Here is a 144,179-nt window from a genome sequence, read left to right as displayed (position 1 = left end):
TTGATTGACTGTAGCGATGAAATGCTGTCTTAAAACACACAGACCCCAAATCCTCCCCATCACCTGAGTACTTATTTCTGTTTACCTCTGAATTTGTTCAAATCCTGCGTTCTAAAGGCTGTTGCTAAAGAGGCAAAAAGCTCTTTCAGGTTTGCATAGCTAGGAGATAGATGTCTGTTTGAACCAGGGAGTCTCCACCTCAGCAAGCTGTAGTGATCTGTAGTAAAGACATCTTCGTCCACTGGAGAACAAAATGTGTTAATCTTGAGAGGTGCCAAAGAATGTAACGGTTTGTGCAGGTTCAGCAGTGTGTGGAACTATGGGAGCTGCTGCTTCCTGTAAAATGGACATTTTATATTGCAGCAGCTCTTAAGTTACCTGTGAAACTCTTCTTAAAGCTGGGTTGAAAGTTGTCATTCTTCCTTTTGAATAATACATACAATGCTCTTGTCATATGATAGGGAAGTGTACTCTTATTTTTAAATCTGGTAACAAGAGCTACTTCACTTTGATTGAATTGTCATCTTTTGGTTCCTTTCACTGCATTAAAAATGACACTTGTGATCCAGAAATGAAAACAAGATTCCAATTAGTACCAAGTAACAGCCTCCTTTACTGGTTACTTTAAAATAAGGACAAGGTATTTCAATTATTCACAAATATTTCTGACATATTACAAAGTAACGCAAGAGGAAAAGATCACAATCATATTTGAAGCAAAATAGTTTAAAAATGTTTACAAATGCATTGTTTTTTCCTTTTCAAAATGTTTAATACAGTTTTGCAGGAGACTATCTGTTTGGTCAAATATTAACTTCTGGTACACATACTGTGCTTTGTGCTAAGGGACAAATTGGAAGAGTATTTTCAAAACAGAATTTTGTCAGAAACAGGGGTTTGGAAGATGACTTCTAATGGCCTTGCAATTTTATTTCTGTGGACTTCATGCAAGGCTTAACATGAATCTTTTTTAATGATGGGTTTATAACATGATATGAATCTGACATTTGTTTTACATTGTGTTTAAGTACTTAAAAGATCTGAGACTTATTTCTTCTATATATACATTTTTGAAGCTTTAAGGCTATAGCACTAACAACATTTTATCAGTCTCTTGTCATTTTACTGAATTTTACAATTACTTTGTCAAATTTAGAATTGTTAGCAGCAGTGATGATTGATAATGTTCCTCATTTAAAAAAATCACAAACCAAACAGAAGAATTCCCTGGGAAACTGCACATCAGATGCATCAGATACATAACTAAAGAATTAGTCCAAAGTTCTGATAAATATTTAGTTCCAGCTAGAGCTAATAATTGTTCTAAAGAATGAAATGTTTATTATATACAAGAGGGTTGGCTGGAATAGGGACATCTGGCAAAGAGCACTCAAGGCATTTCACGGTGGGGATTGTGCAGTACACAGCTGCCCCGTTTGCTCATGCGCACGTTTGTACCGACGGCGGGGAGGGAACGTTCCTGGTCGTGCCACCAGGAGTCAAGTTGTCTTCTCCAGGCTGCTCCGTCCTCAGCTGAACCATGAGCTTCTGGCAGGACCGAGAGCCTCCCGAGCTACATGCAAACTCGTACAGCGTTAGCAGATGCCGGTTCACAGCAGGTAAGGGTTTGGTCTTTTGCCTTCAGCATATTACGACGTGAAAAACTGCACCAGCGTTTTTCAATGAGCACCATTAATGTACTTTGGTAGCGCATCTATTGGCACGACCAGCGGGATCAAAGGATGTGCTGAACTCCTGTCTTGTACAATAAGCAAGCACAGCTGCCCCTTACCTTGCAACTGTAAATATGAAAACCATAAATACATTACTAACCATACACATATACACAGAACACAGCAGGAGCAATATTACAGGATGCAGGGCCTACTCTATAGAACAGCTTTTTGTTAATACAGGTAATAATAATACAGTTAAAACACCAAAATAAATGCTATTTAATATGAAGCAAACCCTTCTTCAGAGGTCAATGACAGGAAGCCAAAGCTCAGGTCCAGGCTTCTGTTAACCTGAGGTGACTCAGAAGCTGGATCAATGCCACTGTCTGTCACATCTAATCAATGGAAGAGTAGCACTTAGGGGAAGATAATGACTATCAGCTAACACTAAAACTCTCTGAGCTGGTGCTTGCTGTTGCCAGCATTTGTAATTCTCCCTTTTTCACAAGTGCTCTTTGTGTGAACACTCACCGGGCTTAACAGAGGCTGAAGTTATTACACACAAAATACGATTTAGGGGTAAGGATTGATAGAAACAGCCAGCACAGGATTGGAGTTCCTGAATCCTGGGAGGTGCTCTCCGTGTTTTTCAGTGACATTGCAGTGAGACTGCGCTTAGCAGACCACTGGGAAGTTGTCACTCTCCAACTTGTTTTTCATGCCGTTCTGTTTCTAGGCGTGGTGGGGATAGCACGAGAAGGGTGAGAGAAGACTCTGCTGGTCCATTGTCTTTGCTAATGCTCCTCAGAGCAGCGTCCCCTCCTCAAGATCACGTCATCTAGTCCAATATCCCCAGTTCTTCCTTTCCCTTTTTCCCCTTTGAAAATAACCTGGGAAGAGAAACAGAATGATTTGTGTGCAAAAATAAAGCACAATGGAAGAAGCTTTGTTTGAGAGGTCTCAACAGTGAGGAAGTGAAAGCATAAAAAAGCTCAGGCAGTTTTAACTGACTCCTAAAAACCTACTTATAATGGCTGTGTTTTGAGGGGTTTTTTTCTCTTTCTGATCCTCTCCCTTCTTCACTTTGGTAGGATCTTTGTGAAGAACCAGCAGTTCGGGACAGAGTTGCTCCAGTTGCACCATCTGCTGAGGTGAGATGGTTTTCCACATAAGTGAATCTTGGGCATTTACTATATATCATCTCTGCACTGTTTTCATTGTCCCTCACGGCAAACACTTAAAATCCCCTGGATTGTGAAAAATGTTGTCTAATAGAGGAGCTTTCTATTGCTAAAGCACCTTGCAGCTGCCTGCCTTGTGTGAACCAGGAACACCCACCTTTTATTTGACAAATTTGGGCTCCTGCAGACTCATGGTCACCTGCGGAAGCTCTGGCTCCTCGCAAAATGATGGTGGAAGTTTGGGCATGGATCTGAGCAGATCATTAGCAGTCCAGGTTTAGCCTGAGTAGGAGTAATTCAGCAGGCTTAAATCTTGAGTAGGACTGGAGCATAAATCAGAGGTGATACACAGAATGGCCAGTGGACGGTAAGAAACACCTCATAAATCAGAACTGCTCACCTGTGCTACTGCTGTCGATTCAGAAGCCTGAGCTGTTTAATATGGTCACTGGTTTTGACCATGGCTTAGAAATTATTCAAAGCCTACAACAAAATTTTCTAAGAGTCTGCTATTATCATTGAGCTGGAAAGAGTTAATACAGATTCATAGATCACAATTTCAACTGTGTAGTTAAAAATAATCTGGATGCTGGCTGAAAGCACACTTTTAAATAAGGAGTAGGAATGGAGGAAGTCAGATAAACTCTATATTGAATAAATGAATTATTTTTTTTTTTTTTAGAAATGAGTGATTTTGGGATATACTTCAGAAAGTATTTACACAGAGCTAATTCACTAGAAAGTGTGAGGCAGCTCTGGTCTGTGGTTCTGGGTGGCAAGTCCTGCTGACAGTTACGGCCGAGGGGTCGGGAGAGGCAGGGAGAGCACAGAGGGAACTGCTGGTCTTGCTTGGCGTCTCTAGAACTCATTTCCTTTTCTGCCAGACAATAAACGAGTGATACACACAATTAATGAACTGCTCTGTCAGGTGAGACAGACCTGAGGATTGCCAGAAGCGTTAAACTAGGCGAAAAAGGGTAAGAGTGTGGCAAATATATTGTTCACTTGTTAAAAATTTCCGTGTTCTTAGTCTGACATTCATTTACAGCTAACAGAAGATCAGGTGTCTTTCTTACTATTCTGAGGTAAAGTTTTCTGAAAATCTGTGGTAATTACAGCCTTAATATTAATTTTAGCACTATATACTGTGTGTGTTGTAGCTTGCTCCTACCGTGAACATGATGATGTGTGAGCTTTTCAGACCACCTGATCTATTTCTCCGAGCACAACAGGCCCTGAAGCAGCCAAGCCCCTTCCCAGATCTGAAACAGAAACTACCTTCAAAGCCTTCGCTTTGAAAAGGATGAAGAAAAATGCTGAGCTTTTCATATCAGTCTATCATCCAATTTTTCTAACATTTCCAGGTACTAAAAGATTCTCCATCATGGCACTACAGACAGATTCTTTTGATTGCACTAAAGCATTTTGTGTTATTGGCATAGTTAGGTCATCATTTGCCTCTCTGGCCAGATCAGCTGCAGGTATGCAGCTGCATTGTCAAAAAAATGACTTCTTTTCAGTATCTCTGCCCTGGTTTAAGCCAGTTATTAATCCACAGGGAACAATTCTTCCTATTTCATGACACTGTATTATTTAAAACATTGTTTATGAGGAACCTTGATACAGGCTTTCTGGAAATCCATGTACAGTAAGCCATTGTCCATCAGACTGCTCTGTCCCCCATGGTGATCCCTTTAAAACAGGCCATACGAGGTAGCTCAGTACAGGGTGTTTTGTTTTTTCCTGTGTGTCTATTGCTGTAGGTAGGATTTTTCTGGCATAAAACTAACTTGAGAAAACGCACAATGACTCCCTTAATGTGACTCTATTGGCAGGGATCAAAGTAGCAAAACACAGGCTCAAATCAGAGCCAGAAGACAAACAGTCCCGTGCTACACCAGCTAAGCGTCTTCAGCTTCTCACACAAAAAGAAAAAAGGCAGCACACGCATCGGTACTTACACTCTTGATGCCCAGTCCTCGTAAAGTTATGTGTGTCTGTCTCCAGCCGTGACCAGCATTTCTTCCCCAAACGGCTGGTCCGTGAGCTCCGTTCTTCCTTACGAAGACGTGGAGGGCACCAGAATGCCGTCCGGGCACCTTGTGCCTGAAGGACAAGCACAAGTCGCCGGCCTGAGCCACGGGACCCAAGGGCAGGATCAGATGTGCAACTCCTCCTTCTTGGCCTTTGGGCTCGGAGATGGTGAGATACTGTCCCCCTGCAAAAGAAAAAGCAGTTAGGTTGGGTTTTTTTTTAAATTCTACTGTGTTGCAAAACCAAATGCACAAGACTCACTAAAAAATAAAAAAGGGCTTCACAAGGTCCAGCAAGTCTTAAATAAGGCAGATAGTTGCTGGAACATGGACCAGAACTGAGGCTTCTGCCTCCTGCAGAGTAAGACTGACAGAGCTGCTCTTCTCTTTACATTAGTACCAGGTCAGGTCTTGCCCATCTAATTTCTTTTTTACAAAGCCAATAGTATATATTTTGAAAATGAACATTTAAAGTATTCCTTCATTTCTGACAAGCCCTTGGTGACTTTAAACCCACAGTGACATTAAAGCTACTGTGGACATTCCTCCACCTTGTGAGCTGCAGTTTTTGCTGTGGGACAGATGAATGGGAACACCAGCAGAAATGTTACCGTGTAACTGAGCTGGCCCTTTCCTTTCGGAACTGTGTTCACAGCTTAAGTCTCCAAGCGTGTCCATTTGCAAACACACACAGCCTTTTCATTTAACTATAATTTAAATTTTTAGTCTGGATTAGATACTGAAAGCTGGAAACATGATGATTTCCAAATGGCTGTTAACTTGATACACTCCTTGAATTCTTCTCTAACAGCAGTAAGTTGTCAGTGAGCACACATACTTAATTCAAGACCCTGGTATTATCTCTGATCACGTATGAAGCAACGGTGCCTTCATAAAAACACCCAGAACATGGAAAGTAGAGGATCAAAGGTATGGCGAGATCCATTAAACCTAAACAAAAAATTAAGGCATATACTTCCGTAAGTCCCACACACCCCTTCACAGAGGCACTCGAAACTACAATAAATGAGACTTCACATCTTGAAGAAAACCCACACCTGTATTTTTTCTTTATAGTTTTCATTATAACTTCTGCAAGGCTGATGATAACTTTAAAATTTGAAATGACCAAAGGACAGAGCATTCAATTTTAAAAAAATAATTTAAAAAATCTTACTCTGAACCTAAGAATCTTTTTTCTTTACAAGATCAATTATTTTTAATCAAAAAATCAAATTGTAATGAATTTAAGATAAAGGTGGTATTTAGGCTCCTTAGTTGAAACCAATGATGTAGAAACACTGGAGGTTTCTAATATTGTTGACATACACAGTCTTTATCAAATTATGGAATCGAAAAATATTTTTTTCATTTAAATTATTGCTCTGTGATTACTCAACTAGAGCTTTATTTTTTGAAAGCTTCTTTCTGAAAGCCACACTTATTTCCCTCGAAAGCCGTGAGATTTCATGACAACGTACCAGGGCTGGTCGCACACAGAAAAGGAAAGCAAACCTTGCCTTCAGTTCACTTCTTCTACGTAGGCTTGGAAGTTCTTTGGTCTCCATGAGATTTAACAAAGCAAAGCACCGCGCTGCTGTCTGGGGCCCTGGATCTGCATCTGCGCATGAACTGGGATCCCTTTGTCCAAGGACCAGGCAAGGGTCCCCTCAGATCAGCATTTTCTGCATGCAAGATAAGCTCATAAGGCTTCAGCATGGCACCTCTCAAAGGGCACATTCTGATAAAACCAATACATAGCGAACTTGGAAAGGTGAAAGCAAACACTCAATAACAAGCTGTGAAAATAAATCCTTGCAACAAGGTATTCCAGACAGGAGGGAGTGGGTGGGTGACTTCAAGGGACTAGTTTTAACAGGTTATATCAACGGCAGCAGAACAGACACAGGAAACAGAAAGCTGAGATTGTCACTGAGTGGGAGAATAAAAAAGTCTTAAAAAAGAAAAAAAAAAAAATCATAGTTCTGGAACTTAATATGTATTAACAACAATTTTTGAGTACAGATAATGAATATGCTTTGAGTGACTTACTTTCTCAGTTTTAAATCCGTTGTTTCAAAAAGCTGTTTGAATTAGGTGTGACCTTCGTTGAAGTGCCTGTCGGCGAGCAGGAGAAAGCTGCCTGTTCTCTCACCTGCAGGAGGACCCAGCTCTGCCCTCCGAGTCACTCGTGGGGCTTTTTAAGTGTTGTAAGGAGCATAGGAAACACCGGGGCCTGCACTGAGTCAGCTGCAGAGGTGCCAGGTCACCGCTGCAGTGGCACAGGACTGTGTCATCAACGGCAGCGCAAGGACCCACAGTGATTATGAGGTGGTGCATAAGGAAAATGGCTCTCAGTGCCCTCACCTCCCTCAACTTAGAACATCTGACGGCCCGAGAGCGCGTTTCCTTCCCCAATGCGCCGTCTTCTCGCACAATGTGAGCATTGTGCACTTCAAAGGCTGCTTTTCTGGGTACAAAGTAATCCTGTCCTTACCGGGAGCCACAGACGCGTATCTGATCCCCAGTGCTGCGGGGTGCGCGGGAGGACCCGCAACCTCTCGGTGCCGTACGCTAAAATCATCGGGGGACCGGGCACAGCTGGGGTTCAGTGCCAATGCTGGTCTGCTGGCCTGTACAGGGGGGCTAGTGCACACTCCCCCCTCTCATAGTCCCTGCAAGGTCACTTTTCACCATCCCAGACCTACCCACTTGGAGAAGTCTCTGCATGCGACCACCTAACTTGTCTTCCTTCCAGTTACTTAACAGGTTCCCTATATACAGGTTGCTGTAACTTAGAGCAGAATTCAATAAAATCAAATGGAGAGCTTAAACTAGAACATTGTATTTGGCAGCAAAACAAAGACTATTTCCAGCACTTTCAATAATTTTGCTAGTAATATGGAAATAATTATGTTTGGTGGTTTGAAAAATAAGCTTTGTTTCCCCAGAAATAAAAGTTGTTGTCTAGTCCACATTTTTGTTCTTTCTGATTGAGGACAGATAATATTTTACTGAATACATTTACTGCTCCTTCACAGACATTCCTATTGTAAAGACACCAGCTCTGATAAAAGTGCAAATTCTCAATTGCTCTTTCAAACTGGGAATTCTCACTTTCTATTTTTATACACAGAAGAGGGGTGGGTGTGAAATATATGCTGGAACTGAAGGGAACAGAAGCTGTGTAAATTCATCATGGCATCATCAACCCCCAGCTGGCCGGTTCTTCAAGTACAGGATGCGATCGCACACAGGTCACTTACCTGACGCATCTCTCACTGGTTCCCAGTGCAAGTCGTCGTCTTTGTCCTTCATCCATCCGCACAGTCCGCTGTCAAAATCACAGCTGTGCACCAGCACTCCTAGGCAGAACAGGTCAAAAAAAAATAAAGTGATGATTTGGATGGTTCTAGTTGGGGAACTACAGCAGTTTCCCTCATGGCTGACACTGGGAAAAAATATGAAAATTAAATGCAGCAGAAGGAGCACTAGGAAAAGAACCTACAAAAATACTAAAACAATAAAAGGGATGCTAATGTCGTTATGAACAATTCACATTATTTTTGTGCTAATCTGTTAGGGAACAAAATTATAAAGGTTCACTTAGGTTGTTGGGGTTTTTTTTCTTTTTACAAAGCATAGTTTAAACAATGGCCATGAGATGCAGGAGTGCTGTAAAAATGTATCAACCCCCAAGAAATCTCAAGTCCTAAACTCGGAGCCCTGAACAGGAGATGTGATCTTTACCTGGGTCATCGTTTGCTTCAAATTCATCAGCGGTAATCCCTCTTTCGATTTCAAGTATTTCAAACAGATTATTGCTCACTCCAGGCTGGCGTGGAACTGTGAGAAAAGCAGTTTTTCAGAAATGAATGAGATAAAGGTAGTGACCTACTGCCTTATCTTTAATAAAAAAAACCAGCAGAGCGGCTCTGGGCATTGTGCTTTTCACGGACAATTCAATATATTGTATTTGACATGAAGATTCATAAACTTTATGCCTATGTGATTTATGATTTACATTGTAACATTTATCTGAGCTCTGGAAAAGGTGATTCCAAATCTGCTAAAGGGTCTTCAAATCCAAGCTCCTTTTTAACCAAGAAAAGAAAAGAAGCTGTAACCTTGAAGCACAGTATTCCCCTCCAAATGCACTTTTAAAGAGAGTGGTTTCTCAATAAAATAAAGCCACATTAAAGTCCTTGCGCAAACTTGCTGATCCCCTCACCTTCCCCAGATGTTTCGGGCGAACCTCCAGAGGCGGCAGCTGTCTGGGAAATTCATCTTTCAGAGACAGGTCTAACACATAACTCCTACCAGTAGTAATGCGCTTCAGACGTGTCCTTAGATGCTATGGACACCTACAGTATCTGTAAGGGCCTTATCTGTTAAAAACTTGTCACGTTTTCCATTTGCGGTGCTAAAAAAAGTATCTTAATGTCTCTACAGACTCCTTGGGCAAGTGAGAACAAGAAAAATGGCGATGTTTTCCAATTCTAAACCAACATAAAGGCCTGTTGTTTTCACAAGATCAAAGGTAAGAAGGAGCTTCTCTTGCACCAGGACAAGGTGTAAGCAGCAGTGCTGAAGCCAGAAGACAGAACATGAAAAATAAGAATAAAGTAGCTTCCTGCTTTTTGGAATTAGGACAAAATAAGCAGCCTGATAAAAGGTCGCCCAAACGCCAATGTATTTTTAAAGTAATATTTTTTGTATAATAAAAATAAATAAATAAAAAGCTTGAAATCTGTGGGAAACTGATCGACTCCTTAATAGTATAGTATCTTTTTTTTCTTTTTTTTTAAATTGTTTGTAAATTTTGGATTATTTTTGCAGTGAGGATACTAATGCCCAAACAGCCTCAAAGACTTTAGGATGGCTTGGCCAGTAAAGGCCTGTTAATTTTTAAGGATACATTGTAATAATACTTTTGCTGCTTTGTTTAATGTGTTGGGGTTTTTTTGTTTGTTTATGCGATTAGAATTTTGAGATTTAACATGAAAGAAGCCTGACAAATGTGCGCAGTCCACACCATCTAGGCCGATACTCACCCTGCAGTACATTTATGTACAAATGCTACATTTAAATATCTTCTTGGACTGCGCTAAGAATTAAAGTTTAAATATTTGCCTGTAATTAAATCTCTACAATCAAATATTTCTTCGAAACTTTTCTCTAAACACTGTTAATACAACCTTTTAGCAGAAGGTGTTGCACAGCTTTAAAACCACTCACTCCAGGGCTCAGATCTAATTAGAGGAATGTGCACTTGATGTGAAACAAGAGATGCAGGACTCTAAATATGATCCATGTGCACACTTCTTTTTGCTACAACGACTAATACGTTGAGTGGCGATCGTGGGAGAAAGTATTTGGCACAATTATTTTCTGCAAGCTTTCCAAGCCCTTTCTGTGTACTTTATATGGCGTATCAGTGTGCTTTTCACTTAACTTCAATGGTTTGATAAAGCTTGTTAAATATAAACTTGGCTGCTGCTTCTTGGAGAATTTTATAAGCTCTGAGGGAGCCAATACATCAACAGTGCCACATTCTCAAAAGTTCATAAGCCAAGTTCTTCATAGCTGCGTGAATATGGGGGGGGACACACTTAATAACTGTGTAAGACTGATGCCTTTTCAGCTTTTTAATCCTTTAGGAAAACAGTAGGACTTTTTTTTTCATTTACTTGCTAATTGCTGAGAGTATAAGAGTATATATGAGAGTATAAGAGATGGTGTGTACATATGTCAGGTTACTTGCAATGACAGAATAATCACTATTTTGATGTACAAAACCAAACCAAAACATTGACTGCAGCTTCATGTTATTAGTAACTGTTATTACTATTAATAATGCAGTGTTCTGCCTTACAACACACACGGCATTCCTGTACAACTCCATTCCACGCAATAATCATGACCAAGTTCCCATTTGTTAAAAACAACCACCAAAAAACCCCGAAGATTTTTTGACTAAATAGTTACGATTCAAAGTTGTTCAATTCAACTTCCAGAGAAATCCCCACAAGTGATGAGGTCTCCTGCAAAACTAGCAGAAAATCGCTAAAAGGAAAGGGAGTCCCAAGGTCAGTTAGACTTTGTAAACAAGAATAAGTGTTGTTTTCCTCCAGGGAAGACTTTGATGTGCACTGGGCTAAAAAGAAGGGGCAACGGAAAGGTTCACTTCACCTTTTTATCTTATATACCAGCAGTATCCATTAAATGTTCCCTAAAACTTCACAAATACAAATTCTGCAGTGAGAATTACTTCAGGAAGGGTTTTCCTGGGCTGCCCCCGCTCTAGAGCACCACTTGCAGGAGAAGGGAGCGATGCTGCTGGTGTGCGATCACTCCGAGTCCAATCTTGCATTTCTCGGGCAGTTCCCAGGCTCATTAGCTTTGACCTAAATCAAACACCTTATTATTATATCTTCCCAGAAGATTTTCTGAAAAGCAGCCTGCTGGCTTTTCCATGAGCAGCTATTCAGGAGGTGCAGAGTGCCAGCTGAATTTCTGGGAGGCACAGCTAACAACAGGAGTCTGCAGAACCTGCAAACCAGATCTGGGATAAAACCAGCTGGAAGACTGATGGCGGGTGTGATTTGTAAGACTCCTGATGATTTAGCTGCACAGCACAAGCAGGAACAAAGTGCCTATCTTAAATGCTTCAATTTTAAGACAAATACGTTTTAATAGGTGCCAGAACAGTGAAGATGGATGAAATACTACTGTAAAATGATGCTACTCTAATGATGTTAAGGAATAGAACCCACACTCTGCTTGCAGCATTTCCCTTTTTTCAACAGCTTCAGGGATCACAGAGCTGCATTTACTGCACTAAGGACTTTTCAGTCATTCGAAAAGGGGGAGCAGAAAGAATCAAGTTTTAATCCAATCTTTTAATTTTTTTAATAGCTGTTATAGTAAAAGTCTCCTAATTCCAATCTTTTCAGCTCCACTAAAGGCTAAGAAGGAAAACTGCTGAACTATCTTTTAATACAGATAAGGGGTTTTGTTCCTGCTCTGCTGATATGTAGTATTATGCTTTGTCTTTATGCTTTTAATGCTTAACACCCAGATCCTGATGGCAGCAGAAATTTATACTCCTATTGAGAAGTACATTCTATTTGTTAGAGACTTTATGCATCTGAGTAACCAGAAAAGATTCTTCTGTACTTCACTGTAGTTTCTATCAGTCCTGAAATAGTTAAATATTAAGCCATCGCTGCATTCCTCCCTCATTGCCATTCCCCCCATATCCATATCAGGAGAAGATTATCCTTGGTGCCAGATTCCACTGTCTGCATCTGACTAAGTGGTTCAAAGGCCAAGTGTAGGAATTCCTTTTTTAAAAATATTCTTTTTGTTGTTGTTGTTGTTGTTCTCTGAAAAAGCAGCTCCACAAAGTCACTGCAGGCATTTTTAAAAAGGGGGTAAAGCATCTAAAGAAAAGCAACAACTCAATACCTTTCCAAAGTTGCAAAGGTATTTAAATAACGTTATCAGCATTACTATCATCTGTGCTCTGTCACCACTGAACAGACCAATTTCACCAGCCCTCAGCTGCTTTCAAGCAGAGCACCACATTCAAGAGTGCTCTGAAGCGAAAGCTTACGACAAGTTTACTCAGCACATGGGACGGCAGGTCAAATAACGAGAGAAAATAGAGAGCAACAAGTCACCACGGGTAAGCTCAGGAAAAGGTTAAATTATCGAAACTTAAAATTGGAGAGATGATCTGGACCAATCCTAGACCACTAGTGTGTTTAAAAGGTTTGGTCTAGTGCACTAGGACATCGATCAGTGTCCAACGCACCCGCTGCCCCTCTGCCATGGGTTCCCTGACAGAGGTACCACCTGTGCAGATGGTTGAGCAAAGCAGCGTTTACTGCCGGGCTGCTTTGACAAAGTCTGGCTAAGGCTTCAGAGCCTGAGGGGGAAAAAAGGGAGGAAAAAGTCCATGCATCACAAGATAGCCTAGTTTTAAAACATAACTTTAAATATTGAGGTCTTCAGCAGATGCTAAGGGCTGGAAGATCAGGATTGCCAGTGGTTGCTTGCTACAGTGCCCTCGGTACTGGGTTTTGCCCATCCTTGTGTGATAAAGACCACCCTTCTGTGACTCTTCGGGACACAACAGCCCTTAGTGACACACACAGGAGATACCATAACTCTTCTGAAGACTCTACAAAACTGAAGTTAAGTCCTGCTTCATGATCTGAGTGGATCTAACATCAATCTCCTCCTCTGTTTTCCAAGACAATGAGTGTTATAAGATGCCTGAATTGCTGCCTGCATTCTCCCGTGGGAAACATAAAGGTGGCAAGAGCGAGGCTTTCTGTTCTTTTTTCACGCAGGTACATGGGGACCACAGTGCAAATTCATTTTTGAGCTGCTTTGCTGCCTCAATTGGAGAAGCAGATGATGTGGGGAAATGAACCTAAAGAGGCTCAGTACAAGCCAAACAAAATTAGCTCATGTCCACAACCCAGGAAGACTGCAAAGATGTCTGATGCAGGTGAGATTAAAACAGCAACAGTTTCAAAGAAGCTGGAGGAATTAGCTGAAAAAGCCCCTTCCCTGAGGAAATAGAGAGGCAAGTGAAAAATCCACAAATGTTTTTGGGGTGGGGGAGGTTTGGCACATAACAGAGAAGAAGGACATCAGAGGTTAGCTAAATGTTACTAGTTATTTCAGTTTAAAATTCTGTATTGACTTAACCCTGTGGTTGTTAACACAGCGTTTGGCTGTGAGGAATATTTTGAGAGGCCCTGGCTTACGCTGGTTGGAAGCACTGCCGTCCTGAGCTTGTGGTGCCTGAACCCCTCGTGTGATGGCATCTGGGGATGACTGAGTATCTCTGCACTGGCTGCAGAAGTGCAGGTCTCAGAGCAGGCGAGGACAAGCTGAGGGATGCCCTGCACATCCCATTGTGGTAACGTAGAATATGACTTTTCTACCTGCTTTTCTAGATGCCCCACATGAAGAAATGTAACTTCTCCCCTTCCCCACAAACTCCTCCAGTAACACGATTCCATAGGTAAAGTAACACCTTCCTCTACAAGCAATGCTTTCCTTGACAAGGTAGCACATTCTTCTGGAACGGAACTGTTTTGCACCCAACTGTAGTTTTCAAATCCTAAACAAATGCTTCTGCGCGCTCACTCAATAAATGCCTCTAGACAGAGTGAAGGTGGGAGGGACACCAGTGCCCGCTACCTACATGATACTTTCAAAGTAGTCATGAAAGAAAGAAAGAAAGAAAAGAGATCATATCAGCTTCGTTAGGGATCACACTACTAGCACCATGGAAATTCCTACCATCTAGAGCACAGGTGGAGTGTGCCTTTGGTCACACAGTTATGTCACACGTGTGTACATCAAGTATAACTTTAGCAGGGGATAGAAGAAATAATACGGCATTCAAGACACGTATCTATTGACCTGATCTGGCAGCTGACCTGAATAGCTGATAAACACTTAGCAGAGACCAACGTTTCCTGTGTTCATTGGATGTACCATAAGGTAAGATTACAGTCAGAACACACTTTTACTTTCCTGCTTTCTAAACCCCTAGATCTGAAGCATATGTATTGAAAGCATTAGATCCAATATCAGGCCTCTGGGGACAACATAGAAAGACTATTTGTAAATAATAAGCTTTATAGAGATGATTGTTATGACCTTCTGAAAACAGCTGAGAACTATCCCTCTGCTTTAGAATTCCAGAAAACGCTTGTAACACAAGACGCCTGGGAAGCACAATGTTAAAGTCTAGAATAATTTCCACAGAACTCCGTATTTTTAACTATTGGTTCCCATTATATTAAATTTTGGGAGAGTTTACTATATTTACTTTTAGAATTTTACACAACAATGGTTTTATATTTCCAATTGAATATAAATTGTTTCAAAAATAACCTTGAAAAAGCCCAAATCACACTCCTCTGAGTAGTACCAGGATGTATCTTCCCAAATTCTAAGTCAACTTTTTTCTCCATTTTAAATTCATCAAACTGTCTGCGACAGAAAAAAACATCAACAGGGAAAACAAACCATTTTTTACAAGGAACAAAATATTTAATGACCTAAGAGAACACAGCCCAAGAAGTGACCACACAGATGCCAAAGCAACTGGGAAATAACTCCCACGTTGCTTGTTGAGCTGCTCAGAGACAGCAAACTCATCCTCTTACTACATTGCTTCAGCAGCTTTATTGTACATAAAGCTGAAGGAGAAGGGCTGATCCAGCACACCCTCCTCATCTCTAAAATTAGTGGCAGAACTAAAGATTAAATCGAGTGTTGAGTATTTCTTGGCAGATACGTGTAACTCTGCGTGTGCCAGTAATGCCTTCTGTGGTATGCACTAAAGCTGGTGTAGAATTGGAGCTGCAGTTTTCAGAGCAGCTTTTAAAATGACACATGTTCATGCTATGAGTATCTTTACTATCTTCAGCTTTTCATGCATTTGTTTTCATAGATGCAGTCTATAAAATTAGCCTGTTATTTTTATGCAGTTTTCCCATTGTTTAGTCATAAACATCCAAGACTATTTGAATTCATACAATAAAGTGACGTAACAGAGTCTTTAGGTAATCAGACATAGTCCCATTTCTTACCATTCTTAAAGCTAAAGAAATATGGTGAGTGACTCTCAACTCCATGAATTTGAATCCATTAGCTTTTTACGAGTTATGTCGCATGTCAATGTTTTTCAATAAAATGTCTTTTGTTCTCCAAAACTTTTGTCTGAAAGCATAATTAGGCTAAGCATTTGTACAGGACAATACACTCACAAATAACTTCAGGAAGAAAAACTGACATTTTTGCTTGAATTGATCCAGAACTTCCTCCTCACATTTTTTTAGGTCATAAAATCAATTATTTTTGCAGCTTTACCATATGAACACTTTCATGTCTTTGTTCCTACTGATAAAGTGTTGTAAAAACCCCAAACAGTAAAGTGCACGCTTTCACCTCACTGCATCTACAATATTGATAAATGAAAGAACACACGAAATTACTTACTGAACACATCTCCTCGGGGTTTCTGAGGATCTACCTGGATCCTGTTGTCATCTGTAATTCCTCGGGAAGATGTAGTTTCAATAGGAACATGTGAAGGCTCTTCAGTTGTCATCAGAGGAGTTCTTTGTGGTGGTAGCGTAGGTCTTAACGTTGTAGGCTGAGGTGGTGTTAGAGGTGCAGGCCTTGTCACTGGCTTTGTTACTGGCCTTGTTGTCACCGGCCTTGTTGTCATCGGCACGTACCTAGTGGTTGGCTTTGGCGTCGGTCGAGTTGTTGGCCTGGGTGTAGGTCGAGTCATTGGCCTGGGTGTAGGTCGAGTCGTTGGCCTGATCACTGGCCTTTCTGTAACAATAGCAGGTACAAACGGTGGTCTGAGGGGTTGCCTTGTGCTTCCAACATCAGGAATCCTATTGGCTATACCACTGTCTGCCTTAGGGAGCGTGCTGTTGCCCTTGAATGTATGATATGGACCAGGTGGTTCAATCATAACTTTAGGAATAACTGCAAAGAGAATCAAAATGGGACCTAAATGGGCATCTGACTCTGTCACTCTAACTTAACAATATATTTCATTATGACACGCAGAGTCTTTGCTGAAATAACTTCTCTTTGGAATGTTTCCACTAATTAGAAACATACTTCAGCACCAGCACTGCTGAATTATCGCAGCCCTTTAGATAGTACTTCTCATTACAGCAGTTTAGAGTTGATTTAGAATGACTGAAGAGCCTTCCATCCCCACCTCCTCCAAGCATCAACTCCCTTTCAGAGGTGGTAAAACTTACCCAAAAGCACTGTTAGTAAAAAAGAATGGACACGAAGATGTGTGTTAAGCAGCTCTCTAAACTGGACAAGTTTGTACTCAGGAGCAGAGGCAAGTTTAGTAAGACTCCACTGTTACAACGGGATGGGGCAGATACTTTTGTCTTACGAAAGTTATCTTTCAGACCTCTCCACTTCTTCTAAACTTTCCTCCCTGTCAATAAGCATTAAGCACTTTAGAAAGATCGAACCTAAGCCTTCATTTACCTTTGCTAACCACCAGGATACTAAGTAAATGGCATTTACTCCATCATCTCCACAAAAAGGAGAAGGTGAACTGAGCAGCACCTACACCACAGTGACAGTGCCTACAGTACCACTTGCCCCAATATTTCATAAGAAAGGGCAACAAACCTTAACTTGGTTTCACAAGGGGAGTTTCTGCAGACATGAAATGCAAGAACATCTGTTTTGTTATTTATAACTTTCTATTTGTTAATAAGCCTTTTATATCTCGCTGGAGATCTTAAAAGCCCCAACAAGAACACTAGTCACATATTTTGTGTACAAGTGTTTCAAGTCTAACAGACTGCTAAGATGAAGAACTACTGTTTGTTAAACAATGAATTGTTTGATGATAGCAGGTAAGAAGGTTCCCTCTCTGGCCACCTGTTTATTACTATTCTTTTGAATTCCCTGTGGTTTTTATATTGTGGTACACTAAAATATAAAACGCACCTTAGGCCTGTGTCCCAGTAACACATGTGAAGTGTGTCCACATATAATTGCAAGTACTCAGGTTGCGAAAGATCACCTTAGCTAGATCTCCTTACCATCATAGCTAGAGCCAAAGGAGAAGTCCGCAGCGGTACTGCTCTTCAAAGAGATCAGTGAGTCACCAAAGACCAGAACCCACCCATGAACACAGGGTCCTCAAAAAGATTCAGCAGATGTCACAGAGCTGCACCATCCTGAGGGATGTCAAATGTCCCATGGCCTATTCTGTACCAAGGGGGACAGCTGCTTCTCCCAAGAGAGGTGAGGAAGGGAACTCTCCAACAGGGAATTCCTCCAGGGAAATCTTCCCTCTCGGCTCTGCTCACATCTGGGGAGCAGCACTGGGGAGTGGATGGGGTGAGCTGCTGAAACAGGCCAGTGGCGGAGTGTAAATAATAACAGGGTATGAGTAACGTGTGCTCTCCGACCAGACCTACCCTGCTCACTCAGCTGTTCTCATCCTGAAGCAATCTCTAGAATGAAGCTGTGAGCAGGGAGAGGTGAATTTCTTTCTAATTATGAAAATGTCTATGGGAAAGGTATTTTTACCAAGGCATGCTAAGACTCATAAAATTCTAACTACATTCCCTGGCCTCTTATTAAGTATTAAAAATAATTAGGAGAAACTGAGCCTGATAGTGCTGTAGCTCAAAATTTACAACATGGGACACATTTACTTTCAGAATTCCTTTTTTAAAAGGAGCATTACATACGTATGCAGTTTGTTCCATTGTCTCTGTACCCTTCTTTACACTTGCATTTGTAGGATCCTGGTGTATTGTAACATCGTGAAAAACTGCCACACTGATAGTGGCCAAGGGAACATTCATCAATATCTGCAACAGAAAGTTACGTAAAAAAATCATTTACATCAAAGAAACTTGACTTTCTGCTTATCCCTGCAAAAACACGAACAGCAGTATGGTCATTAGGAAAATATTATTAAATTTGAAATATTGAATAAAACTGAATGGCCAAAGGGAAAAGGAAGACAGTCACAAATTAATGTGTTGATATAAACATTAGGGTAAAAGGGACAATTGTGCAACCCCGGTATTGCTCAGCTTACACCTTAGCATCAGCTCCAATGACATGCTGTGGGCAGGCTGCAGTTGAGATCATGAAGATCAGAATTTTAATAACCACTTCTTAAAAGTGACTTGATAAGAAAAACTGAGTGTAGGAATATGCGTGTTCTTAATCACAGATATTAAACTGTTTTTTCATGAAATGCTTTCTCCATTATGCATCTGTATAGATATTCCTACATCAAGTAGAAACTGCTTCAAACATCTTACGTGGCATTTCCATGTTTGTTGTTAGCGATGCAAGCAAAAACCTCCAAATTCCAGTGCTCTGCCTAGAGATTTCTCCCCAAAATATACACTTGAACAAACATAAAGCAATGCCTCATTACCTCCACATGATCCTTTCCTCAGTGAAAGGATCATAACCAGTTGAGGCCCTGGGAAACTAAGACAGTGGGACCTGGGAACATCTTTGTTGAACGGCATAAACCAGCTGCATTCCAGTCTCATGTCCAGACAAGGACAGGTTATTTCCCAATCCCTGCCTTTTCCCCACCTGTCTTCAGGGGAAGGAAAGCTGGGCAGCCTGGGTTGGAAGGAGCTGGGCTGTACTCCAGCCACCTTTTCATATCTTGGATGTTGGGGCATGCTATGGAGCACAGCTGCATTACAGCTCAGACATAGCCTGAGCTCATACACAGCCCCAAACCTACAACTGCCTGTGCACAGTGAAACCTGTGGGGACAAAAGGCTTTGGAAGGGACTTCCTGGGGTCATCAGCTCTGCTCTCCCACTGGCTTCCACAGAAGAACCAGTTACAAGAATGGGAGCCAAATATATGCTTTCTTTTTCACAGTCTATTTCTGTAATCCACTCTTTCCTAAAATACAGATGCAGTGCAACCTAAAACAACCTGCTTCAACATTTCAGCCATAATAAGGAAAACATTCTTCTTTAAACCATTAATTTCACATTAGAATATGCAGCTCTATTACATGTGTGTATAATCATAGAATTCTATGTTCTATGCACATAAGAATTAAGTTGTAATTACCATAGCATTGGTATTTGCCTCCAATGTACATTAGATCAAAGCCTTTATGACACCTGCAAATGTAGCTTCCAAAAGTATTGATGCAGTGCCTAAATCGTGGACAGATAACTCTCCCAGTAGCACATTCATCAATATCTGTGGAAACAAAAGAACTGTATTATTCTTAATAGCAGTAAAAAATACAATCTATACCATCTAAATTAAACTGTTTTCACACAATGAAAAACTAAAGAAGAATAGCTGAAGTGGTTTTGATAAGGTCCTTTTGGCTACAAGCTGGTCAGGCAGCAGGAATACCTGAGCACTTCTGGCTGTGCCACCTCAGTTCGGCACTTGGTCACACACCCAAATTTTTGTGCCCTCTGTGCCAGAAGCCTTTACAAATACTGTGGGTGACACGAGAGACACTGGCATGATGAGCATTGCTACTGCATTGGGAACGCTTGCTCTCTGCTCCTGCCATCCTGGTACCCTTTCCCTTGGAAAGGAGAGGTTCTCTAATTCTCCACAGAATACACGACAGCTTCAAGACCTCAAAACACTCATCCCTAAAACTGTAACGGTATTTGTCCAAAGAAAAGCTACTTTGTGGTTTTGTATAACTTTATTTCATCCCACCAAGCCCTGCCTGGTTATGGAGACAGCACCCAGATGCACAGGCAAGGAATAATAATAAAAACTACTCCAGTAATTATTTTTCTGAAACATGCCTGAAATATTGTTCCCGTAGCACAGGTTATATGTGCATATTCAAAATACATCTTCCTGCAGCAGGAAGTGGGTTTTATCTGTTTGGGTTTTTTGTTTGTTTTTTTTTTTTTTTAAATCTCATGTGTCCCTAATCCATGACGTGCCCAATGAACCTATCAGGAAATCTTCCTCTGTTCAGGACTTGCTCTAAACAGGGAGTTCAAGTTAATGCCAGGGGTGCAGTATTTGTGGGTCACCTACACAAGCTAGTTACCATAGGCCAAATGTTTTTTAAATACCTGCTCTTTGCAATCTCTTACCCTGTAGTGCTTGCGCTGTAGCTGACCCCTCTTTCAGGGGGTTACCTAAGTGATCTTAAAATACCTCTGAGATACACGGCTCCCATTTGCCCTGCCAGGGCCTCCCAGCAGAACCTGAAGCTGTGCTTCAGTAAGTGACATCCAGGCAAGGACAGAGAAGTGGGAAGACACTGGTGATGCACAGCAAACGTCCAACGCTCTTCATCTCTCAGGAGATGCTGTTCTTCATGCTGACTAACATGAAGACTAACAAGTCAGGCAGAGGCCCAGGGAGCAGCTGATGCTCACCCAGGGCTGCTTTCACTGTCTGGGAAACTCTGAGGAGAGGTCAGGCTGGTACACAAAAGCTACTTGCGCTGCCCCTCTCTTTGTAGCACTTGGAAACCGAGCTGAAGCCTGCTGAGTGCTTGAACCCTAATTCTTCACTGAGGCAGAGACCTGCCATGCATGGCTGCCTCTGACGCACGCTGCTACTGATGTTTGCTAGTTATCTACGGGGCACAGTTCAAGCCTTTGCTCTGCAGCTCTCTCAGGCTCTCGATCTACGGGAAAGCAAGATTTTGCTCTCCAAACAGTTCTTTTTCCAAAAGGAGCACTTCAGGTGCAGGTGTCAAGAGTGCAAAACAAAGCCGAGTGATTGATGCTCTGCTGTTTGTGAAAGAGGCCTTGACAAGGCAGAGAGAAGCCTGAGTCTCACACAGCACAGAAAAAATGTTACCGCAAACCTGCTGGTTAGTTAGGGCAGCTCCCTGAGGCAGGGGACATGTAGCTTCAAAATTCTCCAAGCCGTGTTTCCCACAGCCAAAAGGAGAGACCTAAAGCCACGGATGACTGGCTAGATGGGCTCTCCCAGTAGCTCCTGCCGGCGTCGTCCCACCCTGCACGAAGAATGACCGAGGACAGCAAGGATTCAGCCCCTGAGCTCCCACACTCCTGGCCTGTCAGACTGCTCCAAAAGAACAGCTCTCCTTTCCTCTCGGCTGTGAGCTCCTGTACGATGCCGTGGTAAGGGCCTGAACAAGGAACAAACGAGGCCAACGCTGGGCATCTCTCCACGTGCCTGAAACTCCCTATAAATCCGCCTCTTGGCTTGAATCTATTGTTAGTTTTAGGCTTTGAGTACCTTATTAACAGTTTTATAAATTCTGCTGTGTTCCTTACTATTATTTAATTTACAAGCCACAATTTTCTACCCTTTATTAAAATATTATTTCAAGGCTGCAAATTTCAGGCTCTTGATTACTATGAGTTAGTTGGGGTTCTTTTTTGTTGTTTTTATCCTTAAACCACAACTTCAAAGAGCAATTCAGTAAGAAAAATAATAGCTACTGAATATACCTCATCGTGGCATGGATTATGTTCTTTAAAACCTAATATACCTTGTCCCGCCTTTCCCTCTGTACATACTCACGTTTTCACAAATTCTCATAAGGCAAGAAGTACATCAGATGATGAGAACACTGTAGCGGTATTGCTTAATTTTCTAGGCAGTTACACATTCTAAAGATACAGCCCTCGCACCAGGGAGCTGCCCCAAAGGCACATTAGACAGACAGCACCCAGCACGTGCGATGGACAGTGGGCAACAGAAAAGCACAAAGTAATTACAAAGCTTCTCTCTTGCTCTATGAACATATTACCGTTTCAAGCACCAACTAACTATGTGATTCATTGAAAAACAGTATGATATTTAAGTTTACAAGGCCCTGTTTTCAAGTTTCTATACACAATCAAAACAACTAGAATTTATTTTACAGTGAAAATAATTGTTTTCAGTCCTCAAATAATCTAAGACCTTCTGAAGCCGAAATGTATTTCATTAAATGAAAATCCCAATGCAAAAAGCTGGCAGGACTGATTGATTTATTGATTCAAGAGTCATTAATCAATCAGTTAATTAATCCATATTTTCACTGAATATTTTGCTGAATATTTTTTCAATTTGTTGTTATTTAGTTGATATGATTTAGCTTCATGGCCAAATTGTTTGGTGGCTCTATACTGATTCTCTGGAAGGAATGTTTTAACAAGAGAATGATCAGTATGGGTTAAACCAAGAATAGAATAATGCCTAGAGGAATTTCCACCTGGGCTAAAAATAAGCTTTACATTCCCAGCTGTCTATCAAACTCTCCTCAGACAAGGATTTAATGAGCTGCAGCCAGTGCACACTTTGATTTTTATTTTTTTTAACCATCATCTACATTTCTATTTGTACCGCAGCAATATCCAGACCCTTGCTGGAGCTGACAACCTCCCCAACAGTGATGGGCTTGTACATGTGTGAGAAAAAGGCACAGGCGTAGCCCCAAATTACTTCAATTCTTGGTGGTATTTCCTGGTTTTAGTATAACTCAAACTTGACAGAGAAATAACACAAAAAGTGTGCGTGTCACAATACCTTCTTACAAAAAAGGGGAGTAGATCATGTTACAGCCCATGAAGGACAGACACCGCTTGCTGTGACTGCTTTCTCTGTGTTGTACAAGGCTGCTCAGACATTTTTGTGGAAAATTTTTAAAATAGGTTATGAGATCAATCTGAATGATGCACACCCAACTGAAATGTGGTACGCAATTCTTCACCTTTTTTGAAAACTACATTGAAGAACTTACAGTGCTCCATCTAACTGGTTTGAGCGCTAGCCTTTGGCATTAAAAGTGCACTTTGTTTATTTCAAAGTATCAAGTTTGTCTGAATAGAAAAATGCACACTAGGAGAATCTTGCAAGTATTTTTCTAGCCAATTTCTGTACTTGGTATAACTTTCTTGAATTTGTACTTAAAATCATTCAGCTCACTATGGCATTGCGCAAGTCTCTTCCAAAGATCTGTCTGCCCTAATGTCCACAGCATGGTTATTTACAATTCAATCCCTTCGGCATGTGACAATGATGGGTTTTTTCCTCCTGTTCTACCCATTCTTTTGTATACATAGACGTCCCAGTTGTGCACTTCAGAAAGCTCCTCACGTCAGAAGATCTAGAATCTGTCCCTTGCTCTGCCAACAAATTCTTGGTCAGCATGGGTCAGCCACTTGGAGAACCGCCTGCCCTGTGAACAGCCATGATACCCAAAGGGATGATCAGGGCATCCACATTCTCTTACATTCTTTCAGTGCGAGTGTTGTTACTGGTTATGGAACTGCAGCACTGCATAGGATATAAATAATGAAATCACTGGAGCATCACATCCATTCAGGATGTAGAGTTAATGAGTAATGAAATCACACGTCACACTGTTCTTGAGACCATACTAGAGTGTGGCACAATACAGTCTGATTAACCGTAAGCACCTTTTCCACGTTCACAAACATGAGAAAAAACATTTCACTTTTATACAGTCTGAATTCCTGAGTTTATTTTAACCTGGAGTTTTCACAGTATGGAAAAAAGACAGTAGCTTCAATCCCATTAATACTAGGAGCATGCACAGACCTTCACCTTGTCCCAATATAATCTCAACGATTTGCACAAATTCCCTCTTCACCCCCTCAGCCTACACATCACCTTGTTTGGTTTGAGGGAGAGCTGACCTTCCCATTCCTTTATTTATGCAGGCAGGTATTTTGGAGTCTCCATCAGCAATAGTTTAAAATGACCCAGTAAGAGGAGGAAAACACCAGTGATCTTTGACACAGACCACTTGAGAGCCCCTGAGCAGCATGCCTATGGCAATTCTCATTAGTAACACCTTCAAACTGCGTGTATGATGCACTCTAAATACATCTGATAAACTCTCTTGAACTGCATTCGGGATAAGGATAAAAACATTTTGGAGAAAAAAAAATTGAATTTACATTGGATCACCTACCTATGCAAGTCCTGCCATCAGGCCCTAGCTGGAGTCCTGGAGAAGGGCACCGGCAGCGGACTTCACCTTTCAGTACATCACAGCCATACTGACAGTTTGCCATGGAGCAAGAAAGGGCATCTAGGGAAAAATAATCGAATATATTTAGATAAGGACTCTGATCAGCACCAGAAGATGACTGAAAATCTGGAAGAATTAAGATGTCATATAATTACGATAAAAGTAGAAAAATGCTTGTTGAATTTGACAAGTGTCCACATTCAGGCTTTAAAAAGCACAGTAATTTTTTTTGTTCCACAAATTGCATCTCTAAGTAAAAAAAAAAAAAAAAGAAAAAAAGAAAAAAAGAAAAAAAAAGACAACCACCATAATTGTAGCAAGTTTTGTCAGGGAATGCAGCCCCTATGAGGAATGTAAAGCCCAGTATGTACTATAAACCCTCCTGGACAATACTGCCATTTTAAACCAGAACCATCTCTAACTAAAGGTAATTTCTTTCCCCTTCTCTCTGTCCACTTCTCTCCAAATATCCACTTTTATGGGGGCAAGTAGGAACATGATCTCCAGGGAGATGACAGCACAATTTTATACCAAACGACCAACATCTGCAGCTTTAATGATTTTACATTCATAAGGATATTAACACAGCAGAACTGCAGGTGTCTTGCTGCAATGCAAACCTCAAGCACTTGTCCTTGAAGGCCAATTAACAGTGATTTACAGCACTGAAGAATGCTTTTGGGGAAACTTGTAATAGAACTAATAAAAACCAAAATATTTGCTCTTGTTTTGTTCAGCCTACTTTCACTAGAAAAAAAAGCTCATCTTATGCAACTGCCTAATTTCCATCAAGATTAATCTTTTACTTTGGAACTCATTTCATAAAAGTTTCCCAGGGAAACCCAAGCGGGATCTTGAGGATTTTGAAAAAAGCAAGCAACAAGCCTTGCCATACTTGAGCACGTTCCATCTGGCATAAGCATGTAGCCGTTCAGACAGTAGCACTTGTAGCTGCCGTAGGTATTCATACACCGGTGTTTGCACGGCCGTGGCTTTAGTCCACACTCATTTAGATCTGAAACGAAGGGTACAAGGGAAGCGGGTGGGAAGAGAAAATACATAAAGTATGTGTGGAAAAGCTGCTAGTTCAAGTTCCTGGAGAAAGAAGGAAAAATACGGCAATTAGCTTTTTATATGCAGTCCAGCTGATAGCAAGTGTCCATGAAGAAGCCCTCCTGCAGTGGTATGTTTTCCTGCGTTTCACAGATATCCTTTCAGAAATGACAGTATTAGCATTAGGTTAAGTGCCAACAGAAGTTTCCTTAGGGAAGGCACAAGCTCAGTCTGCCAGCATCTTGCCACTATTCACATTTATGCTGTGTCCAGGAGCAGCCAGGACTCTGGAAGAGGAGGAGGGAGAAAGCAAATGTCACCGCTGCAATCACTATCAGTGATTCTGATAGCGACTCAGTGATTCACTATCATGCTTCAAAGTTAGTCGCAAAGGAAGGTAGGAAAGCTGATGCTAACCTACTTAAAACAATCTCACAGAGAAAATACATTTCTTACCATCTAGAAAATAGTGAGAAAAAGTATCTAACGTCAGTAATATTTGTCCAGGACTATCCATGAAGGCTAGTACTTCAGATTTACAATCTAACACAGAATTCATGACTGAAACTGAGAATATTCAACCCACAATTTTCATATTAGTAGACAAGGCTTCTAATAAGAAGTAAAGACTGAGTGAGGAATTCCTTCAGAATTCTCTTCCAAGAATACGTGTTGGTTTTATCTGGGTAAACCAGAATAATTTGTCACTTAGTTATTTGCATATAGATGAGTAAAGATGACAATAAAGGTGGAAATAATAAATCTATTCACAAATCGAGCCAGCAAATACTTCAACAACTGAGTTACTGACCCTCATCTCTAATACTGCACAATGCTGTCTGGAGGTCTGTTACAGTGAGAGAGTCACAATTATTTCATTATAACAGAGAGACAAATATACCTCTGGTTAGAATGAAGTCAGTACTTCATTGATCACTTTAGACACCACAAGTAGTAACCTTACTAAGTTCTGTATTGTAAACGGTGTGAGAGAAAGTTACGCTCACTACGGAGAAGAAGTCAGAGAAAACATTGTTTCTAGACAGCTACACCTGGAATTCTTCAAATTCCTAGGATCTGGATTTCAAATTATCTTGAAACACTGTAATCGCTTAGGAGGTCAGCATTCTTCATCTCTTTTTTTTTCAGGCCAAAGTGTTTTCAAATTACATTCTAAAATTGAGATGTGTTTTCCCTTTTATTATTACTGATACAATGCAAAGCAATCAAGAGAAAATAAATGTATCAGACTACAAGTCACTGACGCAATCCAAAACCAGCCACAAGGATTTTGCCAGTGCCTGTAATGAGCACCCTGTTAAGTCACTGCTGTTCCTGAGAGCTCCTAACAGGGTTTATGTGTCGTAACATTTGTTATGTTCTGATCTACTTCGTTCCCATCTTCATGGAGCCAAGGAAGAATGAGCGTCATGCAGACCGGTATTTGCCCGTCCTCACAACCTTTCCCCTGACTGTTGGATATGATCTTTCCTACTTCATTTTCCAAGGCCTCGGGGAAAAGCAGTGGGTTTAGGGATAAGAATTCTTCCTGCTCCCCTGTGCTGTGAGGAGGTGGCAGCAAGGGACATAATTTTCCCTTTCTTCCTACAGAAGACTGAACAAGATGTTTCTAGGGAGCCTGATGGTGAATGTTTACTCCTAGAGTGGCAAGGAAGACCAGGTGAGCCTAAGCAGGGCTTCAGTGAGGAAAGGTTGCCAAAATAAGGGCTGGATCTGGACCTGATAATCAAGGACTGACGACTGTCTACACAGGCTTTCTGCAGAGCTTCTGCTGCAGAAAGAGCACCTCAGCTCTCACTCTTCAGGAGTGTGAAAACATTTTTGGAGTCTCCAGGAGAACGTGTTTCTCCAAGAGTGTACCTGCTGGGTTTCAGAACAACAGCTGTCAAAGAGGTGTACGTTTTCTACGATGAAAGCGTGATCTTCAGCTAAGAGATGTGACCATTGATAGAGTACGTGCATAGGTCAAATGGAAAAGCAGCAGACGGTTATGCTGGAGGGGAAGGGAAAGTTTTCATTGTGAAAATCTTTGTGTAAAAAAAAAACCTTACATAAAAATGCTCAATAATAAACAGGTGAAAGCTCGCATTTTGGGAGACGAATTTCTTTGGGCAACACAAAAAGCTGCTTTTTTCTTTTTTCTGTAAAGCTTACAATTAGGTAGGTCCTAACAGACATTATAGCTGCATTAACATACTTATTACACATGCAATACGTGTTAAAGAAGTCATTGCTGAGTTCAAAAACTCTGTTAGAGTTGACTTCAATGTATAAAAGTATCCCCACAGAGCCCACACTATTGACTATTCTGAGATTTACAGACAACGATCATTTTGAAGTAAGAGAAAGAAAAGGCTTGTAAGTCTAAAATATCTGTATTCTTCCTCTTTTGTACGAAAAGCATCACTCTACAAAACAAATGCATAACAGAACTAAGTATAAAATACTTAACTAGAGGAAGGAGAGAATGAGGAAAGGTAATGCTGAAATTGAGCTGACAAGGCAGGATTTGAACAGTGCCTGTGTTAACTCCTATTGCTTACATCCCACTGCACTTCAGCCCCTAAGTTGAGATACTCTTGAAGACTTTACCCTTAAGAACTGTCTCACACTTATTTCCAGAGCTACAACCACAGATCTAAAGCTGAAAACAATAAGAGTTTATGACTGTTCTCAGTTTACCATCCTGCATAAAGTATGGATTACATTATGAGCCTTAAATAATTAGATCTTTCTATAGGACTTCAAATACTACACCACCATTTGGTATGAAATATTCTTAGTACAGAAATGAAAGCTCTGGTACTGACAAATAGACACTTAATAGTAACATACTCTGAGAATAACCTGATATTAAAAAGTAGGTGCAACAACTGTATTAGAATATCACATCACACGCGGTTTGCGGAATTTTGACTAAATTATTTCTATTGTCTTTGCTTCATTCTGTTTCTGCCTGCCTGTGAACAAATGCTGTCATATCATCTTTTGGCTCCCTTGATTCACATCTTATAAAAGATACTGAAAGTAAAATGTCTGTGCCTTGAAAAAAACCATCATTTTTAACCTTCGCTAACATAACAGAAAGCTAAGGTCAGCGGAAACAGGCTATTAGCACAACTCCATTTAAACCTAAACCTCACAGGTCGTGGGTTTTCACTTTTGCCTTGGAAATTAGCTATTAAGAGAAAGATGTTTTTAACCTTACGGAGTCAGAACAAATGCTACTGTTTAGGAAAACAAGTCCTGGCAGTGCTGTGGCTGCTTAGGAGGGAAGCCAGCCTGTAAATAGGTTAAGTGTGTTAGAGCGTACGCTCAGCCCATCTTTTTTTTCCCCAAAACGCAACTTCTCTTTGTCTGCTTTTCCCCCATGCAGACAGATACACACTTGGAAACTGCACGACAAACACCACTCGGTTTCCTGGGAGGCACATTGTGTGGTTACTGGCAGGTCTCACGGGTTCCTCATAAAGCCTGCATTGGATCTGCTGACAGCGCTCCTGCTCTGCTGCGCAACAACGGGTAACAGCGTGAAGAGACTGGATGGACTGCACGCAGACTAGGGGGAGCACAGAAACATTCCTGCTATTCATATTCCTATTCCTATTCATTCCTGCTATCTGCTTCTGTGTTTCTTCTTCCTTAAGTGACGTCTATTTTTTCAAGAACAACCTGGGGCTAACGTTAGCAGTCAAAAAGTCAGCTACAGCAACATACCTCTTGAATAAATGCTGGTTTTAAAAAGAATAGGTTACTTATCATTGATTGTGTACTTCAAGCAATATCTATAAAGACGTCTCAGTATAAATGTCTATGCATCAAAAGAGGAAATAAGAAAATAGCATAAGTTTCCTCTAAAAATAAATGAGAGCTAAAATGTATAAACTCAAAGGGTAATAAAAATAACACTTTCACATCCTTTTCCTTTTTAATAAAATATCATAATTTCTTTTAGTCACTTATAATCTCATACTGGAATTTAAAATATGTAGCCCAACAGATTGAAAAGTTTAACAGATCCTTTTAATTTTTTGTGGGAATGTCCACTCACTGTCCTGCACTGGAGAATGTCATTGTTCAGCCCATGTTGCCTACAAATGTACGGTCAGCACAAAAGCAGTACTCTTAATTTCAAACTAACATAAGACAGTACTGTACCTAAAAACAGACTGACAGTTTTGGGCACTATGGAAAGCAGGTCCATAATGTAAGCGCCAGCTGCTGAGCACAAGTATCGTGTTTTTAAAGAAATGAAATAGAAATGTGAACGGAATGAAAGAATTACAGTGTTATACTGGCAAATCTGGATGTGACTTCTTTGACTACTGCACGGCATCACACATGATTTTGAATAATGACCAACTTTAGTACACACTTAACAATGGGGCGCTCCTAGGAAGATGTAGTACACTCTGTTATTTTATTTAATTAGCTTCTGTAGAAGACTCCAGCACTCAAACCTTTTCAGCCTTTTTCTGCCTATTAGCTAATGTGGATCAGGCAACACAGAGGTCAAATATTCAATACCAAATTTACTCAGACTTTGAAAACAGAAAGACAGGGACTAGAAACCAAGACAAAAATGAAACTGCTGTCACCATACTATGAACAGTAGATCAGCTCTCATTTCCAGCAACTATCATCACACTACCATGTCAAACTTCATTATGAGAGGTTTGTATCACCCTGATGTATCACCTGTATGCACCACTTTGTTCACATCACTTAGTCTGATTAATCAACAGCTGCCAAATGCAAAAGTTAAAAACTCTCATTTTCTTTAACTTCCAACTTTACGTAAATCACAGTTTTGTCTTTATTTAACCTGATAAACGATTTCCATCATCCTCACTTTACAAAGGAACTCAGAAACAAATAAAAACTGCATGCCCTGAAAGAAGAGCAGAGGAAAGAAACAAAAGCAAGTTATGACCATGAGTACAGTGGACAGTCAAGCCTTTTCAGAATCCAGACAGGCAGCATCAAGGAAAGACAATCAGATTTTTGCTCTGCATGCCAACGGCACTGGCAGGTTCAGCTTTTGTGTTGCAGCCATTTGTTATTAGCCTCCAACCCCTTTGCAAGAAATTGTATTACTGTTTCATGCTGTGCAGGTAGAAGGAGCACGCCACCTGAAATACTGGACCGTCTCACCCCTTGATGCTATATTTCTTGCATGATGATGATCCAGGGGGTGGAACAGAAGCGCTTCACTGCTCTGAGCAGGTGGACTTGTATAGAGCTGCTCATCTTCACAGGATGGGAAGAAGGCATAATAATATAAGGAAATGACCAGATCTTTGTAATATGCATTACTTCATCATTAAAAAAAATTTTTATATATATATATATATAAAGTGCTGACAAGAGCTGCGTTACCAAAAGAGAAAATAGCAAACTTTGCATCATGTTCCTGGAATAAACAGGTTAAGAGGACAGTAAGTTTCAGAAAAGTGGTGTGACGTGCTTTGCATAAAGAAAGCATTTCCCAGCCAAAAGAAGACAACCTGCATATGCTTTAGATTGCTAGCAAAAATCACAAGTTTGCAACTATTCATATTGTCTGTGAACACACATCTTATTGAAGGGCAGGTATCAATTTTCTGATGAACATATTTTGAAAGAAGTATTAGTTCTGTCATTAGCACTATAAATTAGAGAACTGGTACAGGGTATTTTCTTTCAACATTTCTTCTGTCAACACTATTACTTTCTGTTATTAATAATTATTATTCTAGGAAAGAAATGAGAAAGATGGCCCATGGACTGAACAGGACACGTGCTATATTAAGGTATAACAACACAGACCACACTTATCCCGTGTGATTTGACCTTCCTCCCAGCAGACTCTGCATCCACTATGCACATTCAGGTCTCATCCTAACGTGGAATCAGCACCTGGCAAGAACACACACCCTGACCCCAGGAACAGCTCCAGGGTCTCACCATATAATAGAACAGATACAAGCTGTAGTGACCTGAGCTGGGACACATTTGGGACACCACAGTCAGCAGCCAGCTCAGAAATCTCATGCACATCTGCTGTGGTAACTTTGCCACCAATACCATGCAAGAATATTTGAGCAATACCACCTACAAGGTTTCCTTTAATCATCGATCACCACAATTTTTTCCTTCCTTAGCATTTAGTGGAAAGTGAATAGTTTAGTTAAAGACTGCAGCCTCCAGCAATTTGCACAGCATTCTTTCTATATTGTTAAAGCAATTAGTACACAGAAAAACTATTACATATACACATAACTGTTAGTTCACTGCAATGTTTTCTGGAAAAGTTCCAGACTGACCAAAGCAGGTGTAGAACAATAAAATCATAACAACTCATCTTTTAAAATGTCAGGCCAGAGTAAAGGGAAAAGGAGACGGTAATTTGAGAGATGACAGAATAAATGAGACTTAAACTGAAAAATACAATATTCATTTCTGCATCAGTTCGGGAAGGATTAGTAAATCTGAATATAATTATATATCTATTTTTAAAGAAAATAATTCACTCTAAAATCAACATGTCAAAAGAAGGTTAGCAAACGTTAGGGTACATCTTTGAACGACAAAGTTCTAAATTTTCTATCATACTTCCTCAGCACTCAGAGAATTTACTAGCTTTTTCTGTAGGCTGAGACAATTGGAAAAGAGTCTTATTGAGATACCTTTGTATGTGAATGTGTCTTGGGCATCAAAATCTAATAAATCACGTATTACAATTCTATTTATGATCTTTATACCATCACATGTTTTGTGATTTCAAGAAGAAATTCTCTTTCTTGGACTTCACTGTCTTACCTTGGTTGCAGGTTTTTCCAGTGTATCCCGGGTGACACTTGCACTTGTTTGGCCCAACACATTCGCCGTGTTTGCATCCTGGCTGGCATATAGCTGCAAACAGAGGAATACTCATCATTCTTCCACTCCAGCCACAGCTAACAGTGCTTTACTTTGAAACAAATGGCAACGACCTAACAAACAGTACCGTTTATGTTCCTCCCTCCAGCATCATCACAGGCTTCAAATACCACTGTTCAAACATCAAGTGCACTTTCAAAAGTAAACACCACCCCAATTCATGTGGGAAGAATGAGATACTCGTTACTACTCTATTTTTGTACAACACTGTGTTGTGCTGTTTCTGGGATATCAAACCCTTTTAACACCTAATCAGCAAGCTGGCACTGTACCTTCACTTGCTGTCTCTGTGCATGTATGTACTACGATTCATGCCATTAAATTGGGTAAAACTGAAATACACCCCGGCTATATGGAAAATGCGTACATCAATGTCACAGGCAACATACAAATACAGCCATCGTTCAGTCACTGACAGGCAGCAGCACAAATCCATGCATTCATAGTTTTCCTCTATAAAGCAACACTCTTTACCTGCTTATTAAGCAATGTTTTGCCTGAATCTCTCCCCTTTGGGCAATTGGATTCTGGCATGGGAATTACCTTTTTTTTTTCTTTTGGAGGAAAAAAGGCCAGGGTAAAAGTAAAAGCAACACTGACTGTTACATGCTGCTTTATCACTGCACACATCCAAGCCACTTCTGCTCAGGGCATTCCAAGCATTTATTACTCAGTCTGCTGTACAGAGCCAATCTCAGAACGTGAACTTGATGGTCTATTCTGCTTCCAGAGTCAAATTTGCCAGGTAATTTCTAATTCTCCAAATGAAGCATAAACACAGAACTCAAGTAATAGATAGGAAGCTGTTTTTTGGTACTTCTCTGAATGGAACACAAATAAAATTCATAAAACTAACTTAAAACTCCAATAATAAATCAAGTATTGCTTTTGAAGAAATATAAGAATTCATGCACAAATGTATTTCTACTGATGTAGGATTAGCTAACAAGAATATTTTCTGAGCACAATGAATCCTGCATAACTCTGGAAACCACTTTAAAGCTGAAAATTTTAAACAACTTTTCCAAGTCTTTTTTATTAGAAATGTCTTTCTATTAGTAAACATACTGTTTCAACCTACTGGAAAATTAAACTATTTACTATGCTCTAAAATGTTGTTTATCATTGTATGAGAAACCGCAGACACAAAACTCTACTGTTTAAGCAAGACTGGCAGAACTTGAATACTCTGTAATCAGGATTTACTATTTACCCTGGCTTTAAGTTCATTTTTTAAACAGTATCATTTGGAATTTGCTAACTAACTAACTAGATCCAGCTGCAATATTAATTAATCTGACAACAGGCTGTATCATAAAACTGGATGCATTAAGCATGTAATTTAACAGAAATCTGTCAGAAGGCACTCAAAAATGTAGCTTGCATTCCAGCCAAGCTGTTCACAGGGTTGAATTAAACAAAATTAAACCAGAAACAATAAATTAGTTTTGGTTGTGGAAGAACTATGCAAATACATCTCTGATGTTCTAAAATCTTTTCCATAAGATTGAAAGCATCAAGAATCGCCAGTTCCCACAAATGCATCTACAGAAGGAACTGTTAGTGTAGAATGAGTTTGCTGTGGTTTTAGGACTGCATTTGCCCTTCATTGTCAGGGCATTTTTGTTTGAACATTGCATACATATATACGTGGTCAGTGATTTCCTCTGAGAGCGTAAAGCCTTGTTTTAAATCTACAGCACTGCTCTCGATAGATCATCCTAACACAATGGTGCAGCCTCTTTCTGACAATTGTCTTAAGGAATATCTTAAAAAGGCAACAGAGAGGGATGTTTCTAGTTAAAGCTTCTTTTTTTTTCCCAATAAACACTGTCCAGCAACAAAGAAATGGGATTCAGATTCAGAAACATCTCTTAGTTAAAGCATTAAGGAAAGGGGCTACTTAGACTACTAAAATGTATGTTTCAAAAAGTATGCCCTTGGGTAATGGACAGATTTGATGGAAAAGCAACTGATACATCACTAAAAACTTCTCGAACATTGTACTTGAACACAATTACTGTAGTAATAAATAGAAAAAAAGATCTTTTTGTAAGAGCTTATTTAGACACTAAGACTTACATCTTCCTGACGTCATAGACCCAAGACTAATTAGAGGTGATGGCAGCAAAATGAAAACTATGAAGACCAACCTCATGACTTTGAAGACACGGGGGAAAAAGATGTGATCTAAACTACAGTACAGAAACCAGAATGACTATAAATATGTTTACAAAAGATGCCATGAAATTTCAACGGCACTTTAAAGAAAATCCATATTGTGGAGTGGGACAGTGTTAGGTAATAATTACTCTTTAAAAAACACAAAGCATCATGGGATCAGCTTTGCGTGAAGTGTTAAAGTCCAGTAGTTGAACCTGCGGCAACTTTAGTTTAGCTGACTTTTTTGAAGTCTTGGTCCCTCCTTCAATTGCACTGACTGTGAATTAGCAGCAGCTCAGACAGAAAAAAAAAGACCTCATACTTGAAGATGAAAAGCCTCATAAAATTCAGTAATGAAATAAATGAGATTTTCATTTCATTTAGAAATGAAAATGTTCCTCTAATTCAGAATGTCAAATACATTTGTATTAGGAAACAGATGTTTTGCTTAATTGTCTCAGTTAACCAAGTAGGTCAGATATCGTACTATTATAGAAAATAAAGTATATATTAGCATTTGTTTAAAACAAATATCATACAACCGTCTACAGATATGAAACATGTAACATAGGCCATGTTATTAAATCAAGCAATTGGATCTGTGGGATCTTCAAGAGATCACCTAGTCCAATACATCTCAAACTTAGCTTCATATTACGCAGTTTTTAATGTCTTGTGTGACATACAGGTAACTCCTAATCTAGTTTACATCCTAGTTTTAAGATACAATTATGAAATGCACTTAAGTCACATGACAGATATGTCTCTTTTCTGTTTTTAAATGTCTTAGTTAAAGGAGATCTCAGCCTCTCAGCAGCCTACAGCTCAAGAATCTCTGCTACCATAAGGAAAGTTAGCAAACCACTATCCATAAGGTCAAAGCATCATACAATGCCTTATTTGCACATTAAACAGGTATTTGAAAACCTGTGTCTGCTGCCAAATACTGTACTTTAAGAAATCCTGTTTATTAGAGTACATTCTGTGCACTTTGGCTACTTAAATATTATGCATCTTATTTATATACAGCTGCTGAAATTCCATACAATGTTACAACTGAGGGATCTCTATACACAAGAGAAAAGTGCTTTAGAGCAAGCTTTACAACACCTGTAGCTCAGTCGCCACCACAGATCCATTCCACAGCACCTCCTCTCAGGAATGAAGCCACTCTCACCAAGCCATTCATAGAGTCTGAAAAGGTTGCCAAAAGAAACAAAAACTTCCTACTCTTTGTAATAGTAATTGCTTTAAACAGGAGTTAAAGATAAACTGGTACAGACAAGCTTGCCACTAAAAACAAAATTGCTAACTTGTTGTTGAATCAATCTCAACAAAGACCTAGTATTTGTCCAAGGATTTCTCTCTGGAAGCATTAAACTGGCACTCCAGTTGGGTAGTAACGTGGACTGAGACAGAAAGAAATCCTAAGCACAGCTATCTTCATAATTAGCCAACTGCTGCTTACTTATCTGGGCCATAGAATAAACCGCAACTAAACTTTCCATTTCACTTTGTTGCCCAGTTCATTCAAGAGGCATTAAAAACAAACTCTGGTCTCATGATTATTCATTTTAGTTTGATAATTTTATTTTTTGGGGGGCAGGGCAGATATGAAGACTTGGTCTGTCTTGGTTCCCACCAACTTCAGAGTCAAGGAAGGTATTCTAAAGCTTTTTATTTGGCCATAAATCTAACAAAGTATCTATTTTAAAGGCTGGCAAGAATTACCTTTCCCTCAAAAACAAGATGATAAATACCACATTTAAATCTTACCTAAATTTCAGGACAAATTCTATTTCCTGTAAAAATAATAAAAGGAACTGAAACATGAGCGAGTGGTTTGAGTTTAGGGTTGGGTTTTTCTTTCTTTTAAGGTGTGAGACAAAAGGAGTAGGAATTCCTAGTGAAATGCACATACTGTTAGCACGTGTTATGCTCGTGTGAAAGCCAGAAGCCACCCATCTTCTCAGTCACTACTGGCTGCTAGTGGTGTATTAGCATGACTCAACCCCTCTGAACTGTTATTTTTTAATTGCTGCATAAATACAATAAATGAAAAACACATTCAATCAATATATTATGGGTCTATAACATCAGGGTTTTTAAATTTCATCTGTATTTTCTCCCTGCATGCAGTTCCCTTTGCAAGTCCCTCTCTGGATTTGTCAGTTCCCCTGCACCAAGCTGCCCACCTTTTGAGGACATGGGTGACCACCACATGCTGTCCCCTCTATTCCTTCTCATCTAGAATTTTAATGTTAATGACTTATTACTTGATTACCAAGCACTGTTTTGTGGAGTCCCAACCAGATGGTTGCACTGCCTGGTTCCTACCTGCCTAACTCCTCCTCTTCATTTGTGGCCAACAATGGAAATCCCTGAGCTTTCCTAGTCGAGTACCTCTATCGATTTAACTCTTATTTGGTTTTCCAACACTCCCAGTTGGCATCTTTCATCAAAACAGCCTTGGATATAATTTTGTGTATAATTCTTAAATTATTTTTATCTGGTTTTCCACTTCATTTCTGTTCCTTACTAGTTTCTTCTTATCCCTTGCATCTTTTTCCTTGGGTAATGCCCACAAGGCTGTTTCATTGACAGAAGCTGCCCTTTGATTGTTCTTTCTGCATCCCTCCATTCAAATCTGCCTCAAAATGCCAGACTGCTGATGTCCAACCTGTCCTTGAACTTCTATTTTCACTTCTCCAAAGTCTAAAAACATGCATAAGAATACCAGCATCTGAAACAAACGATGCTGGTCATCTGCTTAAGTGGCCTTGCTTCTGCCCTCTCTTCCCAAGTTACACAATAGCCCCTTATTTATTCTGACTCTAAATCACAGCTCCTTAAAATTCTGTTTGTCCAAACACAGAAATTAATTTGTGCTTCAGCCCAGAGATGATTACATACTAGTCAGTCTCACAAACCTTTACTGGATCATCTTACACTGCTGCATGCAGAGCAGACTCCCAATCTTAAGATCGCTACGTATGTTCCCAAGTGCCAACTTTATAAGAAGACTTGCATGTTGGTGAAACAAGCTTTCCTCTATGCTTTGTTCTTCACCTGGAACTGGCTCCCTTTTTCCTGCGGTGTTAACAGACCACAACATCAAGATGTGTACTTCAGCTCACATCTGTCTATTTCTATTTACTTTTTTGCAATTCTTTGCAAATTATGCAATTGCATAAACACACACTCTGGAAAATAAACCTGCCTTATTCAGAGTAATTTTGATCTAGGATCCAAAGGTATGAGCTAATTTGTAAAATAAATCACTGCAGCTCTTTCAGAGTTACACATTTCTGGTTTGTTCAGCTACATACAAATGCAGGAGAACGCATAAAGCTTAACCTACCACAGTTACCAGTAGGTTGTAAAAACATGTCATACTCATAACTCACATTACAGAACTACTTCTGAAGAAATAACTTTGCTTCCCAAATAAAGTATGTTAGCAGTCACAACATATATCTCTGCAGAGCTTAATAAGCCTGACTAGGGCAACGGGATATTAATTTTCAGATAATTTCATATGCAAAACGTTCCTTTATCCTATTTTTTGAAAGATAATAAATGTCCTTGACCAACTTCCGTTAACTAGAGACTGATAATGTCATCAGATAAAATGGTAGTATCTAATGCCTAAAAATTTTGTCATAAATTACTTGCACTTACTTGTAATAAACGTCAAAATGCATGCTTAAGCTTCTGTGTAAAACATAAGCTCCATTAAGTGGCTCCTAATTTTTCATGCGCAACCACTACATTTGCCTGGGTAAATCGGTTACTCAGTTTGCACATATGATTCCAGTAACAGCACATTAACAAGACAAACCGCAGCCAGTGTGGGCTATTCACTGCAGCGAATTCTTTGCTTGCGTATGACTGCTGCCAAATGTGTTTCTAAACTGCGTACACAAATCCAGACCCTGGTTCATGAATGCCTTGCTATTCAGAACAGCGCTTAAAAGCATGCACAACTTAAGCATGGGTAACACTGAAATCAACAGGATTTCAGGAAGTCAGTGAAAGTTAATCTAATGCTTTTGCACTCAAAGACTCTTTTTAAAAAATCAGTGAAAATTTGATCCAACACAAGGCAAAATTAGAAAAGCAAGAAATATTTCATGCTCTGTCAAGCTTTTCGGATTGCAGTTCAAGTGGCTCATGATAATGAGTGAAAGGATGGCGCTTTATCATCTCAAACGCTTCTTTGTTACCTGAATCTTTCTCTGTGTGTACTGAATTCCAGCAGGTAGGAGCAGGCCAGCATGAGTGTGCCTATGTGTGGTGGCAGAAAACAAACTGGGCCCTATTGCTATTTTGTTTAATAGAATTTAACACCCACTGGCTTCAGCAGAGTAACTTGCGTGTCGCAGTAGCAAAGCTGACTTTCACAGACAGGTGAACAGCTGCTTGCTTTGCTCCCCTTTCTGAAGACTGGTGCTCCAGCCACAGGGATAAGCAAACAAGGCACATGAATTCCTGAGCAGCAACAGAGGACAGCCCTGGGTACCACTGTAAACTAGTGTTGATTTTATTTTGCTCTAATGTGCCAGGTTGTACAATGCTGGAAAGTTTCCCTGCTGTGGGAATGACAACCTGCAGTGGAGGTGCAAAGCAGGCAATGGGGGGCAATAAGTGCTTCAGCCATCCCAAAGTAACCTCCCACCACGCATGATTCAATACTGGGAAAGCAGATTAGGCCGCCTAAGTCTGACAGCTTGTAAATATGATGCTGGGAGTATAAACAATTTGCAGGAAGGAAAAAATATTGCCTGGGGCTTGAGGGCAAAGAAAAAGAGTGAAAAGGGAAAAGTGCAACGGTTTAGAAAATAAGTATCTCATCAAGTAAGTGACTGGCATAAAACAGCCCTGTTAACTTCCTTCCCCCCTTATCTTCCCCAAATCAAATGTTTAAAAAAGGAAAAAAAAGAAAAGCACATCTACATCTTCTTGTCACGTATTATAGTTTTCACATAAACTTACGACTTAGAGGGCATAACTCCAAGTCATAACCTTGTCAAAATTATTTCAAGAAATATGTTCAGCTAACCTTTGGGCTGGCACCTTAGGCTGGCTATTCTCTGCCTTAAGACGTAGAAAGCTGCAAAACAAATATCCAAAAAAAGAAATTCCAGCTTTTTTTTCTGTAAGGAGGATGGACTTGGCTGGGGTTTTTATCAACTTGTTACATTCCTGGAGACTTACACACATTGAACATTCAGAGCCTTTCTGAAATAAAAAAAAATTCTGGTACACATTTAAAAATGGAAATACCTTACATCAGTATTTCATTATGAGCTTTAACAAACACATTCTGATACGTAAGAATAATTAAATATAATGACGTAATGCTATTCTTATTCAATTAGCTAAGGAGCTACACTTTGTCATGTTTCATATGGTATGTAGTTGTAAAAGTTCTCAAGTTTCATGGTTTAGGTTCAATGTTTCTATCAACAGAACATAAATGCTATTCTTAAAGAGACAGTATCCTTTCATTATAATATAGGTGTATATTTTTAATGCTGCATCTCCACAGAGCAAACATAAAAGTTTAACATCTGGATGCTAATGTGAGAGTAATTAAATTACACCCATTTATAAGTATCTGAACATGTGCAACCAATAAACATACTGGCATATAAATTTACAGGTCATTTTTATAATGTTTAACTTTTGAATGTCATCTAAATTAAAACTAATGCTTAGAGACCTTTTTAGCTCTTACCACCGTATGAAACTAGATATGCTACCAAAGTTAAATAAGATGGAAACACAGATTAAGGTTTCAGGCTTATTTTAAATCAATTTAATTGCCAATAAAATTAATGTTAGCAGCATAGCTTGTTAGGCTACATAGCCTTATTATAAAAGACTGGGACTTAAGCAATGGCAGCTCTTTGTATTTTGAGTACTATGTGACCAACACTTATGGGTGTGCTATGACTGCAACTTACATTGGTTTAAATTAGTTTTAACCAGAAAGTCCATTAGCATTTGTTACAGTGGAGGGAGGCTCCCCAAGTTGTCACTGGTCTTTGAGAGAAGCTCCAAATACGAATATACTACAGTTGTAAAGGTCAAATCACCTTACTGTTGGGATTTCCTTGAAAAAAAAATGGACTGCAAAACTACTATTCTATGAATGTAGCACAGGAGGGATGCAGTGGAGAAGTGGAAAAGGATACTGTATCTTTAACGTAGTAAAGTCATAACTGCTTTAAAAGCATAAAGCTTCTAAACTGAAAAAAATGAAATAAACAAACTGAATAAAAATAGCAAAACCTCATTTTTTTTCTTGCATAGCAGTATTAAAGCAGTATTGCAATTCTGTATAAAATGTCTTTTCTTTGAAAAGTACCAGGGATGCACAAAGATATCAGTCATTTTATAAGTAGCGGACTTCATGCATATCAATATTAATTAAACACTGCCAACGCAATGCATTATTACAGATTGTATTCCTGCAACCACAAATTCAGTTACAAAACTCTTATTGACTTTAAGGAGATTTCACTAGTGGGTCAGCCCCCGGGAGCCAGTATTTTCATGGCTCATTATTGACGAAATAATGGTTTATTTTTGTGCATCCTGGACTATACAGAATTGGCATTTCCACTGAAAGCATTGTTATGCGCAAGAAACAGAAGACCTAAGCAGCTCATGGCCTCTTCTCCCATTGATGTACGAGATGATTTATATGGGTAAACTCCCATCAACATTATCACTGGTTATACAAAATCTCCCTCTGGGCATCAATGAGAGTACAGCCACCTTTCCCCCCGCGCTCCCGCCACCTCGCATCTCTGAAAACAGATTGCACAGTACACATACACAGTCTTTAAGCTCATTAGGACAGGAGCAGCAGCACAGACAGTGTAAGTTTCTTCACAACTGTTGTAAGAAGGCAGCAGCATGCACAGTCCCCAGCAAAGCGTTTGGTTATGCAGCTGCTACATCAGCTTGTACAAGTGCCCCTCTCTCTCTTGCTGGTCCTCTTAAGAACCTCTCAAAATACTACGCTTTCTACTAGGTTTAATTAAATCTAAATGCTAACCTCACGTCCTTCAATTAACATTTTTTTATTGATGCAATGCTAAGGAGAGCTGTAAACTGATGGCTTGACTTATACTTTTGCTAATGGGTGATTTTACTGTATAACTTCTTGATGGCTCTGTCCTTGGGCTTTTAAGCCCATTGTCATGGGTTTAGTGTAAGTTGGTGAGAAACTACTTTGCTGACCTATTCTAGTGTTGCTCTCTAAGCAGAACCCTTGAACCTCAGCACAAGGAGATAGCCAGATGGAGTTACAACAGCTGAACGCTCTGAAAGAGTGCACTCATCTTCACAACTCCTTCTCAAGACAGACTTTATAGACTTCGTTATCATTTAAGGAGAATTTAACATGGAAATGAGTGAAGTAATCAAATAACATCACTGCTTGTAAACTCCATGTTCACTGGGATTTTATTCCTGTTCAGCATCTTTTCTGTTGGTCAAACTTTCTGTCCACCAGACAAAATCTCAAAGTATTCCTGCTGGCTGCAGAAGTCATGCAGGCTCATGCCAACAGGGGATCTGACAGTAGATCTGCATCCATTTCTGGAAGCTGCAGATCCAACCTTCTGTTTTGTATATATGCGTACACAGCAAAAGGAACCATTTTTGCCATCACCTCTAGCAAAGGAGTTGTCCAAACTGTAATGCAGAATGAGAATTGAAGCTGTTTTATACTGCTTTTCTTAAAAAAAAAAATCTTGCTTAACCTTTTAAATTATGTTAAAGTAGTACCTCTTTCTATAGCTCGTGGCTGTTAAACTGCAGCTGAAATTCTGAAGCAAAAGGCAGCCTACATCTTTAGTGTGCCTTGACTACATACAACCAGCACACAAATCAATTACAAACGGACAGGCAGCCAAGTACAAAGCAGGTGTATTTTGTTCATGAAAGACACAAGCACGTGGAAACCATTTTTACAGCTTTTGAAAGAACTAGCTAGCTAAAAGCAAGGCAGGCAGACCATTAGTTCTAAGAATGACTTCCAGGGAACCAAGACAGGTTAGTGGCAAAGACATCCACAAAGATCTATTTTTCAGATAACCCCTAGCACGGCCTGTTGGAAACTGAACGGAAGAACTTCAACTTCCATACTGAAGAATAAAAAGCATCACACTACTTCTCACATAAGTCTCTGCGGGAAATGAGTGCATCTCTTAACCCATATTTTAGTTTTCTGATATGCTAACCAGGTTCCAGAGCTCACTATGTGAGTATATATTCACAGCTGATTTCTGTACATGGGATTATCAGTGAGAGTCAGTCAGCAGTGGTTTCAAGGACTTTCCTGCTGCTTGGTCTACCTCTGACCTAGCAGAGACACTCAGACAACGAGGCCCAGATTACCCTTTCCTTGAGAAATGCTCAGAAAGACAGCCATCCCTGCAGAATAATGTCACAGACATCATATTAGGGGGATGAGGCAACAGGCTTCAGCAGGTCTCCTAGACTACAGTAGCTACAATACAGGAAGGGACACAACAGTCTTCTATTCTGCAGCTGACATTTCTCATCCAGCTCAAAGAACTGAGCTCCAGCCCTACCACTGCTGGAAATTCTCTTCCCCCAGGCATTTCAAACCATGAAAATTAATGCTGAAGAACACATTAAAAAAAAAAAAAAAAAAAGGTCAAATCAACTTTCTAATGCGATTTTTTTCTGCTAGCACATGGAAAAGTGTGGTTGTGCAAGAGACATGCAATGATGCATGCCCTGACTTGGCTTTCCCTGTATGCTTTAAAACTCATTGAATGGGTTCTGGGTTAGGACAACACACTCAGTACCACAGATACAGTTGCCTTACAATGCAAAAGGAGTTATGAATTAAAAAAGTGCTGTTGATATCTGCTCTCACCAAAAATGATATGTCACAAGAAGTCAAAAGCCCCCTACTCTGAGAAGAAATCCAGAAGAAACTCTTTCTATCCGCACACTTTTGCTCTGCGTTATAGTTTTGCTGTGTGCACAATAATAACACAAAAATGCAAGAAACCAGCCCTATTTTTACACACACTTCATCAGGTACTTTATCAACATACCATTTTTCACAGAAGTAGGCTTTTGTATGATTACTCCCACTTAGGCTACTCCTCTAACTACTAATTATTATGGTGTAAATAAATCCTGCATGCTGGGCAACAAAATGGGATTTTTGGACTAATTTCAACTGGGATATTTAACATCTAACTTTAAAGTACTGGTGTTGTGAGTCCATCAGTGTAAAGGATCAGCTCTGCCGATGATGAGGTGACTTCATATGAACTAAGAGTTATTGTTTAAACAACACTGCTGCTGCTTCCAAAATGAGCCCTTCTGTACACCAGGTTCTACCAATAAACCTGGTCTACATACCAGATCAAAACCTCAGAAAGATGACATTAGTGATGGAATATATCCACCCTTCCAGATCTAGATTAGACCACTAAGTAAGTATGGATAGATTTTCAATTTAAAAGACTTGGAAATGTCAATGAATTTGAGTTACATCTGTTCAGCCCCTTTGAAAAGATGGCTATATTTGTAACAATCACAAAATGGATCTAGTTGCCTTAACATGGATCTCACTTCGGTGTTCACAACATGAAAGGAAGAAAAAAAATTCAGCCTGTTTCAAAGTTCTTGATTATTTCAGCTGGAGAGACACCTTCTAAGTGCATTTGCTGGAACTGGAAAGGGCATTTGGGGAGGTGTTTTCATGTCACTGAAGAGAGAGTATTTCTACCAGCTGAGATGTTAGAGCTGACACTGGCAAGCTTTGGAAGCAAGTTTACAGATAGATCAGACCCTACATGCACTTCCTTATGAGTACAAGTCTTGATTGGTGTAAGTTATTAACAGGAGACGGAGGATGTTTTAAAGGAAGAGTGTAAATTAAAGGAGGGGTCTGATTTCAACTTCTTCCTACACATTTATAAGAGTGAAAAAGACAGCAGAGTTATGCTGTCTTGCGTTACTAAGCAGCGGTAAGCACAATTATGCTCTCTGTGCACTCCTTTGTCAGTCAAAGGGACATAAAAGGAATTACTCCACACTTCACAAAAGCAAGTTTAGCTAACACAGTTCAGTTTCTATCTGCATCTCTATGGATGGATTACAGATCGAAGATCAGGAGCACTGAGTTACCAAAGCTTAATGAGTTAGGGCTTGTCAGCTGTCCCACAATCCTTCCCTGTTGGAGCTGACTTAGGCTTAAACCTCTGTCATAATGAAACCATTACCTTAAATCGCACAGTTGATTTAAACTAACACATTTTTTTTCTCAACAGCTGTGGGCAGAAGGCATGCCCATGCATGTTTGGTGGAGCAGCTCAGCCGGACACCAGAAAATGTATCCAGGTCTGTTAGCTATCACTTGCCCACGGCTCACAGAATCATAGAATCATTTAGGTTGGAAAAGACCTTTAAGATCACCGAGTCCAACTGTAAACCTAACACGTGCCAAGTCCTCCACTAAACCATGTCCCTAAGTGCCACGTCTACACATCTTTTAAATACTGCCAGGATGGTGACTCAACCACTTCCCCGGGCAGCCTGTTCCAATGCCTGACAGCCCTTTAGTAAAAAGTTTTTTCACCCAATATCCATCTAAACCTGCCCTGGCATAACCTGAGGCCATTTCCTCTCATTCTATCACTTGTCACCTGGGAGAAGAGCCCAAGCCCCTCCGTGCTCCCACCTCCTTTCAGGCAGTTGCAGACAGCGACAAGCTCTCCCCTCAGCTCCTGTTCTCCAGGCTGAACAGCCCCAGCTCCCTCAGCCGCTCCTCATCACACTTGTGCTCCAGCCCCTCACCAGCTTTGTTGCCCTTCCCTGCACTCTCTCCAGTACCTCAGTGTCTTTCCTGTAGTGAGGGGCCCAAAACTGAACACAGTATTTGAGATGCAGCCTCCCCAGTACTGAGTACACGGGGACAATCACTTCCCTGGTCTTGCTGGCCACACTATTCCTGATACAAGCCAGGATGCTGGTGGCCTTCTTGGCCACCTGGGCACACTGCTGGCTCATGTTCAGCCAGCTGTCAATCAACACCCCCAGGTGCCTTTCCACCGGGCAGCTTTCCAGCCACTCTTTCCCAAGCTTGTAGCATTGCAGGGGGTTGTTGTGACCTGTCACTTAGCCTCATACAATTGGCCCATCCCAACGATCCAGCCGGTCCAGATCCATCTGTATGGCCATCCTACGCTCCAGCAGATCAACACTCCTACCCAGCTTGGTGTCATCTGCAAACTTAATGAGTTTCATGCATTCAATCCCCTCATCCAGATCATTGATATCACCAGATATTAAACAGAACTGGCTCATCATGGTTCAGAGCTCTCCACAAACTGGGACAACCCTGCCAGGTATTGGAGCCTATATTCTTGCTACACTCTGGCTCCAGCATGGCCCTCATCTTACATCTGTTGTCAGAAAGATAAATTCAGAGATCATCAGTGCCGACGTAGTAAACCGTGCATGAGTAAGCAGGTGAGAGTCCAAAGGTACTGTAGTACTTGCAAGCATACCAAGGATGGCTCAAACTAGTTTGAGGAAAGCAGTTCAAGCTCACTAATAAAGAGCTCAGTGTTATTGCCTGAACATTTATAGCTTCTTTTTTGAACTCATTTGTAAATTGGGTCTCACTACTAATTTTTTAAGCTGGACTCTATACTTGTTTTCTAGAAACAGAAGAGAGAAAGTCAGACATGTATTTATACCACTCATTTCAGGGACAGGACTAAGAAGTTCGCCTTTCTCTATAAAGAAACCAGGAGAAATAATTGTGTGCGTGGCTTTTTGGAAATTTTTCAGGGATATTCCTTTGTACAGTAAAACACTCAAGTTTTCCTTTGAGGCCAGGAATGCTGCCTTCTGTGCCAGGTTAATCCTTCATACCAAATGCCACATTCCCAAGGTAGAGAGTTAACTACAGATCTTCTATTTGGCTGTGAGCACTAGAAAGATTCACTTTCATTCAGTGTACTCTCCCACTCTGTGATATGACTGGAATTTTCACCACCCACAACTGGGGCAGATTTTCTTGCTTTATTTTTCTAAGAGTTTGATTTAAAAACTAGAAGGAGCTGCTAAGTTTTTAATGAGGTCTTCACCCAAATATCTGTGACTCTTCTGAAATCAGCCATTCAAAAATTATCAGTGTGAAAGAAATGGGGAAAAAATGCATTTAGACACCTAAGTGATAATGGTATTCTTTTGAAAGTCTGGTCCCAGCTACTGGAGATGACCACAGAAAATCCATCTCTGCACTTCTTGGAAATGTGCATGTAGAACAAATCTGAGAATAATGGACTAAGGTGCAGTGGAAGGAGGTGGGAATTCAGCTGGCTTTAGCTTTAGAAGAGTATGTATGATATCTGAAAATGTTGGCACTACAAATGAACTTATTGACAAAATTCAGAGTAAAAAATAAAAAAATACCTTCTGTGTATCATTACTTTTGTCTTGTTTTCAACTTTTAATTATTAATCTTTTGATAGTATCACTTTATGCTATGCCTGTCTCCCAAGATCACAAAAATGCAACCCCAAATCTGACTTGGTGACAGTGAGAAATTAAAGGGCAAATATAACTGAAATTGACTTCCACCTAAACATGAGCTGAAACTTATCGTCACAACACAGGAGACAACTTGTCTAAGAAAAGGGTCACAGTGAGCCTCTTCTACTGTTTTGGACTTTTTTAGTTTTGTTCTTGTGTTTGGTTGGGGGGGGTGTTTGTTTTTGTTAGGTTTGTTTTTTGTTTGTTTGTATTTGGTTTTGTTTTAAACAATGTAAGTTTTTGATACTTACCAGTTAAGCCTTTAAATGCTCAATGATTTTCAAATAAAAAAAATCTATGAAAGATGGACATAGATTCTATCACCTCTGAAGTAGCCTCAGTTAACCTACTTCACATTCTCCTTCCTCCTCTATAAACACTCATCCCAGGGAAAGGACTACAGCCCTAAAAATCAAAATGATTCACAGTATGGCCTGAGAGATATCAACCTGAGAACTTTGCATCAAAAAACAGTATCAGGGATGTTATGTTCCAGAAATACTTTACATAGCTTTTTTACCAGTCATCTTATATACCTATTAAACATTGCGGGCTTTGAATACGCTTGGGAAGGAAGAAGCCAGTCTTGCTGTTTACAGATTTGAACAAAACCTTTGCTGAGAGTCTACAGTTGGACTGCCAATGCTCTTTCTATCTTTTACCTAATATTTGCCACCTACAGTCACAGCCCTGCAGACTAAGGAACTTATAGTATTTAATACCTGCTTTATTTTTAAAATGGCTTGGCAGAAAATTATCTAGTTTGCAGACATTCACATTGAAATTTTAAAAATAAATAAGAGAACCAATATTTATAGGTTCACTCCTGCAAAAGCTTGGGAGATATCACTCATGTATGCACTGTTAAGCACATGAGCAAGTGTTCCCAGTATCAAAGGCTGTAATTTTAACAAGCTGAGGTCCCTGTGACACTCCTAACAACTTTAACTTCTACACAGTGCTAGCTGCCACCACAGAATACCTTTTGAAGCTGCAGTTAATGATGAAGACTTATCTCCTTGGTTATTCTGCAATTATATCAAAGATTCTAGATAGATGTGAGAATCTCAGAGATGTTTCTTTTCACGTGTGACCCAGTAAAAGGATGCTGTCAGGTGTATTTGTACCCTTAGTTCGAGGTTACTGAAAGAATGTTTGAACTTAACACCAACTGGGACATTTCCATCAACTTTCTAAGTGAAACATCAATAATTTGTGTTTCTTTCTCAGATGCAAATGTTCTTGCCTTACAGTGCTTGTAACATGACACAGGGTAGTGTTACGTCAAGCTATTAGACCACAGCATGAAATGAAGCAAAAACCAAACACAAATTCCCAAATTCTCATTGCCCTAACTAAATTTTACCTTGCTTGATTGCAATGCTTTTTAGTACTGTTAATAAAAGACAGAATTTTAACCTGACAACATCCTTATAATGAATTCAGACTCACACGTGCAAAAGCCTAAGCCCTGCATTGTGAGGATGCATGTGAACACATGAAAGATGTGACTAGGTGTGTACAAGCCTTTTCTACGAGTGACTAGAAGCCCCAGCAGCAATGATACTCACGTTGGCATTGCCCCCAGGACAACCGGGCCCAGCCCCAGCAGCAGTCGATTCTACTTCCAAACCGACACAGTCCTGGAGAGGAGACTATTTGTCTGGGCCACCTGAACAAGACAGTTAAAAAAAAATCTGGTAAAACATTTTGGAATTAGATAAAATTGTTCTAGATTCAGAAAAATAAAAGACAAAAACCTCTTCTGCATGGAGATACATCTCATTTTTTTTTAAAACAGTAACTTTTCTAAGGTGAGTCTATAATATTTTGATCATTAGTATTGTATGTAATTCAGAAAATGTAAATGACTCTAGGTAAAGAGGAGAAAAGATAATTAGGGTAACTTTGTAAAGCTTAAAACAACTAACATGATTTGCTATATGCTCACTGCTGCCACTCCCAGGCCATTATTGAATAATTTCAGAAATCTGAATCACAGAATTTATAACGCGGAATAAACCACCATCGTAAAGTTTCAGCTTTGGTTTATTTCACAATATATGGCCAAATTTTCTCACTGAAACATTAAAGAAAAAAAAAATCAAAACAAAAGCTTCCTGAACTGTTAAACAGAAATACAAAAGGAGAGCCGTATTCTTCCCTTGTCCAAGGAAAAGACACCACAGCCTCAAGCAATTGCAAAGCATTGGCATAAATCATTACATATTTTTCAATAACAAACTGAAAATCATGTGAACAAATCCTAAAATGAACTCCTTGGAGGGGGGATCATGCTGGCTGATTTATATGCACACAGAACTGTTACTGCCCACTCATGCAGCATCCCTGATCTCCGAGGTGCCTCACAGCCGCTCGCTACACCTGACACGGCTCTGCACGACGCACACGCTCTCCAAGCGTTCATTTTCACCCCGATTCATGTTAAAACTTGAGCTGCAATCTTCGCCATATTCTGTTTCAAGTGCCTCGAGGCGTCAATAAATTAATTTTACTCTTACAGCACGCAAAGCGCTTTGTTTTTAATTCTTGCAGGACGCAACCCTGCCAGGGCAATAAACTTTTTATACCTTAGCCCGTCTTTGGGTTGCCGAGCAATGGCCGGCACTGGCTGTGAGCGGGCTAAAGGCGGGGGGGACGGGGCCCAGAGAGTCCGACCCGCGGAGCCCCGGGAGCGGCACCGGCTGGCACCGGGTCCCGCCGGCCCCACGTCTCCACCTGCAGCAGCCCGCCGGCCGTGCCCACGGGCGCTTCTTCTGCGCTGCGGCGGCGGGAGCACCGAGACAAGTCCCGCCGAGCGCTCCGGGGGCTTGTAACGAGCCCCCCGCCGCCATTTCGCGCCCCGGCGCTCTAGTGTCAGCTGGGAGCCCGAGGGCCGTTTACAGCCGCCGGAGCCCCCTGCCCTCCCGGGGCACAGCCCGCGCCCCCTTCGCTCTCCCCGCAGTAGCTCCGACCTGCCCGAGGAAACACCAACTTCCCTGCCCGGCCCCCGACCACCGCCCCGCGGGAGCCGGCGCCTACCTTCTGTCAAACTCCCCGGCCGCCCCCAGGGAGAGGCAGGACGCCAGGAGCAGCCGCAGGGAGAGCTCCATGGCCGGCGGGGCGGGCTGGCCGCCCAGGGAGCCCGGGCTGGGCAGCAGCGGCGGAGGCGCCCCCCACCGCGCCCTGCAAGGCGGACTGCGGGGCGGGAGGGTCCGGCTGCCGCCGACAACGGCTGAGCTGCGGCGGCGAACCCCTGTGTCTGCCCGCCCGCCCGGCGGAGGAGGCGCCGCACGGGGAGCGGCCGCGCCGCCCGTCCCCGGCAGGGGCGCCCGCCGCACCGGGACACCTGGCGTGGGAGCCCCCAGCTCCTCCTGACAGGGGCCGGGCGAGCTGTAGGAAACAAAAACCGAAGCCTGAAGACACCAAGAAGGGTGGGCTTTGTTTTTATGAGCTTTTTCTAGCTTGAACTGCACGAAGTTTGCTCTCTGCACCTCTAAAGCCAAGAGTGTTAAGATCTGGCCTTTTTTTGCCAACCAAACTTCTCCCACAGTCAAGCTTTTTGAAAGAATTACAAGGTATATGTGTTTTGGTTTTTTGTTGTGGTGGTGTTTTTTTTTCCTCTGGCTCACACACTCCTATTAATAGCTCTCAGACGTTGGTGTGTGTGACATAAGGTCTCGCAGCCCTCGTCCAGAAGAAAAAAGCAACGAGTTTAAACATTATCTGTGTAATGACATCTTAGCACAACTACCAAGAGTGACAACTGCATCTGTATTCTGCATTAACATGGTAAAATACAGCAGTTGTTTTTGTGTTGTTTCTATGATCTGCAGCTCTTAGGACTTACTGAGGGACACTTGAAATAACAGCTTGTCACCAATTTAAGGTCAGAACTGATCTGAGATCCCTCTGATTACAGGCAGATGGGGCCAACAACTTGGACTAGGTCACAGCATTGGTTTTGATTTGTATCTAAATCGAGGCTAAAGCTCATCAGCTGTTCTTACAAGGGTCTGGCTGCAGTCTAGAAGCAGAAAACAAAGATATTCTGGGCTATGCTGTAACACAAAACCAAACCCTTTAGAGAGCGTTTGAATGCCAAATACTATTTCAGCCTTCAGATTTGAGCTGGTAGTTCTGTATAGAGCATTTTTCTATCTTCAGAACACTTCACAGATAATTCGAGCAACCCTACACAAAGGTGCACAAGATGCAAATTGTGCCAGCGAGCTTTTGAAAATTATACCCTTCCCCAGAGTCGTTTTACCACTCCCTGCTCAAGTTTGCAGCAGAAAGCCCCCTCCAATACTCTTTCCTCTGCTTCTGTTATCTTTTCAGGCCCAAACGTTCCCTGTGCTTTCTGTCCACAGCCTCAACCCAGCACTTTTCAGACACAAACTGTAAAGCTACGAAGTGATGATTCTGCAAAGTACTCGTTACTGATGCTTTGATAACAAGCAAGCCCCCTTAGAGGACTCAGATTGAAAAACTGCACAGAGGACCAAACTCAGTTCCCTTCATTCACATGAGAAGCTGACAGTCAAGCAGACACCACCACAGTGGCATTTGGGAAAGGCGGGAGAGCATGTGGCTCAAATTAGATTCTTCTTGAAATATAGAGCTGATTTCCAGCTCTTGACTGATTGATGACATTTTTTTTTTCCTCACTTGGGTGCATGATGTGGGCTAACAGACCTTGCAGAATGAAGTGGCAGTCAAGATTTTGTGGGCAAAGGGGGAGAAATTCTGCGTGTGATAACCACACGGATTTATTTCTGATAACAACATCTGCCTGCATCTTTCCAACTACTAGAAAAAGTCTCCACAAATTACACTGCAGCCACGTTCAGGACAGGTGCCAAAAGCAACATTTGAACTTCACTGTGAATTACAGTCTAGGGCAACCTGACACTTTCCCTCTGACGTCCAAAGGGACATGTCATAAAATGAATTCCTTTCATGCAATGCTGCATAGTGGCACTTATGTACACAACAACTTTAAAGCACATGCTACTCATTTAAAGCATGTATACTCACAAATGATAGTAAGATCATTTAATGTCTCCAGACTGCACGCAGTATTTAAGATTTCCTCAGCAGCCTGTTTGGCACTCTCGTACCTTAATACTAGTGTGCTGGTCTGATGTGGTGCCTGCTCCAATTAAGATTGTCTGCTCTTGGTTAACTTTTGCTGCCTGAAGAATTTGGTTTGGAACATCAGCCTGAAAAAACAAGTTAACCAGTCGCTGAAAGATCACGTATTGCACTTCTGTACTCATTAATGGGACTGAACATCCAGTCATTTGTTAATTTATTTATTTTGGCAATGCTTTATCAACGCCAGTGGAGTTTTCTTAATTATGTAGTTTCTCATATCCAGGATACTAGAACAATTACAAGTGAGCTGGCGAAGAACCAAATCTCTTGACATTTCAAGGTGCATAAAGCCGTCTTCCACACCCCACTGCTGTGTGGGTGTGCATCAAGGTAATATAAAGAAGATGGAGATGTGCTGGAAGTATCACCAGAAGCACTTTTGTGCCTTTTGTGAAGCAGTATGAAAGCCTGGCAAATGGTGAAGCCACAGGGTGGGCTGACCTGATGTTCAGCAAGACATTAGCAGTACAAGCCCAACAGCAATAGATCAAGCCCTCGGATGGATGACTAGCACATACCCAGCTACCAAGCAGAGGATGAAGTAGAGCACAGACAAAAGAAAGCTTTTTCAAAGATACTGATAAGACACTTAGTTGAATGTGACGTGGTAGTCAGGCTTTTTGCTGCAGATTAGCAATAGTGAAGCAGAAATACAGAGGAAGACATAGTATTTTGAACAGCAATGCTGTACCTTTGTGTATGAAGAAGTCAAAACACATGCAGCCATTGCTAATAGGAAGGTAAATTTTGCCTGAATAGGTGTTTATTTTATACAAGCACAGGGACCCTTCCCACCATGCTTATTTTACTCTTCTCCATTACCCCATAAAAATCTTTATGTACCTTGAGCGAAAGAAGCCACACTATCAGCCATGACCCTGATTTCGGACTTTCAGTCTCACGGATATATTGAACTCAGGCTGAGACCCTTTTGCGAAAGTCCAGACCCTAGACTTGTTAAGATACTCTGTGTTGAGAGCAGAGGAAAAGTTTAAAATACTTGCAGTTGCCTATGCCCATTAGGTTCTGAATTATCTAGAATTTCCCAGAGGAGGAAGCCCTAGGTATCTATTATATTGCTGTATTCTACACCATAAGTCATAAAGACACATCTGACTACACATAAAACTGAATTTTTGTGGTAAGGTGGCAGAGAGTGAAGAAATGCTCCAAAAAATGGGGCATGCCAATTCTGCTGCAAGGAGGGTAACAGTGGTGATGACAACTGCTGCTTCTGGGATGGCAAGTGTGACAAGAGTGGCGTCTGGCACACTACAGTCATACAACACAGATGGGAATGTGTTCAAAATACCACTCAGTACAGTACTTGTATTTTTCAAAAAAACCCAATACAGTGCAGCATTAAACTCTATTAAAAGAACCAATGTCGTGAGCAATATATGTAACTGGTAATACAAGTAACATCAACTAAAAAAGCATGTAAACAACAGGAAACCCCGTTCTAATGAAATGAAGCTTACGTGTAGTTTTCTCAAGCGAAATGAAGTTTTCTTGTCTGTGTGGGACCTGCTCCTCTTGAGCAATATTACTTACTTTTACTTCACTTGGGGTAGATTGTGCCTAGCAGTCCCAGTGTTTAAAACTTCAGCTGCAGAGAATACAGGTTTCTGATACACTCTTTGTAGTTATAACCATTCCTGAGGGGAAAAAACACAAAACAAAAACAGTTTCTGGAATACTCTCATTGACTGGACAGGCAATACTAAGAAAAATGTGCTGAAAAGGCTGTATGTTAGACTGACAGATCCTGGTAAAGATGGTAGATAGGACAGAGATCACACAGAAATTACTTTAAAATTTATCTTCATTCAGTGGAATCAGGCAATACTTTTTATAACTGTCCCATTTACATAAGCAGAAATTAACCAACAGAAAATTATTTTCCCACAAATCAAATAATCTGTCATCAAACCAAAAATACAACTCCTGTTTTCCAATTTCATACTTAAACCACAAATCCATCCTTCCTCCCTTCTGAGTATTTCACCCTCATTGAGGCTAGGCAAGTTAACCACAAATACCACACTACCCCAAGTCACTAAATCACACTATGACATGTGTAAAAAACACTTGATTTGTAGTTACTGGCATGCATGATCATATTCTGCATTTGTGATGCTAATGTAATGTGCACTTCTTGCAAAACGGAACAGAAGAAAAGAATCCAAGTCCAAATTATCTATGAAACTTTCAATGTCATTACTTTTCCCTTGGGGCTATGCAATTCAGCTCTTCAACCAACTTCGTATATGGGAGATTTAAAAGTAGTATTTACTGAGTAAATATCTCCATCATATGTTAGGTAACAACCTCTGTCAGTCCCATGCTAGTAAGAAAACTGTGAGGCATCAAGAAAATCCAGCAATTCAGTCAGCTAAATCAGTCTTTTTAATCCACCTCCCTCTTTGTAAACCTACTTGAAAGGGTAGGAAAGTCATCAAAACTATAAAACACTGTAGTATCAAATTACCTTCTGTACAGATAACACTGTGCTCTGGAAATACTAGTTCAAAAATCTTCCAAATGCTTTTTCTGCATCAGGTCCACTGAATTAATTTGCCTTTTGCAATAAGCTTTTTTCCTCGCACACTTGATCCTTCTCTAAAAGCTACAAGTGGTATATGTGTTGAAGTTTCCTGCATTTCATTACAGTGTGAAGAATTTATTTTCCCTTATCAATAAACAATAATTTTCCCTTCAAAGCCCAGTAAAATTCCAAATTCCCTTTTGTATATGTCTTTTAAAATTATTTCTAACTGTCCACGTTATCCATTTTTGTACCAAAGGTGTCTTGCATAGGTGATATGAATGATAATCCCCCAAATTTAACATTACTCTGTTTGTTAGGGAGTCAGTCTACTTGGCCTCACTTGGAACACAATCATTACATGCAGAAAAATCCGCAACTGATGCAAAACACATCTTCAGGAGGATGGTGAGGGACAGCACAGCCAGCTTCAAAAAACGGTGCCAGAATGCCTGCACTAATCGCAGCCTTGTACATCCTGCACCTCTCAGTAATGCTGGCGATGAAGGGAATGCAACTGTTGGAAAACATGGGCTTGAGAAATTTCTTCGTGCACAAGACCAGAAACTACATGGCATTGATCCCTGCTGCAGGCAAGCAACAGGGTTGAACTGGCATGAGTTCTGCATGTGAGTGAAACAATTGGGAATGCCTTTGTAGACTGAGCAGGAAAACATGCATACAGCCCCTGAGGCTGTCTGCAAAAGGGAGAAAGAGAAGAAAGTTTTAGGAATCTGTTGAATAAATGACCGACAAACTATTTTATGCAATCAATATGACTGTCAGCACTGGACATAATGCCCGCACCACCACGTTAGCCTCATTATCTACTCCAGGTTGTTTCAGCCAGTTAGTTCTCATTATTCAGTGCTCTAGTTCAGTCAGCCTTTGGGAAAGCCTCACATCAAACTAGCTGGGTTTGGTGAAAAGGAAGCAGGACTAAGTTTCCTAAGGAGCCTGGCGTAGTCATGCTCCTGTAACAGCATTTTCCACATAATCTTTGTAAGGTCCTACTATTCCAATAATACACTGAGTCCAATACAACTCCTATAGCTTTATGGGATGTGTTTTGCAGATTGTACTACAGCTCTTCAGGTCCAGTTTTACACCATGCAGCCAATGTCCGATGCTGTCTCCTTTCCTCAGGAGACCAAACACTTAAACACAAGAAAAATGTTCTATACATCACTAATACATTGTCACCTAAAGTACCATCATCTCCAGGGGCTACATGCACATGCACTTAGCAGTCAGAGTGAAGAGACTAGAACTGATGCACAAACCAGACATTTAGCCTGACTGGAAATTACCAAAGAAATATTAATTATACGGCAAGAAAATACACATACTGGGCAACACTCAGAATCAACAGTGTACTGTCTTCTTCATGGGCAAAAAGTGCATAAAAGCCTTCATTCAACAATCTTAAAGGCTGATGACAGATTCTTTAAAAAAAAAACAAATCGCGAAGCAAAGATCAAATCACCAGATAACTATCTATAACTAAAAGAAAATACACAGAAAACTAAACAGGAAAAGAGTCCCATATGTCATATGGAAGATAACTATAAAGAAAAGCTGTTACGAATCAAAAAGCCACAAGTACGTGAGCTGAAACCAAACTTAACATCGCACTTTCTGCTGTAAGTCTAACAAAAGAAAAAGGCAACATTAACAGAAGAGATCTCCATGAAGATGTTCTTGACCACAGTTCTAATGTAAATTGATTTGAATCTAGCAGGCCAACTGTTCTGTATATTACCTGAAATAATTATCCACTTCACATAAGTTTTCTTTTTCATGTGCCCAGACAGCAAGCTAGGACTTCTTGCACTACATAAGCATTTTAACATATAAGAACAGCCATAAATCAGCCTGAAAAGTTATCAGAATTGTCTTTAGCACAAAAGAAGAAAATAATCTACTGCAGCACAGATTCCGTTGTTTCTGCTCATGAAATATACTCCTTACAGCAAGAAATACACTGAGAGATGCAGAACCAGAAGGAAGTGATTTGCAGTAGCCTAAGATATCAGCATGGACTATCGCATAGTTTTTGTAACTTTGTTCTTCCCCATGCCTTGGGCTCATTGCCAATATCAGACAAAAAAAAAGTAGGAGGTCCATATATTAATACAGGTATGCTGTAATTTATAAATTATAAAAATGACTTTCCAGAGAGAAATGATCAAGTATTACTTTAACATAGTCCTTTGGATTTTTTTTTCTTACTGAACCTGAAATGTTACACAAATTCTGGCAAATGGAGAATAAATCAGCTCAAAATATATCAATCACTCGGGGTCCTGTTTTTTCCCTCTGTTTCATTTGGTTTCAGGTGCTGTAACTTTGCTCGCCTGAGCTGAGCTACAGCTGTGTAATGAGATGCATCCTCTGGTACTGATTGCTGATAAATTGACATAGAACTACTTATATAAATGAGTTTAAATTGCAGTTCTCAAAGGGAAAACAGGTTTGTCTAATTGACTGAATTCCTTATTTAATTTCAATCTTGTTTTGATATACGGAAAACTCCTAGTACATTCTGAGATACCAAGGGGGACTAGTAGGCATGAGAACCTACTATGGATGCTCTGAGAGAGAGTTTTCATATAGTTATTATTTTGTTGACCCAGCTCCACTGTTCAACCCTATGTAACTACAATCTCTGAAAGAACTTTCAGAATTTAAAAGTGTGGACAGCTGATTATTTCTATCGCTGTTTCACAGAATCACAGAACGGTTGAGGTTAGAAGGGATCTCTGTAGACCATCTGGTCCAAGCCCTCTCCTCAACCAGGGTCACCTACAGCTGGTTGTCCAGGACCGTGTCCAGGCAGCATTTGAATAGCTCCAAGGATGGAGACTCCACAAGGGTGGAAAACCCAATGCCAGTGCTCAGCCACCTTCACAACGAAAAAGCATTTCCTGAAGTTCAGATGGAATCTTCTGTGCTTCAGTTTGTGTCCATTGCCTTGTCTTGTCACTGGACACTACTAAAAAGCACCTGGCTCCATCTTCTTTACACCTTCCTTTCAAGTATTTGTCAATATTGATGAAATTGCCCCCTAAGCCTTCTCTTCTCTAGGCTAAACAGTCCCAGCTCTCTGAGTCTTTCCTCACAGGAGAGATGCTCTCATCCCTTAATTACCTTAGTGGCCCTTTGCTGGACTGTCTCCAGTAGCTTTGTATCTCTCTTACACTAGGGAGCCCAGAACTGGACACAGCAGTCCAGGTATGGCCTTACCAGTGTTGAGTAGAGTGGGAGGATCACCTCCATTGACCTGCTCGCAACAATCCTCCTAATGCTTCCTGATACCATTAGCTGCCTTTGCAGCAAGGGCACATTGCTGGCCCATGTTCAACTTGGTGTCCACCAGGACCCCCAGGCTCTTTGCAGCCAGGCAGCTATCAGCACAGAGCACATGGGGTTTTCCTCCCCAGGTGCAGGACTTTGCACTTCCCTTAGTTGAACTGCATGAAGTTCCAACCAGGCCACTGCTCCAGCCTGTCGAGGTCCCTGTGGTGGCAGCACAAGCCTCTGGCGTATCAGCCACTCCTCCCAGTTTTGCGACACCAGCAAACTTACTGAGGGTACCTGTGCCCCAGCAACCAGACCATTCACGAATGTGTTAAACAGAACTGGACCCAGTACTAACCTCTGTGAAACTAAGAGTTTATACCAATAAAGTTTTTGCTATGTTTTAAGTCAAAACTGAAAAACATTTGATAGAGGTATAGTGTAGTTATAGTTGAATAAAGCACAGAACTGGTATGATGATTGTTGCACAGCTGGCTGCTTGTGAGCCTTTTAATGCCTTTCAGCATTACAGATTTTGTTTGTGGTTTTCATTAGGTAGGATTTGAGAGACTAAAACATGCATGAAATTCATGTCTTCAGAATACATTGTGAGAGATAAGAGGATGGAAAAGATTTAAGATGGGTTTAAGTGCTCAGTATGAAAGGAAATGAAGCAGTTTCAGGGTTATCTACAGGGTTTGGTAGACAGTTACTCATTCTTCTACATTCTGCTAAAAAATGCAGTAACATTCAATTTTACTTTGTACTATGTTCTTCTTGAAGATTGAAAAACAATAAGGTAGTCCAAATAACACTTCTAAAGACTTCTAGGGGTTTTCAAGGATATCTTTTGAGAGGAGACAATAAATTTGGGATTCAGTTTTAAAATGCAATTCCACACAGGCCTGAACTGGTGAAATAAGCCAGAATTTTCCTGAACTGCAACTTTTATAAGGTAGAGAAATACAATAGTTCCAGCTGAGATGAACTGGGAGCACCAAACTAGAAGCCTTTTCTATCAGTAATGAAGATACTCTGCAGAAGGAAAAGTGAGAAAATTTCAGGAATAGAAACCAAATTGTAATGGCCAGCATGAAAGGAGAGGGAAACCTAAGAAAGAGGCTGGAACAAATCTGTTGACGATTTTAAAAACTGGTTTGCAGACCACATCAAAATGTTCTAGGACAAATGGAAAACATTCCAAATTTTAAAGGGCCCTGTAGAGCTTTAAATAGCAGAATCCACAGGTAACAGAATTAATGACAAAATTAATGAACAGTTCTATGCACAGACCGAAGATGCAACTAGGAGAAAGGGATAAAAGTTGGTTCCTGTCACATTCTTCAGAAACTAAATTTTATTCCTGTCTTTTTAGTTCTAATACATAAATAACCATGAGAGAGAACTACGCTTGGTCAAATAGGGGAAGTATTAGAGTTGAAAAGACAGATGGGAAAACATCAATAAAAAGCTTTAACTTCTTTCAAGAACTATGGCCTGAACTATTCTAAAATATTTTGCAATAATCTGAATAGTGTAAAAGCTGCACCTTTAAACTGACACACTGTCAGCTCAAGACAGAGGGAAGCTATCCAGATAAATGAGGTGTCATTTGTCCTTTCAGTGCAGTTAAAAAATGTCAGCTTCCCATCAGAAAATTAGACTGTCAAGCTTGCACAGTACTCAGTTTCTACTTTTACTGAAACTAAAGGCAACGGTCATATAAGGAAAAAGGAATACATATTAAGCAAGTTAAATCAGGAAGCAATCAAAGGAAGTTCACTTAAACGATCAGATTTGCTTGTACTGTAAATGACATTAAAGATGCTAACCTCTGGTTCCTGGCTCCCAGAAGCTTATGATTTGGGGATTCAAACCAACAAATATTTGAACCCAAACCTAGTTATAATGAACTTTTAGTTAGTCTATGAATCATATCCCCAACATTAACAGCATTACTGACATGAATAAAAAGTTAGATGTGCACACTTGTAGGGCAACTCTCTACATTACACACAGCCTCAAAGAACACTCCACCACTGTGCACTAGGGACATGTTTCATCAAGGAGAGAGATTATAGAAATTTAGAGTGCTCCTGTATGTCAAAGCCTGACTGATTTTCTCACTCTTCACACCGTGACAGCACAACAGGGTCTGGAATATAGCTTAAACTAGCATCTCCTGGCATTTACTGCTTGAGTAATTTCTTCCTGCTTGGCTCATGGGTGACACCTTCAGCTTTTATTTTCTTGGTTTAAACCAGATACTGAGTAAAGAAAGGTATTTTCTACTCTTTCTCAATGTGTGGAAGGTATATACAATCAGGAGAGACAGACAGCACTTATAGAAAACCTGCTGTGCTTCATGTAAGGCATGAGTCTAGGGGACTTTATCACCCAGGAATAAAGTGTCACTGTTCAAAACCAGCTTGACAGCAATAGCTTAAAAACTTTGTCTTACTACTTCCTGCACTTCATTGACTCTTCCCTGTAGATGAAGGTAGGTATTAAGTAATGAAATTTTGTACATGTGTATGCCTACATTTTCATGGTTAACATGACATTTGGAAAGACAATAACATTCTTCAAGATCAGACGCACAAGACCGACTACCCTGAAAGATTTTAAAACTATACTTTCTAGTGATCTCTACATAGAGCAGCAAATTCAGAATAAGGACGGTAGACACCGAATGGTGCTGTGTGTTATCCTCAGAACTTGAATGCTCCCGCTTCTTTCAAGCAAAGTAAGTGCTAAAAATCAAATTAATTAGATGATTTATGTCCATCAGGTTGACCGTATACATGTCAATGCTATTCATTCTTTTAACAGCAGCTGTTGTGAATACTAATAATATATAGATATCCTACCAATGTAAGATTATCAAGAGCTAAAAACAACTGCAGTTGCATATTCTCTCAGTAAGGATTATTCAGCTGGAACATGTTTAACTTTAGAGGGCTTTTTGGTATTTATTACAGAGCATATAAAAGTAATTCAATTGTAATAAACATTCATAAACTAACCGAAAGTTTCAAATTGCATAATTGTTCTAAATAACTTCTAAAAGGATTTTCTTTTCCAGACTCTTATTATACTTTGAACATGAAATGTTACTCCAGCATGGATGAGGTATCTATTTATAACCAAATGTTTGGTTGTAATGGTCAAATGCAAAAAAGATGAATTGAATGTTCACTTTAGCCTTGATTTTCATCCAATACTTTGTGTAATTTACCCTGAAATTCTAATTATATCCCTCTATATAAGCATTTCAGATATGAAAACTGAGAGAAAATCTACTTGCTAGAGCTTTTTTTCCTCTTCTTTTTCCAAAGTAAAGAGATGCTTGCAGTCAAATTACTTAATGAAAAGAATTCAGTGTGTCAGCGATCATCCCAACAAAGAAAACATGTCCATTTACAGTATTGTTTAACTATTTCTATAGTCAGTGACCGCATGAAATGGGTATTTGAATAGGAACACGCCAGATGAATAAAAACAACCTTAATGGGTGCCAAACATTAGCTATTTCTACAAAGCCAGCTAAAAGCATGCAAAAGTAATGTGCAAAATTACACACACCTACTATAACTACCAGCTTCTTAGGCAACATGTGTAGTCTATAACTGATGTGATTTTGTTTAAGAAAGTAATGTCAATAAAATACACCAGGAGTTATTACCAGCCCATTATGTTACCATCCAAATTTATATTGAACCACAGCCACGTATATGCATTATAGCTCAGGAACTGTAACACAGCAGGGGAATGAAAATGGGTATCTATTCATGAAATAAATTTATGCTGAAGTACCTGAAAAATCATGTTAGCTGGACAAAAACCATAATAACCAGAAGCTGTGCAGCTCAGCTGCCTTTTAGTGGTCAAAGAATAAAAGTTAATTTTAAGAAGGCAGCCACTGCAGATCTCAATTAAAGGAAGGCGCCTGGGAGTTGAAACAGTAAATCAGAACTTTGATTCTTCTGGTTGCCAACAGTGGTCCAGACTGGAGGCCTCTGAGAAAGGAGTGATTATGTTTCTAGTGAACAGCAGTTGGCTCAAAGTTCTTGGCCTAGGTTCTAAAATATGAGGCTTCCATCCCCCATGATCCTTCCCTACCATCTATTTTAACTATGGATAGCTTCATTATCCTTATTTTTAAAACTCCTATTTAAAACCTGGCTCAGTGATAGTTTGTCATGGGGAATCTGGAGGGGTTGGACAGACGGAGATGAGGTTCTCAGGACATGGGGCAGTGCCAGGGTTTGGTTAATGGTTGGACTCTATGATCTTGAGGGTCTCTTCCAACCAAAATGATTCTATGTATATGTATATGTATTCCATTGTCTGAATATAGTTGCCACAAAGAAAAATGCATGTTATAAACAAGATCACTTACCTTTAAGTTTACAAACTTATTGGCACCCCTAGAGTTCTACACCAGGTTGGTTATGTTATCCCAGACCACCACTTTTGTATTTTCTTTGCAAAATAATTAGATTCTTTGTATACAAGCTATTAAAATCACCTACATGATTTTCTTCACCTTAATCTTGGGTTTTAATATGTATTTTTTTATAGACTGAATGCAGCCAAATAGTAGGTTAGTTTGTCATATAAAACACATAAACAGCTCTTATATCTATCAATTCGAACAGCCATAGATAACCCAGAAATGGTCCACAGTCCAGGAAATACCAGATGAAAAACCTCTCTACAAACATATGGGAGGGGTAAGGAAACAAAGTTGCTAGAGGGAGTGAGTTCCACAGCTGGAGTACCTCAAATAACCATCCTCCATTCAATTCACCCTTCCCTGTTTACACTCCCCTGGTCTTCTTCACATGCCTGCACCAAAAGTACCCTGGCTGTCTTGAAAATATTAGGCTAAAACATCTGATGAAAGTCAGATGCGCCTCAGCAGAGTAGTTATTATGTGGTTTCTTCTTCTTTTTTTTTTTTAAATGCGTGAAGTTAATTTTAGACTTGTTCATGTTTATTTCATAGGGGAGAAAACGTACGCATTTCCTCCATGTTTAACATTTCCCATCATATCACAGCCACAACCTTTTTCCTCCACTTAGATGCTGTTTTCTAATACAAGCCCACAGCAGTAGATAGGACACATCTGAGAGGACTGGGAGAGGTGGCTGGCATGACCATGAGGCTGCTCTTTATTGTCTTTGAAAAGTTGCGAAGCCCAGGTAGGTTCACCAATGATTTCTGAGAGGTAAATCTTACAGCAAGGACAACACAGGGAACTATATGCAGGTCATCCTCCCTTCCATCCCGAGGAAAATAACAGAGCAAGGCCTCTTGGAATGCCTCCAACCTCCTAAGTTTATGATTTCCATCTAACTTTGTAGCCTCCTAATAAAAAAAAGGTATCGCCTCCCCACACAAGCGCTAAAACTACAAACATTCTCTCTCCTTTTTCTTACGTGCAACATCATTTTAGGAACATTTGTTCTGGCACATTAATCCCTAATCATGCCAAAATGACACATCTGTAACTGGAGTCACGCTAAGGCCTTTGACATGCTACTGTTTGGGGATGAACACAATTACAGAAATCCAAGGAAAAAACACCAAAAGTGAGAAACACATCAAAAGTTGGGCAACAAGACAATGCTGGAGATAAGGGAAAGCTAATGTTTGAGTTTTCTCTTCCATGGCACAGATGAATTTACTGTTGTATTGTTTACCTTCGATATATGTTTTCCTCTATTACTTTCATATAACAGAGCTGATTTTCCTTTGTCTCCTGTGTCCGTGACTGGACAATTGCATTTCTCTTGAATATAAACTTAGAATTATATTGCCATAACTGAAGGTGTTTGAGCTACAATACAGTTGTACTGGTAACAGTTCATAGTACAGTTACTTACTCTATCTTCATAAATTCAAAAATATATTCCTTCCAAAAGCCTCCAAATTCTAATCATAATGTTAAATGAAATGTTACAACACTCAATGTAGCAAATGCAATCAAATACAAATAAAAATGTTAAAAATTACCACAATCACAGTATAAAGGGCATGTTAAGTACGCTGGCATGTTATTTTAAATGGACAATTTAACACTCAGAAAAAGCCGTTAACAGTTAAAAATATGTATGGAATGCTGTTCCAACACATGCGAAGTAAAGATGTGGGTTGGAAAACTAGCAGTGGAGAGGAGAGAGTAAGAAAATGGGGAGCTGTAATAGCACACTAAGGAAGATAAAATGACAATCACTTAGGACTGACAAAAGTATCAGAATTTAACGCAAACTAAGTTTTTTGATGGATTAAAGTGTACAAAAATACTAAAAACAGTTTCTGAAATTAGACTTCGGCTTCGGCATATGAAGTGAACACAGCTAAGGAAAATTGCCTTTTTTCTGTATGCTATATCCATTTCTAACCCTTTTGCAACTAGCAAGTTTTTTGCAACTATCCAATTTCATGATCACATACACGACATCATAATTATTATTTTAGTTCTCACATATGTAAGATTCTCCGACTTCACCACTCATTTAATTGCAGTCTGATTCTGAAGGCAGACAGAACAGATATTTTTTTTTTCCTAAGCTTCAAGAAATTTAACTCAATCCTCACCAACATACAAACACCATTAATGTTGATGAATGGATTCCAAACTCCAAAATATATCCATCGTAAAGAGGGGATAATTTAAAAAAAAAAAAAGCCGTATCAGCAGTAATATGATCAGCAATAAATTATTTCTACACTCCAATGTACTTGCTGTGAACTAAGCAACCATAGGTGGCAGAGAAGTATGTAGGTACAGCAGATCTAAAAAGGAGTGCAAATGATATTACATCAGCGTGAAGTCACCACATCAGCAGCATCTTTCAACCTTCAGATTTGTTAAGTGGGAAACAGTAATGGTTCTTCTCTGCAGGTAGTTTATCTATGCATTTTGATCAGTGGATAATGTAAATGTTTTACAAGATTTTCACGGTGAATCTAATAAAATTGGGTTGCAATACACCCTACATATGGTTGTCCCATATACAGGTGCAGAATTTTACAACCTGCCGATGAAATGCTTCCTTAGTGCTGAAACAATCCAGTCTCCCCTGTGAACATGTTTCTGTGGGAGCGGGGCACGTGTGGCACAGCTCTCTGGGCTGTCAGTGCATTGTTACACTTTGGTACTTACATACGCCATGACCCGTCTCACTTGTATGTCTGCTCCACTCAGCAACTACCAGCTGTATCTCCCCGCGAAAATACAAAGGGCTCACTCCAGGTATTTTTTGTTCTAGCTCTGCATTCCATACCCGTTTTCCATTCTGCTGCATGCCTGTCTACTGTAGCAACCTAGAGAATTTCAGAAGACACGTTTTATCACTCCAGATATAGTATCTGGAGTTCTAAATAAAGTAATTTAACATGAAAAATGATCAGACTTGACACACTGCTATCTTAAACCCTGAGTTATCTTTGAGCAAGTATGAGAGAAAATCCTGGAGGTAATTGGTATTGCCACATATTTTATATTTGCTATATATCCTTCCAACCTCCAGTTACTCCTGTAACTATAAAAAGTTGCAGAAAAAGTACTCTGTCATTATCTAAAGGTATGAATTCATAGCTACATGCTCACCTTCGTGCTTCCAACGAAGTGTGCAGCTTCCCTTCAGTCTTCACATTAAAAACCAGGTATTTAGACCCTTTAGAGATAAGTTTCATGAAGAACAAAATATTTCAGAATCCTTCCTTTTCCTTCAATACCTACTGTTTGTAATTCTGTTTGCCACATGCACACGTTCATAGTGACCAAACTTCAGATATATTTAAATTAATCCATGGCAGAATTCATAAATGTATCAAACCCATAAGCATGCAGTAAAAATCTAATTAGGAGCTCTTTTCTGTTGTATTAGTGTCCAAAGATGATTTTTAAATAAGGGTAGAAAACTGCCTACTATTCAGAGCACAGAAGAATATTTATTTTTGTTTTACAGTAACATGACTGTAGCTGATCCTTTCAAATGGTTCCACAACTGCAACATGGTTCAAATTTTAAACTGAATATGAAATCAATGAAGATGATGCATAGAGATACATGAACCATCCTTAAAAATTTCTTCTGACATCAAGTTTCTTAAGAATGTGAAACAACACACTTCCATTAGCAAAGGTGGCAGTGAAGTATCCATTTGCTGACATCATCACTAGCTCCTGTTATCTGGTCAATGGATAACTAGGGGTTTGCTTTCTTTAACTAAAGACACTTTCAAACGCCTTGTTCCAGAATCCTTGTGTAATATTTAAAGAGAATTTTTAAGTCTTTTTAAAAGATTGGTAAGTTAAAATACATTTTTGGTATGCAGAATGATGCCCAAAGTATTCTGATGAACTTTTATTAAAAATCATATTCCTACAGTAGTGTGGTATTCTTCAGCAAAGCTAAGCCACCACCTGTTGCACAGCCTTCTTCACTAACACCTTAAATTTGATCTTTTCTGTTCCTCTACTGATCTGCATTGTGGGCTGATAACTGCTCTGCTTAGGAAGACAAATGCAGTTTTGATCATGAATGCAATGTTAAAGTAGCCAAGACAGCTTTACTAAAAAGGAAATCACTTGCCCTTCAATGAGATCAACTCTTTTCTAAACCTTCACAGACAAATGACTCAATGCACAGCCATTAGATCCAGAAACTTTTCAGCAGAACCAAAAGTTGCTTAATGACACATTACAAGTTCGGTTTGTGATGCTCCACATGCAGTTCACTTTCTAAGCCTTTTTGTGCTGCTTCCTTTTCCAAACGCAATGGCTTCAAGATGCGTGATGTCTGGTTCCCAGCTGTGCTTGTATCTGCCGAATGTCATTATACACTGAAGATTTACGTTCAACTTCAAATCAAATGCAAGTTTCACACTCTACGTAGGGATGCCCACAAGCATATTGTTCTTTGGAGAACAACTCTCTGGCTCCATAGATATAACCTGGACAGAGTAGTTGTGTTCTTCTGCAGCCCATGCCCGATCCAGATCCACAAGCCCCATACACTGCTTTCCTAAAACGAGAGCAAAGGAGAGCGTGGAAACTCTAAAAATGTAGAAACATTATCAGAAATGTGCACTTCAATATTCAATGTCAAGAAAACACACCAGTAATTCATTTAAAAAATAAGTTCCAAATCCACTCAAAAAAACCCCAATCGTATCTCTTTTATTTCAAATACACAGTCATTAGTAGTTCTAAATCGCATCTGTGACTTGCAACCCTCATTTAGCAAAGATCTTGAATCTTTATATATGGAGAAACATAACAGGCACAACTATTTTTAAATATTCCCAAAACACAGAAAAATCTATGTAAAATGTAAAAGCCACAGGAAGGAAAAAAAAAATGCCTAGTTTACCCCTTAGCTTTCTGAATTGCCAAACTTCTACTCCCTTTAGAACCATAACTGTTTTCTTCCTGTACTTTAATCTAAAATTCGATTCAATATCAATAAAGGACTAAAATACCAAACAGTGGTTCAGTGTAATTGGTTTCAGCCATATGAATGGTAACTGCTTATAAATACTAAATTACTAATGAAAACTAATCTTATCTCAGATTTACCCGAAGAAAAAATGGGAAGGATAAATTCAAGGGGTTTTTTTGCTTAGAAGTTTGTATTATGATGCAGCCATGCCAAGATGATGAGGTCATCATCTTTACATATTTACTCGTTATAATTATTATGTTCTGAAATACAGAATTAATTTATCAGATGGTATTCTCTGGCAAGAAAGATTTAGCACTTCCCCAAAATGTTTTACCACTAATAGTCATACAGTCTCAAGTCATGAACAAGGTACGATCCTTCTTCAGTCTCAAAGCCAATGATTTTACCTCTTCCTGATAGAACTGTACAGATAAATATATTTGGGGGTCTAAGTATCTTCTCCTTCTCAGCTGAATTCCTTAGTTACAAAAGAAATTCACTATTTTGACTTCACCAACGCTATGACATTTGGACTCTGTTGGTAGTCTGGAATTTGATAGGGGTAGTAACTAGGTAGACTATTTAGTAACTAGGAGACAATTTAGAAATAAAATAATAAGGTTGGGCCTGAAAAAGAAATTTCCATCTCAGTCTTGTATGGATTTATATGTTGCAGGGAGAAATCACCAATTTATATAACCAACCAAGATGGATCTCTGTAAATGATTTCTTGTGGCACTATTTTACATTTGTAATTTCATAGAAAATCACCTTCTGCAGTTGGTTGAACAAACTGGCATGTAGACACTCCTGCCACTGACGGCAATATAATTACTATTCAAAGTGTACGCACTAAAGGGGTGTTGGGAGCGTCATATCTGGGGCCTGGTTCTGCAGGTTCTCTCAGTAAGACACTGTGAAATAGATGGAGCAGTCCTGTGATCAGGCAGAATAAGTCAGGTGGGCTGTAGCGATGTTCACAAAACCATTCAGTATGTTTGCACTCAGGTCCCACTGCTGCATATAGTGGATAAAACACACATGTCCAGCGAAAACAGGAAACAGAATTTTGTTCATTTAAGAGGGAATTGCTGTGTGTGGCGGAACTGGGTCCAGCTGTATATTTTTACATTCACAGATACTACAGAAATTGGTGAGAACTCCTTTGACAAACGTATTGTTTCAGCCACGACAGTCACAGACAGAACGCTGAACTTTAGCGCTTCAGGGGCCTACAGGTAATGAAACAAAATGATTTGTCACTTCACTGAAGTGGTAATTCAGTGGTAATTGCTAAAATACAATTTACAATACAATCCTAAAATCTTCCAAAAGTAGCAGAATGAGTCATTTTGCCACCATTTACAACAGGGAAAATAAAGTCTCCATCTGTTCAGAAATATTTTCGTTAAATGAAATCTACACAGTTTTCTCAATATCTGATCATGCATTGCATGAAATAATTAAAAAAAAAAAAAAATCTCACCATGGCTGTAGCATTGATCTGATTCAATCTACAATTATTTGCAAGCAAAACTTAAAAGCACCCCAACAAGATCTGCATACCACAAGCACCAAAGCTGAAATAGAACACTGAAATGGAAATGATCTTCATCGAAACAGATTAGCATTACACGGAACTTAAAGAAAAAATAACATTCCTTAAACCAGAAAAAGTAATGGTGTAGGGGAAGGGAAAGGAATAAGATTTTTGTTTGGTTGGTTTTGTCAGAGCAAAGCACATGAAAAGTTAAATTTGTGAAAACAATTCCAGTTTCAGAGACAAAGAACAGATAAAAGTTACAGTCTCTCAAAAAAGATTTTTGGGTCTTTTTCCAATTTTCGGTCCACCTGACAAGAAGCAGGAGACAACGTGGGGTGGTACACTGGTAACTGAACACCGCCTCTTATAAATTTTTTTTCAAATACTGTCATGATAGCTAATGAGCCAATACATTTATTATAAAATAGACAGTTATCTCAGAATCTATTATTTTATTTTTGTGCACTGAGTATAGGAAATACTTTAAATTTTTCAAATGAAGTCTTTAAAAAAATCATGATTATTTGCTACTACTGCTTTAATATACTTTCTAAGTGTTTTTTGCAAGCCAAGAATGCAAAGTCATATCCTGAGAGAATGCAGCACCTTCTGTCTTTTCTCACCTGGAAGCTTGTTCATAACTTCCATCAGAACATTAATACAAAAGGGTATAATATGGTAAGTCAAAGAATACTAGAATATTGCACATAATGAAGAAATCACTTTACTTATTCCAAATATTTGAAGTGCCATGTAATTCGCTGTCCTTGTGAGTAACGAATTTCCCACTATCTTAATGATAGCTTCTTGCATTTCTTTTCCCCAGAAATCACTAACACCTGACCAAGAAACTAAAATCTCAGGGATCAGCTTGCTTTGGCTGTTAATTGCACAGGAATGACCCAACAGAAGGCAGCTGCTCTTACTCAGAATGGCAATAAATTACAAACCTGAAACAGAACTGATTACCAAAAGGTAAAAATTGAGTCATGCACTGCTGTAGCTCTAACATGTTTCCCCACAATGGGAAGGCTGGTACCCCAGATGAGGGTTAAGCCAAATTGTGTTCTTGGCAAAGTCTTCAGATTATAAATATTATTCATTGTTAAAAAAAATAATCACAGAAAACCTTCTGTGTTTTTTCTAAAATTATTGCAATGATCCTAATAATGAGGTGGGCCAAATACATTTGTATGCTCTTAAGTCAGCCTGGACCAAAGCTGGTCCAATCTCTGCAATTTAGCCTGATTGCTTCCAGCTGCCATTAGATTTTGCCCTTCAAAGAGAGCTACAACAAACAATTACAAGCAGGACAAAGGCTGCATGCTGAAAATCACTATTACAAATAGCCTGTGCTTTTAATGTAAGGTAAACTGGCAATAGCAGCAATTCAGTGAACTTTACAAAGACTTGATTATTTTTAGAGAATGGTGGAAGAAAAAAAACAGGTGAAGCAACAAAACCCAGCAAAATGTAAACCCTCTATCTCATATTGATAATTCTGAAAGAAGAAAAGCGTTTCTATACCATAGTTCAGAACAGCAAGAGGTGAAATGTGAAGAAACTCAAATTTTCCAAGTGTTATGTGAAGACAGCAATTTAATGTCCTGTTCATAAACATTACTTTTTCCTTTATATATCAAGGTAAATTCATTACTGAGGTAGTTTACACAACAGCTACAGAAATTCATACCAATTAGCCTGCGTTCAGGTGGAAGCTGAACAGCTGTCTGATCTGCAAATCTGCAAAGGATCATGTGCTCCTAGAAAAAAAAAAAAGTAAAGAAATTTGGTCCAGTAGCATTTCCCTCTTCCAAATAAAGTAAGAAAAACAAAATTAAATGTTTAGAAGTATCAAAAATGCTACCATGTTGAAGACTATATTTCTAGAAAAATTATTTCTGGGCAAATCCTAAATTTTGATACTGCTGTGGCTTGTAAATTCGCATGTACATCAAGTGTTTGTAACCACGACCACACTTCTACTAATGAGTGTTTCTCGCTAAATTTTCTCTAATTCTCTGCAGCAGTTGAATTGGATGCAATGTATACACATAGGGTTCTTCAAAGACATGTTGCAAACTAATTTTGCCTTCAATTACTGACAAGCAATACGTATGTCTTTTAGCACAGTCAACATGGGGCAGCATCTCTGCATCAATAAGCAGCCAAGACAAAATTTGTAAATCGGTGATTTGAACTGGGGCACATTTCTCCCAAGCAGTGAGTTTGAATCTCAGAAGGATCACCTTGTGGGTCCAAATTCTTCTGCTCCGCGAAATCCATTCAGCCTCAACCCAAAAGATCCCAAAAGCAAAATTGATAGTGAAGGCAAAATACACCTGGCTGCAAATAGGAAAGCTTCCTACATCAAAATGAGCACGATTCACTTTCAAACTATCCCTGCTCCACTTTCAAGTTTCTGCAGAGGCTTCTACAGCAGCTGCTGTTGATTTCTCCCTGTCTTGTCACCCAAGGTGGGGTGCAAGCAGGCAGAATCCCATTCCCATTTGCCTTCAAACACCCTCCGTGCTATCAGAATGGCTCCTCGAGGCCCGGCCAAGCCAAGGAACACAAGTTAGCCAGATGGTGAGGGAAAACGCCTCAAAGGTGTAGCAGCGAAATTAATGCTCTGATGACAGCTGTGCTCTTTAGGACAGCTGCAATATTAAGTACAGGACAGAGGAAATCAGAACCATTTTAGAACTGTACACCATTCCCTATAATGTCATGGGGAGAAAATAGAAACAGACAACAGCAAAAAGTGCTCTGCTAAGCAAAGCTTCCGGAGCTATAGTTCTCAAAAAAAAAGACATGTGTCTTGCATCAAAAAGAAAACTCCTTTTTTTTTTTTTTCTTTTCCTTTAATTTTTGCCTGATATAGAACCACAATTTTAAAGGTTTGGTTCCTTTAACAGATGGAGAGATCAACTTCACCTAAGGATATTTCGGCTTCCTTCAGTATCCTCAATTAATGATACTTACTCTAGCTTTTTATTAGGGGGACACAAACATCCGGAAGTCTTTGTTTCACACAAAAAAATGAATGAAATCCCATCTTCATATTAAATCAAGATGGTAACTCCCTCCACAGTACACTCCACCCAATCCATAAATTTAATAGATACCTGACCACAAAAAAGTTTGCGGAAATATTATAAAATAAAGTATTATCACTACTTGGTACTCAAATATTACCCATTTAAATAAATCTACCATATCTTGTTCCCTACTACAGCTCATTCACATGAAGGTTTGCAGCTCACAGCTCCATAAGAAATAAGCAAGCAAAATGAGAGTATTTATAGCACGTTTAAGACTTATACACGTTACACCTGGTCAGTTCAGTTCAAATATGGTTATTTTTGTAGTACAAAAGAGCTGAAAACATTAAACCCAGATCTGACTACTGGAGAACGGAGGAGGAGGAGAGCCACAGGCAATGTGGCTGCTGTTGGGAGAGAAGAAGGAGCGACAGGCAGCTTGGGGAGAAAAAGAGGGATGCAGCAGAGAGGAAGAAGATCCGTGTTAGCACAGAACCCCTCAGCAGCCTTCAGACACCCAACACAACCCAGCTCTTTGCAACATCAGGTCTCAGCGCATCTGACTAGAGCAGAGCCAAGGTAAAACCTGCACTGACTCTAGTGCCTTGGCTTCCTACAGAGATGATCTAAAAAGTTAAACTAAGAGCTTAAGTTATGACTACATCATTTCCCCATGACACAGTCATTAAATTGTCACATTCCTTGTTGGCAGAAATAATAAGAAAAGCATTTCTAAGATCACGAAGATAATAATTATCAACTGACCAAACTTTGTATGTGCATAAACAGTTAACTGATCTACTAGAACACCAGTGCCTCCAATTCCTATTAAGTTTTCTAAGCTGTATGTGCAAAGTTATCCAGTTTTACTTTCCAATTCTATAGGGAAAGTGTCTTGACAAAGAGTCTCAAAATATGTCATGGTAGAAATCTACAGCTATCATAACCTCATTCTTTGCAGCTATAAACTAATGAATTACAGCATGATGTTCTCATCAAAAAAGGTTTGGAATTGCCAGACTCCTGGATGTCTTTTTAGATCTCACTAAAATGAAAGATAAATGAATTTAAAACGGGAACTGGAGGGGGGTGACACAGACAAAGTCTGGCTAACACATGGCAGCTTTGGCTACTAGCCAATAACCTGTTACAATTTATTAATATGAAATATAAAAATACATATAGCTAGAAGTATAACAAAAGTTATTTATAACTAGGATTATTTGAGGCACCGACCAGCCTAGACCATTTGTATAGACTCTTACATTATTAAGAGCAGCAATATTTTTTAGCATTGCCCTTGGCCCCTGTGTGCTTCTGCAACACAAATAATAAAATGCTGGAACTTCTATAGTGTTGACACACCTTGTGATTTAAGCCTCCATGGATCAACAGATGGAGAAAAAAAAAACCTCACTGAGCTTTAATGAGATTATACACACTATCCTCTCTAAGCATCTTTGGCTTTATAATTGTCACCATCTCCCTCTGTACTGTCAACAGTCTACTTTTAATAATATGTTAGTAAATAAACTTTTTCTGAACTGAAACTCCGGTTCTTCATGATTATGCATTAGAAACTTATAAATGTCTTGAAAAGAATGCTAATCAAACGATAATGGCAGGTCCAAATCCACTGTGCTGCTTTTATCATCTCAATCTATGGCCACTTATTTCCATGTAAATTAGCAAAGTGTACATAAACCAGACTGTCATGAAGATAAGATTAGTGTATTACCAGATAACTGAACTTCCCTGTATAAGATGGCTGGAAATTTTCTGATTTTTTTAACATCCTCTTACTTGAGGATTAAAAAGGATAATCTCCATTTTCCTACTACATATAACATCTTTGCTACGCTCACTGTCCCAAAAAACATTTGGATATTAGAAATACCGTCTCTCATACTTCTCTTACAAAGGATTATTCTGCATATCCAAAATGTATTTCTACATTGTAAACACCAAGGCCATTCTCTAGGATTTGACATGTAAACTTGGTAAGGTTTCTATATAGCCTTGCTTCTCTGAAATGGAGAAATTTTCTTTCCATACCACAGTAAGGGCATCTAACCTTCAAATTTCAGGCTGCTTATCAGTGACTAGTTTAAAAGCACTAGACAAAGCTTAGCAGATAAGTACCAGTTGTCTGCTGTCCACCTCTCTGCTCTGATCCTTTTTCACTCTCCTGTTACCTGTTATCTTCATTCTCTCAGATCTGCATGCCTCGGTGATTTTTTATCCCACTTCTGTCTTTTTTTCCAGACTATCTCCACACAGATCCTGGCTCCCCAGGGTCAAAACACACTTGAGCATTTTTGAATTAATTTTGAGTAATGTTTTTTAAAAATACTGTATGAAATTCTTGCCGATAAGTTCTTCCTACTCACTATGTCCAATCTTCTAGACATAAATTAGAGGGAGAAACCTAATGTTTATTAGAAAATAATATCTATAAAAGCAATAATTTTACCTAAAAAATGATAAGACATTCCCACAGTATATACAATTGTATTTAAGACCTAAATAAATTGGTATCCTGTAATTGTTAACTGATAAATGTTCAAGTATCTTAGGAATATCTCACTTATAAATGATGATAAAGTTATTTTGTGGAGAAACTATTTAATTTTATTGAAGAATAAACGCCTTAAAAAATGGATGGTGGAGAGAAACACAATAACATCTGTTCTACTAATGAACATTTCACATAACACAAGCTCATCCTTGCAATTAAAAGGTAACCACTTATTTGATAAGACAACCAATGAAATGCAGGAAAGTGCACATAACCCTCTCTCCGCGCCTCCCCCTCTTTTTACATACCTTGTAGGACAATATTTCTTTGAACTGATGACTGAAAAATAAAATAGACCAGTTCAATTAACATCTATAAAGCAGAGGTGGAAAACAGAGCAATCATTACATACTTGAACATATTTTAAACAAAATAGCAATATCTGTATCCTACAGAAGGCATCAAGAGAAAAACAGAAACCATTACAGTTCCAGTTCGCTAGAAAAGGAAAAGTGTATTTGGTGTTGTCTTTTTTTTTCCTACTGTATTATTCATAAAAATTCTCTCTTTAAATCATTATAAATGCGAACACAGATTTACTGGCATTTCCACGTTGTCACATAAATACTTTATATTACATGTGCAGAACCTCTAGACATGCATATATTTTGTTTGCATCACAGAAGTAAAGTCCCTCTAGAATGGAATGGAGTATAGAACACAGACAATATGGGGTATGGGCAGTCTATCATGTTTTATGATCATATCGAATAAGCAAAAAAGAGAAGAATGAAAGCCTAAAACATAGCTCAAGCTAGAGCTGATAATTTTCTACATAGTCCTATGATGTCACGTTCAAAATTTTGGCAAACACAAAACCATAATTTGCAATCTTGCAGCATCTGGAGCAACAAAGTTTTCTAACACAGTAACCATTTCTAGTCTTCATGATTTACGAACATAACTGGTCAAAAGCTAAACAGTATCCAGTCAATTTTAAAACAAGTCAACAGAGAAAAGCTATTTGCTTGCTAACTTCAGAAGGCTGAAAATTTTATTGTCTCTGCCTTAAGAATACTAATTTGTTTTAGTGTGTCATACGAGAAACAAAAAGGGACACACATAAAGGGATGGAAGAATCAAATCGACTAAGTAAACACTGTTAATGCAAAGTTTATCAAACTGACAAATTCTAAATATTTGCTTTCCATGCACTTCTTTGAAAGTACACTTCGATATTACAGAAAAACACAAAAATATTTAACATGAATCCATAAGATTTTTTTTTAGATTTGTTGATTCCTTTTACGCCAACAAGTTTCGGTTTCTTATTTTAGCAAATATATACCTAAGACAATGTTGTAGTTCCTAGTATAATTAAATCTGATTCATCTTGGACATTCAAAATGCAAAGCTCAGCTTTATGAAAAAACAAAACAAAACAAAACCAACCAAACAAAAAAAGCCAACACCACAATCCACCTAGTTCTGCCTCAGAAGGCTGTTAGCCTCTTCTGACACTTTATGCTTACCTTTTACCTTTTATTTATATCAAAGGCATTAAAATTCTTACGCCTAAAAATACCTAAGTATCTCCAACACGACAGATTTGAAGAATACGAAATATCTGCACAGTCCATTGAAAAAGCATTTAAAATATGAACTGAAATACAGGAGAGCTTGTCTACTTGGGAATAAATCAGAAGCGTTTCACAAGAAGTTAACTGTGGTATAAAGCAGACCCATTTCTTTAAGCTGATTGCTTACATCTTTCTCCCAACATTAAAATGTCAATTCCCGTTCTTACAGTAATTTTCATGAGTTTTCTATTAACTTTGTGATTTCAAGGTAAAAGGTCTGCATATTACATAGATTCCTACATACTGTATCTACTATGTTGATGGTATAAAGTCTTCCGAACTATGAATTGATAAATGCAGAAAAAAATAACCCAGGAATTACCAGTCTGTCTCCCTTTCATGACAAGATTGCAAAGAGAAACAGGAGGAAACAGTTGCATTATAATTGTGAACCAACTGAGCCTAGACATTGCAATGATCTTCAATTGATTAATTCTAGACTCTTGATATTTTCTTCATTTAAGTTGATACTTTAAAGCTTATCTTGTTAGCTTCAGTTTACCTTCGTGGATATTTAAACTTCACTGTGTTTTGAATGAAGCCATAACAACAAGGGGAGATGACAAAGGCTGCCCGTGCCTTGATGCAGTGTTCAATCACCATGTCTGTTGCCACACCACATGCATGCAGAGCCACCTAGAGTGTTAAAAACAAAAAACAAACAAACAAATTCTTTATAGCAATATTCTAAATACAATCCCCTTGCAGCATTTTTAGGTTGACTGAGTTACTTAAATAGATGAGGAAGTTTTTGCAATGAAAGCTGTTATGCCAAAGGCCTAGTCCTTAATTCCTCAGCTTTCCATTCCTCTCCTTCGTACCTGAGGAAAATTTATGGTCCATTCTGTTAACAAGGGAACCATCAATACTGAACAAGGGTCACTCACCGAAAGAACTCTAAAGGTAGGTGCACTGCATTGTGATACCAAATAAATTAAAAACGAAGCTCTAGAAAAATATTAAAAGAAAAACTACTGTGGTGATTAGTCAAAAGTTCTTGCCAAGCAAAAAAGACTTAGAAATACAAAGAACTACTTCAAAACTGGATTTTGACTTAGCAGTAATGGAAGTAACAGATACACCTGAAGGCCACATTTAAAGGACAACATTTACCCATAAATTTTGATCATTTGATCGTAAGGTGTTGAGTAAAAACTTCAAAAGACAAACACTGTGGGGGAAAAGCATCAAATACAACTTGCCTTCCTTTTTTTTCCCCCTCCCTATTATTTTCTTTCTTTTTCTTAGTGATGGGCTTTCAAACTAAAACTAGAATGCCCTTCAAACACAACAGCTACTTGCAAGCATTGATGTGTGTTTGGCCAACGCATGGATTGCACCCCAATTCTTTACGCTCTCCTCCAGAAAGGCAAGTTATTGCTGTACTCAATATATTGCAAAGAAAGGCAAGCAGCTCTCTCCTCTCAATACTTGCTCAAAGAGTAGGCCTGGTGCATACAGACTACTCTATGTTTTCATTAAACTAAGGGCATTTTTAAGGCACATTTTTCATTTTAGGCAGTGGTGCAGATTTGTAAATCTGCATCATTTTCTTTGCCTTTTATTCACTGCAAATTTAGGAAAAAGGTTTAAAATGGCAAAGCTCAGATGTCAGGGTTCAAAGTTGTTTTTCAAGGTACAGCAACTGGAAGATAAAACCTTTGCTCTCAGACATAGATTAAAACAGAGACTTTTTTTTGCAGACTGCTTGATGTAAGCTCAGCTGAGCAGACAATTAATCATCAACTGAACTATAATGGTTACAAATATTTTTGTCTCAAGCAGAACATTAAAAATTAATAAGAAAATAATTTCGCAACGAAAGTTTTCTGTTCGTATGAATTTAACAACAAAAAACCCCTACTTTAACACCAGAAATAGATTATTAATATCACAGCTATTAGGTTATCATGGAATATAATTATAGTTACTTCCTCATCTACTCCATTTTCTCCTCAACATGGTCAGGCAGCACTCATATTTTTGTATTTGATTAGAGCAGACACTTCTTTCTTCACTCATGTAATACAGAAGCGATGCCAAATTGCAACAAATCACAAACAGAAAACTTAATACAGACTAATATAAGAAGGGAGCTTCTCATAGCATCAAAAATACCTGCCTGTAAGGACAGACAGAGTTTTCTTCTCTCTGATACGTTACTTGTTTTAAGAATAATTAACCAGACACTGAAGTTTTGAAGTGGAAATGTTATAATCACTTACCCCAATGTTAAAAGTCCCATTAAAATAGTCTAAATTTGCTTGAATGAACCAAATGTTGTTTAAACCTAGTTCATCACTTCTGTCTTTAGCACGGATCAGAGACAACTCCTTATTTTCTATGAGCACCACCTAGATTTCATACATAGGAGAAAGTAAGGCAAAATAATACTGAGAAATCAAAGTACAACATAGCAAATAAGCACAAAACTTTGTAGTTTAGTTGAGAAAACTTCTAAATTACTTGTAGCAGATCTTCAAAATGATTAGCAGGAAATCCAGCAGCAATGGAAAGCATTTAATACTTGCCAATATCAATCAGTTTGCAAATATTGTATATTTTCCTATAACTTCTGTTTTCTCAGGAAAGCACCACACACATTTGGGATTATGCTAATAATGTGCATGTTTCGAATCTAAGTCCCCTGCTGAGACAACTGTGTCTTCATATTTATTCTCCCTACATGCACACCTTTTTAAGACAATTATCAGAGACCAAAAGCTCATACCATCTATAATTTTTATTTAGAATTTACCTGACATGACGGCATCATGTGAGCAAGAACAATTCCAACATGACCCTGCGAAAACAAAAACAAACAACAAAATCTGAGTCACTTTTCAGTGTCCTGTGTTGTTGACTCATTACGTGATAAGCATCCCCCAACCAGTGACAGAATCTTTGAAAGCAGCTAAAATTACAGCATTCGTACTTTTGCTTTGATTTGTGGCAGCAGCCACCTAGAACTGCAACGATGAAAGCTGAAAGAAATTACATAATGTAAATTAAAATATACATTACCCCTCCACTGCAAAAATCCACAATCACATCTCCAGGCTTAGCAAGCTTTGCCACCGCTGCTACCAAATTATTCAATTGTTGCTGCTTCCTCAGAGCTCGGTCTCTAGACATCTTTCCTGGGGGTGACAGAGAAAAATGACCAAGTAGTGATCAGCAGTTCTCAACGCTGATATTTTCAAATGGGCAACAGCAAAGCATTGCAAATGAAACTTATGGCTGAGACTAAAAACAGTCTGGAACACCTGGGCATCCAAAATCTACTTTGAGCTAAATTCACAAATATTTGGTAGAGCTTTCTCTGTACCTTTAGCATATTTTAAAATTTACTTTCCGGTTGTTGCTGTTAGTGTATCCTTAGGAACAGACTCGTATAAACTTAATATAAAGTAATCAAATTGGTGTAAGCTCTAGCCTGATGATATTCCAAACCTGTGAATCATGCCCAGACACAGAACTCAAATCCATTCACAGTAAGGCTGCCAAAATAAATCCTTATTTATCTATACATTATACTTAAGCATCTTGTTTTTAAAAGTTGTACTCTTTCTCCTGTCAATTTTAAGTTTTCATAATAAGCAGCCTTCTCTATTTAAATGACTGTATGTGCAAGGAGGTACTTCTTAAAGCAACTACTCTTGTGTAGCAAAGCGGGGCTTTCCATCGCATCTGTAACACAACCAGAAATGGAAAAACTATTAATTTCTTTCAAATATGCTTGCTAAAGTTCAACATACAGTTGCTTCAGATTTAAGGAATAGGTTAGTCAGCATTTACATACTTGTGAAGATGTATTTTGTCTCAGTGGGGCTAACAGAATGCTAATGGATCCATTTAATACTCTTTTTGTTTGTCCAGAAAGCAGAGTTTGACACAGATATTGACTGTAAAAATATTCATGAGCTCATCTTTACAGTAAGAAAAAAGGTACTGATCTCTCTTAACCAGTTTTCATGAAGGTTTAGGTGTACCAAACAATCCTAATGTTCTCTGAAATATGAACTTATTTTCTACTTGGAGCACCATATTTTATTTGACTATAAGCACACTCCAGTTTTGTACTAAATTCATTAACTTTGTCTATTAAAAATAATTTTTCCTAGTACTGAGAAGTAGTTTAGAATAAAACCTACAAATTAGTGATGTTTCCTGGTTATTAAAAAAGCAATTCAAATCATCATCAATTGCATTTATTATACAGTTTACTGTCTAAATCTCTATCATGAAAATGTATTATTTTGTGTTATATTTTATTCTAAATAACATTTCACTTTACAAATAATTAATCAAATTCAACAAACTCAGATAAAATTATCACTACATTGCTCCAGGTAGCATGAGAAAAACACAAAACAAAACATGAACAAACCAAACCAAACACCAAAATGACACTTTTCAAGATATTACATTCTATTAATATACTGTCAGGGCAAAGGAAAGAGAAAAACTGACAGCAGAAGGCAGAGGAAGTAGGACTGAGTTAATTCTGCACAGTTACTGCACAGACAGTCATTTAAAAAACAGAGTAATGACATTTTTTTAAAGTATTCCAGGGAACTGCACTACATGGTGACATATTAAAACATGTACAACTTCTTAATGGAAATTAAGAGACTGAACACAACCTCCTCACTTCATATCAACTTTGCAAGTATAAATATAAAATAAATATTAAAATTAAACCACTGTTACATTTCAAATACTTTTTATACTTTGTGAAAGTTACCATAAAGAAGAATCCCAGAAAATTAAGCTTTCTTTTGGCAAAAATGTATACAAGGGCTGTGGTTAGGAAACCTTTACCACATTATATAAAATGATAAATACATTTAAAGAAATCATCTCTTTCACATGAGCAGATCCTTGGAAAAAACTTTTATTTAACACTATACTGGAAACCCTAATGCCTTTTGTGCCAAATATCTACGTGAACTGCTCCACCATTAGCTTATCAAACGGAAGCATGAAAATTAGAGACAAATGTTCCAATGTTCTCAACACCTACAGTTCTAATTGCGGCCAATGGAAGATGCAGACATTCCAGCATGTGCAAAATCAAGTGCTGTCATGGTGTTTAAGCTAGAAACTCAGCTTGTGTCAGATGAAAAAACCTATAGTTTGTTAGGTAGACAGGTATTATGATATTAATACCTAGAAAATCCTATAACTAAAAACCACACAAGTACATTCTCTGCATACATGTGTATGTATGCATATATGCATGTACCCACACAATCACAATGTATTGTTTTGAGTTTTAGAAAGTAGCTGTTGTCCTGCACATAGCTTTAATCTAATGGAGGCTACCTGAGCAATAAGTGGAAAATCAAGAAATCTGATTTTTATTTGTCTGCTGTATCCCCGCCCCCCACCTGAAATAGAGCTCTAGCAAGGGGGAGGGCATAATTAACAGGGACTTTTATCTTTATAATACAGGCTACCACTTGGGTTTGTTTTCATCAGTCAACAGATCTTATTGGTTTTGTTGCAATTATTTCAATTGTACCTCATAAAGTACTTAATAAAATAGCTGTTGCTCTAAAACAAAAAAGGAATTACCATATGACTTCCCCTTTTACGGAGGCAGCAATAAACTGAGTTACATTTGAATTCACAGAATCACAGTATGGTTGGGGTTGGAAGGGACCTCTGGAGATCATCCAGTCCAACCCACCTGCTAGAGCAGGTTCACCAGAGCGGATCACACAGGAATGTATCCAAGCAGGTTTGAATGTCAGAGAAGGAGACTCCACAGCCCCTCTGGGCAGCTTGTTCCAGGGCTCTGGCACCTCAAAGGAAAGAAGTTTCTCTTCATATTCAGATGGAACCTCCTGTGCTTCATTTTGTGCCCATTGCCCCTCATCCTATTGCTGGGCACCAACAAAAGGAGTCTGGTCCCATCCTCTTGATACCCACCCTTGAGATATTTATAAGCATAAATAAGATCCTATGTCAGCCTTCTCCAGGCTGAACAGAATTCTTTTATCTGATAAGCCAATGAGCAGCCAAGCAAGACCAGACTTCCATCAGATACAGTTTCCTTAGAAGCCACTAGAAGCTGTCCACGCACAGCATCTCCAGCTGACTGTCATGACCCAGCTGTCCAAGCTGTGACTGCAGCTCAGCTCAGTAAGGCTGAGCCTGCTTTAAATAGCCCCGTTTGGACACGGACAGCAATACTGCTACGACAGCTCCGCGTTTGGGGTAAGCTGGCCTTCCAAAAACCTGCTCAGCTCCCATGTTGCTAAAGACCAAGATACCAGCTTAAAATTAGATCGGCTTATCTCTATACACTGCAGGCACACTTTTAACTGTGGTATGAGCCTACTCTTGTGATATTGCAGGTCCAGAACTAGTGGATGACAGCAGCAGGCACAAAGAGCAAGAAGGAAGCAGGGACACAACTCCTGATCAGAACTGGTTCAGCTAATACCAGAAAAATGGGCTTTCCAAAAGCATGATAAAAGCATAAACAGTTTTTGGGTTGACAGAATTCAGTATGGACTTGCTGTTTTAACCATATATATATGTGTGTGTGTGTGTGTGTATATGTGCGTATATACATATATTTTTTAACCTATATATATTAAAGTATTATATTTTAAGTAAAAACAATGTAGATATTCAACATTAGTTAATATAATATAGGTACACTAGAAATATGCCAGTGTCTCATTTCTTTTCAGCCTGGACTTCCTGCATTGGCTTAATTTGATTTCCTCTTAAAACAGTTTTCCCATTGATTTAATTTCAAAAGTAACTGAGTTTGGTCAAATGAAAAAAAAAATCTGGCTCTGATTGTATACATATCTCCCTGCTTCTGCATCAGAATTTTAATGCATTAATGCTATCATGAAATAGCCTACTTTATCACAGACATAAGCAACAGAGCAAGATTTGCAAAAATACCATTAGCACTTCAGGTATAAAAATCCCCTTTCTCTCACATACGCTATCTTGGTGTAGTCTATAAAGGTCAGATAGCTATGAAAATTGACCTTTGCCAACCTAAGCAGGAATTTGGCCTGCTTACTTTCTTGTATTACAGGATTTGTTTTTGAATTGCTCAACTTCAAAACTCATCTTCTGAATATTCAACAAAAAGCAATCCAGACACAAAGAGCTAAAAATTTTTACACATCTAATCCAGTATTTACACTATTTTTAAAAATCTTGTAATTAGATTATGAAGCCTCTATATGCACTCAAATTAATGAGTGTTATCCACACTAGTATGTACTTGCTAGAACCATGCTCATCTAAGTTTTTCACATTATAATATTGCCAGCAGCAGAATCTTTAATATAACCACACATCAGCACCTCTCTAAAAACACCAGATTAGTTCCAAAATTCTGAGCTACTACACAGACAAGCTGACTGACAATGTCTGTGCATCTTTCTCACTCTGAAGCCTTTGAGATTCATATTTTCAAGCTATTTTTCCAAAATCCCAGAGTTTAGGGAATTATTTTGTTTTAAAATAAAAGCAGGCAATACTATTCAATCGTGGGATTTCAAGGAAGATATCAAACATTCTTACTGTCTGTAATGCTAAATATCTTGCTGAAAGAGCAGGTGTTGGAGCAAACACAGCATAGCAGACAGGTTTGCAACAGCTTTACAGCAGCAGTGTCAGTCCTTTTACCTTTATCTTCCACTCCTTATGTGCCCAAACCCATCCCTCACTTATAGAAAAGTGTTTGAGTAAGATGTGAGGAGGGAGACACATCAATACAAACCTTAAAAAGTGAAAGACAACAAAACTTTTGGGGAAGAATACAGGCAAAGGAAAAGCAACCTCTGCTGTGCTAAATGTGGAAAAAGGTCTCCAACCTCAAGAGTTGTGCTGTTTTAACCATGCAAAATATTATACCAAATCTCAGCAACTTCCAGGCTTGGGAGGTAGGGACTGCTCACCTTCTGCAAGATTCCTTCCAATGAAGACGTCACTGCCTGACAACAAAACAAGAAGCATATGGTTTCTTTGCCTCTCACAAGCCTAATACACTGACTGACAGCTACTGGCTTGTGGGGAAAGGGGAACAGCTAATTCCTGCTAAACTCAGTGCTCATCAGGGGCTAAGAGCAGTTATCTCTTGCAGAAACAGGAGACCTCCTTCCCCAGCATCAACCAGAGATGGGCCCCTGTTGAGGTCAGAACAAGGGCCAGAGGGCCCTGTCTTTCACGCTCGAAGCGGTTCAGCAGGATCTTGCCTCCAGGGGACCAACTCTTGGTAGATGAGAGGCAGCCTGTTCACAGCACACACAGGAACACAGCCAATTTCCCTTCCTGAGCTCCCCATGCTGAATATCTGTACCTGACTTTCAAGGAAAAGAGCTAACTGGCTCTATACAATAAGGTGCAGTCACTACTAGGTGAAGGAAAGACCAAAAGACACCTTCTGATATATATAATCTCATTCATTCTCACCAGCCTCAAAATAAGCAAAAAAAAAAAAAGAAATATTAGGTATAGTAATAATTTGGATTATTCCTGTCTCTGATTTGCTTATCAATAAGAGTGAGAAAGCCTGAACTAATAACTCAGAAAGAGGAAAAGCTGGCTTAGAAGACAGACATGATTCATTTGGCCCTGAACGGCTGGCAGCCGGACAAACAGCAGTATTTACAGCTTCAGTTTACACGTCACGTCTGCTTACTGTACAAAGGTGAATGGCTGGAGGAATCCCTCCAAAACACATACCCTGACGAAAAGGAATTTCATCCTACATTTCAAACTTTACAAAAATTAAATTCCACACTGCAAAGGGTTTGATGACTGATTCATAATTCACTGACATTTTAATATGCAGATAACCACATCATTTCAGAATGGCTGGATATGACTTCCAAAAAAAGGCATTCTGGCTAAGGTTACAGATTTCTACCTTGTCTGATCTATGCAGCAATTATCATAGCACTTATAGCTTGATCCTCTATAAATTCGGAGTTCATGAAAATTTCAGTCAATTCAATCAATTTTAATGTATAAAATGAGTGTATCTGGCATCCATGTGGTTTATGTTAGTTAAAAGGGCTGAAAAAACATTCCAGAGTTCATAGGAAATATAGGAAATACACAACTCCGTCATAAGGTTTTAATTCAGTAATAGTAACTGCTTTATCACTTAACTGTTTTCCTTTCATTTCTTATTTTTTTCTAATTGAATTTCTCAGCAAAACTGGCAGATAGGGAGGCATCAAAATGAACTACAGCTTAGAGAGTATGCTTAATTAATTCCTTCAAATACCCAGCTAACTAGGATGTTTTGTATACAGTTTTGAAGTGAGCCACCAGGTTTGGCTAAGTGCTCTTTGAATCTCTGAAGTCGAAGGTCAGTATCTGCTTCTGCCAGCTTACCAGTCTCCCACTGGAAATGCTGATGATCAGCATTGAAGTTTGGATAACCTTGAGAATTGCATTCTATAATACACGTTCGTTGTAAGAAGTACATATGACAGATTTTGCAGCAGCACACCGCAGCGAAGTACAGTTACATGTTAGTCCTTTCATATGTTTATGGTGTTCTGGGTAACCAATTTGGGTCAGAGCCAACACATATTTTAGCATTCTTGGCTTTGCCTTTGAGAAGCTCTGTAACTATGTAAAACCAGATCACTTGCTAAGCAACTCTGGCATTTACTACTATGAAAAAAACAAACAGGCTTCACAACAAATGTATTCATAAAGATAGTCAATCGGTACTCCCATCACCTTTAGAGATGTAATAGATATGTTATTTATCCACACAAATAGAATCAGGGCATTTTGCTGAATGCCCTTGTTCAACCTGCTCCTTTTCATTGTTGTCAGTAATGCAAATCAACCATTCAAATCCTTCAAAATGAGGTAAAGCACAAACTGACTATAATCAGCACAACCTACTTCTAATTTAGTGGAAGGCAAATCAATGAAAATAACAGAATAAATATCTGCTTTTTTCCTTTAATAAAAAAAATTGTGTGATCATCTGGATCACACTTCATGGTAATAGTCACCCATTACAAACAAATGCTACTTTACTGCACATGTTATGACAGAAAGATTGCGAAGTTAAACAATCCTGCCATAAATAGAAATTTTTCATGATAGGTCAAAAACCATGCAACATGCAGACAATAACATTTTATATCAAGTTTACAAAATGTAATAAAATTTCAACAAGGGGAAATGCCTCTCATAACACAGAAGTGTCAACTTGTGCTATACAGCATTTATTCACAAATAAATACATTCTGAGAAGACTTTCCAAACAAATATAAAATCTCAATTAGAGACAATTTGGATGTATCAATTTAGAAAGCTGCCTAAAGATAGAAAATATTTTAATTCTGGCTAATGCAATGTAAAATCACCACAGAAACAGTGCTGAAAACCTAACTGCGCATACAGTTCTCCACTACAAACATACATGTCCTTGACAAAAGGGCAAGAGAGTCTTTCTTTACTGATATTATTAGGAATAAAAGTGCTCAAGCTTGCAAAGATTGTCACAGGCTAACTCATCTTCCTGAAACCCAAAGCAGAGGCAAAAATTGAGTTTCCATGACAATGAATACATACAATTGGCACTTGTGGCCTAATCAATGGTTCTAATAACAAAAAGAGCTCCTTTTACTTGTGTCTTAAGCAGCTTTTTGCTGGGTGGCCTTTTGTATTATTCGTACACAGTTTATGAAAGCAAATAGCCAAGAAAATCCATAAATCTATTTGACCACTTTGAAACAGAGACCAGGATTTAAATGGAAAACAAAAAAGTTGATGAAACTGTGGGCACCAGCCCAGTACTCTAGGTTTTACATGTAAAGAATATTAGGAAACAAAGACATGATTCATTTGGCCCTTCCGTAGCAAGCAACTCCAAACAGCTGGCTGCAGGACAAACAGCTGTACTTTCAGCTTAACTTTGCACGTCACTTCTGTTTACTGTACAATCTACCAGCATCCTCAGGGTCATCTGACTAAACAGTAAGTTCATCCATAAACTTATCAACTGCATGAAAACTCTGTATTAATTAATTTAGAGGAGGAAATATAGATAGTATCTTCCTGCTCCTCATGTCAACACTCAGGTCTTTACAAAAGGGAAAACAGCGCATTTCTCTCCCTCATCTCCCCAGTATATTCTAATTACTGTATTATACTTGAACAAAACGAGACAAGCAATTTTGAGGGGCTGGAGAGTGACAGAAAATTTGGGTAGCATGGACTGAAGTCATCCAAACGGCTTGCTGAATTTCCATAAATATTTCAGAAATTGATCTGAAGCCAACAGAAGTTAAAAATTATTAACACTTTTCCAACAAAAATTAATCAGCTCAGTCAACAAAAACAAAGACTCAGGCTAAAGAAACATCTGCCTTCAGAAACTTAAAAAGGAAATATATGTCCTACTAATTGCCAGAAAGCAAGTTCATCGAAACATCTGCCTTAATGAAAAATACATGAGTAAGTACAAGAAAATAGTAAAAACATGAGGTAGTTCAAGAGTAGTATAGAACATAAACCTAAGACATTTAAACAACAGGCAAATATTTGCATGGAGTTGTGTAGAAAATGGTCTCTGATACAAAAAAACCCCAGCCAAACAAATCATCACAGCAATGCTTTTTTTGGATAAGACCTCTGGAGATATTGAGGTACAAGCTCCTGCTCCAATTAGAGCTACGTCAAGCCTCAGTCAGGTCTTGCCAGGTCTTAAAAAACCCCAAGCATGCAAATACCACAGGTCCCTGGGTAACCCATTTAAGCGCCATATGCCCTTCTACTGCAACAATCATCTCATAGAATTCTTTTTCCTTCCTCATCATCATCTGTGGATACAGAGTTGTGGTGCCCGAAAGCATGTGGATACTTTTAGTGTATTATCATCATTTAATGCTGAGGCAGAAATTGACCTAATAGGTCACCAAGTATCTGTGGCTATAGAGCTCTTCACCACCTAATAAATTGTAATAGGGGATTTCCAGCACTGAAAAAAATGAATAGTTTATATACTTTATAGCAATACGTGTCTAAGAAACACGCCAGTGCATCTGCTAAGCAATACCTCAGCTAATAGTTCTTAAAAATAAAATCTATTCTAACATACATAAACATACATATTTCTGATAACTGACTGTAGGAATGCTTTGCATCATTTACAAATGAAGACACTAAAAAATCACTACATAACAGTAGAAAAGATATTATTTTTGAAGTTATTTAACTTCTCAAAACATATGGATAACACACAAAAGTTAAGCCACTTTAGCATCACTTCCTCCTTAAAATGTCTTCCTTTATACATAAAGTAAAATTATTAAGTTTTTATTTTCTCAGGGAAGCAATCACAGTCATCACATTGATGAAAAACAGTAATTATACCACTGCTCATTACTCTTCTAACCAAGGAATGTTTGTTGTCCCCCTCTAACAGAAAGCCAAATTAAATCAAATGGGAAATTAACACAGTATGGAGCACTCGACTATGCAGCATATTTGTAATAACAAAACTGAAAGAACAGGTTAAATAGTCTTAAAATTTATTTATTTAGCTTTGTGTATATTGCACAGTAGCACAGGATGGGTCCAGACTCCTTTCAGTCATGCCCAAGGACAGGATGAGGGGCAACGGGCACAGAATGAAGCACAGGAGGTTCCGTCTGAATATGAGCAAAAACTTCTTTACTTTGAGGTGCCAGAGCCCTGGAACAGGCTGCCCGGAAAGGTTGTGGAGTCTCCTTCTCTGGAGACATTCAAAACCCACCTGGAGACATTCCTGTGTGATCTGCTCAGGTGAACCTGCTTTAGCAGCTGGGTTGGACTGGATGATCTCCAGGGGTCCCTTCCAACTCCTACCACTCTGTGATTCTGTGATATCTAATTGAATCACCTTAATGAACAATATAAAACTAAAGCTGTGATTGTACTGAAGCTCTCGTTACTCAGTTTTCACCTCAAGAAGAATACTCCTACATTTAAACAAACTACGCACATGGTTGCAGCAAGGAAGAATAAGCTCTACAAGTCACTGTAAAAATTAAATTTATTTTTTTAAAAAAGGAAGTTTCCTTATATCTTTTTAACTACCCTAAGGAACTACTGGTTTTTTAAGCAAGTATTTCCCTATAGTATTTATTAAAACAATGAACAACTTATGCAAAAAAAGTTCTGCATTCATAAAACACCTTGAACTAGATATGAGATATTGCCTAATTATTAGAGATTAACTTATCCTTGCAGGACCTTCAGGAAAAAATATAGCACAGAATCTGCTCATCTCCCTAATAAAATCATAAACAGATATGTTTGTACAGACCTGCACATTTCGAATTTGACACAAAACCAGATGAAGCTGAATCTACAAACAATCAGTCTGTTCTGCAGAAAGTCACTGCGGTAATTTTAGCCCTCCTGTTTGCCATTGCAACAGCTACAAAACTTTAAACAAAATTTCTGATGTTATGGCTCACATAGGAGTTCAACAGTCATAATCTCTGCCATATGTTTTACTTGCTCCCAAAAAGCAAGAGTCAACTGTGGCTGTAATCTTAATGCCACAGTTAAAAACATACAGAGATGTAAAATGCATGGATTAGCCATGAAACTAGAAAAAAAATGGGGGACTCGAATATAGAAAGAACAATCTAACCTTTGTTTACAAAGCAATTAAGATCCAGAATGTCAAGAAAGCTTGACTGAAGGTACAGTTTATTTTCTGCATCACATCTTACCTAACGTCATCCAAAATAAGTTACAGAGAACTTATAGATCCAATGTGCATCAAGTGGGATCACAACTGGGCCAAGCATCCGGTAACAAGCACAAGCAGAGGAATGTCAAATACGTGCTGCAGATAAGATGGAAAGTAATCCATTTGGCAGATGGTTTTTTAATAGCATAGAACATAGGATTAAGAACTGTTCTGTCTCCACTCCAATTTTATTGTTTAGTTTTTTGCTTTGTTTTGTTTTTAGAGAAACAGATTAGTTAAGAAATCATTTCCAATCTTTCAAAACCAGATGAGAGCATAGTGAAGAGATTATGACAATGCTTCACAAAAATTGTACAGCAATAGATTCTGCTCAAAAAATACACTACAGAATATAGGGACACTAACAATTTTGAAAGATTGCTACATACCCATTTATGTTGGCTTTCATATTTTTGATCAGGTAAACTGAGAGGAACCACATGAAAAAAATATTAGAAAACTGAGATACCCACAACTCTTTGCTGAATTTTACATCCTTATATTTTCTTCCTTAGGAAATTACTCTGGAAACAAACCAAGTGAAATCAAAGTACAATTCAATATATGGAGGAAATGGCAATCAGACTCTTCTAGGAAGAACAAGGGACATATTCTCCAGACATCAAGTTCTTCTGGGACAAGGACTCTAACTACGAGCACATACATTATAAAGCACAAGAAAGGATTCTAGGTCAGGTGGAAGCTAAACAAGTTACTAAATCATGCTTCAGTGCTACTACTACCAGACCAAAAATGCAGCTTCCTCGTATTGCAAAGTGTTGTTTCGATATCACCCTGGGGGCCCAAATAACACTTCTAATTCTGCACACCCTCCACTTTATTTTTTTATTTTTTACATTCAACTTGTACTGAAAAGCTTTAATTTAGATAACATTCTCTCTATCTACAGCACTGTTTGCAAGCCAAGTCAGGTTTCAGGTGTCCTTTCACTGTTAGCATAGCAGTATCTAGGCACAAGTTCCAAATTGTGTGCTAATTTCTCACAGATACAGTAGCATGCCAGTGTCTAATTCAGAGCAGACCTGTACTGCAAAGAGAGCTGGCAGGGAAACCATTGCTTCTGTTGAGAAACTTAAGTACTACAGAAATACAAACAACAGAAAAGTCCCTGACCTTAGACCTCTGCAGACCAACAGATGCCTACCATGATTAGAAAGCTCAAAATCAGCAAATATTCACAAACTGGAAGTGAAGGAAGTCACACCAAAGCCACTCCTGACTAAGGTCACGGTGACAGGCCTGAGGCAGTCCCTCTTATTTACCTGGATTGTTCTGCAGCATCCTACTGCTCTTTTCTTTATAAAGTCATGCGTTCAGGTAGACACATAGCACAAGAACAAACAATATAGAACTAAATAAATATAACTAAACAAACATTTTTCAGTGTTAGCATTGTTGCTTCATCCCTTTTTCCATTTTGCTAACTATAAAAGTAAGCTTTTTCAACATCTGGAGGACACTCTTCACAGCAGACTACTAAGAAAAAAACCAACAGTTTAACTTCTCACTGCAGAACAAACTTTGCTTTTCCTCTCACATTAAGAAGAAAAAGTTTCCTGATTTCAGAATCGAAAGAATTCATTTCCATTCAAAAAGTAACATCAACATCTGTGAAGAGCCATCTTTGGTGAACGACAGACTGCAGGCAAACTGTTAACTCCTGTTTCTGAAAATAAAAGTTCTCCATTATTCACATTACTAAGTGCATCTATTAAAAAAGAAAAAAAATCCACTGAAGGATCTAGCCAGAGAATTTGCAAATGTATGCACCAAAAAGAAAGAAACATGTTGACAGAATGTGGAGGAATATAGATACTGCAACAACCTCTACAGAGCATTGTAAAAAAAAAAAAAAAAAAAGTAATTTCACTCACACTTAGATTTATAGCAGTAATATGAAACTTGTTAAAAATAAAAACAATACTTCTGCCTATTACAGTTGACAAGTTCAAAAGAATACTAGTCAAAACAAGCCCAAACCATCAATTTAAAATATGAAAAACACTTAGAAATCTATCCATATGACTGTCAAATTTGTCATTAAAGTCCACAAAACTTCTCTTGTGCAGCAAGTCAGGCTTCCCCAGCTTACCTATGTATATTTGATACACTGGTTCATTTTTCAACTTACTGCTTCTGAACAAAGATTTAATTACATTCCTTCCCCTGTACGAGCAAAAATGAGCTACAAACAGCAAACCCTTATTCACAATATTGAAACATGCATTTTGAGAAGAGGCAACACATACACAAGCAGTTTCTGTTGATGATGCAGAAACATAAGAATGATATAGATAGATAAATAAACTTTCAAGCAAAATACACCTAACATTACTATAAAACACAACGGCAAGATGAGGCATGATTCAAGGTATTACATCTACAAATTGCCTTATTTCTTGCACAAAATAAGTCTGTCATGCTGCAAGTAACAGCACAGTGTTTTTTCCTCGAGATACTGGCCAGCTAAGTCTCATTGAACTTCCACTGAAACATGTGAACCCATCCAGGATGCAGCACAAAATGCCAGCTACTGAAAGCCCATGACATATACTGGTATTTCCCAAAGTCTTTAACTGATGAAGGATACAGAAAGGAAGATACAGCCTAGAACCATTTGCAACCTGAGCTAACTTTTAGTGCAGCCTTCAAAATAATAGGTACAAAGTCTAGGACAGCAAGGAGTGTTTGTACAAACCGGTTTAGGAGTGCACTTTTTTTTGCAGCAGCATACTCTTCCTACCAAAGGCAAGAATGCAGAAAACATGCGATGGACCCGAGAGCCAAGGTAAGAACTTTGTCCAGTTTAGCATTTCCTCATGGAAGCCCTCAGAACAGTTGATACTGCTAAGAGGTATCTTAGTCTTTGGGGGTGGGGAATGTTTTGTTTCTTATCTCTTGTAACTCAAAATGCAAGAACACAGAAAAGATCTGTAAATGGGATATCCAAAAGTGTTTAAGCAGATTTCAGAGCACTTCAATCAGACACATTAGAAAATTTCATGTAGAGAGTGCTGATGGAATGACTAAATGAACACTATCTCAACTGGTCTACTCACAATACTTACACAAGCAATTTGAACATCAACACAAAGACCAAGAACTGCATGATGGATCTGCGAAAGTTTTAAATTAACCTCCTGACACAAACTGAAATAAGAGTGTCATATCTCTGTTATCTCTGGATTTTCAGATTAATGTTCCACAAGAACAGGGCACAAATTTTATTGCTTCAGATTAGATTCGACTGACTTTAATATTGAGATTATTCTCCAATTCTTCTCCACGCAACAAGATAATCCTACAAACAGCTGAATTTCCTACTTACCTTTGCTCTTCTATACTTTAAAAGTTTCTAAAGGATGTGAATATTGCTATGGTAAGATGCCAGAAATTTGACATGAGGCATGCACCAAAAATTAACTTTTCAGAAGCTATTCCAGGCCATCTGGAGAAGATGCATTTCAAATACAAAATGATTAATACCATCTTCTCAAAAACACTAAACATACAATAGTGTGGCCTTTCCTTCGTGCAATTAATAGCTCTGAAAGTATCAGGCTACTCAGAGCAGATTATGAATCACTCAAAATAATTTTAATGGTTTTGGTTTTGTTGTTTTTCCTTCTTACACTACTAGGTTTGTGGGTTTTTTTCTTAAACATGGCAGTGCTGTCTTCCTTGAACCTTCCTTGAAACTCCTGACCACAACTGTGGCCTAAGAACTCACTTTCAGGAAGAGCTAAAATGAAACTTCTGACCTTATCCAATGTGGAATTGTATCCAAATCGAGTAATACATTCATGGTTCTTAACATGGAAATCTAAAAAGCACTGAAAGTGCAGATGGCAACCGTAAGTAACTTCGACAGAAAAAACCCTCATCTCATGTTTTGTCACAAATGATTTATGGATTGCAAACAAAATCTGTACCTCAAATTTCCAACAAAGATTGGGGGATAGAAAAAGAAGGTCTGTGCAGCCGCTTGTACAATGCTGACCTTTAAGAGTTCACATAGCACCTGTTTCTAGCAGAAACATTCGTTTTAAAGTATATTTGATATACACAAGCCTATTGTATTGCTTGGATTAAATATGTTGCAATTCATAAACTCTTTTTAAAATGTCAATAAAGAGCTTACACGAATTCACTAATGCTGCACAAAACTTGACAGTATGTCAGCAGTGCTATGTTTTTTACATTACAAACATGCAGTTCCATCTCCTCAGTGTGCAAAACTGACACTGCAAAATAAGGTTGTTCAATACATGTTTGCCTACGTTTCTGAAGGAAAATTTAATAATCACAAAATAAACCTCCAGTTTACTTATTATGATCATTTATGAATTGACATAAAATCTCAGCAACCACAAACTCTGGAAACAACCAGTAGTCTTAGAAATAACTCCTTAAAGATATTCAATACTAAGTAGGAGAGATGAATAGAGTTTCAGTAATTCAGTAATCCAGTAAAATAAGGAACTCTGAACTAAGAACGCAGGTTGAATTAATTTTCACAAATAATCTACAAATAATCTAATGGGTTCTCCAAGACTATTACCAAAAAATACAATGCAAATCATTTATGAGGTATTTCAACTTCCAGCAAATCTCTCCTCCTTCCCTCTCAAATCAATAACAAATAAAGGTTTTAAAGACCCTATTCCCAGAAAAAAATATGAGTGAATGTCATTAAAGCTGAGTGAGAAAAACATACAAACTCTTTTAATACATTTGCAGTACTTTGTTACCAAGGAAGAGGAGAAATCACATTCAGTTTCAGTTGTTCTCTGGGCTGCAGTTTTTTCTGTGCCTAAGCACAGAAGCAATACTTTCCTTCTCATGTGTAGTTAATCTTCTGACCTTAAATTCTCTGTAAGTTCCCAGTGCCTACATTTCCTTTTTTGAAAGAAAGTTTATACCAGGAAAAGAAGCTGTGAGAGGTTCAATTAAGAGAGAGAATATCTTTTGACTTGTTTCTGGGGAACATTTTCAAACGTTTGCATAGCCTAGACAGCTCTTTCACATTCTGTCTACCAACCTCCCCTCCTAATGAAGAAGGTCACACATTTTCATGTGCTCAGAGTGCTGCTACAAAAATAAATAAATAAATAAATAAATAAATAAATGGTTAGTTACTTAAAATTCACCTCTTTACATCCTTTGCCTACTTTTTTCTTCTACCATATTAAACAAGTTATTTCCCTTTCCTCTGAATTCCAGACATAACTTAGCCTTCGATGATGGCATCTTTTTCAATTACCAAAATGTTGGACCTTGAACAATGGCGGCATTTATTGACCAATTAAAAAAAAAAAAAAAAAAAAAAAGGTAGATAAAATTCACTTGCACAATTCTTCTCATGTTGTTACATACATGCCAGGGAAAAAATCCCAGAAATTTCCACTGAGGTCCTCATTCTCTTACATATATTTTCCCAGCATTCTCCTTTATTCCAAAGAATATAAAACTCCAGCAGAAGTTGAGCCGATAACTTTCAGTCTCCAACACTCCCTGCTCAGCTGTTACCTCTTTTCTTAGACTTGAAAATATTCAAGGCAGAAGACATTACTCTGCTACAGCACCTAGCACAACAGACTCTGCAATTACTGCTTTAAGGTCCTACTCCAACCCAATGAATATGCCAACTGTTAAATCACCAACTCTAATTTGAAGGAAAATAATGTTTCAAATCACGTTTTCCAATGGATGGTCCCAAATTTGGGGATTAGAGGTTACTGAGCTGAGAACTGCTCCATAAAAAGCATTTTTCTCCGGAGCGATTCCTCAGTTGCTGAGCACAGCTCCATCCATCCAGGTAGTTTCTTATCCAAGCAGATTTTGCTGCCCTCCTGTGGCCTATGAAGATTTTAGGTTCCAAAAGTCACACACACACCAGCACACTGGAAAACAGCAATGAAAACTCTGATTCTGCTCGACCAGATCATGTTTTTGTCTTGAAAGACAGATTACACAACTCAACATTACACTTTGAAGGAAGTAAAAAAGCCAAAATGCTGTTGCAGAGGTAACTAAGGTCTCCTGATGCCTGTGTTTGAAAGGACTGCTTAGGCTTTGTAGCAGAAATACAAGGATCAGTCATGCTCACTTAACAGTTGAGCTGATAAATTTAAAACTCAACTGTCCCTCAGTTACTATGTGTAGAAAACAACGCTGTGACCTATGAAAATACTAAAGGAAAAAAAAAAAGGAAAAAATCCTAACTCTAAATGCTTGTGTTGATTGCACTACATAGCTATATGAATTATGAATCCCCATCCTCTCAGCTATGGCAAAGGAATATGAAATAGCAAAAGGACACAAGCTGTGCCATGGTTACACCCTAACATGAGTGTAGTGGGGTTTCAAGTCTAATGAAAAAACTTACAGAACAATCTTCAAACAAGCATTGAAGAAATTTCACAGCAAGAAATACCACAATATTGAAGTACATTATCTCTTTTAAAGACAATGCTGGTGCTACAAAAGATCAATTTGAATTATACAGCAACCAGAATACTAAGATATTAGTATATTCTGGAAAAAAAAATTAGGAAGACTAACGTCATCAACAATTTAAGTTTTTATTCAACAGCATATTCAGAATATTTGGAGACAAAGGCATTAACTCCCCCTCCTCCTAGATATTTGTAATTAATACAAATACGCTAACCCATATGGAATTCATTACTACAACATTCGATTGAAATATTTAGAAAGTTAAAGCAGATCTTTCAAAAAGGGAAATATTGGCCTCAATGAAGTAAAAGCAATCTTTTCACTTGCTCATGTGGAAACAGGACAGGATTTCTTTACACATCTTTACAAGTTTTTAGATGGAATCCAAAGGTTTTTAAAGGAATTCATATTCCAAAACCAGGCACATCATGACAAAAGCATGCTGAAAATCAGGTACACACAGATTTAAATCAGTTTAAATCTGCTTAATCAAGAACATGCTTTATTTTAACTGTCAGAACTCAGACTACTGTGAATTTACAAATGCAAATCATTAAGAATTGCCTTCAGTTCCAAAATCATACATCCCCAAAACATTTCAACTGGCAAATTGCAGCATTTAATTTTAATCCCTTAGATATGTTCAGTAAATAAACACAAACCACAATGGGACTAAAAAAAGCCTGCACTGCACTTTATATACTGTGTTCTGTAAAACAAATCTCTCAGAAGTCTAATAAACTCATAATTAACAAGGACTTGTGAATTGTAAAACCGTATCTCTGGGGATATTCAATAAGAAGAGCTAAGGCTTCAGTAATTCCCTGAGGATTTACACTTATTCCACAAATCAAGCCACTAAAACAAAGGTGACACTTTGCAGTACGCATAGCAGCAATATGGAAAGTCCATCAATCACTCCCACCATAATAATTTCCTACAGAACAGACCAAACACCAATGAGAATATGTCCTAATGGAATCAGCTGTTAGAACTTGGTATTATTCTTTCTAGTATGATTTTCAATACAATACACTAGCAACTGCTATTTTTTCTTTGCAGACCTTTGAATATTTCAGAGGCTATTAAGCACGTCGTTTAGATCAAAACACCACTTAAAATAATGCAACAGACTTCGAGCAAACATAAATGTACTGAACTTGTATCCTTCATAATGCAGATGCATTGTTTTCATGGGGCATACAAAACATCTGTGTTTTCAAAAAGTATTCACTTCAGTCGAACATCATAGCTAAAAATCATTATTATATACTAATTTAACTTAGTAATATAATGGCTTTGCCTCCTGTCCCCAACTAGGCATTTTAAAAATATAAAATAATGCATTCCCTTTCTTTGTTTAGTTTGGTAACCAGGACAATCACAAAAGAAAAATGGAGGGAGAGCACAGTAACAGTAGGAAGAGTGTATATTGCCATGGACAAGTTGTCTGGTTTGGTGGCATGCATGATGTATTATTTCTAGCTACACATAAACATCTTTTGTCTAAAAATTACTAATTGCATTCAAACTCCCATCAAAACTGTCCTCAGGCCAACTATGCAATGCTATACACACAACAGATCTGAATAAGTCACATATGAAAGCTAAAGTTTTGCAAGAATCCTCTTTTTAATGTAAGCCACATAAAAGAATGAAACTGCAGTAATAAGCTTCCCTTTTCTCACACTTACCACCTCAATTACCAGTGTTGCCTATATTATCTTTGTAACTGAAAATCATTTACTTCTCAAGTATTTATTAAGAATATGAGGCAACCTGGCTCCATTGCGATCACAGGTTTTTCAGATCTTGAATTGCAAAATACAATACAAACATAAATGTGGTTTAAACTTTCAAATGAGTGCAGCAAAACCAAAAGTTTAAGGAGAAGTTAATGAGAAGCAGCTTCAGTTGAGTTTCCTTTGGATTGTTACCCATGTGGCTTGCAGGCAAAGAGCTGTCTGATATGGAAAAATCAGTTGAAGAAGAAGGATGAGTTCCTGCTTCAGGATGCTTGAGATCCTGAAATAGGATACAAAACTATTAAAAAAAAAAATCTTCAAAGTCTTTCAAAATTCTCTGACAGCTTTGGAAGGGAAATGGAGAACTTTAAAGTGTTTCTTTTAACTCTGTTTTTTTATATATATAAAATAAATGACTGCCTGGATCTCATTTTAGAAACACTGTTGTTTTTAACATATAAAGTAAAACACGTAATTTGCATCTCTTCATTAGCAAATTAAGAAAATGTCAGATTCCCTAAAACAGCTTTGATTTTTAAGTATCATGTATCCTCATCTCAGAAAGCAACTCTTAAGTCCAAAATATTCCAAAGGTAATACCAATATAAAAAGCAGAAGAAAATAAAATAACTGTGACCTATCTTCAAAAACAATCCTAGAAGCAACTTGGATATATTGAATCAATCTTGACAACTATTTCAAATCAAATAACTCTCCATCTAATACAGCGTTTATTCCACATTTATTATGTTAGCCAGTTCTGTTACCAATTATAAACAATTTTAATATGGAGCTGAAGTCACAAACTTTTCAATTGGTTAAAACATAATGACATAATGCTGTTTTCCTTCAATGTTGTAAAAATATAAATGCAGCAACCATTAAAACATCAGTAATCTCTAATCACGTGAAGTTAGAGAATGGTTCATAGTCATTTGCTATGAGGGTAAAATGCAAGAAATCAAAATCAACATTCTGTACAAAATATATAGGGAACTCAGTGGGAAGCCAGGCTTTTCAATGGTTGATGGATGAAATCAAGAATCTCATGCTAGCTCATTGATGTCTCCTCCTTCCCTTCACCAAAACTTTCTATATGATAAATGAGGGCTGAAGAATTTTCAGAATTTTCTTCTGCCAAGTTTCCTCCCTGCTGAGAGGCCACACTACCTTACTCTCTCACTTAATATCGGTTCTGGAAGGCGAAGCTAACACTGATCCTCCAGGATTGGTGTCTGGTGGACCACTAAGACTGCTTAACCAAAACATCAGTTAATTCCACAGAACTATAACACTATGTTCTGTATTACTGATACTGTTCTAACCTGTGTTATTTAAAGGAACTCAAGTTCTGAAGATGTTCCTAAACTAAAATCATAAATATTGCTTTATTCTTGTTGGTCCACCCAATACATTTAACAGATACTCTTTTTAGAAATGGCTGTATTTCATAACTTATTCTTCCACTTTAGAATATCTAATTTACAGTTTAATCTCCATTCTAGAGAAATAAAATTAGACTGTGAACCTGCAACTCTTCCTTCCACCAGGTATCTTTTTAACATTATTATTATTCTACAAATCATTCCGCTTGATGCAAGCAGTTACAAATTTAGTTTGTAGCAAGAATGAGGCAGGAGACAGGTATAGATGACCATATTGTCTCTCTAGATTTAGAATATCTGAATGAGTTTAAAAAGTGTTGCTGATATAAAGACACAGAGTAGAGAGTCATCTGTTACTAGGTTAGTATTTCAGATCCAGTCCAGCTGAACAAAATAACAGAGTTATTGGGCGAGGTAGGGGGGCTAGGAGGAGCTGGGGAGAGTTTGGGGACTGGAGAAGTCATTTTACAAAACCTCTTAGCCAATAGGTAAAGGAATTTTAAAAACAGCTTCACACCTGCTTGTATATTTAGTCTTCAAAGAAAGACCAGAGGTTTTATCTCAACTGTAGACAAATCAGCTGATGTCTTAATTCCTAAATTATGCACACCGGAAATCAAGACTAGAGATCACTCTAAACAGTGGCAATGGTCAAACCTGATGAACAGGCATCATGGAGAAACTTGTTTTGATTGTGCTAATTTGTCATTTGATAAAAGAACTGCAGCTCCTTAGTCAGACTACACTTGTATAGTTAACTTGTAAATGAAAAAAAAACTTAAGATGATGTCTCACAGAAAGCAGATGAGGAAGTAAACTATTGAAATAAATGATTTTCAATACTTTATTTACAAATACTTTCTCAAAGTCTAATGCAAATTTATTATAAAATGTCTCATAAAATCAGAGTTTATGGACAGAGAAGGAAAGGAGAGTAGGCTATGGAGAGAGAGTATGCTGAGCAGCAAATTACTGACACACTACTCAGTATATGCAAAGCACTTAGGATGAATGAACCCAGTTCTTGAGAGCTGACCCCAGCGGGCAAACCAAATTGCTTTGGAATAATATACATAAATGGAATCTCCAAGATCAATGGTTACCCAACTATAAAAGCATTTTTGAGGTCCACATCCCAGTGAATTTTTATTTAGCAGATTCATTTTGCCAATAAAGGAAAACACCCTTGCCTTCCTAAGATATTCTAACAATTCCAGTGCAAAGTGTCAGCCAAATATCTGTAATTCATTTTTCTTACTGCCAGAAAAATATTTCTATTACAGTAACACTAAGTTATGTTGGACAGTAGGTTAAAAACAAAACCTTGTTTGCAAATAATTAATGTCACAAAGAAAAAACAAGCATTAGCTCTATGTGACAATTGTGGAACACAAAAGAACCTCCTTCTACAGGGAAGTTTCAGTGCCTTAGGGTTTCAACGATGTATTTTTAAAGAGGATAAGATATTATGACAAATAATTTCTCTGTAGACATATAACATCAAGAGGTTTTTGTTGTTTTGTTTTTTTCAAGTGGAACACATAAAGACAGTGGAAATTTCCATCTTTCCATATCCTTAATTCATACACAGTTTATTTTAAAATAGTTTTATGAAAAATTTATATTCTTCATCTGGCCGTACTTATCATGATGTCAATTCTCAAAGCCACATGCTAGATCTACTCATCATTTCTTATCATACTCAAATGATTTCAGATAACCAGTCTTAAGAAATTATGTTCAAACAGTTTCACTTACATTTTTGCCAAATAAAACAATACCCAACCTGAAAAAATGTATTTTTTTCCCAAAAGGAAATGCTATCACCACTAGCAAACATAAAGAAAGGTGGCACAGTAAGTAGAGCTTCGTCCTCCTGTCACTATTCTTTCTGTAAATCAGACAAGCTCTCTATTTCTAATGTGAATATTCTGTACTCCATATTTATGTAAACAACTGAATATGGCACCTTTAGTAAGATTTATATTCATGCATATATTAAAATACTCCCATTAATACAAGCAGACCTCTCAAAAAAGGAAAAGCACCGAAGATCAAATTCTCAGATGACATAAATTATTTAGGAAGACAACATAAAGGCAATCTTTTAAGTATTATATACCTATATTTCCTGAATTCTACTTCTCTCCTCCCCCTCCAAAACAAAAAAGCATTTACAGTATATTATGAATTATTCTGTGGCTTATAAATCAAGGCAACAAATCTCTTCTCAACAACCATTTCAGGGACAGCCTTATTCCTGAAGAGTAGATGTTGGGCTTTCTAAACTTTGTCTCACATTACAAGCTAAGCATTCTAAAAACCTAGCAACTTTTGAGAAAGTCTGAAGACTTGAATGCAAACAAAGGGCAAGTATCAATCAGGGTATCATTTCGTTTGGGCTAACCTCTCGGTGACAATGTTATATAGTAATTTAATTTGGCCATCAACTTGCTACTGATCACAAAGCAAGCATAAATCAAGCAAATTTTATCAGAGTCATTCTGTCTTCAGCCAGGCAGGGATGCATTGCCTTGCAATGGATTAACATCCTTTCTCATGCACTGGACACAGAAGATGTGAAAGGCCTTTCTTTTTCCATATTGGCTTTTAAAATTTGCACATGAAAAATTTCACCTCCTCAAGTCAAACGCTTGTCCAAATCAGTTCGATACTAGGAATTAATCAGTTTCGTACTAGGAATAACGAAGCATATAAAATACTTGGCATGCTTCATTGGGAGTTGTGTTTATATGCAATCCATTAAAATGCACTTGTTTGGGAACAATTGGCCCTATGAAGAGGACCAACTACAAAGTTAACAGGCTACTTGTCTTCCTTTTTGGTAAGAGCAAGCTGCACTTGTTAAAATGCATTTATTTTGGTCTAGCTTTATTTACTTGCCTACATTTTTTAAACTAACTTCCTCCACCTCAAACTCTTCACAGATTCTGTAATTGAACCATCTGTCTCTTACTGTGCATGCACTCCTAGTTTTTATTGTAGTGGTCTTTGCACATTCACCCAGCAGGTGCCCACCAAGTCTCTCCTTCACTCCCCTCCTCAGCAGGACAGAGGGGGAGAAAATAAGATGGAAAAAACAACTTGCGGGTAATATAAAGGCAGTTTGATAAAGCAAATACAAAGGCCATGTGCAGAAGCAAAGTAAAACAAAAGATTTATTCTCTACTTCCTATCAGCAGGTCATGTCCAGCCACTTCCTAGGAAAGAGGGCTTCAGTACATGTAGCAGTTGTTGACAGTACCAAAGACACCTCGCTGTGCTTTGGGTGAGCCTAAAGAAAGCACCTCCAACCGTAACCAGTCAAACTGATCTTGATCTCCACAAAGCCCTGGCAGTTAATAGGAAATTAACCTGAAGACACGGAACAGTTTCACACACACAGAGGACAGGAACACAAGCAAAAACTCCAGGGTTGACTGAAGGTCCAAAAAGAGCAAAAAATCCTTTCTACTGCTGCCTAAGATGTCACAATCTTTATTTTTGCAACAGTAAATAATCCTTATCAAAAAAACCTGAATGAACTTAAATGTGTCATCTAAATAATACATTAGAACTGTAACCATCAGTAATTCTTTTCCGCAGTAAACAGCTGTGACAGCAAGGTGTTCTAATCAGACTTACAGACCAACGGAACAATTCTATCACAGAACTTCCACATACATATAACACAAATTCTGAGTTAGCTGAGATAGAGCAAAGAAATTATATCATGTATGCTAATAAATTAAGATTTGCCAGGAAATTAAATTTACTGTGGATAAAAAACAAAGTGAGTTTTAACTGAAACATTCTTTACTTTGTCTCAACTGCTATAAACATTAGTAAGAGAAAATTTATTTACAGTTATAGGGGTAATTTGTTTGGAAGCTTGAACTACATTACTCAAACCCAGTTTAAAATCCAGTCCAGTTCAGTGACTATTTTCCCAGTGTGCCAGGTAGGATTTAGTAGTAAAATACTGAGAATTCAATTCAAGTAACAACGATTAGGCTGTGGCAGCAAAAGCATCAGGAAAGAGAACAGTACCACATAGAACAGCAGAGGTAAGCATGCAGATGCATCCAACTGAAAAGCAAAATCAATTCTCATATGAGGAAATTTATTTTTATCCTATGTGACACTTGCTCCTGAACTAAAAGCACAACTATTTGGAGTTTCCCTAAATCAGAAAATGGCATCAGCATCACTGTGAGCTTGGGTCAAGGGAGATGACATAACCTTTAGCACCTCGTTGAGCTCGCAAATCTTCCCAAAAATTGAACTGAAAATCGATTTCACATATCTACGTCATTAGTAACTATTTCAGCAAACGTAAAAAAAGAGTGAGCACGCAGGCAGGAAGCAGCAGGCGTTGATTTTTCCCCCAGATAAACAGAGTCCAAGAGACTCCTTCCAGCACGAGATTTCAAAATATACATTTATTATGTGGTTTTGTACCTTATGCATGTATTTCAAAATTTTCTTTCAAATAGAAGAGATAACTTGACAAAATTATGAACTAAAACTTACAGTCAAAACTGTAAGCATTGGAAATAAGCAAAAATGTTTACTCACTTCTGACAAAAATACTGGAACTTGCTACAGAAATTCAACACACATAATCCTCCCTGAGCATTTCAGCAATCGATCTACAAAGCTATTTTAACATAAGAAGTATATCCAAAACATCCACATAAAGTCCAAAGAAGCATGATGTAATGCTGACAGATACAAACCTGAGTTTTGTTTTGTTTTTCTTCCATGCTAAAGGAAAGAAAGGATCAATAATTAAAGCAGTGTGTGCAACATCCCAGTAAAGAGCGCTCTCAGGACAAAAATCAAAGGAAATCAGTTCACGTTCAAAGGATGGACACTTCATATAAAACTATAAATCTACTCACAGTACACATGAGGGTTTTGTCATGGCTTTGTGAACTACACACAGATCCAAACCAGCCGAAACCAACTTCAAATTTGATAGTATTTTCATTGCCTGTACATAGTAGATGGGAATACATGCATGTATTCACACAGATATTAAAACAAAAAAAGTATTTTCTGTAAGTGCCTACAGCTCTTCAGTGATTCCTAACATATTCTGTGAGGAATTTCACATACTGGTCGTTGAAGAGCATCTGTATGTTGCATGTATATTTCTGTATTCTTTAAATCAGAAGTTCTATGCCACTGAAGCTAGACTGACCCCAGTATCTAAGTTATCTTATTTACACAAAAATAACACAAACTTTTTTCTTCCCTGTAGAAAGGAGTTACTGTTCACTAACTTCTTACTGTCAGGCAGTATGTATAAGACCTTTTAGAGGAAACTGTGTGGTAGAAGAGGTATTCAATATTCGCAAGACCGATGAAAACAACAAACATTGCGATAAATCAGTTTTTTCTTTGTAGAACTATAGCCACTAGGAAACAGACTGCCCTGCAATCCAACAAAGCAAACCACCCCTACAGGGCAAAGAACTCTGCCACAAAAGGGAAGACTCACTCATATGTAGCTATCAAACTTTGCTAATGAATGTTATTTTCATCAGAATAAAATCAGGTGCTGCTGCTTTGGGAGACACAGTCCATGTACAACATTCATGCCAATCATATTAACATCATGTAGTCAGAATTTACTGTTCTAGATATGAAAAAAAGTTCAGGAAAGTAGGAAACGGTGGGGAAAAAATGGTTCAGGAATCAAGACCAAGCTTTTATTCCCAGTTCAGTCATCAGCTGTTGATGAGCTGAGGGAAGTCATCTCACCATGCATCCCAAACAGACTGAATTTTAAAACAGACTTAAAACTGCTTACCTGTTTTAGAGAGCTCTGAAAAATACATTTTAAAGTGACCTATTTTCCTATGAAAGTGTTAAGTAACTACACCAGACAAAGGTACTGTTAAATACATACACACATGCATAAAAACTCTTACCTTCTCCAGGATTGACTGCAGATGGTAGACTGGTCCAATCTAGGGTCCAGCTGGGACATGGATGAGGAGAAAACTTTGCTTCAACACCATTTTCCTATGTGAAAGGGAGGGGGAAAGAGAAAATAAGGCCCTGATGCTTTCCCCACTGAAGTTGGTAGTGAAATTCCCACTGAATTTAACAGCATCAGATCAAACTGTGCACAACACTTTCAGTCTAATTGAAACAGGCAGTTGACTCTACATTTTATGGGATGCAAATTGTGTATTTCTCTCATTTTCACAAGAAAGCCCTGTTAATTTTCTTTAGGAAACTCATAAAATTCATTCATAGAATGATGTCAGCTGCTAATCAAAAAATATTAAGAGTTATGGAACATGATGGAGAGTTTTATTTAATAAAACTCATGAGGGTTCCCAGATGTTCAAAGCTCTAATCAAGCAGAGAAATAAAAACAACCAAACCACAACCACAACAACACACAGAAACAGTAATGAAGCCAAACATAAAAGCAACGGTTCTTGACATCTTTTATATAAATATCTTCAAAAGAGGAATACAATATTGCAATTCAAACAAAAAGTTACTTTGATTATCCAGAATTATTGATAGGGCTTCCAGCAGTCCTATCTTCACTCAATTCTTGAATCAATCAAATACAATAGAACAAAAAAGTAAAATAACTTCTAAGTCAAGGCATACCGGAGAGGAAACAGTCAAAGGTATTAAATTGTTCAAGGCCATCAGACTTAGCTTCTGCAATTCTAATAAATTTCATCTATTCCAAATCAAGCAGAATATTATTACTATCTCATTAAAAAGTTTAATTACCATTAACTTAGTCATAGTTGGCCTTGGACCACCTGTAAAATGGCTATCTTCATTCTCCTCTTCTAATTCATCAGGAACTGAAGAGAATTCTTGTAGCTGTTCCTCTGGGGCAAACGTCAACCCTGGAAGCTGGAGAAGCTCCATATTGCATTTGCCAGCAGCTTTCTTTACTCCAGGTACTTCCTGAACTCTTTGATACCAACTGGATATCAAAGGCAAATTTACTAGATTTTTGCCTTGGTTTTTGCTGGAAACCTAGAAAAATAAATTGGAAAGGTTACTCGCTACTGTAAATTTCTTCCTGCAAGCCAGAAGAAGGCATGAACTACAGAAATGAGCTCGGCTCCATGCTGAGAATGGTCACTCATAGCATGAGGCTAACACAAAAAGCTGGCTCAGGCCTGCGGGGGAATTGCCAGTTGGCCATTTAGACTTTATCTGCAATTCCTGTTTGCTTAATAGGATAAAAAGGTTTACATGACCAATTTTAACCATTATTTCAGTCAGTAACAGGAAAACACAATTGAAGTAATATTCTGAATCATCTGATATTTCCTAACAAGAGGATGACTCATTTTGGTTGGTAAGCACAAAAGGAAAAAAAAAAAAAAAAAAAAGGCAACACAAAAATCCCCCACCCAAACAGTAATTTGCAATGAATGCTGAACTCTAAGCAAGACATTATGGTACCTGAATGCTCTTCTTTTCCAGAGGCACCCTGCTGCCCTTAAAAGCTCATCCACTGACAGCTGTTTTGCTGTCAACTGCAAGTCTGAAATACCTTTGACTATGTAGTAACAGCAAAACAGGCACAAGCATACGTTCTCCCTGGTCTTTATTGAAGTCTTTGCACTACATCTGTCACTTTTTTTTTACTAGCACTGAATCCAAAACTTTTTTTAAAAATCATGTATTTATTCAAACTTTGTTACTATCTTAACTTCATATTTTTATATGAAAATAGTAATTAGTATTTTTCTTTTCCGAATTAAGTATGGTGAGATGAACTGTCCTTTAATAGAAATTAGAATTTCAAGTGTTAAAAAAAAATATAAATTCTTAAAGTAAGAATATGATGCACATATTAAAAAAAAAAAAAAAAAAAGCCCCAAACACATTTTCACATGGAGACCAGCTAATTTTAAAAAGCATGCATTTGCTGAACTTAAGTAATTTTTGTTCAGGTTCCCAAATGTTTTAGAACAGTGAAGATCATCCTCTTACAGGAGAGGCTGCAAAATCTCCATCCTTAGAGATACTCAAAATCTGACCGGACACGACCCTGGGCAACTGGCTCTGGCTGACCCTGCTCTGAGCAGGAGAGTTAGACAAGATGATCTCCAGAGGTGCCCTCCAACCTCAACTACTCCAACCTTGAGCATTCTGTGATGCCGTGCCTGCTTTAAGCAGAAAATTAAAAATCGTGATTACAGGAAACGGCAGAAGAGGCCATGCAAAAGCAGTGCTCCTCCACATATCTGTCCTCAGTGTGCAAACAGAAATTGGTAAAGAACGCTTGAAATGACACAAAATTTCAAGCATTTCTTGTGTTTATAATGTTCTTAGGCTAATCCCAAATAATTAGTAATAGCTAAAGGAGCAAAAGGAGGATCAACTGTGTAATTTTAGTATCTAATTCAACATCCTAATAGTAACACAGGCAGAAATACATTAATTCAGTTAAGGAAGAAGTCTTTTGGAAAGCAATTCTAAGAGGCACTGTTACACTTGCTAACAAGTGTTCTAAATTGTATTTTAAAAAGTGAATAGTGGTTCCTCCCAGATGGAGAACGAAGCTTTTGTTATTCTTCTATTAATTTTAAATAGTTACAACTAATAGAAAGCATAACTAAGCTAACCTCAGAAAGATAACAGAAATGGAATGAGGTAATGAAAAACAACTCTTCAGCTTCATTATCTTACTTTTGGTAATTATAATTACAATCAGCTTGTCAGGTCTCCTCATATTTATTGTATGATACTTTCCAGACACATAACCATTGAAGACTTCATTATTATTCACACTCTTAAAGCAAAGTGGAAGTGTAACTATAATGATTATTTTAAACACAATGCAGGAAGTCCAGTTATGTAAATGATAAATAACATTTTAACACAGAATTAAACTCCGGCACTTCCATCCACAACAGCAGTTTCAACCGACTTCACGCAAGAAACTTTAAGATGCTAGTTACTCAATTTTGATTGTAATTATTAAGAGAGATCAACCAGAGAACAGAAATACGGCAACATTATCGCAGAGGTCTTATGATTTAGGCAAAAATGAAACTGAATGCCAGTTTTCTAGGATAATCCTTGGTGTGAGCTATGTATTACCCAATATATAGTTCATAAGCTGCAGATCACCAGGGCTCAAGGGTCACACATGAAAAGCAAATAAATACAGCATTCTCAGCTGCTCACAGTACATCTAACAGAACCATTTCAACTGGATTGCTAAAATCAATTAAGCATCTGATCCAAGAATCTTCTCATGCCTAGCACCAGTAAATCCAACATTACTGTAAAAAGTTATGTTCTTATTTAAAAAGGCCTTGAAAAAATAAAGACGCCTGAAATACATTAAAGGTTTTTAAAAAGTAGGAAAGCATTTTGTGTTACTGCTTTTGCTTGGTATCCATACAGAAGTTGCTGTCAATCCTCAGTTATTTAATTTGCAAAACAAACAAACAAACAACCAACCAAAACAAAAACCACAACATCAAACAAACACCAAAGCAGAGATGAATTAATAAGCATTACTGTAAAATAACTCATCATCCTAATTCAAAGGTAGCCATATAAACCTACTTCTGGACTCCTATACTGCTATCATCATACAGAAATCCACTGAGGATGTTAATCTTGGTTAAAGAAGTGATAAATTAGACATTTGCCACACATTAATGTTCGCTGGTAGTTATCTTGATTTTACAGATTGTTTCTCTGAATCTGACTGACAGCATCTTCTCCGGGAATTCCATTTGTTTTCAAACACCATAAGGCAATTTTGGCAAACCAACTTGCAAACTTGAAACGCAAATACCAACTTCAGTCGGAGTTCTTCTGACACCAGCTTAGCCATCAATCTCATAGAGTAACTGCAAGAATACCGGTAGTCGACAAAATGATATCATTTTACTGTCATGGGAAATAAAGGCACAGTTGAAATTTCCTTAATTCTTTTCTGTGTATACATCCTCATAAAACTAAGTACACAGATTGTGCTGAGCAAGACTCTCACACAGTCTTGCCACAGAAGCTTTTCCACCAGAAAATTGGTTTTGAAGCTGAGCTCAAGTCACTTGCACAACTAAGCCCTACCTCTTTCCAGAGGTGAGAAAAAGGTAGAGGGAGAAAAGAGTGGCCTGGGGAAGGTTAAAAGAAAAAAGTAAATAAAAATCAAATTGCATGGCTCTATTAGGCTCAAAAAATATTTTGATATCCTTTCCTAATCCCAGTGTTAAGACATTTGTACAACAGAATCTGCAAGACACTGGCAGTTACTAGAGAAGTGCTATAAAAAGCAACCAAGACACACACACATGGAATCTCCTTCTCAGGCCCAGATAAATTTTGTACACAGTGAGAGGTTCACCACAAAAGATCCAATGTCCAAGTAAATAAGGCTCTCCCTTACAATAGGGGTGAAATGGGCTTTTAACAGATCATCGGTCTAAAGGTACAGAGATATGAATATTTTACTGATTCAAATTACAGTCAAGTTGACACAACCAATAGCCTGGCAAACAGAACCCTGGAGCACAGGAACTGCTAAAATCAGTTTTGCCACTTGCGACAGTGTTTTTATAATGACATTCTGTGTTGGGAAGCAAAGATTTTTTCCCCGTTTCTACAAATTCCATGTGGTGCCCTGACTGCCAGCTGTTTTATCCAGGTAAAACTCTTGGAAGGTTTCAAATTCCTCCATATACGGACTGGGAGATCTTTGCGATCTCTAAACACATCACAAGATGCAAAACAGTCCTACACTCAAAATGAAATTTGCTTATACCCACTATATACAGTGTCAGTATTACTTTGCTAGCATACATCGTATTTTCCTCATCATGCTGAGAAAACCTCTTGAAAAAAACAAGGATTAAGACAATTGAAAACAGCCCATTGGTGTTTGTCCAGGATCAGGAATATGCTAGGTTGACTGCAAAGGAGAAGACAGACAAAGGCATCTTTGAATAGACCACACTCTCGGCATTTCTAAAATACTTGCACAATCTGATAGGAAACCACTCAGTTCCCCTAAAGGAAAGTGTGGGCTTTCTATCAGTATTTTATTGAACCATCCAGTTAACACAGATTCTATTACCAAAAAAAAAAAAGCCAATCTCATAGGACTGCAAGGAGAATCATAACTTAATCATAACTTTTCAGTTATAAACTTAACTCCAAGAGCTTCGAGCAAGGTAACCTTTTCCAAGGAACTTCTTTCACTGCAGTAAACAAAGGACCTTCCACAAACTGTGGAAAACAGTTTAGTAGAAACAAGACTATGAATGACAAAACTACAGATTATTGAAGTTTCAGGGACTGAAGCACATCCCAAAGCAGCTGGTTCCCTGGACACACCACCTCATTTCTAAGCAAGGTCACAGCAATCAGTCCTTGCTTGAAGAAGAATATAGACTAAGATTTGGAAAAACAAAACTGCACAGAAGAATAAAAGATTTGCTGATATGTAGGTGTTATGCTGTCTGAGGCACAGATCTTTATCTACATATATGCAACTAAACTGGCTTATTTTGATAAAAAGCCAGGTTAGCTTCACAGGAATGTTTCCTCCCGAAGCATATTCATTCTAGGAACTAGAAGAAAACAACAGCAAAGGTTAAGAACAATTAACCTATTATGAGGAGAAATAAGCACATTGGAAATCATAGCGCACCGTACTTTAAAGAGAAATATTTGCAAACAAAAAAACATTCTCAAGACAACCTCAAGAAATTATACAGCAGTAGCATAAACAAATGAGCTTTTGGAACTCTCCCTAGTCAATAACCAAGTACCTCTTCAGGTCTAGTATGTGTAAGGAAAGTCAAGTATTTACATCTCTAAGAAGCCACCGTAGTCCTTGAACCTCTCTCTATTCACTGCCTCCCTAAAAGGCATTCTTACTTTCTTAGAAGGTACTTGTTTTCTTTTAGGCATATCTGTCCATGTCCAGATAAAGTCACATAAAGTTTAAAGTCTTTCCTGAAAAGAATTCCAATCAAGATAATATCCATGTAGTAAAAGTGCAACAAACTAGGTAGGAATTCATTTTGCCTTGCCCTCCAGTACAATAAAACCAAAATTAAAATAGGTTCATGCTTACCTACTTTTGATTTATGCATATTAGGATGCCCTTTAAGTGTCCATTTTAAGTATTTTCATGAAGGAATTTCCTGGGCAATTTGGTACCAAAAATATTTCAGCGTAATGTTTTAACAGTTAACAGTATTTACTATTTATATGCTATGCGTTTAAAAGTAATTTGGGTGATCTCACCAATCCCTGTTTTTGTATGTACAAAAACAAATATTCCATTTCAGTTTAAGTTCACATTGCTAACATCACAATACACAGGGTGTTTCAAAAAGATGGACGCAATTTCAAAGCAGTGTATTTCACGATGGCAACATGTTACAATTACACAAAAATTTAAAAACGGTTTAATGTAGCATCTAGCAGTAATAATTTGAAACTCTGTGCCCTACCCTTTCAAGTGGTAGGAGTTTCATTCATGGGTGGTTCATGGTTGCAGAGAGATAGTCACTTCAAATTGGGTCCATCTTTTTGAAACATCCTGTATGCTGCTTTGAAATTGGGTCTATCTTTGGAACACCCTGTATTCTAAATTAACATATCTTACAACTTTACAGTTCTTAAAAAAAATACATATACACTACTTAATATTTGAAGAACTTGTCATCTTACCAAGAAATGATGGATGCATGGCAACAGCACTATATCTGCCAAGGTAAAATAAAGCCCTTCTGCAAAAATGTGGTCCAAAAGTGGAAGGTCGGAGGTTTTTGTTCTCCTGATGTGCGGTGCCTCCCTGTTGACCGCATCCGATACTTCCTGGACAAGGAGCTTGGAGAAAGCGATGCTCAGTTCCAAACTTGGGAGTTCATTCATTTCCACTGTTTTTCCTTCCTCTGTTGCTGCTTCTTTACCAAGTAAAGGCACCGCAGCCTTGGCACCTGCCTTCTGCTGTTGAAGTTTTTGCCTTCGAATTTTGTCATCATTATGTACTCGGACAGGTTCTCCAAGCTTCCTTTCAAGCAGTAAAATGTCAGGAGGAACAGTCTGACAGTGCTCAGGAGATGCCGCCAAAAATCCTTCAACAGCCAGAGGTATGCTGATCTCACAAAGTCTGGTCCACTGGCTAACCTGTCAGATAAATTTATATAATTAATGTCTCTATGGAAAGAGAAACAAAATCCAGGGTACCATTCTGTCCACTTTAAGTGAAGAAATTCCAGCTTTAAATACATTCTCCAGTAATTTTGGAAGCTCAGATATTCTGTATGAGCTTTGCAATAGCAGAATTAGGAAGCTAAGTCTTACATATATAACAGAATGAACAGTTATCCAGTATAGTATATTTTTATTCCTTATTATTGGCATAAGATTAGGGTGGCTGAGTACCTCATAAGAAGCAAAGCTGTGATCAATTTATGTATGTGATCTCTACCAAGTGCTGGTAATAAAACCAGAATATACCAAACAGATTTTGAGCACATTTATTTTACAGAAATGCATTATTAGTGTTATTTTAGCATGCAACACAGACAAACTTTAGTCTAACCGAACAGCACCCTAAAAAAAATTACTCATCTTTTTCATGTTCTTATCCTTCTCCTCTTTTTCTTACTGTCTGTACTTAAAGATTTTAAATTTTTTAAACTCTTGTATTTTCTTATTCAGTTTACTCATTTTGCAGCTATCTGAAATACAGAATCAAGTTTTCCAGATGTTCCAAGAAGAAATTAGAACCAGAGGTTCCTGGACAATGTCAGGGACAACTTCTTGATGCTAGTACTCCATGGTCTAATAAAGGGATATGCTTCCCCAGATCTGCTACTCAGCAACAGGGATGACCCAGGTTGGAGGTACAGTAATCAACGGCAGCCATGGATGTAGTGATGACAAAACAGTGGAGTTCAACCTCCTGAGAGCAGTGAGGGAGCCAAGTCTAGATGGATGAGCTGCCAGATAAGTAAACTGCTATGTGATAAATGGGTTGAAATAAACTCAAATGGTAGTAATGGTTAACAGCTCACACTCTACCTGAAGGTCAGTTAGAAGTGGAGCTCTTTAGGTGTCTATGCTGAGGCTTATCCTATTTAATTTACCAATGACCCAGGCTGGGACATGGAATCCACTCACACCAAGGATGTCAGTGAGTTGAGCAGAGCAGTTAACAAACTCCAAGAAAGAGCTGCCATTCAGAGGGACCTGCATGGGCTAGAGAACAGGTTGACAAGAACTGACATGTAACTCAATAAAACATCCTGCACCTAGGCTGGACTAAACTCCAGTAATGGCACAGTCTAGGGACTGACTACCTGGCCAGGTAGCAGCTCTGCTAAAAAGACCCTGGACATCCTGGTGTGCATAAGCTAAACATAAGCCAGCAGTGTACCCTGGCAGTGATGAAGGCTAACAGTATCCAGTGCTCTTGAAATCACAGAATGGTTTGGGTTGTAAAGGATTTTAAAGATCATCTAGTTCCAACCCCCTGCCATGGGCAGGGCACCCTCCACTAGACCAGGTTGCTCAAAGCCCCATCCAGCCTGGCCTGGAACATTTCCAGGCATGGGGCACACACAGGTTCTCCAGGCAGCCATTAGGTACTCCTTAGTTTACTTTAAACTCCAAGAACTGTACCTGATAACTCATTGAAACTACACTGCTAGACATGAAACAAAGAACTGACCTATTTTTTTAATAGTAAGATTCTTTTCGTGCTGCCAAAAAGTAGTATCTTTAAAAAGAATTATTTTTCATGTTTATGTCAAAATACTGATACTCCTTCATTGACAAAATTTCATTTTCTAAGCAAATTAAGTTTCTTACCAAAATAACTTAGTTTACATCAATATTAAAAGTCTACTTCAGAGTATTTAATGCTTATTAAAAGCCCTATTAATGTATCTAAGAGAAAGAGATGTACTCACTTCAGCACAGGCTTTTAAACAGGTCTTCTTAAAGCCTAAGAGTTCCAAAACATCCTTTTTAGATGGATCTGCCTCATATGTTTTCTGTATTATATGCCTTAAGACAACAGAAAGCCCAGCTCGGCAGAACTTGCCATCTTTCACAACGACAGCAGGTAAACAGCAGCTCTGTACAACCACTGGAAGCTGATGTCTGGAGATTAAACAGACCTCCAGATCGCCAAGGAAGTTTTTTGTCACAAGCTGATCATCTGCATCTTCACCAGTTGGCACTAAGAAAATTTTGAATAATTTGCAGTCGCAGTAGGATAGCAAAAACAGTGAAATAGATGTATGAAGAGGGAAGATACTATCTCTGTACTGATGAGAAAAATCCAAATATAAATGTTCTTCAGTGGCACTATCTTTCATCTTCCTCCTGAACTGACGTTCCTGAAATAGAAATCGGAACACAACATTCATAAAAGAATACAGAATTTACAATAAAAAAAGGTTTGAAATAGCACTCCCTCTACTATCTGATAAAACTGATTTTAACATAAGACACTATTAAAGACATCCTGTCTGAATAATTGGAGAGCAGGCCAGAAAAGAATAGTTCCATATATACATTATTTTTTCACATACAAATCACTGACAGGGAAATTATCAGTGTACTTTTTTTTTTTTTAAATTTTAGCATGTTTCTCGCATTAAACAAAACATACAAAACCAAAAGAATATATTTCCTGTTAGTTTTTTTAGTGTATCAACACTTTATAGCACAGCTTTTTTTTTTAAAATCAATCTCCTACAACATTAACCATGTATTATTGAAAAAACAAGTTCCTGAGCATGTATCTACAACAGTAAGTTTCCTAATGCACACATTTGTCTTTCTGTAACTGTTACAAGGCATACATTAGGGTATTTAGGCCATGGGAAATAATACTGTTTTCCATATTAAAAATTAATCTAGACTCTGACAAGATACTAACTGAAGGTCAAGAAGACATGTAAGTAGAAAAAAAACAAAAAACAAAAAACAAAAAACATTCACTTCAAGAACGCTACACGAACACCTTCAAACACAACTTCTTTAAAGCTGTTAAATACAACAGTAGTATAGCTGAAATTAACACCTTCTCATTATATTAAAAGCTTATATTCATTTTCCTCATACTTGGTTGAAAATTACATTTTTCCTATTTAAAAGATAAAACAATGATGCAATAATTTTTCTGCTTCATCACTCAGAAAAATCGACCATTAACCTATAAATCACAAGTCATATCGAAAAGCTTTAGACACTAGATGGCACTCTTAAAACACTCATTATAGTAGAAAACTTTATTATAATAAGAGAAAGAAAACTGAATGTTGCTAAGAAAGGCCAGTATGGTTTTTTATGTACATACATACATATATATATATATACACTAAACACAAGTGACATTAAAACAGCAGTCTTTCAAATAACTGTCTAGATTAATAAGCTCGCTGTACAGTTACACAAATATGATGTAATTATTTAAAAAGCAAAAAAGGTTTTCATTTGATAGATCTAGATTATTGATTTTTTTTAATTGTAGATGTGTATATCGGATTTACTATTTTATATCATCCATCACTGGGGCAAATCAATTGTCTAAAAAGAGGCAATAGAAGAATAAAATCAAGTCCACCTGACACTAAAGATCATAACAATGTTTGTTATAATGAAATATTTTTAAACCATTGCATGACTTTGAGAACAACAGTGGCTGAACGTAATAGTACTGTTGTTTCTCTTTAATCAAGACACCTGCCATATAAATAATGAAGTACCTACTTTCCTAAAAGCTATTTTTTTTAATAAATCTTGACATCATATAAGTTGAGACAGATTCAATACCATAAGTACAGCTCTGTGGAAAAGTTATATAGCAAAGATACCACTGAGGAGATTAGTCAAGAGTTAGTCTTACCTCCCAAATCCGTAGTTACTAGTATTAACTATAGTACTTCTTTCAATATTAAATAGTACCTTCATACGCATTTGGGTTGTTTTTATTTTCCATGGGAACCATCTTTTCCTAGCCACTCTAGCTACTCAGACATACACATTCACCTTAAAAATCACTTCACCACTGAATTTTTCTTCTGGTTGACCTTACTGGACATAATCAGCTTTTTTGCTCATTATCATGCTGTATAGAACTGCTAAATATTTAGGTAAATTCTGAAGAGGTTTCTGTCTCCAAAGTATATTAATCTGTAGCTTCCATCTGTTAAACACCTGTTCTTACAAATTATTCCAAATCTATCACTCAGGACTGCACAAGTAAGACATTAACCTTTTCACCACATTGGTACTCTCAAAAGGTACACCAGCCCTTGTCCATTTTCATCCAGAGCAGCAGCTCTGAAGCACTGTTCCCCCACAGAGGATAATAAATCATTAGACTAAAATAAAAAATAAATACTTGAAAAATGCCCAAATAGAGGTACTACTTAATCAGGCTACTGATTAAAATTACAAATATATCCTGCCATGAAAACTGGTAGATGAAAGAGTGAACACCATCAATGTGAATTCCCCTCCAATCTGTTGAACAAAACTATTTCTACCCAGTAGCAATGAGTAATAGATAGCAGGTGTCAGTCAGTCCCACAGACAGTAACTGATTGAAAATAATGACGACTTGGTTATTCATCTGCTCTGTATTCAACCCGGTAAATGCCCCATCTGACAACGCTATCCTATTAATCCACCTGTCTCTTTGAAGCTTGACATTCAACTTGAAATTTGTCTGGTTAAATTCAACTACTCTTACCCTCATGTATACAACTATCACATACATAAGTCACCAAACCAGATAAACCAATACTAGGGTCTTGCTGAAACAGGATAAGCAGATGTTGTCCAGAGCTACCCACTCCATTCTCTTGACAGGATCAGAGAATGGAAATAAGCATGCAGCCTACTTCATTTAGTTCACAGTATCTTAATTAAAGTCACTCCTCTCAGTCATTTTTAGGTAAGGCTCTGGATTTTAGACTGAAGCAAAGGTATACTCAGGAAAGGTCTGTTCTCCTAAATGCCTTGAAGAGAACCTCTGGAAGACACCTGGGCCAGACAGCTTGAGGGTGGTTACTAACCTCTTCAAAACTCAAAGTAATTTTTTGTAAACATACACAGTAATTTACCACTATTCAGCTGCAACATGGTGAACTATGCCAGACAGACTGAATTATTTTTCTGAACCTACATGAACTTCTACAAAGACAGAGAGACACAAAACCAGTGACATTCATGATGTACTTACACAGCAGCACTGTCCTCGCTCTCTAAAATCAGAAGAGTTTGCGGAATTGATTGAGAACAAATAATTTTGGGAGAGGAGAAAGGAAGAGCCAAGACTTTTCCTCCCCTCAGCCAAAGCAGTAAATTAACGTCATTCAGCATGTAACCACAAAAGTGCCCATGTAAAGGACACAGTAGAAATGTGCAACTGCAGGTAACAGGGAGCCCAGAAAATTACTTGTTTTGCAAGTGGCTCAGACCTAGATAGGGTCAACTGGTCTTGGTACGACACGCTGAATCAGCATAACCTCTAGTCCCATTACTCATTACACCTTCTTCAAAGACGGATTCCAATTTGGTTCTTTCTTGTATTCTCCTTCCTCAGGTAAAGCCACCTCACACAGGTATGGTAGTGCTTAAAATAAGCTTAGATGGCCTATGAGACAGGTTCTCTACTTAAGACTGTCCAGTACAACACAAGTTACTGTACTCAGTGGCAAGCAGTCCTCCAATTATCTACTCATGAACTCAAAAGGACAAAAAGGTTCTCCAGTAGCTGTCCGCAGAATTGTACAATTCGCGTCCATGAAGCACAAAGAACCAGTGAACAGGCCTACAGAGGTAAGTATAATGCTCAGTACCATCTGAAGTTTAGCTGCTCAAACACAGGTAACTATATTAACCCCAAAACAAAAACAGAGCTTTCAATACTCATTGACAAGAATCTCAGGGCTTTTAGTCAAGTTGCAATAACTGCTGTTGAATTTTCTGATATATAAAAAAACTATTTCTACATTTTCTTCTAGTTGGATTGGCAGTTTAATAAGTTTTCTGGCAGCTAGATACTTCTTTAGCTAGGTTTTGTGCACATGCTGAAGTTGCATTTATCCCAAAAAGCAAAAAAAAAAATTAAATACCACTCATTCATAAAACATTCAGTACTCATAAAAAAGTTTTAGAGAGAGATTCTCATATCAAAGTGAGGGGGGAGGAGAAGGGTTAAGCTAAGGCAGCTGTTTTGGTTAATTAGACTCTCCCTACATGGGAGGAGTAAGGAAAAATCCAAATATGAAAGTTATGGTCAATATTAGAGAATTTCCTTTTTAAGAAATCACAAAAACAGTGACTGTATTAATACAGGAATAATTAATCATTCCAGTTAGCAATACTGAACCAAATAAAAACAAACTGCAAATTGTTAATTTTTGAAAAAAAGGCAAGCAACTAATCTTACACTTAGCAGAACAAACTCCAGAGGAGGAGGTAACTCCAGCTCTCATCACAAAAATGCAAATGTCTCATTTCTTTGGTTTTCAGGGAGAGTTAAGAACATTGCACATTCCACAAGGTGGGGTCTTAAATCTGAGAAGAGGTACTTACATACACAAATGACTTCCAGAATCTGACAAAGCAACCTGTCATTTCATCATCTATGACAGTGATTCATTTTGCTTCATACAGGCAACCAGATCTCTCTCAACTAAAGGTCCTGATCCCGCAAGTGCTCATGGTACCCAACTTGAAGGTGTCTTTGCAATACACTACCACATTATTTTCAAATATAGTCCTATAATCTTCTCAGATACTACAGTACTACTATTTCTCCTAACAAAGTCCCTTTTTTTTTTATTCACAGTGCTGGAACACTGAAATTGATTTCCCAGAATCATACTCCCTGTTCTGCTACTGATATGGTCAATTTAGATCTGAGTTATTAAACTTACTGTGTGGAGTGGAACAAATTCTGTTCTTTATTAGGGTCCATTTAGAACAAGAATATTTTTCTGCTTCCATAGCTAACCTTCAAAGGATTAAAAGATGAGCTTCACTCAGCAGGAAAACAAAAGGCATGTTGCACTTCAAGCTCCTGTTTGCATCCTCCAGCTGTTTCTCTCCTTTGCTATGCCCAGCATGGCAGTCCAGGGACACATCTCCTTTACCATTGCCAAAGAACTTGCATCTAAATTCCAAGGAAGCCCAAACAAATCTGTTAAATTATGTATCCTTAAATTCATGATAGTTCAGGCTCAAATACCAAACTAAATCATTACTATCAATGACATAAAAGTTAATGGTTCAAGAAAATAAAACATAGGCTATGAAGAACACAAGCCAAACTTCAGAAAGACAGCACATTAGAATTCACTTATTGCAGAAAATAATACCACTGACTTTAAATTCCTTTGCAAACCTACTACATAAAACACCTACTCCAAGCTTCTCTCGGCAGTTTGTCAGCCCAGAAAAACGGGACCTGGTAGTCAACACTGAAACCTTTTTAAAATTTATTTATTTATTTATTTTTTTAAAAAAGCTTAGCCATAGAATCACAGAATGTCCTGTATTGGAAGGGATCCACAAGGACCATCGAGTCCAACTCCTGTCCCTGCACATGACAACCACACAGTTCACACTGTGTGTCTGAGGACGTTGTCCATCTGTTCTTGAACACTGTCAGGCATGGGGCCGTGACACCTCCCTGGGGAGCCTGTTCCAGTGTCCAGCACCCTCTGGGGGAAGAACCTTTTCCTAATGTCTAACGACACAAAGGCTGCAAATCACAGGATCACAGAATGTCAGGGATTGGGAGGGACCTCAACAGATCATCCAGTCCAATTCCCCCACTGGAGCAGGAACACCCAGATGAGGTTACACAGGAAGGTGTCCAGGCGGGTTGGAATGTCTGCAGAGAAGGAGACTCCACAACCTCCCTGGGCAGCCTGTTCCAGGCTCTGGCACCCTCACTGGGAAGAAGTTTCTTCTCATATTTAAGTGGAACCTCCTGTGTTCCAGTTTGTACCCATTGCCCCTTGTCCTATCACTGCTTGTCACCCAGAACAGCCTGGCTTCATCCTCAGGACACTCACCGTTTACATATTTATAAACATTAATGAGGTCACCCCTCAGTCTCCTCTTCTCCCAGCTCCAGAGCCCCAGCTCCTCAGCCTTTCCTCACACGGGAGATGCTCCACTCCCTTCAGCATCTTCGTTGCCCTGCGCTGGACTCTCTCCAGCACTTCCCTGTCCTTCTGGAACTGAGGGGCCCAGAACTGGACACAATATTCCAGATGTGGTCTCACCAGGGCAGAGTAGAGGGGAAGAAGAACTTCCCTCGACCTTTGTCTTTGCCGCCATCGACTACAAGTGTTATTAGCCGATAAACACCTCAGCAAGCAGTTTCCAGCCAGCTCTCCTTCACAAAACAGAGAACTAACGGCAAACGGGTCAAACGCGGCCCAGAGCGGGGACGAAGCTCAAAACCGGGGCTGCGCAGGGGGGCGCCGAGCCCCACCGCTCTCACCCGGGGAGGGGGCCACCCCCTGAGCCGCCCCGCCGCCCGCTCCCCCTCAGGCAGCTCCTGCGGGCGCCGCCCCCTTTCCCGCCGCCGCACTAACGGCCAGGCGCGCCGCGAGACAACCCCCAACGGCTCCGGCCCCCCGCGCGCGAGGCGGGCGCCAACGGCCGCTTACCCGCCCCGCCCGCCGCGCTCTCCCGCTCCTGCCCAGCGCCAGCACCGCCGCTTCCGCCCCGGCCCCGTCTTTTCCTGCGCGCTTGTTTGGCCGGACCCCGCCCCGGTTCCGCACTCTTCTCCCCGCCAACAGCGCCTGCCCGGAACTGCCGCCTCCGGGCCTCGGTTGCGCGGGGGAACCGGCGCGGCGGCGGACCCGGCTCCGGGCGGGGAGCGTGGAGGCGGCTGCCCCTCTGCACCTTCCTCCTCTCCGGTAAGAGCACAGTGGGTGTTTCCGCGGGGGCCGAGGAAGACGGGGCTTGTGAGGAGGAAGAGGGGAGCTGTTTCCCTCAATCCCGGGGCGAGCGCCGCGTCTCCCTGTGGCGCGGGGGGGGCCCGGGCGGAGGCGGCTGCGTTGGCCTGTGGGTGCTGCAGATGTCTAAAGGGAGGGACCCTCCTGGGCCTTGAGGAAATGGGTCCCCGGAGCCGTTCCGGGCGCTGCCGGGGCGGGAGCAGCTGCCGGGGGGCAGCGTGTCCGGCGGGCGGTTGGCAGCTGAGGGCGCTGGGCTGTCCGGAGCTGCCCAGGGCGGGAGGCGCCGGGTCCTGGCGCTGGGCTCCGGTGTGAGAGAGAGAGAGAGCGCCGAGAGAGGTTTTCCTCCCCCTCTACTCTGCCCTGGTGAGACCGCATCTGGAATATTGAGTCCAGTTCTGGGCCCCTCAGTTCCAGAAGGACAGGGAACTGCTGGAGAGAGTCCAGCGCAGGGCAACGAAGATGCTGAAGGGAGTGGAGCATCTCCCGTGTGAGGAAAGGCTGAGGAGCTGGGGCTCTTGAGCTGGGAGAAGAGGAGACTGAGGGGTGACCTCATTAATATTTATAAATATGTACAGGGTGAGTGTCCCGAGGATGAAGCCAGGCTCTTCTTGGTGACAAGCAGTGATAGGACAAGGGGCAATGGGTACAAACTGGAACACAGGAGGTTCCACTTAAATATGAGAAGAAACTTCTTCCCAGTGAGGGTGCCAGAGCCTGGCCCAGGCTGCCCAGGGAGGTTGTGGAGTCTCCTTCTCTGCAGACATTCCAACCCGCCTGGACACCTTCCTGTGTAACTTCATCTGGGTGTTCCTGCTCCGGCGGGGGGATTGCACTGGGTGATCTGTTGAGGTCCCTCCCAATCCCTGACATTCTGTGATCCTGTGAGGAACTCCTTTTTGGCGCTGTAATGAGATGGGGGTGATAACATGAAGAGAAATCTTTTAGAAACCGCTATGCCTAATGTAGCAAGACTAGGCATAATGTAACAGAAACTGAACAGGGAAACAACAGCTCTGTAGAGACTGGACATGAGGCAAACCGGGATGTCCTTGGCTTGCAAGCTGGGGAAGCAGAATATTCCACTAAATGAAGAAAGAGCTACATGGCTTTTGCTGAGTGGCAGCACAAAATGACAACATGCATGCTCAAGAAATTAGGCCAAGAAGCCAACACTGGGGGGGCACCGGTCTGTGAAGACCACTGGAGACCCCTGAGGAAGACTCTTGAATACCAAAGATGGACTGCTGGCAAAGGGCGGGCTTATGTAAATAATTTATGTTTACTGCATTGACTAAGCGGTAGAGACAAATGAATATGCAATAGGTGTATGTAATAAATACCAAGAAGTGCGAATCACGTGCACGCTTGATTAGAGGAACAATCCTCCAAGCGGCGCGCTGTAATAGAAGTGCTGCTTTTTAACACTTTCAAAACAGTGTTAAAGAGTCTTTTTTACTGACTTTTTGGTGTCATTTTCTGGCGACACAGATGGGACTCAAACCCAGTTTTTGGTGCTGTAATGAGGCGGGGAGTTCCGCTCCTCCCTTGCAATAGGGACCGGCACCAGGCACAGCCCCAGAACGGAGTCAGCACTTGCCTCCAGGTGGGTATAGAAATTCAGAAGAAACAGACCCAGCAAATAGAGATGATGTATGTGCAATACAGGATACGTAAGTTTCAAGCACAGTATAGGATATTTTTAGATTAAAAGATGGTGGTGTTTCTTTTTTTTAAGCGTTTTAGTTTTAAAAAGCGAGTTTCAGATGAGAGGCTTTTTCTTCATCAGGGAGAAATTTGCAGCAAATATGACACAAAGGATCAGGTTGTGGCTTTGCTGTAGCTAATTCAGAAATTCACTTTTAACTAAAGTTTGATTCTTCCACTGAGAAATCACCAGGAGGGTGATATCTAGGGAATTTGTAAACCTGATAAATTTCAGTAGGCATTAAATTAGGGAAAGGTGAAAACAGTAATGGAGATATAATCATTTTACTAGTGACTTAAACCAATGAACAGGGACATCTGTTTGAACACCATCTTCAGGTCTGTTTTTGCAGAATATTGACACTTGGTGGTAGCAGGGATTAGCCAATCTCAATTGCATAGGTGTGATTATCTCATTTATTTGAATAAATGTTTTTTATCAAACTGATGTTTGTGGCAACACAACTATTAATGAGAAGAAAAACGTTTCATAGAAACTTAAAGCAAATGTAATTGGAAAAGGGCTTGATTAAATGGGGAACTCATGATAGAATTCCAGTGCAAAAAGGACATATATAGGAGGTGGGAGTAGAGACAGGCTACAAAGGAGGAATGTAGAAATACTGCCCAGGCATGTGGGGATGGTGTTAGGAAAGCCAAAGCTAAGATACATTTGAAAGTAACAAGAGATGTCAATGATAAGGAGATGCTGCTTATCAGAAAAAGAATTCACAAGTAAAAATATGGTGCTGCCGCAAAGTTGGACAAGTGTTTAAGTGACAGCAGACACAGATAAGGGTGAGGTAGTTGATGTCATCTTTGCCTCAGACTTCACCAATAAGGTCTCCCAGGTGTTTTGCCACAAGGCAGGGTTCAAGGAGAGGAGGAACTACAAGATGTGGAAGAGGATTGAAGCAGGGATTGTTCACCTGACAAGTCTGTGGGCCCAGGTGAACTGCATTCATGGATGCCGAGACCTGACAGTGTCTTCATGAAGCAACTCTCTGTCGTCTTTGAAAGGCCACAAAATTGGGGAGAGATCCTCAGCTAGAGAAAGGCAAGTCTTAATTTCATATTCAAAAAGGGCAAGAAGGACAAACCAGAGAACCACAGGCTGACCAGCCTAGCTCCTTCCACCTGTGGAAAGATCATGGAGGAAGTCATTTGTAGGCATAAGAATGAGCAGGCGGTGAGTGGGGATAGCCAGCTTGGGATCTATTAACACCAAGGAGAAATAATGTCTGACCAACTGGATTGTCCTCTATGACAAAATAACCAGATCTGAAGATGAAGGGAGAGTGTTGGATGTCATCTACCATGGGCTTACAGGGACCTAATAGAAGCCTTTATATACCGAAAATGAGATTATTATTGAGAAGATAGAGCCAGTCTTTCTACTCTGGTGCACTGAAGAGGAATGAGAGACAGCACAAGTTGGAACAGGGGAGCTTCTAATTTGAAGTAAGGAAATGAGGACAGTTAGGTGTTGAAACAGGTTCCCCAGAAGGTTTGTCACATTCCTATCTTTGGAGGTTTTCAAGATCCTACTGGACAAAGTCCTGGGTAAGCTGGTCTGAATTCAGTGTTGACTTCAGTTTGAGCAGGACACTGCACAGGCTGAGGTCCCTACCAAACTGAATAATTCTGTGATTCTTAAATAATGTACTGTTTGCAAGGAATAGAAAACAGCAAATATAAGGCAGTGGTGTAATCTTAGAAATTATGGATAAACAAATTACTGATTTTACTCCAGTCTTCTAAAATTCATTGGAGAAGATGTCAAATAAATAACCAATTAATAAAATTGTTCCAATTAATACAGTTGTCCAGACTACTTAAGTGTGTGAGTTTTGAAATGTCCCTCATGGGAGATAACTGAAAAATTTTGTTGTCATGAATCAAGTCCTGATTAAGATACTAAAACAAAAGCTGAAAATAGAAGTTCAGTTTTTCCTACTTTTAAGATTTTCCTTAATCTACTATATCAAGACTTAGAATAAATCTGAAGTGATCTGGAAAAGGCATTGGTAAATAAGGTAAATCTGCCACTATCACCATTATTAGGTTAGTCAAGAAGAGAGAAAATCTTGAGCTACAGAGGAAACCAAAGGGGGAAAAAATGTGAATTGATAATATGGTTGTGTAATTATTAGTTGTTAATGAACAAAGTGCAGTGCATTGGAAGGAATTTTGTGCTCCTGATTCATATTACTGGGGTTTAAGTTAACTGCTGAAGATGTTGAAGATAGCTGAAAAGGATATGTGACTGAAAGTCCTTTTACTCATTGGTGTCAGTGAAAAATACAAGTATTGCTGAGTTTATAAAGAACGGGTTTGATAATAGCATTGCAATATAAATTAAATATGTGCAGTTTCTTGGAAAAATATCTTCAGTCGTACACCTGTCTCAGAAAATAATAGAAACAGGAGTTCAGAAACAGGTTGATTAAAATGTGGTCATACCTGAAAATCTAATGTAAGTAAATCCATTTAACTGAAACTGATGATGAATAAGGTAATACATTCGTAGACATGCAAAATAATAGCTGACAAACAAATTAAAAGGGCTCTGACACCCAGGAAATCATTATTAAGTCTATTAAACTAGAAGACCACGTATTCTGTATAGTACTCAATTAAGTTTGTATGTATGTAGCAGAAGACAATAGTCTGCTCAAGAAAGAGACTCAAAAAATTCTTAGGTGTTTTAAGACAACCCACTAATTAGCTTTTTTTTTTTTTCCCAACAGGGATTTAAACCACTCAGAGTAGTCCACATTGGGAGGTTACTCCATGATTGCCAGCTATAGGATTTTTAATATAATCTCATGTACTTCAGAGAGTTTTGTTGCCTCATATTTGGTCCTGTCTACCTATCATCAAGCAGTTCTTACACGAGAGTGAAGAGGCATCAAAAGGAGGCCTAAGTTGAGAAAGGTACTTTCAGGGCTGGGCTAATGGGTTAGTGCTGAGTTGCAAGAGGCTGCTCTTGAGTTCCCGTGTGTGCTCCTTTCAGTTATTGCTTTGTGCAAAGCCAGTTCTGCGCCCTCTCATCTCACAGCTGCCTTATAAACAGCTCCATAAAATGATGGTGTCACGCTCACTTTTTTTTCTTGTTTGTTTTTCCTAAACAACATTTGAATTATTTTACGTACAAAGAGCCCCCTTCAACAAGGAAGTCAAGGAGTGCTCTCGTGCAGAATAACCTATGGCATCATCATTAAACCACTGTACTATTCTTGCTCCAAGGCTATCAAGTTGTTATATGCTGACTTCACCACCAGAAGAACAGTTTATGAATGAAAACATGCATGATTGTAATTGGGTCTTAGGTTTATATAGTAAGTATCAAACCACTGTTCTGATCTGTAAACATCTGGAAAAGGCCACTACCAAAAGCAGTAGTGTGCTTTTTGGACCAGGCCAGTTATTGGTATTAGCCTGTTTGACAGTTGTGTTATTGTGGTCCAGTGAGGAGAGCATATTTATCAATCTACTTTTTTCAGATTGATGCTATTTTTAAGGCAATATGTGCCCAAACTGAGCATACTTGAATTGTTTAATAAGCTCAGTTCCCTCCCTTCTCATGAAAAATGTCTTGTGATATGTTAGTTATAACTGCAGTAGGCTGTGAAACTGTAATTCATTCTTGAGAACAGAGAAAAAATTGCTGCCATTTCATACACAAATTAAAAAGTAAATACAGAGAACCCTTTTGAAATTTGGATTTTAACAGTTCCTTTACAATGGATATCTTTAAAAAAATAGAGCTAGAAGTAAATCTGGGAAGTGTTACCTTCAGAAAGATGAAAATTGAGTTAGTATGCTTACACTTGTTCTCTAAATAGTACAGATATCCTGAATTGGCTGCTAATAATTGTTGAGGCTACCCATTCCTTATGTACACAAGTATATATTCCTAAAAGAAGCCTCAGAAAAGAACCTGAACGGTTGTTTTAGGAAGAAATCACTCCAAATTTTTGAAATTGATGGTTTAATTCTGCTGTTTTCATTCAACAGAGGGTTTAGCAGAGTCCTAATTTGAGATTATATGCTACTGAAGCTTGGAAGGCATATTCACAGAACAAAGAAATGGAAGAGACAGCCTACCCACAGAACTCAGAAACAGCCTGAAAATTTATCAGGGGTAGATGCATAAAAGAAAAGAGGATATATGCTTTCCACACGCATTGAATTCACTTTTTGTAAACATGAGAGACTGAGTTGGCTTGATGGGGCTTGCACCACAGTTTCTGCTTGATCAGTGAAAAAGCAGAGTAACTGATGTGTGGTACTTACTGGCAGAAGTTCTGTGGCCACCAGAAAATGATTTGACAAGTAGCAAAGATTAAGGAAGAGGCTCTTGAAGAGGATTCTTAACTCTCTGCTGGGTCCATTGATAAAAATCCCTATGAAGTCTACTGTATGTCAAACTCCTTGATGATTTTAGTTGAGCAATTCTCTGGTGTCTCGTGAAAGCTCAGCATGAGATAAAGGTTCCTGGAGACTTCTAGGCAAGTGTTGAGGGAGTGGGCTGCCACTGCTGGTGTTTTGGCCAGAGGGGTAAAAGTTCACCATGTTGAATATCAAAAGGAATTAATCAGACAAAACCCTTGAAGCGCCAGCTGAAAAAGCTGTCCAGGCAGTGCTTTTGAGCAGAACTGATAAAAGCCTTTTCAAGAATGTCTTCTAGATTGCTGTATTTAAAAAAAAAAAAATCCTGATGTGTTTCAGGTGAGATTTGAAGGGATTATTAAGAATACCACTTCTCATCCATTTTGGAAAGAGCAGGAAACTTACCTATGTTATTTCTTAAATTATTACTTGTTAGTTACTGTTCAAGTTAGAGAGATATCTATCTTCGTAGGGACAGCTTCTGATGTAAATACAATTCCTTGGGGCTTTTGTTATAGAAATTAACAGAGAAGGCTCCAGGGTGTAGGAATGTATTGCTGTGAAACAAACCTTTTTTAAAAAAAAACCAAACTTGTTCTACCCTTTTCCTCACTTTATTCCTTCTACATTGACACTATGTCATCTTAGAGTACTGGATAGTCATTACTTGATATGAAAACCTAGGCTATCACAAGGAGACAGATAAATCACAATCTGAGTTATAAATTTTCTCACTGTTTCAGCTAAATTTTAGAAATGGACAACATATTTTTTCAGGTTTTTGAGATTATATATATAAAAAGTTGTGTATTAGCTGGTTTATATTTCTTAAATTGTATGTTACAATGGGCTGTTCTTTTCAAAGTTTTGAAAGTTAATTTTTCTACAATAAGAGTTTTTCTTTGTTATTCTTAAATGACCAGTGAAATAGAAATCACTGTATGTGCAAATAACGTTAAGAAGAAGGGTATTAATTGCTTTTCTTGAAGTTTATACGTATTTGGCATACTTTTCAGTATTCCGTATGTATGAAATATCAAGAATATGCAATATTTGTTCCATTTATGTAAGTATGATTAGCTTAGTTTTTGAACATCAGATATGCTAAAGAACAGATTTGACAGCATTTTAGATGTAGAGGCACATTCAAGTTCTACAGCTCTGAAGTTAACAATCAGTCATCTTCTAATGATGATAATTAATTCACATATTATCCTTGCTGTGATTTAATGTAATTTCATTTTACAAAAAAAAAACCTTCTGTGAAATAGTTAGCCACATGCTGTTTGAGTTATGTTCCACATTAATATAGTTTTCATTGTTTTTCTTTTTTTTTTTTTTTTTACCTCTAAAGACACCCATTATGGCTGCTACAGTGAACTTGGAGCTTGATCCCATTTTTTTGAAAGCCCTTGGCTTCTTGCATTCGAAGAGTAAGGACTCTGCTGAAAAGCTGAAAGCACTTCTTGATGAGTCTTTGGCCAGAGGAACTGACTCAAGCTATCGTCCATCTCAGAAGGTATTGGTGTTAAAGAGCATGGGTCATTTTTGTATGCCTTTTTATATCTCCTGCTATTCCTTATTCATCTTTTGTAGCTCAAAAGTTAAAAGAGAATCGGAAATCAAGGAAAAATAATAAGTATTATGGAATGTCCATATTCGTAATTCTTCTTTTATGCAACATAATCCGGTTAATTGAAGTTAATGGAAAAAAAATCTCTTTACTGTGGTGATGTGCCAAGACCTGTAAAAGAGATATTCAACACTATATTACAAGTGTCATGACTTTGTAATAGTACTTTTTGTATTCACTTTTGTATTGGTTTTGGCATTTTTGTTAGTAAGCTATCATACATGTTATCTAAGACAAACCCAAAATTATGGATTTCTCCAGTTACAATCAGAGCAAAAAGGTCTTTAAAATGCACATTATTTTTGCCACAGATAAATATGAAACAAAACAAGGTATTTACTCATAAAGCTAGATCTCTCTTCTTGAAGTTCTGTTGATGAAGTCATACAAGAATGAAAAACACCAAATGGTTTAAAGCAGAAATGATTTGCAGGCGGAAACCATCACCATCCAATGGACAAACATTTTTTTTTTCATCTTCTGAAAATTGCCTAAACACCTGCTAGAGAGAATATTTGAATCGGAGATTAGTGTATGGAAATAACCAAGCAGGGACATCCTTATAGCGTTACATATTGCCATATGGATAATGAGGTGGTTGTTTTCTCCTAGAATGCCTACAAGTCAGCCTGGTGTGTTCTAATGATGGTCTGTATGCTGACAAATAAATAATACCTAATTTGTATGTGTTTCCAAATAACTAAAAGGCATTATTACTGCTACTGTATGAGTGATGTTTTTAGTGTCCTTTCTATTCAAATTGTTAACTCTCTGAAACCTAAACTGCAGTTCCCTCTAACACAGGTCTCAAAACTCTCAGGAGCAGTCTGTGTCAGAGCTCAAAGAAGCATTGGTTTGTAGTTTAAAGAGGAAGCAGGGAGCTGAATAATAGTACAAAGAGGCTTGAGAAGCCAATTCTAATAAACAGTTTGGCTGGTAGTCACCTGCCCTCAGGTGAGACTGAGGCTCAGGCCAGAGGAAGAAATCTTTTGTTCCCCTCTTTTCGTGTGTCTCCAGTATCAGCTGGACTTTGCAGCCCAGTAATGGAAAGAAGTACAAAAATTCCTTTCCTTGCATTCTCAGGAAACAGGATTAATTTGTGGTTTTCCATGAAATCCAAGAACAGAGTAAGGAGCACAGGATTACCACAGTCAGGCAGATGAGGAGATCAGCAAACTTGGGGGATCTAAAGCTCAGGGCTCAAGAGCCAACCCATTATACAGCAGAGAATTGCCCCTTCTTACCAGGCTGGGAGGGCAGTACCTTCCTAATGCACATTGCTGTGATTAATCACTCATTTACAGACTCACTTGTTTATTATCCACTGCTGGCACTAATGCATCATTAATAAGAACTGCTGTATTTCTGTTGAGATCTAAATGTTATTAATCTGATAGGTGAGTATAGACTGAGATTAAGTGGGGATCGATAGTCTTCTCAATGAGGGAATGAAGTATTGATATCTAGTGACGTAAGTGTCAACTTATGTTTTCATCTTATATTGAATTTTGTCCTCAGAACTATCTGAAAATTTGTGTTCATTATCTCTTTGAATTTTAAAAGCAGAAAAGTTTTCTTTTTTAATTAATGTTCAGGGCATCTGTATTTGGAAAAAGAGTACCTTTTCCTCTGGAAGGTGAGTGATAAGGGGAAGTTTTAATAATTGAATGCAGCTTAAACATTAATTTGTCAATGTGATGTGAAAATATTTTAGAAATTATTTTTTAAAAGTGTGTATATAGATGATCAATGCTGTATGATGTTTTGTTTGCCTAACCTGTTAGCTAACTAATTGTAAACTAGGAAGTAACTCAAGTGTAGAGTTTGCCTTCAATTTTTGTGTCTGTTTTTAGGAAGTAGAGCAACCAAAAGTATCTGTTACCAAACCTATTTCCAGTAAGCAAGAGGCTAAAGCTGCTTCTAGTTTGCCTTCTGGCAACAGCAATGGCAAGCCCACTGCGTCAGAAAAGGTGAAAAAAGAAACAGAAAAGAGACCTGCTGAGAAAGTAAGTAATTTTTGTTCTCTAGTGAAATAACTTGGTTAATAAACTTGAAGATATTTTAGACAAAAGGTCTCCTTTTTAACTTGTGTGAGTCAACTCATCTAACTGAGCATAGCCTGTGAGCTGCATTATCCAACCACATTGCCGTTTTGGCAATCCAACAAAAGTCTGGCTATAATTATTCTGTGGATGTTTTCCCTGATCTTTGCAGAGGGATTGAACTAGAAGACCTTTAAAGATCTTTTCCAACCCAAACCACTCTATGATTCTATATTTTAAATATCCCAATAACAGGAGGTTACAAAACTGTAGCAAACTGAAATTTGGGATTCCCAAGCTTTTTCAAGGATTTTGATGTGAAGTACAAAAAGTGGACTTGAGCTTCTAGTTCATAAATGTTTTGAAGAAAATTTGTTGTGTGTGTTCTGTGTAAAGTACACCTTCTTATACTACTTAACCTAATTGTTCCAGTCATTTTCTCATTTTAATAATATCCATTAGCTTTTTTGCATTTTCACATTCTCTGTGTGTATATGTGTAACAGATCAAAGGGGATACCACTGAAGGAGCTGATGCACCAAAGAAGCCCAGACTAGAGAAGCAAGAGGCTCGTTCATCTCCCATCACGGTTCAGACGAGCAAGGATTTATCCATGCCTGATTTATCTAGCTTTGAGGAAACCAGTGCTGATGACTTTGCTATGGAAATGGGATTAGCCTGTGTCGTTTGCAGGTAAGTCAACATTGCTTCACTGCAATTGTGTAGTTACCTTTCTTTTTTCTGTGTACCTATTGAGTTAATGCTTCCTGTAGTTTTTATCTTGGAAATCACTTAAGCACATAAAAAAAATAGTAATACCTGTAAGCATCCTTCATGAATAAGAATTGCTTCTTGAAAATGGAACCTTTAATGAGAAAACCAACTTTTCTTCAGGAAGGGTCAAATGACAAATAATAAAACTAGACAAGATGCAAAAACCTATCATGACAAATACTGATTTTTAATTATCGGGAAACAAACTAAAATATTAATGGCTAATGACAAGCATTTATTAAAAAAAATCGCTTCCATACTGGAAACATTTTTAGTGGCATTATTATGAGATCTGTATGTGTCGATCCTCTTTTTGTAATCATTTGACATTAGTTTACACATAAGCATATTTTTTCAGCTAACAGCGTAAATGTATCTTGCAGTCAAGACAGGTTCTTTTTCCTTTTCGCTAAGGGCTCAAAAATTGGATCTTAGTAACATTCTGCTAACAATATCTTCAGTGTTAACAGAAGTTAAAATACGCTTTCGAAGGCATCCAATCACTCAAATCAGGATTTGGTTTCAAACATGATTTCCGTCCTTGTAAGTCCCAACTGCTGCCAGAAGGAGCAGTTCAGCTCTCCCAATTGCACATCTTTCACTGTCCTGTTCAGGGGGTGTTCATAGCCAAAGGTTTTATATTACTTAAGATGACACATTAACAACAAGAACCCAGCTGTGGGTTCACAAATGCAGAAGAGTGCATTTGAATATTAACTCTTCCTTTTTTATGGATTTAAGAACTAGAGACACTAAATGTTTCTTCAAGATTTGCTAAGTGTCAAATGTATTTTTACAGTGATTAGGAGTATTGAACATTGATCGCTATGATGTTTTTCTTGTTCTTTTACATCAAGTTAGGCTTAAGGGGAAAGGGAGTATTAAAATAACTTCACCCGCTCCAATACCTGCAGATCTTAGAAAAACAAGACTCACCGGTTATAAAGCTTCTCAGTTATATGAAGAAGAAAAGCCGTGTGCAGTTTGCAGATGATAATGAACTCCAGGGAAAAAAAAAGTCTTTTTAAAAGTCTGATTTTGAAGAACAACCTTCATGTTTATGAATACTTTTTTGTTTTCTGAAGGTTAAAAAGTCATTGGGTTTGTTTCTTGGTTATCATATAGTTTAAGGATAAGTCTGGTTTAACTTGTTTCTGGGCATGAAGAGGTTTTTTTTAAAATCAATCTAGGATTGTTCTTCACCCTTTTAAAATAGAGTGAGTTTCCTCCCTTGAGACAGGGGGTTGAAACATCACTGCTTTGTTCTGACCCAGTTTATTTAGGAATAAGAAACAAACAAAACAGCTTTTGAAATATCCTTCATCTAAACTAATGGGTCCTGGAATTTGAGAAAGGTTTCTCCCTCTGTTTTTAAATAGCCCATGTAAAAGAGAAATATTTATTAGAAAATGTCCTAGCATCCATATGGACAATATCTACAGACTTCATTTTCCTGTTATATAAAGAAATAAGTTATTACCTTTCCCCACCCATCTACAAATAGAGTTTCCATGGTTACCTGGGTACCTGCTCCTTGGGGATACAAGCAAAAGCAGCTTAGCAATTAAATAGCCTGATTTGTCATCTGAAATAAGAAATCATTAGGAAAATGGTATTTGGCTAATTCACAGACATACTCCCAGTCGTGTATATCACTAATTTGTCATTTATACAGCGTGATTACTTCTACCAGAGGCCCACACAAAATTAGTCCTTGTCACCAACTTACATGTTTGCTTCAAGGTAGTACTGCACAGTTAATCCTTTCTATTCCATCTTGCCGTGATTCTGGTATTAGCTCAAATTCCAAGTGTCTGGTTGTGTAGTAGGGCCTAAAAGAATGGCTAATAAAACATCTTTCAGTAGTATACAGTTTGGATGATGATGCTTTTAGATCGTGTAGCAGAAAGTGCTCTTACAGACTTGTTATTGAGAATTATTTGTTCTTGAACTGTATTGCTCTACATCTTACAGCAAAATTATTCAAATGTAGACTAGGCTTTCATATGCTAATATAATGAGGAAGTCATAATTGGCATACAGTGAGGTATCTATAAAATCCCCAGGTAAAGCAAAGCAGGTGAAACTCTAAATTTCTAATACGAAAATCAAACAGGGCAATCAGAAGTGTCATATACACATTTAATAATACAGAAGTTTTAGATTTTCTTGAGATAACTTACCTTTTAAAAAAAATACAAAATTTCTAAAATATCTGTTAGAAAGAACTCATACAGGAAGAAAAGGCATACATTCGTTTGACACAGGTAGAAAATATATGTGAAAGCAAAAATATTTTTAGTTTTCATCTTAAGCCTCGCAAAATTTGCAACAATTGGATAATCCTTTAAGTGCTTTCTCCCCTAATCTGTTCTTAACTGTTTGCTCTGCAGGCAAATGACAGTTATTTCTGGGAATCAGCTAGTGGAGTGTCAGGAATGCCATAATCTCTACCACCAGGATTGCCATAAACCTCAGGTGACAGACAAGGAAGTGAATGATCCTCGACTTGTATGGTATTGTGCCCGCTGTACCAGGCAGATGAAAAGAATGGTAGGAGTCAGTTTTTTGTCTTTTATGAGCACTATTTGAATCCAGCAGGCTATTTGTAATATGTAGATTATTTTGTTGGTTGCAGAAATCATTGGAAGCATGTTGGAGAACAATTTTTCTCAGCAGTGCTTTTCTTGCTATGGCTAGGTTTTTTAATGTAGCATCTCAGAGTACTCTGTAATGTGCTCTTTAAACAATACTTTTTAAAAAACAGAAATTGAGTGAAAAAGAATGAAATAAGATTATTTGCTACTTGGTAGGCAGCAGTTGAAAACTTATTCCAGGTGATACTAAGTTTTAGTATGTGTCTACCAAATAGCCCTACAGTTTTAGTTTTCATCTTTGGACATGAGTGGTTGTTTTCCTGTAAGAACAGACTGCAAATTTCAGTCCAAATCTGAAGTGCTGAGTGTTCTTAGACTTGACAATGAGCTGATAGTAGCATATTCCAGGAAAAAATCCCTTTATTTTGATTGATCTGCGTGTTAATTTCTTGACTAAACAGACTAATTATTCCTGATCCCACAGGAATCCTACTCATCTCATTGTGAGAAACAGAGTAAGAAAGCATCTTTGGGTGCATGAAACACTAACCATTAATTTGCACGACTTTAGTTCTGACGTTTTAAAATCAAACCCTTTTATGCAGCAGAAAATGTGTTCTGTTTTGGAACTGTTCTATGATAACTTAGCAAATTGTTATCTGTTGAAATGGCTCTACTAAGAAACAAGAAAAGAAGGCAATGTAAGATCCTGGCCTAGGAGTTATCTTCACTGACTGAAGTACATGATTATTCTGATGATCATCAGGCCTTGAACTCAGAGGAGTGTTTGCTTGAGGTCAGTTATTGCACAGGATAGCCATTGCAGCCATTCAACATTTCCCTTCAATATGCCCTTTTCTTTTTTTGTTTCGACATAAATTCTACCATTTAATCTGCCACTACTTAGCAGACTCCTGCAGCCTGCATCCCAGTACTGCTGGATTATGGCCCTGTCTTCCTCCAGTTCACCTACCTGTCTTTGCCTTATTTCTGTGAAGGCCCAGTGCTTTCCTGTTCCCTAAGTGTTAATACTGCTGCTCTATCCACGCTGAAATAGCAAGTCCTATTCAATATGCTTTTTGGCTGGACTCTGTCCCTAGTATCATACTCAGCACTACCTCCACATCCCCTGTTACCTTATTTCTCAGGCATTGTTCAGCTTGAAATTGTAAAGGCTAGATTGCAATCTGATAATGCTCCCGTTAACAGTCAGAGCAGTCAATGTTTTAACTAGTTTGGGGCATTTTTTTCTACCACTTACACAGGCTCAGAAGACACAAAAACCGCCTCAAAAACCAGCTCCTGCAGTTGTTTCAGTTGCACCCGCTGTGAAGGATCCATTGGTCAAGAAGCCAGAAATTAAGTTAAAACCTGAGAACCCACCAACAACTTTTCTGGCATTTAAGAGAACAACAGAGGTCAAGGTAAAGTAGCTTAAATTTTCCAGAGTAAGAGTTTATATTTTGCTGAATAGGTAATAATTTTTTCAATTAGACCAATATTTTCTTACAAGAACCATGAATGAAAATAGTCTTCTATACCATGTGTCCTCAGTAGTACTATAGCATAGTGGGCTTGCATTAACGCTAAAAGAGTGGGAAGTAAAACCTCAATTCAACTGAGTCCCTAAAGCATCCAGCTCTTCACTATGTTTTTATTACACGGGAGAGAATAGAATTTACTGTAGGGATTTTTTTAAATGGTATTTTATACAAATAGAAATCCTCATAATTGTATAGATGACATGATTTCCTCTCCGTGGTCAAGTAACATATACATGTTTTGGTAGTTAAAAGGCTTCTCCCTACTGGAATAGGGAAGCTCTAGCTGACTCTGTGAGAGGTTTCTCCTTCTCATATATGTTACCTCATGTTTCTGCTTCTCAAAATTATTTAATAAATATTGTCACTAGTTGGTCAAAGGTGGTAAACCAGAAGCAGCATAATAAATAACAAAGTAGTCTAACAAAACATGACCCTAACCTAGGAAAGCACATCTGTAACTTGGAGTCAAAGTAATTATTCATGTACTCAAAGTTATGCTTGCCATTTTTCTGTCTGGGTGCAAACCATCATGAATAATATTATGTGATGGCTATTGCTCAAGCATTTACATTTAAATAACTCTGCTGAGGTGAAAAAAGTTATTCCTGTGTGCCTAACAGGTTGTAAAAGTGATGCTCCATTTCATCCATCATCTTTACTGTTTAGAAACAGTCTGGATATATATGGAAAGGGTATTACTTGAATAGAGGATCTTAATTTCTGTTTTGACTCTGACGTTTGGTGTAACTCTGTTTTAATAATTTCATGTGTGTATTATCTTCAGCTGAAAACTTGGGATGATGGGGTTTGAGTTACGGGAACTGAAGTTAATTTGTAGCACTTTGCAGGCAAAGAAAACTATGTTTATGGGAGGTTTGTCTTTGGCACTGCCAGAAAGGGAAAAATAGAGGAAAGAAGTCAGTGACTTTTTTTTTTTTTTAATTTTCTATGGTACAGGCTGCTACGAACCAAGAAGGGGAAAGGGAAGGATAAAGTTTAGATGCACCTACTTTAACCAAAAGACTGTAATAAATGCAATACCTAATTGTTTAGAGTGATTTTTGTCTGAGCATCTGTCATCTTTTTAAGAAGTGACATCAAGTGATGACAGTAAATAATAAAAGGTGGTGGGTTGCCTTCTGTTTTTATACTTAACAAATTTGGGCTTTTCGTAGTTACTACAGTTAAACCAACTTTCAGAGTTTACAGGGGTTCGCGATGCCATATGATAGCCTCTTAGCTCTATAGAAGAAAGGAATAAGAGGTAACCCTGGTTTTATGTGACTGGGAAATTAAAAGGTGTTTGCATCTGGCATCCTTTCCTTTTCTTGTTAATACTTTTAACTGTAGTGACTAGTGATTAAATATTGCCTACTGGGTGTTCCTGGGAAAATAACTGAAACAGAGGCTCAGTGTATTCCTGCTGCAATGTGTTACACAAGTAGATGCTACTAAATAAGAATGCTGTATTTACTTTTAGACCTCAGCAGCAGTGTCTGGGAACTCAGCCAGTACAAGCGTTTCCTCTTCAGCAACCAGTGGCCTTACAGGATGGGCTGCTTTTGCAGCCAAAACCTCCTCTGCCAACCCATCAACTGCCAAAATGGGATCAACAGCACAGAGCACCAGTGGGAAACCTGCAGCTTCTTCAAATAACCAGAAACCTGTTGGTTTGTCGGGGTTGGCAACTTCCAAACCAGGACTAGGGTCAAAAATAGCATCTGCCAACAACAGTACAAGCCCTGTTCAGCCAAAACCTCCTCCACCTCTGACACTGGGGAAACCCACTCTTAGCCGGTCGGTGAGCAGCGACAATGTCAGCAAAGCAGGTCTTCCCAGTCCCAGCAGCGCGGTGCCGAGCACCAGCAGCCAGGTGAGCGGTGGGAACGGCAGCTCTGGGACCGCGGGTAACAGTGGGGGCAGCGTGAGCAAAACCGTGGCAGATACTGGGAATCAGTCTACCTCCCTGAAAGGCCCGACTTCTCAGGAATCTCAGCTCAATGCTATGAAAAGGTTACAAATGGTCAAGAAGAAGGCTGCTCAAAAGAAACTCAAGAAGTAGTATGGCTGCTTGCTAATTGTCTTGGTTGTGTTCTGTTAAATAGCAGTGCTGGTGTTTTTCTTAAAGAAAATCCCCTAGTTACTGGACTGAAATGGTAGTTAAACCAGGGAAGCCCAAAACCTATGTTATACAGGAGGTCAAACTTTGATGAGCCTAGTATTCCTTCTGACTTGGCAAATCTATTAATTGAATATGTTGGAGGAATTCACTATTATATGCTCCTGGTTTTTAGCTCGAAGCACTGAAAGTTGAAATTGTAAAAGTTGGGTATTTCAGAGTCTAAAAAAAAAAACCAAGAGATTTATGTGGACATTTAATAAATTGAACTTATGGAAACTGTCATTCTTAAATGTTACCAATAAATGTACTATTAATCTGGGAAATCATTGCTGCTTTTCTTTCACTCCATTTTCCAGTACTTAGAATGCTTCACCTGTTCGGTGTTGTTTGTGTTGTGCAGAATTAAAGAAGTTATCCCAAATTAACTGTTAAACAACATATTCTATTTAAAGTGAGAATTTTAAGTAGCCTATTTTGGTTTTATACAGTGAGAAACTTCATGGGTTGTGGTGGCGATGATGGTGGTGTAATTCTCTGAGGAAAAAAGAGCATTGGCAAAAAATAAATAGCCCCTAACCTATAAAAAAAAAAACAGAAGAGAGCTACAACAGGATTTTCAAGCTTTCTTAATCTGTAAAGGACCTTAATATTGTCCTGTTTAATATGAATGGAAAATAAGTGGTAGGCAGTGTGTATTTACTTAAAAGCACAGTCCAGTTGAACTGTGTTGCTTTGATGTGAGAGGGAGAAATAGAAGAAAAGGAAAGGAATTGTCCTAGGTGTCAATAAGTTAGCTTCCCTTCTGGCACACCTGAAACACATAAGACTTTTTAATCACCTAAGTATTCCATGCTTTTTAAGTATTGCTACAAACTTCACAAGCCTTGCATGTGTCAAAGTAGTATTGCCTGACAACCTGTCTTAGAAAATGAAGCCTCTAGTCTCTTAACTGTACTACCATAGCCTGTATGATTATTATTTAAAATTACTGCTTTCTCACACAGGAAAGGAGCAAAGGGAGAAATCTCTGGAGTAGTTAGTGACAGTGTTGGTCACCATTCAACACTTTGGATAGATAAAAACCTTTGTCAAGCTGTCAGCTAGTTTGTAAATGATGGGAAGGGGGTGGTGTTCCTTTTTTAAAAATATGCCTGTTACAGCCTTTTCCAACAATTTCTATAGGAGATGTATACATCTACTTCTGTTTCTAAGTGCACGTCTTCCTTCACGATAGTCAAAGTAGCAAATGGGTTGTGTATATTCTAAAAGTTCAGCTTCTTTCCCCTTCCTCACCATGATTGGTATTTCATAGGAAAGACTCTGCTCAGGCATGCTTTCCCAAATCTGCTGGAAGACTCTGTATTTGAATTTACCAGCAAGTGTTGCAGAACAGTGTCACTATGCACTGTGTCTGTGTATGAACACTAAGACTTGTGGCAAGCTCCCTGCTGGCCTGCCAAGAGTGTCTGAAGGTGCAAGGGCCAGGGTCTGGAGTTTGGGAGGCCAAAGCATTACAATCCGCGTTGGTAATATTCCACTGTCCCTCCCATAGCATTCATGGGACAAAGGGTTGGTTTGCTTTGGGCAGTGGGCAAAGGTATTCAGAAACCCTTTTCCTTTCTTCTCAGCTTTTTTTCCTCCTCTACTAGTTCCTTTGTGGATTTGCAAGTGTCTGAAATAGTGATATAAGGTATGTTAGCTGTTAAAATACATAAAAAATATCTGGACTTTTAAATGGAAAAGGTTGTTGAGAGATCTGAATATATTCCTGTAGCCCTTCATGAAAATGAGGGTTCGTATTTTGCATTCATAAAGAATAATGAAAAAAATAGAGGTTTTTTTTTTAACACTGCATAGGAAAAGTTTTCTTTTTATGCTGAGTGTTGTATTCTGCATGGGAGCTGCCATATCTGTGCTTACATATCTGTGTTGCATTGTTACTTGGTGTCTCAGTTCCAGGAGCAAATGAAGGAGATGCCACAGGATTATTGCAAGAGAGAAGCTGTGTGGAGGCAGTTGCAGCCAGCCAGCAGCAGAGTCCAAGATGACTTGTATCCTCATGGTATCTTGGGTCTTCTGCCTAGCTGCTAATAATTCTACAAACTTGGAGGGCATGGAGGGAGGAAAAGGAATTTGTCTCTGTGTGTGGGTGTTTTTCAAGCTGAATAAGTTAAGTTCCCACTTCCAAGGCCTTGGGTGGGATCAGCTTTGTCTCTCTTCATTTTCATAGAATCATTTCAGTTGGAAGAGACCCTCAGGATCATCGAGTCCAACCATAACCTAACCGAACTCTGGCAATAAATCATGTCCCTAAGAACCTCGTCTAAACGCCTTTTAAACACCTCCAGGGAGATTTTGCAGAAGAGAAGCCCCTTTCACCACCCAGCCCCAGCATAGTCTTGTGCTCAGCCCATCCGCTGTTGCAAAGGAGGTTTGTAGACGCTGTGACTGCCTCTCAGAAACTCCCTGTAGAGACATTTGTGGCTTTTTCCTGACTAGACCCAGCTCTCACACCCACAAGCCTCCATTCAGCTATTTCTGCCTATCCTGCTGGATTGTTACACTCCTTCAAACTTGTTCCAGCCGTGTGCAGGTTACTCTTGATTCTTTATCCACAACAACTAAGACAGGTAGTTGAGGAAGTATCGGGTCTTCCAGCTCTCCACTCGCACCCCGTTTCACAGCTTGTGCTCCCTCTCTTCGTCCCAGTTGCTCCAGGTTTTGTTGGGCTCTCAAGAACTGGCTCAGGCTGAGCACTAGAAAAGGCTCTCGAGTCTTGCTGTCTGTGACCAGCACTCAGCAATCCTCTCTCCGTTCCTTCCGTGGCAAGGGGAACACCTCTAAACATGTAAACATTTCAGACTTTCATAGGTAGGTGAAAGCTACAGCCTTTCTTAGTCATCTTGTATTTTTAAACATGTGTAAAGCTGATACATGCAGCTATTTTCCATACCTCTTTTCCATAATTAAGATTTAGGCTAAGGTTCCTTAAACATCCAAAGGAACAGTTTCATTTACTCAGGATTGCCTTAGCTACCTGAAGAATGTACATACTTTTTCAACTATTATTTCCTGTGGAGGAAAGCAACAAAGGTTTTGTCTTTGTATAGTGCCTGCAGCTTCCAGGGCAATTTTAAAGTAACAGCATGAGGAGGAAGAATCCTGAATTTTTATTGTTTTTTGATCAGCCTGTCCTTCTTCCTATCTAGCACAGGTTTTTAATAGTGGTATAGTAGGAAAAGACACTGAAGCAGTTTCCATTACCAAATAGAAGGCATATTTTCTTCCTAAATGTTAATCAGAAAAATGTTGCTTACTCTATGAAGCAGAGCGTGAAGATAGATTCTTCTGATGGCTGGAGTGCTGCTATGTAAAGCGTTCATTCTAGCAGTAAAACCTGTTCCCACAGGAAGCTTCAGTAAACTGGCTGCCTCTGTCTTGCCTCTGAATATACATGTAGTTTTGCTTGCGAGAGTTCAGGAGCTTCCATCTGAACTGTGCATTTTACTTCAGGTACCACGTATGGGGTGAACAAAAGCAGAAAAAAATTGATCTTTGTTTTTTAGTTGTGGAGGCTAGTGCCATTTGGAGTACCTCTGAGACCTGATTCAAGTGTATCCTGATGTTTTTACATCTATAACTCTGGCATGGCTTGACTGTAGGTCATCTTCTCTTCATTTAGCATAAAAAAATTATGCTGTACCTTTTACGCATGCCTATCTTCTCCCTCTAACAAGGCCAAGTCTTGCTTGACTTGCTGATATCACTGTATTAGCAAAGTCTGCAGTAGAGCTGCAATTTGTATCAGCAAAATGCTTTCTTCCACAGGAACTTCCCCAGCTTCCTAAATGAAATATAAAATCTCCTTCTGTTGGTACAAAAATGTCAGTTAGGATTGTGATTCTTTGAAGTATTATATGAGGAAGGATTTATAGCGTAGACCTGTTTTTTTAAATCAAGTGTTTAGCTTGAATATGTAAGATAGGCACTGCTGAAAAATGGAGTAGATTGAAGGGAACATTTGCTTTCTGCTTTGAAGTTATAGTTAGGATGGAATTAACAACTGTATTTTCAGGGAAGGAGTCTGTTCTACAGTATTGTTGGACTGAATTTGCACGTGAAGTTGAGGAATCTAGTGTAGGGCAGAAATAAGGAAGGCTTTTCTGAATTTTGAGTAGTATATCTCATATTTAGAAAAAATAACTGGAAAATAGTCCTGTGATTTTTCTATCCCCAAAGCAAATGGCTCTATGATTTACTATTAAAACATGTACTTGATTTTCCTTCTCCATTTTATAAATTGGTGTGATAATATTTTACTTCCACTTAAATATGATGTAATAGATGCCCAAATTCTGACACCATAAGTAATGTCAAACGATAAGTTACTCTGGTTCCATGAGTGGTTCATCTGGCCAGACTTGGGGATGCTGATGATATCTGGGTCTAAGAGGAAAGTTCTAATGCAAAGTTCTGTGATTTATTTTAGTAACACAAGCTTTTATCTATTACAACTCAGACATCTGGATGGACACAACGGTAAATAATTGTCACACGACCTCAGGAGCGGCTAGAAAAGAACAGAACTAAGGTGACATTTGGAAACTTGAAGTGTATTTTGAAGCTTGCTCAGTATTTTGATAATCTTTGACAAGTTCTAATATGTTAATAGGTAAGATGTTGTGCATATTGGAAGTGCAGGATTTTACCCGAGGCAACTGTCTATTTCTTCTGCTCTGCTAATTTTGCAGTGACACTTTTTAGAGTTTACAACAGAAGGCAGATCTTGGATTCCACCTAAAGCTCTTTGCTGCTGGAAAAATTCTTGTTTAAAAAAAAAAAAAGAAAACAAAACATATCTTTACAAAAATAGATTTTTATTGTTACAATAATTTAAAAGAAGATTTTTTCACCATTTCTGAACAAACAGTATTGTAAGAGGAATTATCAGTAATAGATCTACAGGCACAAGGATTGTCATGGCTGTGTTTCCCATTGCAGGTGTTAGGTTTGCTTCACTTATCTGCATTTTTACAAGCTATCTTAAAATGACAGCAAAAGTATACTTTAGTGTTTGAAGGAGGTAATTACTCAGTGAAGCTTCCGAAGATAAGTCAGAAGGAATAATTCTTCATTCTGTGTGGACCCAATCTTGGAAGTACTTGCACATGTTTATTGTCACAAAGGTTCAAGTAAGTAAAACGCACATTTGAATAAATGCAAGATCATTCCATTAAACTGCAGCCTGTCCCCACTTTAAAATAAATTAGTTTTGTCATTAATTAGAATAAGAAAACTCTTAGAATACTGTAACCTTCTCTACATTAAAGAAACGGCTGCAGAAACATTGCATATTCTTGGGAATTTGTGGAGACCTAACATAGCTCAGTTTCTAGTATTTAAAGCACTATCTTAACAAAAATATGTCTGAGCAAGTCTAATATGAATTGGTGTAAAATTCCTTAATGTAGGAAGGCTTTAGAGTCAAAGAGCATCTCTTAATTTTTTGCAACTATAGTTTGCATTCATCTATTTTAAACAAAACATTTGCAACGCATCTGTAATATCAAATGATAGCAGCTAAAACTTTGAATTTCTGAAAGGAAGCAAACCAATCC

General features: G+C 38.7%; 3 protein-coding genes across 8 annotated transcripts; 1 reads left to right on the top strand and 2 right to left on the bottom strand.

The window, feature by feature from the left end:
• Window positions 1–602: 602 nt before the first annotated feature.
• On the bottom strand, window positions 603–50,479 carry NPNT (nephronectin). 4 transcript variants are annotated; one of them, XM_065634018.1, is made up of 13 exons: window positions 50,234–50,476; window positions 48,763–48,863; window positions 39,648–39,698; window positions 32,303–32,395; window positions 25,323–25,442; window positions 24,368–24,487; window positions 19,546–19,680; window positions 18,177–18,299; window positions 15,925–16,425; window positions 8,641–8,736; window positions 8,157–8,255; window positions 4,819–5,075; window positions 603–2,566 (listed from the first exon to the last, which is right to left on the bottom strand). In XM_065634018.1, the coding sequence occupies exons 1-13, from the start codon at window positions 50,302–50,304 to the stop codon at window positions 2,471–2,473; spliced, it is 1,863 nt and encodes a 620-aa protein (XP_065490090.1). In that variant the 5' UTR covers window positions 50,305–50,476; the 3' UTR covers window positions 603–2,470. The 4 variants fall into 4 exon arrangements, with proteins under 4 accessions (XP_065490090.1, XP_065490086.1, XP_065490088.1 ...); XM_065634014.1 differs by lacking the exon at window positions 39,648–39,698; XM_065634016.1 differs by lacking the exon at window positions 39,648–39,698 and having other exon boundaries at window positions 15,925–16,266; window positions 50,234–50,474.
• A 15,677-nt stretch (window positions 50,480–66,156) lies between these two features.
• On the bottom strand, window positions 66,157–121,502 carry GSTCD (glutathione S-transferase C-terminal domain containing). Of its 2 annotated transcripts, XR_010606117.1 has the most exons (13): window positions 121,460–121,502; window positions 114,725–115,156; window positions 112,476–112,934; window positions 106,542–106,796; window positions 105,713–105,806; window positions 79,429–79,544; window positions 79,163–79,207; window positions 78,630–78,758; window positions 76,907–77,040; window positions 75,073–75,103; window positions 70,896–70,965; window positions 68,431–68,891; window positions 67,203–67,239 (listed from the first exon to the last, which is right to left on the bottom strand). XR_010606117.1 is itself a non-coding variant. In XM_065633941.1 (12 exons), the coding sequence occupies exons 2-12, from the start codon at window positions 115,133–115,135 to the stop codon at window positions 67,103–67,105; spliced, it is 1,881 nt and encodes a 626-aa protein (XP_065490013.1). In that variant the 5' UTR covers window positions 115,136–115,156; window positions 121,460–121,502; the 3' UTR covers window positions 66,157–67,102. The 2 variants fall into 2 exon arrangements, 1 of the variants encoding a protein (XP_065490013.1); XM_065633941.1 differs by lacking the exon at window positions 68,431–68,891 and having other exon boundaries at window positions 66,157–67,239.
• A 130-nt stretch (window positions 121,503–121,632) lies between these two features.
• INTS12 (integrator complex subunit 12) lies at window positions 121,633–138,832 on the top strand. 2 transcript variants are annotated; one of them, XM_065634298.1, is made up of 9 exons: window positions 121,676–121,711; window positions 123,239–123,353; window positions 126,205–126,391; window positions 129,204–129,368; window positions 131,336–131,488; window positions 132,030–132,217; window positions 134,692–134,851; window positions 136,161–136,319; window positions 137,920–138,832. In XM_065634298.1, the coding sequence occupies exons 4-9, from the start codon at window positions 129,213–129,215 to the stop codon at window positions 138,499–138,501; spliced, it is 1,398 nt and encodes a 465-aa protein (XP_065490370.1). In that variant the 5' UTR covers window positions 121,676–121,711; window positions 123,239–123,353; window positions 126,205–126,391; window positions 129,204–129,212; the 3' UTR covers window positions 138,502–138,832. The 2 variants fall into 2 exon arrangements, with proteins under 2 accessions (XP_065490369.1, XP_065490370.1); XM_065634297.1 differs by lacking the exon at window positions 123,239–123,353 and having other exon boundaries at window positions 121,633–121,711.
• The last annotated feature ends 5,347 nt before the right edge of the window (window positions 138,833–144,179 follow it).

Source organism: Caloenas nicobarica, chromosome 4, assembly GCF_036013445.1.
Source record: "Caloenas nicobarica isolate bCalNic1 chromosome 4, bCalNic1.hap1, whole genome shotgun sequence".
Classification (NCBI taxonomy): Eukaryota; Metazoa; Chordata; class Aves; order Columbiformes; family Columbidae; genus Caloenas; species Caloenas nicobarica.
Note: the sequence above shows the minus strand (reverse complement) of the source record. Positions and strands in the feature narration are given on the sequence as shown.

What these genes read in the sequence shown, in the direction of transcription:
- NPNT (XM_065634018.1), bottom strand. Translation starts at nt 50,304, where the DNA reads ATGGAGCTCTCCCTGCGGCTGCTCCTGGCGTCCTGCCTCTCCCTGGGG. An exon ending in TGGAAAAACCTGCAACCAAG is followed by an intron (nt 25,443 to 32,302) that starts GTAAGACAGTGA and finishes CCTTCGTTTCAG; the next exon opens with ATCTAAATGAGTGTGGACTA. An exon ending in TGAAGCAAACGATGACCCAG is followed by an intron (nt 8,256 to 8,640) that starts GTAAAGATCACA and finishes TGTTCTGCCTAG; the next exon opens with GAGTGCTGGTGCACAGCTGT.
- GSTCD (XM_065633941.1), bottom strand. Translation starts at nt 115,135, where the DNA reads ATGAAAGATAGTGCCACTGAAGAACATTTATATTTGGATTTTTCTCAT. An exon ending in CAACTATGACTAAGTTAATG is followed by an intron (nt 105,807 to 106,541) that starts GTAATTAAACTT and finishes CCTTTCACATAG; the next exon opens with GAAAATGGTGTTGAAGCAAA. An exon ending in ACCTGAACGCAGGCTAATTG is followed by an intron (nt 67,240 to 70,895) that starts GTATGAATTTCT and finishes CTCTCGTTTTAG; the next exon opens with GAAAGCAGTGTATGGGGCTT.
- INTS12 (XM_065634297.1), top strand. Translation starts at nt 129,213, where the DNA reads ATGGCTGCTACAGTGAACTTGGAGCTTGATCCCATTTTTTTGAAAGCC. An exon ending in TTAGCCTGTGTCGTTTGCAG is followed by an intron (nt 132,218 to 134,691) that starts GTAAGTCAACAT and finishes TTTGCTCTGCAG; the next exon opens with GCAAATGACAGTTATTTCTG. An exon ending in AGAGAACAACAGAGGTCAAG is followed by an intron (nt 136,320 to 137,919) that starts GTAAAGTAGCTT and finishes ATTTACTTTTAG; the next exon opens with ACCTCAGCAGCAGTGTCTGG.